General features: G+C 40.1%; 3 protein-coding genes and 1 non-coding gene across 7 annotated transcripts in view; 2 read left to right on the top strand and 2 right to left on the bottom strand.

Annotated features, from left to right (window-relative positions):
- lrp5 (low density lipoprotein receptor-related protein 5) overlaps window positions 1-43,588 on the top strand; it is a 66,261-nt gene extending 22,673 nt beyond the window's left edge. The window contains exons 6-29 of the mRNA XM_026310950.1: window positions 960-1,156; window positions 3,034-3,165; window positions 10,027-10,115; window positions 10,225-10,443; window positions 10,792-10,880; window positions 11,491-11,662; window positions 24,602-24,818; window positions 24,924-25,077; window positions 25,436-25,571; window positions 25,809-26,053; window positions 26,847-27,031; window positions 27,704-27,852; window positions 27,997-28,174; window positions 29,634-29,830; window positions 32,188-32,390; window positions 32,572-32,762; window positions 35,040-35,249; window positions 35,633-35,758; window positions 35,941-36,177; window positions 37,667-37,777; window positions 37,897-38,136; window positions 39,595-39,737; window positions 39,835-39,932; window positions 40,618-43,588. Of these exons, the coding sequence (XP_026166735.1) occupies window positions 960-1,156; window positions 3,034-3,165; window positions 10,027-10,115; window positions 10,225-10,443; window positions 10,792-10,880; window positions 11,491-11,662; window positions 24,602-24,818; window positions 24,924-25,077; window positions 25,436-25,571; window positions 25,809-26,053; window positions 26,847-27,031; window positions 27,704-27,852; window positions 27,997-28,174; window positions 29,634-29,830; window positions 32,188-32,390; window positions 32,572-32,762; window positions 35,040-35,249; window positions 35,633-35,758; window positions 35,941-36,177; window positions 37,667-37,777; window positions 37,897-38,136; window positions 39,595-39,737; window positions 39,835-39,932; window positions 40,618-40,942 (4,243 nt within the window). The 3' untranslated portion in view covers window positions 40,943-43,588. The remainder of the gene's footprint in view (window positions 1-959; window positions 1,157-3,033; window positions 3,166-10,026; window positions 10,116-10,224; window positions 10,444-10,791; window positions 10,881-11,490; window positions 11,663-24,601; window positions 24,819-24,923; window positions 25,078-25,435; window positions 25,572-25,808; window positions 26,054-26,846; window positions 27,032-27,703; window positions 27,853-27,996; window positions 28,175-29,633; window positions 29,831-32,187; window positions 32,391-32,571; window positions 32,763-35,039; window positions 35,250-35,632; window positions 35,759-35,940; window positions 36,178-37,666; window positions 37,778-37,896; window positions 38,137-39,594; window positions 39,738-39,834; window positions 39,933-40,617) is intronic.
- A 1,950-nt stretch (window positions 43,589-45,538) lies between these two features.
- On the bottom strand, window positions 45,539-45,610 carry trnap-ugg (transfer RNA proline (anticodon UGG)). Its single transcript has one exon. It is a non-coding gene; the product is annotated as a tRNA-Pro (tRNA).
- A 12,380-nt stretch (window positions 45,611-57,990) lies between these two features.
- LOC113133139 (G1/S-specific cyclin-D1-like) lies at window positions 57,991-61,923 on the top strand. The gene is made up of 5 exons (XM_026311733.1): window positions 57,991-58,194; window positions 59,552-59,767; window positions 60,216-60,375; window positions 61,361-61,509; window positions 61,589-61,923. Exons 1-5 carry the CDS (start codon window positions 57,991-57,993, stop codon window positions 61,742-61,744), a joined length of 885 nt encoding a protein of 294 aa, XP_026167518.1. The 3' UTR covers window positions 61,745-61,923.
- Window positions 61,924-70,145: 8,222 nt separating this feature from the next.
- bcar1 (BCAR1 scaffold protein, Cas family member) lies at window positions 70,146-138,181 on the bottom strand. Of its 4 annotated transcripts, XM_026311535.2 has the most exons (9): window positions 103,835-104,218; window positions 101,434-101,475; window positions 86,267-86,998; window positions 77,665-77,814; window positions 76,070-76,165; window positions 74,690-75,079; window positions 73,652-74,533; window positions 71,946-72,035; window positions 70,146-71,697 (listed from the first exon to the last, which is right to left on the bottom strand). In XM_026311535.2, the coding sequence occupies exons 1-9, from the start codon at window positions 103,844-103,846 to the stop codon at window positions 71,152-71,154; spliced, it is 2,940 nt and encodes a 979-aa protein (XP_026167320.1). In that variant the 5' UTR covers window positions 103,847-104,218; the 3' UTR covers window positions 70,146-71,151. The 4 variants fall into 4 exon arrangements, with proteins under 4 accessions (XP_026167320.1, XP_026167322.1, XP_026167323.1 ...); XM_026311537.2 differs by lacking the exons at window positions 101,434-101,475; window positions 103,835-104,218 and adding an exon at window positions 137,706-138,181; XM_026311538.2 differs by lacking the exons at window positions 101,434-101,475; window positions 103,835-104,218 and adding an exon at window positions 137,747-138,181.
- Window positions 138,182-144,179: the final 5,998 nt, after the last annotated feature.

The following is a 144,179-nucleotide window of genomic DNA, read 5'->3' as shown; positions in this document are numbered from 1 at the left end:
AATGGCGGGTTTAATTCTTGTTGGATGCAGCCGGGCATCGCGCTCATGACTCCTCTAGTGACATTACTCCCTGGCCAATTAGTAGCCCGCAGTCTGTTGACATCAGATTTTAGTATCAGCTCAGCTCACTTGGAACCTTGACTGAGGAGGTACTAAAAAAGTAGCTGCTACCAGGTACTATCCGCTAATGGAAAACCCAAAAAAACTGAGTCGAGTCAAGTAGTGCTAGGAGAAAAGCCCCATTATTTAGCTATCATGCTTTATGGCCTAAGGATAAAGAGGTAGAGAGAGCATACCTTCACTGAGGCTGCTTCTAAATGTGTTGTTCTGGGAGTCAAGTGTTTAAAATAACTTGTAATTACTTATCACATTGCTGTTGAATGTAGTCTCAATATTCATTGTTAGTAGAGGAACATTTTTAATGTTTTTTCTTTCCTTTAGTGCCTCCTAAGCCAAAATTTCAATCAATAAATAAATGAAAATCAAATACTTTAATGACCAGATTGTAATGAAACATAATGAGTACATTCAGAGAATCATTTACATTTTTACTTCCTTCATTTTCAGTGCTTTTCTTGTAGACTAGCCTCATGCCATAACATTATCCTAAGAAGACACATTATTATGACCTTCCTAAGACTTCTCCGTAACACATTTTACACTTTTGCTAGGTTTTCTGCTGGTGAGGCAAAATCTTTAAAATGTTGTTTGAATAGTCCAGCTGTTGTGTTTTGTGTGGTTTAATGAACAATAGTGGTGTTTCAGACTTACATGCCCTTTATTGCAAACAGTAATAATGTATTTTTATTGTATACAGTAACGTGTAACTACATGGAATAAGTTAAATTGCCCAACCTACTAAACAATGCAGAATGACAAGAGGTTAACATACCAGTAGGATTCTCCAAAATAAAACATGAACCTTCCTCTCATTCAGAAGCTTTTATTTGGTCCTGCAGTGAAACAGTGGTGGAGGGCACACTCACCCATCCATTTGCACTAACATTGTCTGAGGAGACCTTATACTGGACTGACTGGCAGACCCGCTCCATTCATGCCTGCAACAAAAACAGTGGTGACAAAGCCAGAGAGATCCTCAGTGGGATTTACTCTCCTATGGACATCCAGGTTCTGGAGCCCTATCGACAACCTTATAGTAAGTACAATGTTTTACATTGCATTAAACTGAGGTCAGTGTTTCAGGAAACTATTATATTGAACTAATCTAACTGGATTTAATAGTGTCAATCATTTCCTATTTTAGAAAACAGAAATAATAATTTAAGATCACTGAAAATGGTTCTACATACAGTGTTTTTTTTTATATATTATGCCATTAGTAGTGGTATCTTCATAATGTCAGCTTTTTGTGAACAAAAACAACTTGACTCCCTGTTTTGAGAAGCCAATCATACAGTGCCTATAAAAAGTATTCCCCCCTTTGGATGTTTTACCATTTTACTGATTTTATATATCGATCATAGTGAATATAATTTGTTTTTGGTTTTTTTGACAAAAAAAACAAACTCTTTAATGTCAAAGTGAAAACAAGGTTATACGAAGTAATGTCCATTAAATAAAAATATATAATGTGAAATAAGTGATTGCATAATATTCACCCTCTTTAAAATGACTGAACTAATCATTCATCATCAAGAAATGGAAGGAATATGGCACGTCTAAATGGGTAGATCAGACCGTCCTCACAGATTCAATGACTGTGCAAGAGGGAGACCAGTGAGAGAGGCCACCAAGACACCTATGACTACCCCAAAGAGCAGCTGAGATGGGAGAGACTTGGCTTTAACTGTTGCCTGGGTTGTTCGACAGTCGAAGCTTTATGGGAGAGTGGCAAAGAGAAAGCCGCTGTTGAAGTAAACTAAATCTCGACTAGAGTTCGCCAAAAGGCATGTGGGAGACTCCATGGTCAAGTGAAAGAAGGTTCCAAAATGGTGTTTTTTTGGCCATCAGACTTTTTTGCTGAAATCAAACACTGCACATCACCACAAACACACCATCGTCACTGTGAAACACGGTGGTGGCAGCATCGTTCTGTGGGGATGCTTCTTGGCAGCCGGCCCTGGAAGGCTTGTAAAGGCAGAGGGTAAAATGAATGTGGCAAAATATAGTAAAATCTGGAGGATAATCTTATTCAGTCTGCCAGAGAACTATGGCTTGGGAGAAGATTTATTTTCCAGCAAGACCAAGACCCCAAGCATACAGTGAAAGCTACACAGTAATGGTTTAAAGTGGGGCTGTCAATCGATTAAAATATTTAATCGTGAGTAATCGCATGAATGTCATGAGTTAACTTGTGATTAATCACAACTTAATCACAAATTATCTGTTCTAAATGTACCTTAAATGAATACTTCTCATGTTTTTAATACTCTAATCAACAAGTGCATGGACAAACATGGATGATAATAAATTTGTTTATTATTAATGAAACTACCATAAGCATACTGCATAAAGAACATAGACATGTTTCAAAGACGATAGAACTTGTTCATGTCTATTAAACACAGGGAAAAAAAGAACATAGAAAAAATTCAAGTTCCCATTATTTGTCTTTCATTGCACTGAGCCAGTTGCTCAAACAAGCCTGTTTACATTTTCAGATGACAGGGCAGCTCACTTTTTCTTTCTCCATTTCTATTTGCTGCTGCACTCTTTACTGTCTATGGCTGCATTTTAAATTTCTCCTACTACGGGCTACACACAGGTCAAACAGGAAATGCGTGCTGCGTTAATCGCACGTTAATAAATTTAGTGCCTTTAAAATGAGTTTGTGTTAACACGTTATTAACGTGGCCCAGTCTAAGCCCAGACCTTAATCCAACAGACAATTTGTGGCTGGATTTGAAAAGGGCTGTTCATGCCCGATCATTTTTTTTGTCAAAAAAACCAAATTATATTGACCATGATTGAAGGGTAAAACATCTAAGGGGGTGAATACTTTTTATATGCACTGTATTTACTTTTATTTGTCTCTTCTTTCTTTTTTCTTTCATCTTTTTGATGTCACTCCAGTCCAGACTCCTTGCAGTGACAGTAATGGAGGTTGTAGTCATCTCTGCCTGCTCTCTCCAGTCCAGCCTTTCTACAGCTGTGCCTGTCCCACTGGAGTCCAACTTAAACCTGATGGAAAGACATGTAAACCAGGTAGGTGGATTTGAAATCCATTGGTTGTCCTAAAGAGGAGAGGTCAGGAGACATTTGGGAGGCTGACTGATTGGTGATGCTCAGTGATGTAGAGCTAGTAGCAGATGTACCAGCCAAGATGTCAAGGCAATTTTATTTACAAATATCACAAATCACAAATCTTTCTCAGGGGTCTTTGTAGTCCGTGCAGAAACTCCCTTTGTCCTTCTGTTCACACATATGGATACCAGCCTTTGCCTGAGCCCGGGTAACCACAGGACAAACAATATCTCCTGATAACTTACCCCGACTGTCACCTTCTGTTTCTTGCTGCAAGTCGATAAGTAATGGAAAATCAGTCCCCAAAATCATGTCCATTGGTAGATTTTCCACTACTGCCACTGTCAGGAGCTAAGATTGTCTCTCAATCTCGACAGTGACTTCTGCCTTTGGATAAGCATGGCTGTCCCCATGTACACAAACAAGGTCCGTCTTGGTAGTATAATCCACACTGCCTACAGGAACTAGACTTTTCTTAATTAGTGATGTAACACTTCCACTGTCGAGCAGTGCTTTTACTGACTGCCCGTTTACAACCACCAGTTTTTCTGTTCTTGTCTGTAGTTCCATCCTTTCCTTACCCCCATGTCGGGGTGCATAACACGCGCGTCATTTCAGCTTTTTTTATGGGACACACTGAAGCCTTATGTCCTGACTGCTGGCAATAACAACAAATCAGGCTTTACCAAATGTTGACGAGGTTAAAGTGGGGCTGGTAATACCTCTAGCACCCTGGTTGATTAACCCCTTGGTGTGTTGTGGTGGTGCGAGTTGTTGACTGAACTGTTGTGCTGGACTGGTGCAACGTGTAGCTCCCCAGTGTGCGTTCTGGTATTGTAAAGCCAGTTGTGCCGTGGTTAGCCCATTATCCAGCTCGTGCTCCCTCACCCAGGTCCTGACGTCTGATGGTAGGATGCACAGCAGCTGTTCCAAAATGATGAGCTCCCCGATCTGTTCCTTGGATCTTGGATGGTTGCTCCGGTCAGACACATTGTCTGTAGAGGCTCTTGAGACGATGATATGTCTCTGTTGCCATTTCCCCGGTTGGTACTGTAGTGGCTCGGAATCGCTGTCGGTAAGTCTCTGGAGAGATGTCAAATTTGGTAAGCAACGCTGCTTTCAGGTTAGCATAGCAGTGTGCTTCTTCCTCGTCCATGGTGGTGTATGCCTCTAACGATTTTCCAGAGAGGAGCAGGACTAGCCGACATGCCAACTCAAACTCTGATGTGCTGTAGGCAGAACCTCAGGTTGCGCAGCTCAGTCAGTAGGCTCTCTTCTCTCCTCTGCTGACTAGTCATGAAGTCTCTCATCAAGGTGACTAGCTCTTCCCCTGCCCTGCTGGATGTGGTAGGAACATTGCTCACTGTGCCCTCCTCTGCTGAGGACACAGATGATGGCACCATGTCCCACGCTGTATCTACTCCCCTGCAGGTTTCCTGTACAGCCTTCCTCTGGGATCTTAGTCCCATTCGCTGTCGGATTGGATGAGTCACATGCCTACAGCTAGCCATCCCACCACTGCCACCATATGTCGTGGGTTTATCCTGGTGTCAGGAGTGGGATCTGGGTGTGGAACCAATCCCAGATATCACTGGGCACACCCTGGTCTGTCAAAGAGCGGGCACACAGACAGATATTCATACTCACATTCACACCCACAGGCAATTTAGAGTCACCAGTTAACCTAAATTTGACAGTCACTAGAACATTTTTGGCCCTCTGAGGGAATTGTTGTCTACTTCTACAGTCACTGAACTATAAGAGGCTCTCTGTTGTGTTTGTTCAGTGTCACTATCACTGCTGCTTATTTCAGTTGATGTTCCTTCCTCTTCTTAAAATCAGAATACAGCTAGCTTAATGGCAGACCTATGTGTTGTGTTTACTGCCACTGCAGGAGAATAAATCTTGTTCATATACATTGCAATTTTTTAGCTGAAGGTAAATATGTTGTGGATACAAGAATATTGTCATTTGCTAACATAAGTAGTAGTGCTTGAAAGCTAGATTACCACTCTATAGCGGTGAGCATAATTTATTCCAATTGAATGTTGTTAGACAGGTATATTAGATACTGTAGGGAAGTACTGTATTGTTAGGAACTTACTTAAAGGCCAAATTGAAATCTAATCTGTCATTGAGGAGACATCATTAATCAGGCACTGGAACACTGCATTGTTGAGTCCGAATGGCATGAGCAGATACTGTGATACAACTTTTCCACAAAGACTATTCTAGGGCAGGTTTGGAGTTAGTGCCTAATCTTGAACCAGTGTGTTGAAACACAAGGAACTGGCAGAGAGCCTCATCTTTCGTTTTTTCGCTGGAGAAGAGGATGGTCTAATGATACCAGCAGCTAGCTACTTAATAACTTACCAATCCATGGCCTCCCGCTCACGGCCTGATAGTGCTTACAGCCTTCAGCCCTTGTCAGGGCTGATGCCAGGAAGGAGCTCAATAGCACAGTTCAACTGGAAAAATGTGCTTAACCCCAAGTGTTTCCTGACAACCAGTCCACATGGGATCTATGTTTATATACTTAAGGAAACCTTTGGCACAATGGGCATTGAGGAAGACTTAGTGAGATGAAATGATAGAGATGTATGATGGATACCTGACACTGGTGGACTGGTAGAGTATTTTAAGTGTTGAGAAACACTGAAAAACATTAGCAAACTGGATAGGGGGAGAGGGGAGAGCGGCTCTGGCAGTGCAACACACCAATACTTTCTCCTTTATTGGTGAGCCCTGCCTTTTACTGAACAATTTCTCAAGGAATTTTCCTGACAAGTAAAGTTTAACTTCATGTCACCAGTGGTGTTCCTCTTCATCCAGCCTGTGTTGCCCAGCTGCATGAAGTCACTGGGATGACTTGGTTCTTGGCTTTTACCTGTGGTCAGGGGTGAAGCTGGCGTTGTAGAGGTTCTCAGCCCAATGCCATCTGTTTTGTATTCTATTTATATTTATTTTACTTTTTTACTCATACAATGCTGTTAAAAAGTATTTTCTCCCTTCCTGACTTTTTTATTATTAATGATTCAGATCATCAAACAAATTTAAATATTACACACAGATAAGATAACCCAAGTAAATACAAAATGCAGTTTTTAAAGGATGATTTTATTTATTAAGAGAAGAAAGTTGTCCAAACTGTCTGGCCCTATGTGAAAAACTATTTGCCCCCTAAAAACTAATAATTAATTGTGCCACCCTTGGCAGCACTAACTGCAATCAAGCGTTTGTGATAACTGGCAATGAGTCTTTCACATCGTGGTTGAATTTTCTTTGCAGATATGTTTTATTTCAGCCACATTGCAGGGTTTTCAAGCATGAATGACCTGTTTAAAATTATGCTACAGCCTTTCAATCAGATATAAGTCTGGACTTTGACTAGGCCACTACAAAACCTTAATTTAGATTTTTTGAGAGGTGGGCTTGCTGGTGTGTTTCAGATCATTGTCCTGATGCATAACCCAAGTGCGCTTGAGCTTGAGGTCACAAACTGATGGCCAGACGTTCTCCTTCAGGATTTTCTGACAGAGTGCAGAATTTATGGTTTAATCAATTATGACAAGTTGTCCAGGTCCTGAAGCTGCAAACCAGCCCCAGACTATTAGAATACATGTTAGACTGTTGGAATGATGTTCTTTCCATGAAATGCTGTATTATTTTTACACCAGTTGTGATGGTACGCAAACCTTCCTAAAAGTTAAACTTTTGTCTCACCAGTCCACAGAATATTTTCCCAAAAGTCTTGAGAATAATCAAGATCTTTTTTGGCAAATGTCAGACGAATCTTTGTGTTCTTTTTGGTCAGCAGTGGCTTTTGCCTTGGAACTCGCCCATGGATGCCATTTTTTCCATTTAAAATGGCTTTCTAACCCTTTCCACACTGATACATGATACTTTTAACATAGGGCCAGGTAAGTTTGGACAGCTTTTTTTCCTTACTAAACCTGAATTCTCGGGTTATCTTTGTGTAATGTTAAAGTTTCCATCCATCCATCCATTATCTGTACCCGCTTATTCCTATGTTAAGGTTTGTTTAATGATTTGAATCCTTGAAGTATGACAAATGCAAAAAAAATTAAAAATTGAGATGGAGGCAAATATTTCTTTACAGCACTGTAATTGGTAAGTGAAAATTGGTAAGTGGACTATGAATTAGAGTGTTTTTTGTCTAACTAGATTCAACTTGCAAATGTTAAAATACTAAACCTTGAATTGTGTCAGAATGTATTTGCTACAGTCTGATTTACCATTGTCTAGTAGTAGTGGTAATACTGGACGTAAATGGTCAACACCAGGTGAAAACACATAGAAGAGTTTTGCTTAGTCTCTTTACTTTTGCAGTAACAAATGATGCCAGGAGAACAAACAAAGTCTAGCAACAAGGAATTAATACTGGCAAAAACATAGCATAAGTAGGCTTAAAAAACTAAGCACAAACAGGGCAGTGATGTTAGGCAAAAATATAAATTTAATAATACATGAGCTTTAGTAATACATGCAAGGTCGCATGGCAAGGGGTCATGAAGCTGTGGCCTTTGAGACGATCTGGCAATAAGTTAATGGAAGCCTAAAGACTATATCTTGCTGAGCCTAACTGTTGTGGATGAGTAGCAGGTTTGAAAGATGCAGTTCTCAGTGCACACCCTAATAGATCAGTTTGTGCTGTTTTTTTGCAGGTCAAGTTTTCATGTTTTTGTATGCACAAGACGTTAGTACATAAGGCCCCTTGTCTTTGCTTTTGCGTACCACCTCTAACATTTTTTGTGTCACTTTAGTGGTGTGTTAGCCTGAAAAATAGTAAAAATGACCTGTCTGCTGGTATAATGGAACATGAACTGGCCAGCTGCCACGTTGATTCCCACAGTGCTAGAACAATAGGGGCTTATTTTCCAAAAAGACAACATTGTGTTAGATTGCTTCTCACTGTTAGGCGCTGTTATGTGAATATATTAGATTTGAATGAAGCATGCCAATGAATCACTTAGGTATTGTTGATGATAAAAACAGCTATGCTGTATTGTGTCAGCCTGCTATTTGTGTGTGTGTGTGTGTGTGTAGCTTTGTGTCCGCTCTTCTAATTTGTTTTGCTTGGGTGGTTAAATTGAACACATTTGTTATTGCAGTGGCAGCAGAGCGTGTGTGTGAGACTGTTTGTCAGGAGTCTTTAAGTGTCTCAGAATGAACTGAAACAAGGAGTAGAGTGAAATCCCAGATGCTTTCCCTCCTTCTTTTTCATTCTTTCCCTTAATTTATCCCCTCTTGCCTAAGTCATTAGGTGACGACTTAATAGCCGTCAGTGTCAAATTTGACTGGTGCTAAAGTTGAGAGATACCAGATTTTGATTGGCTGTGAAAATGCAGCTGAAACAATAAAGAAGGATTTACATGATTTGAAGAACTTTGGGTTTTTGATATTTATTTTAGATATTTGAGATTATATATGATTTATAATGCAGTATTTTATATACAGTTGTATACAGTTTAATTGCAGATAATTATTTTATTTGTAGATTTTAAATATATGGATCTCCTTGGAATGTCAGTAGTATTTCTATGGTCATTGCTTCAAGTGAAATAATTTGAACTGCAAGACAAGAAAGAGAAGGCAAATATGACAATAGAAAGAGAGAAGCACTTTGAACACCTTCAAATGTGAGCTCTTCAGGATTAGAACTGTGATACAAAGAAAAACAGTTAATTGTCTCCCAACGGGGTATGTTTGACTCCTGTTAAATCTGAACCAGCAGCCAAATACTGTAGAGGATTCATCAGGACAGCAGAACCTTTTGAATCCAGACTGGTTGGAGCAAATAGGAGGCAAGTAAGGTGATAACAGTAGAGTCTGGCTGTGGCTTGCATTTTTTTTTCACCACAGATAGATTGATATTGGACTGTGGGGTTTGGTTCTGATCCAGATACCAAGTACTCAGCTGCCTTGATATCTATCTTTATTTACATGCTTCCTCTAACAGTCAAAAAAGGTACTGACTAAGTGTGAACTCTAAATTGCCTACAGGTGTGAATATGAATGTGAAAGTTTGTCTGTCTCTGTATGTCACCCCTGAGATAAACTGGTGACCTGTCCAGTATAGAAAATGGATGGATAGCTAATTGTTAATAATTTCACTGCCACTTACATATAGATTTGTATTGTACCATCAAGCTCATATCGTATGTGGTATTTGCATTGGTTCTGGAAGATAAATCCTCCTCAAATTTTACAGACTAATCTAACTGACCAAACCAAATGCAGTGCACACAAGACGAATGATCTGATCTTATACCTATCAGTTCGCCCAGTGTGGAAATGGTGTCTAAGAGATGTTGTTTCAACTACACATACATACCATATCATATTTATATTGCAATATATGCACAGAATGCCCCTGATGGCAGGTTTTAGCATTTAGTGTCTTACCTCAAGAAAACGCAGCTGGACCACTTTTCTCATTGAGCATTAAAGGGAATGTCAGCATCACCTAAACTTCAGACTTCAGACTTTTATTTAGACTAAGAACAAAAACATATGTTGTAATCTGCTGGTGGACATACTATACCACATGACCTTATTGGCCCTTTATTTGAAAGAAAGCTTAACATGTCCAACACCTCACTCTGATAAATAGTACATGACGTAGGCTTGTCTGTTTAACGTCTCAGTTGTTTCAGACCTAAAGCAGCTCTGTCATAAGGCCTCCGTTGAGCACTTGTGGACTAAAAATGAGGAGATAAAATCAACGCATTTAATATAACAAGCTTTTAATAATTAAATAAATAAATTAATAATTAAATAAAACTTCTCTCGCTGGTGTAGGGGCTGAGCAGGTTTTGCTGCTGGCTCGACGAACTGATCTGCGGAGAATCTCACTGGACCTGCCTGACTTTACCGACATAGTGTTACAGGTGAATGCACACACACACACACACATACACACAGGAGCCCCAAGCAGCACACACACTTATCAATCCTGTCATGGCGCACTGTATTCATCATCACCCTCTGCTCATATAGGTTGATGACATTCGCCATGCTATAGCTATAGACTATGACCCGGTTGAGGGTTATGTCTATTGGACAGATGATGAGGTTCGGGCAATCCGACGATCCCAAATTGATGGCAGTAATGCCATGATGCTGGTTACCACAGAGATCAGCCACCCAGATGGTATTGCTGTGGACTGGGTGGCCAGAAACCTGTACTGGACCGACACTGGCACTGACCGCATCGAGGTATAATATTACATTAAAGTTCTGCTTATTGTATAAAGCTGTCCCTGGGAAATCACTGCTTGGGTGGGGTTTACTTTCTTACGAAATCTAATTTTAAAAACACTGGTTGACTCACTTTAAGTATAAATAATAATACTGACTGGTAACTGACCAGTCACAGCCTCCCCATTTATGTTTAATAAATGCCAATATTCAACCCTCCATGGTTTGTCACTGTAGCTTAACACAGTAAATCAACATGAGTTGCTTCTTAATAAAAAAAAAAAAAAGAAAAGCATGAAAAGCAAGGGAAAAAACACAGTAAGCATGCTGTATTTTGATATTGAACTGTGTTATGTGATATTCCAGGTTACCAGACTGAATGGAACGTTTCGGAAAATTTTGATTTCTGAGAGCCTGGATGAACCCAGAGCCATAGTCCTGGATCCCATGAATGGGTAGGTTCTAGTTTGCATGTACTAGAGTATGTACCCTCCTAGCAGGTTCTACCTCTGAGAATTTTGGGGATGTTAGCAGTGCTGGGGAACTTCAGACTTAGCAATTAAAACGAAACACTTTGTGGTCCCTTTCATTCTGATTCCTGTATTTTTAAACTTGGTATATGACAAAATATATTGATGAAAATATAAATAAATCCACTCTACTTTTTGATCAAACCATAAAAGCTACTGAGGGCCAGACTTTTTTATGGTATTTAGATGTTCATATTGGAAAATAAAATACAAATTATGAAAGTATGAACAATTACTGTATTTGATTTGCCTGAGAATGAAAATGCCTGGACTAATGAGCATAAAGAAGAATTTCAACAAATGAAAATCTCACCAATTAAAAAAGGTTACATGAGGTTTCGATAAAAAAATATGGATAGCTGGTAATAAAGCTTCTCTTTCTTATGAAATAACAGCTGTGGGTATATGGAAATTCCATATATCTAAGCTTGAAAAAAGCTAAAACAGATTGACTTTACATATTGGTTATAAATTGTGTGAAATGCATAAATTCTCTGATTGGAAGTTATTATGTTTCTGCCTCCCTCTCTCTCAGCTATATGTTCTGGACTGACTGGGGTGAGCATCCCCAGATTGAGCGGGCCAACCTAGATGGCACAGACCGGGTGGTTCTACTTAACACCTCGCTGGGATGGCCCAATGGACTGGCAATAGATTACTCAGCAGGAAAACTATACTGGGGTGACGCTAAAACTGACAAAATAGAGGTATGTCTAACAGCAGTCTGTACAATGTCTGTATATGGTTTCACCGCCTTCTGTTCAGCTGGAAGACATCTGCTAGACAGAACTGAATAGAACCCAGAAGATGATGAGGTGGAATGATAAAAAATTCTGTCTGTGTGGGTGTGTGCGGGCACTCGCACACAAGTGTGTTTTCAGAGTTACTGATGGGAATGTGGATTTTTCCATTAGCTGGACAAACATACATATCATTTTGTTAAATGGCTGTCATCTGTTCTCTTGGACCAATGCTTTCTTCTTATTGGTCTTGGTGTGCATTAATCTGGCCTTACCTGTTGTGTGTTTTGTTTACTGGAGATATTATATTCTTTAACCACTGTACATACAGTCAAGTGTCAAAATGGCTGAATTTGTATATTTAGATGAAATTATTGTCTTTTTAAAAATAACAGTACTTGCTTGATGAGCACACTACAGCTTAACCCTTTTTTAACTGAGGTAAACCCCAGCAATCTCAGTGGCATATCTATTTTTAAATACCTGTAGAATTGCAACCAAATAGATCGAGCAATAATTCTTTTTGCATATAAAAGCAGAGCAGAGTTTCATATCATGCATTCAGCATGTCCCAGAGTGCTGTTTCCTACTGCGAATGAGTTTGCACAAATCTCGTGAAAATGCACACGCAACAAAACCACTATAATGCAAACCGCGGCTTTGCTGTCGATCTGATCTGCTGGTTACAGTACTTCCTATGTTCCATATATGTCGTCATATCATGAAAAAAAAGTGTAAAAAAAAAAAAAGATTTTCTTTCTACCAGGAATCATAAATATCAAACATGTTTGATATTCCTGGTCAAAGCTCTGACCAGATCAGGAGCAGTAAAATAATTGTGTTGACACCACACACTTGAGGATTCTTTAGACAGATAATTGGTCGCCACAAATCTGGAATCGGACCACGCCCTCACAATCACTGGAGGGGGCAAATCAGGCATGAAATCAGACTTAAAATTGTCTAGTGTATGCCCAGCCTAACATTACATGTGATTTCAAATTGATGCTATGCCACTTATGCATTTTCAATATTTCCCTTTTGATCAAGGCTGCTGACACTGGGGGAACACCGGGTCAGTTGTCCCAGGCCCTGGACCATAGGAGGGCTCAAAAAGCCCACTAATTTTTACATAATCTGCTGGAATAATATGCCAAAAATAAGTAGTTGTGAGACACATAAAAGCTTGTTATTTTTATATTCAGAATTTTTCTTGGTCAGAAACAGTTGTTTCCCTCACTATAATACAAAAAAATGGTTTGGCCTGTCAACATTTGACATCTTTAACAAGGGACATCACAACATCAGTTATTAATTATTAATTATTAGTTATAGTTAAATATAGTTATAGTTCGCCACTAAACATGCTACACAAAGAGACGCCTAGGGCAGTGAAACTAATTAAATAATTTGGAAGTTTTCTGGTGCAGTAAGAAAAATTTTGTACAGTGAGATCCATTCATTCATTGCAGTCTTTCTCGATTGCTTAAACACATTTCTTGAAACTATGGCTCGTATTCTCAAAACAGTAAACACAAATCCATAACGTCTTACGCAATTTCTATTTTCCCAATCAAAATTAAGCTCTACAATCAAAAGCATTCACTCTTGCTGAAGAACCAAACTTTACCCTCAGACATCACACACAAGCCCTCAAAAACACACACTACAAACATAGTTTTACACACTGGTGCAATAAATACAAAACAATATTTCCAAAACTGGTAAGTTATTTTGCTCGTGGTTCTCCCCCTCAAAAACCATTTCACATGATGAACACACAACCAATGTATACATTGGCACATTTTATTCATTCATGTACTACACGGTACAGCACACACACACACACACACACACACACACACACAAAAAATATTTCACCTCAGCATCCTGTCTTTGCTCTGGGTCAGGCTAGAGAATCTTGTCCACAACTCATTTTATGCCTCATGCTTTATAAGCAATCAAAACAGAATGGGTAAATTTGACCCGGGAGGACAAAAGGTGTGTAGTAAATTTACAAAATGACAATACGACACCAGTTATGACCAATTTTTTAGTTTTACCTTTTTAGTGAACTTGTTTTCAAAATATTAACATATATTTTTTAGTTAATTATAGAGAAGAAAACCAATGTTATCACATAACTTTTGAAAATGGGTCAAATTGACGCGAAGACAACAGGAGGGTTAAAACATTTACATGTACAAGCAATATACCTTGATGCCTTTGCACAGTTGCAGACAAGTCTAAAATAACCTCAATGTGTTACTGTGTTGCTGAGACACCACTTGCCAGCAGGCAACTCAGTAAACTGTTTGGGGCCTCCAATGCCTGACAGTGTATAAACTACAGCAATGGCAACTTTTGAAATAAAAAATGTTACGTTTTCGCAATTTTTTTGTTTGTCTCAATTACAGATATCACATAATGGTGATGAATGCTGGTTGAAGGGGCCACATGTTAATTTTTCTTTAGGGTGCCAACAAACTCTAGGATTGTCACATTGTTGTTGTTTGTCATTGTTATTGTTCACATACAGATTCAAAAGCCAGGGCGAGCAATCACAGCCATTCATTATGAATGAGACCTGGCAGCCCTGCACCCCCTGCACAGTTCAATCAATAGATTCATCAATGTTCAGCTACACTACATGAGAAAGTTGAGGAACGTTATGCAGATATCCTCTGATGCAGTTCAAGTGCTAACCAGGTGAACTCCAGTCATGATCATAGGGTGATTTACTACTCCATTCCACTACGTGATGGAATTTGGTCAGCTTCTCAGTTCCCTACAGTGTGTTCATAATGGGTTACTCGGACATCAAAAAAGAAATTATGTGTTCAGCACAGTACACTCGCTAAACTTAAGATTCAATAAAGGCCAGCTATACTTTGTATCCATATGTGTGAAGACGCTGTTAAAGCCCAGAATGTGTCCACACCCCAACCTGAGAAGCAGTGAATAATGAAGTAAGGCAAGGGTGTTGGCTGGTTGTTGCTCTTGTTGCCCTTCCCCCTCCTCAGCAACACTTCTACAGCTTCTTTAAAGCCAGTTCTCCTTTACTCTAAACAATTCACACTATTTCAAAAACATAACTTTAGGTCTCTCCCTCTCGCTTTTCTGTTTTATGTGTATTGTTCCCTGTTTTATATGTATTGTTTCCTGTTTTATATATATTGTTGTCTTTGAGTTTGTTACTAATCAACTAACAGTTTTCTTTTCTCAGTGTTTCTCCCTGATTTTGTGTTCTTGTCACCCTCACTGTGATTTGGTGGTAGTTGTAGCATCTGAACTGGATGTGTTTACTGGTGCTAACATATTTTCATAGTAGCAGAAAATGGAAGAGAGAAAAACAAAATTGTGAATGCCTGAGCTTTCTGGCTGAATGCTTTCCAATTGAAGAGGGGTGGCAGCTCTCTCTCCTCTCCTTTTTACTCTCTCTCTTTCTCTCTGGCTTTGTCCAGCTGAAAGGACCCACCTCAAAGGCCTTTTTTTTTCATGTTTCAGCCTTGTTTTTATGCTGCTGAAAAAAAAACTGCTGGCTGTGAAGACATTTTCATTGTACGTCTGACTGTGTCTCTCTCTTTCTCTCTCTCTTTCATGTGTGTGTGTGTGTTTTGAGGGTTCGGGAGTGAGGACATATTTATATATGTGTGTGTATGTGTGTGTGTGTGTGTGTGTGTCTGGTATTTTTCTCTTTCAACAACGGGTCCTCTACCAGAATTAGCTTGAGGGTCCTGTGCACTTAAATGTTCCTAGACTAGGACTGTAGGACTGTTTCCTTTTGGACAGAGATCTCAGATGTCGTTCCTGGGATCTGATGGAACCATTCTCCCAGTTTTGGGAGTCACAGCCTGAGTGTTACCACAGACACCACCTTCTATCTGGGATTGCTACATCTATCTCTATGGAATACATCTCCTTTTTGCCACCTGTTTGTTTGTTCTCCTGTTTGTCTCCTATTTGCCCACAACTACTATGTCTGGTCACATAGCCATTACCAGTTTGTCAGTCTGTATCTGGAGGTCCCACAAAATCTTAGCCCAGTTGTTTTTAACCACCTTTGGGGATGTTTCCCACTTAGATCTTGGGACTTCCAGCCCATAATTGGCACAGATGTTTATGTACATTATGCTGGCCCTTGGTTGTGGTGTTCTATGTATGCCTTGCCTGCTAGCACCTTACCTCCCAATGTTATGTGGTGGATTGTCTCAGGGGCCTCTTTGCACTGCCTACATCTGTGGTCCTGTCTGGTGTTGTTGACCCAAGCCTCTAACACCACTAATTTAACTGACTTACTACAGATGTATCTTCTATGGTTATGACCATCACCTCACCCAATGCTGTTGATTTTAAATTCATCACAAGGCAACTCACCACCTTGGGTGAATGTCACTGATATCTTTAAATTAGTTAATATTGTATAAAATTGGTCAGAAAATAGGGTGATGATAGTAAACCTCTTTACATACACATCTGAAATTTAAATCAAACTTCAGCATCAGCAAAATATTTTCCTTGAAAATGTGGTCACAAAAATTTAATTTTCAGTATTTTCATTTTTTTCTTTTTCACTTTAATTATTAATATAGTTAATAATATGTTAGTCTGAAAATGCAATGTATATCTTATATTAATTACTACATTAGTGGTGTGTACATAGACTACACTGGAATATTTGTATTGTACCTCTACTTCAGACAATGGTGTATGTGAGTTTATATGGACCATATGCCTGCCTAAGAGCTGAAAACTGTTCAGGGCCAAACATTTTACCTTCTAAAAGCGAAGAGACAATGATAAATGACTAATGCAGACAGAAGGCTTTCTCCAAGAACACTGGAGGAATGCTTTCTCCCTCTCACACTGTGTTTTTCTTTTTTAAAGAAACCTGCCCCCCCCCCCCCCCAGCAACCTCACATCCAACCCCCTTGTCTGAGGGAAAAAAACCCTCTGAAGTTATCGCACAGGCCCCTCCTTTGGACAGAATGCATGTGTGTGCGTGTTGTGTGCTGTTTTGAGTGATGTGTTGCTTTCTCTGCATACACATGCAAAACATCTGCTTTGTTGTGATTATGCAGATTGACTATGTGTAGCACCATTCAGTCACTTTGCAGACCCATATGGTGAGTAAGGGAGCGAATTTGTGCGTGTGAGAGAAGGGAGGTCTGTAGGTTAAAATTTCCTCTGCTTAAGGCCTGGCATCTCTTTCAGTAGCTTGTCTTGGTTCTGTAACCGTCCAGCTAAACAGGTAAAATCTCTACATGAACTGAGACATATGTGTAAATATCTACTGTTACTACAGAAGTTACTACAGTCCCTCTTGAATTATCTGCACACCTCAGTTATGTTTAGACTGCTTCTTTCCCATAGATCTCTCTTGAACTAACGGTAACAGTTAATTCATCTAAATCATCAATACGTCTCTTAGACCTCATCAGACTACACTGCTTAAATACACCCTGGTATTAATTGACTCATCTTCATTAAACCTGGTCAATTTATCTCTAGTAACAATTCAGTTTAATTTTATTTGTATAGCATCACATGACAATACAATCATCTCAAGGTACTTTACAAAAAACAAGACCCAACAAATCCCTGAGCAAGTATTTGGTGACACTGGAGAGGAGAGGACCATTTGGGGTGTGTGAATAGAGGAGAGACTGTAGTAGAAGCTTCATCTGTGGCAGCTATGAGAATCATCTGATAAATTTTATTTCTAATAGTTATGATTTTATTTGTAAAGAAACTCAAAGTCATCACAGCTGAGAACTAAGGAAACACTGGGCTCCACAGATCTCAGACTTTTTTGTCAGCCTGTGTACAGAGCTCAAAAGAAACCTGGGATTATTCCTATTTTCCTGTTACTGATAAAAATTATTAGTAGTTCGGCTTTACAGAGAGCTTTTTATATGTTATTAGGCTGTTTTTCCAGGCTGGACCAAATTCTTCTAAATTTGTGGAACGTGACTTCCTTTCCAGCCTTCGTGATGCCTGCTTTAAGGTACGGATGTGTGAACTGTACCCATCCATTATCTATACCCACTTATTCCTTAGCCAGGGTCACGGGGATCTGTTGGAGCCTATCCCAGCTCTCTTTTGGGTGGAAGGCAGGTACACCCTGGACACACACAGACACTCACACTCACTCCTATGGGCAATTTAGAGTCACCATTCAACCTAACATGCATGTTTTTGGACTGTGGGAAGAAACCGGAGTACCCGGAGTAAACCCACGCAAGCACGGGGAGAACATGCAAACTCCACACAGAAAGGCCAGGTTACGAACCTGGGACCTTCTTGCTGTGTAATCTCCTCTGATTCACTAACTTCCTTTTTAGAGTAGCCACAGTATCAACTGTTTTCACGCAGAGAGGCTACAGCACAGTCAACAACATAATCAACTTGAATTAAATGCAGTCCTGAGACTATTATTTTTAACATTTACATGAATGTTAAAATCTCCTACTATAATTACTTTATCTGAACTCAGCACTAAATTAGATAGGAAATTCAGTTAAAAACTCTTAGTGAGGAACAGGTGGATCATCATCAGCAAGATAAATGTGTTGACATAGGTCTGCTGTGCTCTGATAGCTGCCTGGCGAATGGTACATAGCTGAATGGATCAAATAAATAAAAGACTGAAATGGAGTTTTGTATGGACAATGACCTTTGAGTGGCTCTCAGCTTCCCTGATGCTTTATCCCCTGTGAGGACCATGAAAGACGATTTGAGATGGCTTTGTGAAGTGGTGGAGCCTCTTTTTAACCACTGCCAGTGGTAATAATGGAGCAGGCAAGGACAGACAAACACATGCATGGAAGCTCTAGCTCCATGACAGGCAGCAAGCAAACTAAGTTGTCTGTTCCCTGGCCTGACCAACCAGCTAGAGATGCCTGATGAATACATGACACTGAAAACAATCTTCAATTAGCTAAGCTTAGAGTGAAATTGAAAGTCACTGCAAGCCTAGTCAACACTGTTTATAATGTCCATTATTACAGGTATTTTTACAGTGTTTTCCATAAGTTACTGCCCAATATCAAACATCACCTACATCTCAAAACATTAACCTGAAACTTTATAGAGGTTTGGGGGTTTTCTTGGTCACAGTATGGCTAATTGTGCTTTATGTTTCCATAAAAACCGTTTAATGTGTATATACCTCTCAGGTTAGACAAATAACTGAAACACCTGTTGTTGCTCAGAGTTTTCACAGTGTCCTGCTTCCTCTCCTCCCCCTCCTCTTTCATTCTGTCTCTCAACTATATATGTAGCTTCATTCCTTGTTCCGCAAAGTGACAGTAGCTGCATGTGCCATCTCCCCTGGGACTCAGCCTCTGGCTCGCGTGTGTGTGTGTGTGTGTGTGTGTGTGCTGTGTGTTGTGGCTGAGCTTATGTATCCCATTAGGGTGGTAATATTGTCGGCTGATGTCAGCAATGTTGTGGTGAGCAAGCAATTACAGCTACTTGCCTACAGCATTGTGTGTTTGTTTTTGCAATGTGGACGAGATGCAGAACAGATGATCAAGTTACCTTTTTTCCCTGTAAACTACATAAAATTTTTAAATGCCTTAAATGTAATTAATAATAAAACTTTTTGTGGAAAAAGTAAGAATGTGGAGGTGGAGTTGTCCTCAGCTGCATACAAGTCTGTGAAAAGACATTTTTACTTAAAGATCTATTTAGATAGCCATGGTTATATTTCAGTGGAAAGTTTGTTGGCAGCACGGTGTCTTAGTGGTTAGCACTGTTGCCTTACAGCAAGAAGATCCAGGGTTTGCAACCCGTCAGGGACCTTTCTGTGTGGAGTTTGCATGTTCTCCCTGTGCTTGCTTGGGTGTACTCCGGTTTCCTCCCGCAGTCCAAAAAACATGTATGTTAGGTTGATTGGTCGACTCCAAATTGCCCATAGGAGTGTGTGGTTGTTTGTCTTTATGTGTCTGTACGTGGCCCTGTGATGGACTGGTGACCTGTCCAGGGTGTACCCCTGCCTTCCACCCGAAAGAGAGCTGGGATAGGCTCCAGCAGATCCCCGTAATCCTGGTTAAAGGAGTAAGCGGGTATAGATGATGGATGGATGGATGGATGGACTTGAGGTGACTGCTGGCACTTTCTCTTTGTTTCTGTGGCCCAAAGAGGATTACTTCAGTCTTGTCTCTCTTTATTTGGAGAAAGTTGTTTTGTATCCATACAAAGATCTGTTCAATGTGACACTGTGAATCAAATGGTCCATATTCACCACAACATTTGCTTATAAATGTCATAATGCACTTGGAGCTTTGATTTATGTCGTTTTCGTTCAGCCTTCCGGCACTCTCTTTTCTGGGCCCTGACCGAGTCGTCATTTTTCCACGGCTACTTTTTCCTGTTTGTAATCACTTTATCTTTAACAGTAGCAATCATTTCACAACATTTAGAACACTTGAAGTATATGAATTCAACATATATTATAATGACTTTATCTGAACTAAGCACTAGTCTGGAAAAGTCTGGAAATTCAGTTAAAAACTGAATAAGGAACAGATGGATGGTACACAATAACAAGTAGAACTGATTTTTGTGTTTTCCAGTTTGGATGTAAGAGGCTAAGAGTAAGGCTCTCAAATGAGTTATAATTTTTCTGAGGATGAAAGTTTAATAATAAGTTTGAGTGGAAGATTGCAGCAGCTACTCCACCTTGACCTGTGCTTTGAGTAACATGGCAATTTATATGACTGAGGGGGGTTGATTCATTCAGACTGACATATTCATCCTGCTGTAGCTAGGTTTCTGTGAGACAGAGTAAGTCAATTTGGTGATCAGTTATAAAATCATTTACTAAGAGATTTAGACAAAAGAGACCTAATATTCAGTAATCCACATTCCACTGTTTTTCTGTTCAGTAAGAGGAGTGGTCTTAATTTTTATTAGGTTTTTATGAATAACTCCTCTTGTGTTAACTTCTGATTTATATGATTTAGATGTTCAAGGGGTAGACACAATCTCTATGTGGTTTGAGGTGAGATGATGGCCCTAAGGAAACTGCAGAGAGGCGTTTTAGATTGAGTCTCTGCATCCCGGTCCCCACTCTGGATTGTCAAACTTTAGGTTGGATAATAAACTCGGCCAGATTTCTGCCATCCATCGCTACGAGACCGGGTTTTCCCCAGAACGTAGCCCAATTGTCTATGAAGCCCACATTGTTTGCTGGACACCATCTAGACAGCCAGTGACGGAACAACGACATGTGGCTAAACATGTCATCGCTGGTCAGATTGCATTTGACTATGGTTGCTGGTGTCTCTAGCTTCATGTTTCTGACTATGGAATCGGCAATTATCAGAGTCGGTTTCTCAGCGGGTGTGTCACTGAGTGGGGAAAATTGGTTAGAAACGTGAACAGGCAGGTAATGAGCTGTGGGCTTCTGCTTAGTATGTTTCCATCTGAGCTAGTAGAATCTCACACTTACTACAAGTATCATTATCACTAAGGGAGGCAGAGGAATAACTAAACATGTGGGGAGAAGCCATGCTACTAGCTACCTAAGCTAACTGGTAGGCTAACAAGCGCTAAGTTTGGAAATAGCAATAAATACCAGTCTAAATAGAAAGGTACTTGACTAGTACAGGAATGTGTAGCGGTTATTGATTTGTTCAGACAGGTTAGTTAGTTTTTAGGTGTGTTAGACTGAAGCTAGTCTGTTGCTAATCCGTAGACGAGCTATACAGCACACACAGCACCACACGCTTCCAACAGGAAGTGAATTCACTTACCCGGAAACAGTATTCCCACCAGTATCTACCCAATATGCCCTATGCCTGTGTGAGTTTTTTCAGGATAATCCAGTTTCCTCCCACAATCCAAACACATTCAATTTGGGGTTGGGCTAATTACTGAATTTAAATTGCCCATAGGTGTGAATGTGTGTGTGAACATTTGTCTGTCGTTATGTATCACCCTGTGATAGACTAGCGATCCTTTCAGGGTGTACCCTGGCTCTCGCCCAATGTCAGCTGGGAGTGCTTCAGCCCACTGTGATCCTGAATTGGACTAAGTATTGTAAAGTTTGGATGGATGTATGAATGACATAAATTTATAGGAGTTTTTAAAATGGGAAGAGGGTAAGGAATTATTGCTATTAACAGAGAGCAGAGAGAAAAGTTAAAGATTGGAAGATTTACAGCTAAATGCAACTGGTACTCAGTTATTACATTTCTTGTGCAATACTTGACAATAGTGTCTGTCACACATTGGTTAGCCTCAGGTTGCACATTCGTGAAAAATGTACCTATTATGATACTTTCAAATTCATATGTAAACATTGAAAGATGTGAACTGAAGTTCATTTTCTATTTCTGTTGTGCTATGTCTTATTAGTTTCTCACATTTTGTAGATTCGATAACCACTGCATATCTGAAAGGCATTAAACGGAGGAGTGGATAATGAAACTAGCCTTTAGTTGAAACCATACATTAGTTCTTTGTAAACCTGTTAGGCTGAAATTATTTAGATCCAGTGTCTTAGAATGGAAATAGTGGTGAATGAGTTGGAGCAGATAGAATGTATTAATCTGGACGAATATTTAGCAGTCAAAGTTACAAAAGCTTGTGGGGTTCTGAATGAAAATTCTGTGCAACCACATTGTTTTCCACAGCATTGTATTCATCCTATGTGTTTTATTATGTTTATCATAGAATATCCATGTGTGAGCGTATGAGAACTGTCCTGTGATGGTCTGACTTCTCCCTGCGTGTCCGATGGGAGCTTTGTATCCTTACTATTTGTTCTCTTTCTGTCTTTTTTGTCCATTCCCCTATGTCCATCAAGAAATGAGACACTCTCACACCCAAAATGAAAAAATGGGGTAAACCATCACACTCCCAGTGCATAATTCTTCCTGAAAAAGGCCAGTGGAGAGAAAGAGTAAGCATGAGAAGAGGAGAGAGAAGAGAAAGGAGTCTCTCCCCACCTTTTCACTGGGATGGCCATGTCTAATTGTGTCACACTGATAAATGAATAGGTTTTTTGTTGAGGGGTCAGGAACCTCCCTTGGATCAGAGGCCCATCAAAGTGGTTTATTTTTTCTGTTTGCTCACTCCCTCAACCTCACTCTTGAATGGATATTTAAATGAGTGTTCACTAAACAGATAGATGGCTGCTTATCAGTGTATAATGAAACTAGCCTTTAGTTGCAACAATACATCAATTCTTTGTAACCCTGTCAGGGCGAAATGACAATACTGGCTCAAGACAACACAAGACTGTGAGTCACTCTCTCTCTCTCTACCTTCTGCAGGTATCCCTCTTGCAGCAGCTGTATATTGCTAATACTGGCCCCACCAACCTGCACAGTGTTTATTTGTTTATTGTTCTTTTTTTCTCTCTCTTCTATCCACTTATCCCAACTGGTCGAGGCAGATGGCCGCTCAAACTAAGCCCAGTTCTGTCGGAGCTTTTTCTCCTCTCCACAGTTGCCAAGTGCTGCTCATAAGGGAGTTTTTGGGTTCTATATAAAATGCCTTGAGATAATTTTATTGTGATTTGGTGCTATACAAATGAACTGAATTGAACTGAATTTAATTGAGTTGTAGAGTTGATGACAAATCAAAATCTTTAACTTAAGTGTTTGCAACTCTTAACAAACTCATCCTTCTTTAGAACCTTCAGACTCATACTGCATGACCCAGACTACAGTAAGAAAGGGTTACACAAGAGCACCATGTGGCATGGCACACTGAAGTACTTCAGCAGTGCGTGACAGCCACGCACACAAACACACACACCCTGACCCAGGCTGCAGATGACTGTGTGTGTCTAAAATAAAAGCTTGTGCTATTTTAGTCATCACTAGTCAATGAATAGCACAGACAGTGAGGAGGAGAGCTGGACATAAGTGCTAAGTGCAGTGTTGTCAGTTGCAGCTTTCTTTTCACCCATAGAAATATGCACACATTTGTTGGCAGGGGTGCTCGTATCTGGTTTCAGCACCCTAGTAATAGATGCCTTGTGACTGCTATATGCAGAACAGACAGGTTGTGAGAAATTGTGTGTTACTTATTTTGTATATACAGGTGCATCTCAATAAATTGGAATATCATTAAAAAGTTGATTTATTTCAGTAATTTAATTAAAAAAGTGAAACTCATATAGATTCGTTACACACAGACTGATATATTTCAAGTGTTTATTTCTGTTCATTTTGATTATAACTTAAAGCTAATGAAAACCCAAAATTCAGTATCTCAGAAAATTAGAATATTGTGAAAAAGTTGAATTTTGGAGACTCATAGTGTCACACTCTAATCAGCTAATTAACTTAAAACACCTACAAAGGTTTCCTGAGGCTTTAAATGGTCTGTAAATGTTGTTTAGTGGGCAACACAATCATGGGGAAGACTTGACAGTTGTCCAGAAGACACCTTACACAAGGAAGGTAAGACAAGAAGCTGGCTGTCCAGAGTACTGTATCCATGCACACTAATGGAAAGTTGAATGGAAGGAAAACGTGGTAGAAAAAGGTGCACAAGCAACACGGATAAGGGCGGCCTTGAGAGGATTGTGACACGAAGCCCATTCAACAATTTGGGGAATATTCACTAGGAGTAGACTGCAGCTGGAGTCAGTGCTTCAAGAGCCACCATGCACAGATGTATCCAGGACATGGGCAACAACTGTTGCGTTCCTTGTGTCAACCTAATCTTCAGATGTTGGTTATATATTATTCAAGTTGTCATCACATTTTTTGGTTGTAAGAGGAAGTGTTAACTTTCCAGATGTATTTCTGTCTTCATACAGTTATAAAATTTAACAGTCTTATATTATTTGAATATAATATGATTGAGAATTTAATGTACACTCAGGAAAAGCCATAACGGTGTCTCTGTCTCTCTCTTTCTCTCTTTCTGCTTTTGTCTAAGGTGATCAACGTGGATGGCAGTAACAGACAGACTCTGCTGGAGGACAAGCTGCCTCATATCTTTGGTTTTACTCTCCTGGGTGATTATATCTACTGGACTGACTGGCAGAGACGCAGCATCGAGAGAGTCCACAAAGCCACAGCTGTTCGAGAGATCATCATTGATCAGTTGCCAGATTTAATGGGGTTGAAGGCCACTAAAGTCACAGAGACGCATGGTAAGGAGCACAACTGTAGTGGAACACTGAGCAAAAATGAAAGGTGTTAAAAGCGAGATGAACTGAATGGTAATACTTGCAATTTCTCTCCTTCAATCTGTCCAGGTACAAATGGTTGTGCGGTGAATAATGGCGGATGCAGCCATCTGTGTTTCTGGCGACGACAGGCTGTCAGTTGCGCCTGTCCTATGGGAATGGAGCTCCTCTCAGACCTGCAGACCTGTGTGGTCCCAGAGGCCTTCCTGCTCTTCACCAACAGGTACCTTTCAACTTCCAAACAAAGCCCAGAACACTCTTCCACAGTTCTGTTCATGTTGTCTTTTTACAGCATTTTTAAAAAATAGCCAGAAGCATTGCATTCAAAGTATTTTCTATGTACTTTTTCATGTGTGTTGGGGCTTGGTTGTTGCCAAAACACAGTTGACCTACAGCTCAGTCTTGTAGCTGAATGCTCTATGTAAAAGAGCCCAAAGTCCTCTCCTGTGAAACCAGCTGGGTTCAGGAGGCAGACACCATCTCTACTTTTAAGTGAATGAATTTGAATGAATTTATGTTACTGAGGTCCTAACTTTGATTAACTTAACTAAATTGTTGTCTGGTGGTATTTTTGTTTTCAGGGACAACATCAGAAGCATCTCTCTAGGCACCAACAGCAATGATGTGGCCATTCCCCTGACAGGAGTTAAAGAGGCCTCTGCGCTCGACTTTGACGTCTCTGAAAGGAGAATATACTGGACAGACATACAGGCCAAGGTGAGCTGGGCCAAAAACTTAGTTTAATTAGAATTTTAATTATCTCAGATTAAGTTTAACACAAACATGTATTGTACAAAAAATGATTAGAGCTGCTGCTCATTGTGTATTTCATATAAAAATGCATTACTTTCATGACTCTGAGTTGAACTGTGGATTAAGAAACCTGAGAGATGATGTGACAGTTTTTTTCTGTTTCCTTTCACCCATTCATTTCATTTCTTTTCATTCTCATAGACGATCAGCAGAGCCTATATGAATGGCAGCTCTGTAGAACATGTTATCGAGTTTGGACTGGACTACCCAGAAGGAATGGCAGTTGACTGGATGGGTCGGAACATCTACTGGGCCGATACAGGCACTAACCGTATTGAGGTAGCCCGGCTCGATGGCCGGTACCGACAGGTTCTGGTCTGTAAGGATCTTGAAAACCCACGCTCATTAGACAACCCACGATCACTAGCACTGGACCCAGCCAGTGGGTAAGGAAACTATAGCAGTTATGTTGACATATTGTGCTAAATCAATAGCTTAATCATTTGACTTCCTTCATATATTTTTTGTGTAGAATACAGCATGTGGCATATTAAAGTTATGGCTGCTGTGACTGCAATCAGCTGTGCAGTTGTTAAGAACACTTTGTGGAGCAGCCCCACAGAAGCCATTACCTGTTAGGAATCTGTATTGTGCTAGAGTTCCTCAAGAATATGAGTTGGTGCCAGTGACTTCATGTACATTGTCTCTTCAGTGTAACTGAGGTAGTGAGACTGTCATGAAGTCATAGTGTTGTGCATGTACAACAGCCAGCTGAGAGCTGGTTGATGTCATTAAACCTGTTTTTTAACAAGGCCAACATTATCACTATTCATCCATAGCCAACCCACCCCAAGGCTCTCTGTTCTGGCTCTGTGTACGTATGTGTATGAGTGAATGTGTGGAAACGGCAGGTACCTGTCCCAGTGTGCCAAATTCCCTAACACGTGTCATTCACTTGATGATGTCATGGCCCAGAGCTGTCAACACACTAGCCTAAAGGCATCCAATGTAATTTTATGAATATATAAAATTATAAGCTCAGACATTAATAAAGTTACTACTTTGTAACTTTTGTTAAGTTACAAGAAGGTTCCTGTTCTGGCATAGATGATTCAGTTTAGTACCTATTGTATCAGAAAAAACTGATGGTGCTCCAAACCACTATGTCTTTTTTTCACATGCAGAGATGTATAGCTTTTTCATCTGTGTCCAGACCAAAACTGTGTTTTATCTTTGTAGCTTTATGTACTGGACAGAGTGGGGTGGTCGGCCTCGTATAGCCAGGGCCTACATGGATGGCAGCACCATAATGACCCTGGTGGACAAAGTGGGCCGGGCCAATGGACTGACAATTGACTATGTAGACCATCGACTCTACTGGACTGACCTTGACACATGCATGATCGAAAGCACCAACATGCAAGGTTTGGGCACACACAGTCTTAAAAATGGCCTGTTGTTAGTGAGGGTAGGACTACTTTTTGCATGTAGGCCAAGATGTGTTTGTGGCCAGAGAAGACCTGTTTACCAGACTCTCAGTTTATCTAAAGAGCCAGTGGGACATTTGACCAACAGCAGCTGTCTAGAGAACACATTCACTAAACCTAATAAATTTCCAAGACTCTCATACTATTTGTTTAACTCTTCCAAGGAGTGCACCCTATGTACTCTGACACTATGTTTGTTTGTCTTAGCCAGACTCATATCTACAATGAATGGCTGGTTTTGCACAAGAGTTGCAGTTTATAGTCCCATATCAAAAGGAAGCAGAGAAGTATAGATTATGGAGTTGTTGTGACCTTTCCTTTAGTGTCACTGTCAGGCTGCCTTTCAGTTTTGAGTAAATCACCTGCCTCAAAACTCTTAAATTTGCTCTGCTCTGCACAGGCTTTTGTATTCCATACTATTATTACTACCAAGTATACTTATGAATGTGTTTGACACTTGCAGGCTTAATTTCTGATTAGACACCTGATCTTCATTTACTTACAAATCTTTAATTATTGTGCATGCTTTCCTTGATGTTTGCATGATGTTGCAGTTGATAATATAATGAAAAGCTAGTCTATAGATGTTGTCTATGTTGTCTTCTGCAGGCCTCCAGAGGGAGATCATTGTGGATGACCTCCCTCACCCCTTTGGCCTTACTCAGTACAGGGATTTTATTTACTGGACAGATTTTAATCTGCGCAGTATTGAGCGGGCTGACAAACGAAGTGGACTAAACCGCACTGTGGTGTTGCAGGTATGCAACCAATGTTAACTAATCTAATCTATCTAATGTGGGATTATATTTTACAAAAATTTGATTTAAAATATCCATATATTCAGAAAATACAGTATTTGGTGCAGAGATATACTAAGATTTACTGCATCACTGTGTTCTCAGGGACAGCTGGAGCTGATGCTGGACATTCTGGTGTTCCACTCCTCCCGTCAGGATGGTACCAACGAGTGTTCCCATAACAATGGCAATTGTGCACACCTGTGCCTGGCCACACCCGCTGGTGCTCAGTGCCGCTGTGCCTCCCATTACACCTTGAACCCTGATGGACGAAACTGTAGCTGTAAGTACAGACCTGCTGGGATGCTGAGAAAATACAAGATATATATGTACACCTGGGAATAGCAAGCCTCCATTGTGAATGCCTGCCTGTAAAAACAAATATCTAAAGTGGAATGTAAATTTTCCGCAGTACCAGTACCACATCATCAGTACAACATAGTCATCTCGGACTCGTCAAACTTGTGGAATTGATGCTGGAAACAAATTAAATTATTTAGCTCGTTGTTGACAGATTTTTTATTTTTTTTTGTTGTTGCTTTAAAAGTTCAGGTACTTGACCATTTTACTGTTTAGTTGAACAGTATCAACAATGACACTAAGGGTGCTCCGATCAATCGATGACCTGATTGGCATCGGGCGATTTGCATACTATTGGAATCAGACTTATTTCACCCGATCAAAAGAACCGATCATATGACACAATCCACAGCTGAGATGTTTAGTTTGGAAGTTTTTCCGTGTCGTACAATGACAGTGAATTTGAGTTCATGAGCCTACCTCTGTGCACTGTACACAAGTGTAGATAGTGAGCGACTTTTTAGTACAGCAGCAACTATTGTGGATGACAAGGGGAACAAATGCAGAGATGCTCATATTTCTGATGGTAAATCTACCAGTGATTTCCGTTACCTCATACATACAGTTCTTGGTTTGTTTGATTATTGAACACATTTAGATTTTATTCTAAAGTAGGCCAAGGAAGCTATTTTGTTGAGGTTAACTAAAGATAGCCTTGAACATTGCAGATCATGTACATATTGCTATTTTATTTTACAAAATTTTTATTATTATTGTTAATTTTTCTACAGGAAGGTATATTAATTGTGCAACTAAGTTGAGTCTAGACAGTGTATTGTTGCATATTCTGGCAAATAAAAGTTGTCAATTTATGATAGTCTCTAATCTCATAATTTAATTATGCTTAATATACAGTGTTAAGCAAGCTTCAAGTCCAGATAGACACCACATGATTGGTATCGGCGATACTGATTTCAGTGATCGGTGATTGGCCCCAAAAACTGGACTCAACTACTGTTTAAGGGGCCTTACTGCTATGAAACAGCTATAGTTGAGAGTCAAGACAAATGAAACTGAAATTTTTTAAGTAAAAAGTAAAAGGATTAGCTTTGTGTAACAGCAGGCAGACACACTGTGGTTTAATATGCACACTTACATTGAAACAGAGGTTTTGAAACCCACCATACTTTTGTTGTTTCCAAAGATTGGCGGCCCTCCACAGTTCCCCACCAACAGCAGTTTCAACTGTTCTAATAGGATGGTGTATGTGTGTTAGGCTTGGTGTTCTGTGTCTTCACCCTGCGTGTTTGTATTTCACAATATGCACTGAGCATTCTTCAGCTTTCTATTGCCAGAGAGCTCACTGTGTTCACCCAGCGTGCTCACTACTCACCATTCCTTCACCCGTCCCCATTCCTTCCTCTCTGTCTCTCCCTCTGCAGCTCCTTCTAGCTTCCTGCTCTTTAGTCAGAAGGCCAGTATCAGCAGGATGGTTTTGGGAGAGCAGAGTCCTGACATTATCCTGCCAATTCATGTCATGAGGAACGTCCGAGCAGTTAGCTACGACCCTCTGGACCAGCTGATCTACTGGCTGGACGGGCGGCAAAACATACGCAGGGCAAGAGATGACGGAGCCATGGTAAGGCTCACCCGATTCACACACTGAGAGCATATGAGACCGGTGTGGATAATATAATGCAGCAGAGAATGCTAACATGTTCAACACGATTCTCCTTAACAATAAACATGTTATGTGATCAGCCTGCTTTGAAAGACATGGCCTATAAAACAATGTACCGCAGAGACTTAAAGACTAGCTGGTTGATCCTGCTGCTTCTCCCCAAACGATATGTTATATTAAAGATTCACTTCACAGAAGACCAATATAAACCTTAATAAAAAGATAAATATATAAGCTAGATACATATAGAAAGATCTGCTGTAGTAGTGAGACAGTGCAGAGTCACATGGTTTTGAGTGATCACAAAATGAGTTCAAATGCAAGACGCTGCAGATGACAGCCTCAGTCTTATGTTCTCTAGAATTTTGCTGGGTTTTATTTGTATTTTCAGTTTTCCTCAACCCACCTTGAACACAAAGGCCTGTGAAACTGTAGCACAGGCTTGGAGGGCCTCTTCTTCTTCATTTTAATTCATTCCGGGAGTGTCCCTTATTCATTCTGGTCTGTGTATGTTCCGCCTTAGTCCTGCATTAGTGCGGCGTTACAACATCTGGCTGACTCGATACCATGTACAGCACAGACCCAGACTCCTTGCTCATTGTCTTAGGGGATTTTAACAGAACAACCCTCACCCATAAACTGTCAAAAACAGACAGCATATAACTTGGCCCACCAGAGACAAAAACACACTTGACCACTGCTATAGTGTAATAAATGATGCCTATCGCTCTGTCCTCTGTGCAGCCTTGGGTTTCTCTGACCACTGCATGATTCACCTCATCCCAACAGGCCTAAAGCAGCAAAGCCTGTAGTTAAGTCTGAAGAGATGGACTGAAAAGGAAAAGTCAGAGCTGTAGACCTGTTTTGGCTGTACAGATTGCAATGTGTTAATGGCTACATCCTTAGACCTGGATGAACTCACTGTGACATCATGCATCAGCTTCTGTGAAAACCTTTGAACATGCAAACAAAAAACATGGTTCACAGTAAAACTCAAGCAGCTTTGTTGTGCTAAGGAGGAAATCTACAGGAGTTGGTAAAGGACCCTGTACAACACGCTGAACAAGGGAATCTGAGTAGCTAAGAGGAGCTGCACTGAAAAGCTGAAATAACTTTGTTGCTTCCCAAACAATAAACCGTGGACCACCAGTGACCTGAAGGTTCTCCTGAACAACAAAAAGAAAGCCTTCAGGTCTGGAGACAGACAAGAGCTGAGGAGGGTGCAACGTAAACTACGGGAGAAGTTGAGGGAGTGTAAGGACTCCTACAGGAGGAAGATGGAGGCAAAGCTTCAGCAGAATAATGTGAAGGATGTGTGGAGTGGAATGAAGGAGATCACCAGGTGTGAGGGGAGGGGTAGGCAATCGGGCAGCCTGGAGAGAATGAATGAACTGAACTGTTACTTTAACAGGTTTAGCTCACAGCCATCCTCCACCTCACCTACAACACACCCATGAAGATCTATGGATAGAATGTGCATGTTCTGTCAGAGACATAAGATCAGGAAAGCACCAGCTCCAGGCAGTGTGCACCCCTCCTGCATAAAAGTCTGTGCTGAACAGTTAGAGCCATATTTTCACACTTATATTCAACACATCACTGGATCTGTGTACAATACTGCTTCAAATGCTTCCCCATCATCCCGGTTTCCAAGAAAGCCTCCTTCAGTGGATTGAATGACTATAGACCTGTCACACTGACATCTGTGGTTATGAAGTCCTTTGAGAGGCTGATGATGACCCATTGGGATCTATGCATAGGTCCTGTTTGTGGACTTCAACACCATCATCTCAGACTTCCTCTGGTCCAAACTTACCCAGCTCACTGTGCCAGCCTCCACCTGTCAGTAATTAACCAGCTTTCTAACAGGCAGGAGGCAGCAGGTGAGGCTAAACTGGGAACCTTCTTGCTGTGAGGCGACAGTGCTAACCACTGCATTGTACACCAAAACAACCAGGTGCAAGGACAGTTTCTTTCCCCATGCCATCACACTTATGAAAAGCTAATCCGTGTTGGCCTGGACAACAGATCACAGTAAACACGCCAACAGTGCGATATTGGTGTTGGTGCAAAAACTGTAAAGCATTCCAGTACTGTAAAATTATAAATTGTAATGATCTGTAAATGTACATTTATCTCAGCATTTATTTTATTTTATTTTATTTTATTTATTTATTTATTACCTTTATATGTAACTTATGACAAAGCACATTGATAGCCACTGTACTGGAGCCAAGTTACTTGCATGTGAAAATGTATTTGGCAGCAAAGATTATTCTCATTCTGGTGGTTGGCTTTCCTTTGTTTGCCTTCAGTCCATAATAGTAAGCAGCACAGATCAGTCAGTCGACAACCAGCTTCATGACCTGAGCCTGGACCCTTACAGCCGCCACATTTACTGGACCTGTGAGACAGCGAACACCATCAATGTCCAGAGGATGGATGGAAACACTGTGGGTGTGGTCCTGAAGGATGACACTGACAAACCCAGAGCCATCGTGGTCAATGCTGAAAAGGGGTGAGCTTCTCTTTCTTTTGGTGGCTGTAATGGGCTACACAAGATAAAAGCTTGACTACCTTAAAATATGTTGTTTGATGTACATTCAAGCAAAGGAGTGAAATACAATAAGTGATTCAAACCAAAGATTCTGGAGTATGCCTCTGATACAGTGAGCATATAAAAATGTGTCCCTCTCTAGGTACATGTATTTCACCACGGTGCAGGAGCGCTCAGCTAAGATTGAAGGAGCCAGTCTGGATGGGACAGAGAGGGAGTCTCTGTTCACCACTGGTCTGATCAGACCAGTAGCTCTGGCGCTGGACAATAAACTGGGAAAACTCTTTTGGGTTGACGCCGACCTCAAACGCATCGAGTGCAGTGACCTAACAGGTATTAATAATAAAAACATCTAATTCCAAAATTAATACCCATTTTAATAAGATAAACAACACTACCAGACATACCTGAGATGTAAAATTGTAAGAAGTGATAGATGACTGATGTGTAATGTGATACACAAAGAAGTAATTATAATTACAAAAAAGTAATTATACAGTAGTAAGGATTGTGGTGCCCTGGCAGGGGCGTTGCATCAGGAATGCAGTGGTTTTAATTCTTAAAACAATCCAGCTTGGCCTGTCCAGACTAACTCTTTTTCTATTCTATACAAAGAATGAATCTGGAATCTCTTCAGTTGAGATCAAATTTCAGGGTGCGGGCCAATGGACGCAGAATAAACCAATCAGAGAAATGAACGATACAACGCAAGCAAAACAACAGTGAGACCAGTGAATGGCGTGTGGTAGAGTAGAGACTTGTCGTTTTTGTTGTAAAATCATGAGAATACACGGTGTTATCACCAGTTCTTTGCATATTTTTTAACGGAATAAACATCAAAAGCCAGTTGCAGAAAGATATGCAGACTTGGGACTGGCATTGAGAAATATTATGAACAAGTCAGGCATTAAGCCCACCCCTTTGCAGATAAATGGCTGGCTCAGCTTATTTGAAGCCAGTGGAAAAGACTCCCTAAGGTGGGGGGTGCAGACTGGCCAGGCTAAAAAAATTCCAATATGCAGTTCTCCAGGTGTCACAAAACTTATAAGCCTGTTTGTGGATGCGCAAGCATTCAGGTACAGCACCAGATAAATAATTATAATCTGTTACACCAGCTTTCAAGTATCTAGTCAAACATGAAGCACCATAAGCTACTACCATAAGTCACTAAAACAGTAAACACTATGTACAGTCTTTGTGAACACGTGTTTCAAATCTTGAAATGGTGAAGGTACAAAGCGTAGCGCTGTCACGCCAAAGGCTCAAGTTTGATTCCAGTCTGAGTTTCGCTCTGGGGTCAATTTTTATGTTTTATTCTCTCTTAAATTCTTTAATTATTATTGTACAACACAACTACTGAAACCTTTATGCTGTACAGAAAACTTGTTTTTTTGTTTTTTTTTTTACTTTTTTAAAGTCTGCAGGCAGAGGTCCTGTAATACATATAACTTATGTAGACCAGTTGGTCAATAAAAAAATTGGTGCTGCACGTGAAGGCACAGATCCAGCCCAAAACAACGTATACCGCATACAAAATACCGTAGTTTTAATGTGGTTCTGTTCCAGATCCAGCACATATGCTGTATTCAGATAGTAGTTTGAATGTAGTTCTGGCCCGGATCCGGCCCATAAACTGTATTCACATAGTAGTTTTAATGGGTTTCTGGCCCAGATCCGGCCCATAAACTGTATTCAGATAGTAGTTTTAATGTGGTTCTGGCCCCGATCTGGCCCATATATTGTATTCTGACACATCCAGCCCTACTCTTACCCTGTAGTACTGTAATACATGATCATACCAGTGCTTTGATTTGATTATAGTAGGCTACCTAACATGGGGAAATGTTTAACACAGCTATAACTCCTGACAGTTGCTGAGAATTGAACCTCTTTTGATGCCTAATGATGATAATGTTTTGAATGACAGTTTGCATGGAAAGATTATACAGGTAAACTGGTCTTTAATGTTTCTGTGCAATACAAATTGATGAAAATGTACATTTTAGTTAGCTAACTGCTAACCGTTAAAAATGTGAATATGCAACTCTGAAAAAAGAGGATACAACAACAATCTACCTGTAAAACAATATGCAATAGTAAATCATCAAGAATCTGATAATACACCAGTGTCTCTAGCTAGACCTGTTGCTTCTGGGCCACTGGCTGCAAATCTCATGTAGCCCAGGTATGTTTTATTTCAGTACATTTTGGTGTTGTGTTTAAACTCCAAATTATATTTATCAGTGTGAGCATTTTCTCCCTCTGGGGGAAGAAAACATATCTATCTATATAGGACAGGTATGACAACTCTATACCACTCATAAATTCTAAGTAAGAGAACACTGGTCTTTATACTGTATGTGCCTTCATATTCACAAGTGGTTGTTGGTTGAGGCTGTCCACTAGGGAGCACTGGCAAGTCAACTACCGGTAACTGTAAAATGCCCTTCTTTGTGCTTATATTTATTATTCTTTAACAAAGCAAACTAAAGGGATCATTAACCAAAATACTACTTTATTTTAAAAAATTAATAGTGGCCAGTATTACAATTATATTTTAAATGTCATTATGGGTATCATGGGTTTCCGGTATCACTCTATCACTTTCAGGAGCCAATCGCATTGTCCTCCAAGATTCCAACATTCTCCAGCCAATGGGGCTGACCATTCTGGGAGAGCATTTGTACTGGATCGATCGGCAGCAGCAGATGATAGAGAGAGTGGACAAACTAACTGGAGATGGACGCACACGCATACAGGGACGGATATCCTATCTAACCTCCATTCATGCTGTGGAAGAGATGGACCCACAGGAGTTTGGTATGGACCTCTACCTCTCATACACTAAGTAGCACATGGCACCAGGTTTTGGTAATAGGGATTTGTTTAGGCTGGGCGACTACTTAGAGATAGGGTGAGTAGCTCGGTCACCTGGGAGGAGCTCGGAGTTGAGCCGGTGCTCCTCCACATGGAGAAGAACCAGCTGAGGTTTCTCGGGCATCTGTTGAGAGCTGGAAGAAGTGTCTAGGGAGAGGGAAGTCTGGGCATCCCTGCTTAGACCACTGCACCCGCAACCTGGCCCCAGATAAACGGCAGAAGATGGATGGATGGTTGGATGGATGGATGGCTGGATGGATTTGTTTAGGTAATAGTTTGGCAGGAAAGCATGTGCCTTTTCAGTAATGACTGTTTCTTCTTTCCAGCATCTCATCCATGTTCACGTGACAATGGGGGCTGTTCTCACATCTGCATTGCTAAGGGTGATGGCACACCTCGCTGTTCATGTCCTATGCACCTGGTTTTACTGCAGGACCTGCTGCACTGTGGAGGTGAACTGCAAACCACACCAACAGGATTAGAGAACAAAAGTTTCTATTCATGCATTTAAATGAAAAACAGGGCAAGCCACAATTGTTTTTGTCAACCCACTTCTCTCCCTTGGGTTCAGAGACCGCAGTCTGTTTGGACGTTCACATTATACTGATTAAATCCTGCATCGTTTCTTTCTCAGAGCCTCCTACCTGTTCCACAGAGCAGTTCACCTGCTCCACAGGGGAGATCGACTGTATTCCTATGGCCTGGCGTTGTGACGGGTTCCCCGAATGTGATGACAGCAGTGATGAGGAGAACTGTCCTGTCTGTTCAGCCTTCCAGTTCCAATGTGATAAAGGAGGCTGCATTGATGCTCAGAGGCGCTGCAATGGTGAACCTGACTGTGTTGATAACTCTGATGAGCAGGACTGTGAAAGTACGTGTACACATGAGCATTTAAAATAATATTAGTGTTAGTTGATGTGGAGTTGTTAGCCACCACAGATTTACCATGCCCAAATCAGAATCAGACATCTAGCCATTAGCTTATTTTATACAGGGTCATGGGGTGCTGGATCCAATCCCAGCTGATGCTGGGGGAAAGACAGGTTACACCCTGGACAGAAGTCTGTCACAGAGCTAACAGGATGGTTGACTGGGCTGAGACAAATAAACACTCACATTCACACTTGTGGAGGTGGTAAAAGGCCCTAGTTGGACACAGACTCAAACCCAGACATTCTTGCTGTGAGGCGACAGTGGTAATCGATTTGACACCAACCACAGAATCATAAATCATACGAATGAGCAAATGTTAAGTCTATATGAAAACTTGAAAAAATAGTGATGGACCTGGTTTTGTTCACGCTGTGTCACACTCACTATGTTTACATGCCCTCAGCTATGTATACATGGAGCAGATCAGTAATCAGATTTCTTCGCTACCTCAAACCTATTTTAGAAGCTCACAGATTTAAACTGTATGGTGACAGAGAGCTGCAGACCTGCAGAACAGATCAAAGCATAAACTGTCTGGATTGAATGCAAATTCAAATGTTCACTGTTGGAGACCAACTTGTTTAGACTTTTACAGGCCAATTTATATTAGTTTCAGTTTTAGTTGGACTTCGTGCAGGCTGAGTTTAAATATGCTTGGCATCTCTGCATGACTTCTCCTTTCATCCAACCGCTCCACTCTCCCTGGCTGCAACCTTTTATAACAGACAGGCAGTTATAAAAGGGTAATTAGTTAACCACATGCATACATGGTAGAGAAATTGGTGTTCTCCAGCAGTACTCAAACCAGATTTCTTATCTGATGGTTAAGAAGTCAGGTCACCATAGAATCTTGGCTGTAATTAAGAGCATGTCAGTGCAGTCACTATCATGACTTACGCATGAATAGAAATGTCCTATTAATATTATTAGTAACATTTGTGTATTTCCTACTGTGACAAATCAAATGTGTTACAATGTCACTCGATTGGTTTAATTTTCTTTAGTGGAATAAACTTTGGCAATAATGGAAAGTAACTAAGTATATGTATGTTGTGTCTCAAATTTAATGTTATGTTGATTAAGATTGTTCAAAGTCTAAAACACCTTATTTTACAATAAATTAAAAATTAACATATTAGAATTACCTTCACCTTGACCAGCTACATTGATCACTAAAAATATTGTAATTCTAAAGAACAGCATCTGATAGGTAATTGTCATCTCTACTAAGGAATATCCTTACTTTTGACTTGTTTGCAGATAATAATGCATTTTCAGCAGTTTTACTTGTGATGTATCATTTTACTTGGACCTTTTTCCACCACAGGGTAATATGAATATCCTTGGTGATCTTCTAATATGCTGCCATACAAGACCTCAAGACACTGACAAACTCTTGAAACTCTGTGTTTCTTTTTCTCCTTCAGCCATCTGCCCTCCTAACCAGTTCCGCTGTGGAGACAACCAGTGTATCACCAAGAAACAACAATGTGACAATTACTCTGACTGTCCTGATGGATCAGATGAGCTTGCCTGTGGTAACTTGAAATACATTATATAATGTATAGAATATGTAGTGTAAGGACATGTATCGCTTCTTCTTTTTGCCTCTTCTAAACTTAGGCATCTTCCTTTCCTTTTGCTTTTCCATGTGTAGAGTATGTGTCTCCTCCCTCCAGTGGCATTCCTAACACTGGGCCCAACACCATTGGTCCAGTCATTGCCATCATCCTGCTCGTCTTTGTGATTGGAGGTGCTTATTTTGTCTGCCAGCGAGTGGTGTGCCGACGTTACAAGGGCCCCAGTGGGACTTTCCCTCATGAGTACATCAGTGGTACACCCCATGTCCCCCTCAACTTCATTGCCCCCAGCAGCACCCAGCATGGCACTTTTCAAGGTAAGATCAGATACACAGTAACAATGGTGTTACAGTACTGTGAAATTCACCCCCTTCCTGATTTTTTATTTTTTTGCATATTTGTCACGTAAATGATTCAGATCATCAAAGAAATTTTATATTACACAAAGATAGCCTGAGTAAATATGAATGTGGGGGGGGGGGTTAAGGGGGGTTGTAGAAAGAAGGACAAGCAGTTGAGAACTGACAAGTTGGTGTTAACTAGCTTATGGCAGATAGCCATACATTCCAGAGGCAAAGCGAGTAACTCTGGACAGTGTGGCAAAACAGTAATTGCCACCTAATGGACTCCAGGCCACAAATTGTACAACAAATCTGAATTAGTTACATGAATTGAATGACTGTGATGGTGTTTGTATAGCTTTTTCATAGTATTGAAATTGAGAAGGTTGTATTTCTTAGGTTCTTGGTTAGGTCTCTGACAAGCACAAGAGGCCTTACAACCACAGCTGTGCCGACAACCTCCGGCCTAGGGTGTTCTGGTGCCACATGCACTGATGGACACCCTTATGGTTGAACATGGTGTTCATTATGGACAAGCTGTGACTAGCACAGAAGTCCAACAACAGAACACCACTCAGGTTCAAATTGGGCAGGCCGTTCCTCCCAATCACACCCCTCCAGGTTTCACTGTCCCCCAGCAAAATGAGTGAGTCCCTTTCAGCACCCTTGCCAGGGCCTCCAAAAAGGCCAGGTGCTGTGTATTGCTGTTCGGCCCATAGGCCAAAACAACAGTGAGAGACCTGTCAATGACCCGAAGGCGCAGGAAAGCGACCTTCTAATTCAACAGGGAAAACTCCAACACCGTCAACTGTGATGGGGAGCTATTAGCGAGCCCACACCAGCTCGTCGCCTCGCACAGTGGGTAACTCCAGAGTAGAAGAGAGTCCATCCCCTCTCCAGGAGCTGGGTTACAGAGCCCAGGCTGTGTGCATGGAGGTGAGCCAGACTATCTCTAGTCGGTACCACTCAACCTCCTGCACAAGCTTCCTTCACCCACAGCGAGATGACATTCCATGTCCATAGAGCCAGTTTCAGCATCTAGGGATCGGGTCATCAAGACCTTGGTCTTCGACTACTGCCCAATCCACAATACACCGGCCCCTTATGGATCCTCTTGCAGGTGGTTGGCCCACAGAAGGACGGTCCCACGTTGCCGTTTTGAGCTTTGCCCAGCTGGGCCCCATGGGGGAAGACCCAGCCACCAGGCTCTAGGGTGGGGCCCCAGTTTTGTCGTACCGGCCGACGTCACAGTCCTTGTTTTCCTCTTCTTCATAGGGGACCATTGACATTTTTTAATGATCTGAATCATTTAAATTGAGACAAATGTGCAAAAACATAAACAATCAGGAAAGGTTGTAATACTTTTTCACAGCACTGTATGGTTACACAACTCATATGTAATGGTATTAGTAAAATGTGAATTGCTGTGTGCAGGTATTTCCTGTGGCAAATCCATGATGAGTTCGGTCAGCCTGATGGGGAGCAGCAGCAGTGGAGCTCCACTCTATGACAGGAACCATGTGACAGGAGCCTCATCCAGCAGCTCATCATCTACCAAGGGAACTTTCTACCCTCAGGTCCACACACACTCACACACACATGCAGATTGTTTGCATGCACATTTCTCATTGTCTCGCCAGAGACAAATAACACACGCATACTTTCTATGTCTAGATCCTGAACCCTCCACCGTCCCCAGCTACTGACCGCTCCCTCTACAACACAGAGATCTTCTGCTCCTCCAACAGTCCATCCACCACTAGATCATACAGGTAACAAACACAGTCTTGCTAAAGCCTGTCACACACGGACCATCTAGTTTACCAACAAGTACTTGACAAAGATACAGCTACATTAAGGTTCTCTTCAATATGTTTACTGTTTACCAGTTTTAACCTCTTGTTCTCCACTGCTGGGTCATTGTAAACCCATGATGTTCAGGCTAAATTCCATAGAACTTTTTATTATATATTATGGTTAAAACCCCACATTTTTGTGGAAGTATCTTTACTCTACACAAACGGAATATCGAATATTTCTATTTGAGTCAGAAAACATGTAGGTTCAGTGAAAAACTGGAACAGATTCTTACAGAATATATTATACCATGTGACACTGTCAAATAAGACAATTTTTGCATCCTTAATATATTAAGGAGAACCAAAAGGAGAAAACTGTAACTTGAGCAAGTTAACCACTGTCCCAGTCAAAAGTTGGAATGATCTGGAATATTTTCAGCAGTCCACCTTTAAAATCCACATTTGATGCTCGGAGTATTGGTGACAGCAGGATGTGTCTGTAGGATTGAGTGAAAATAAACAGTGTGTGTTCTCATGCCACCCAGCATAGCAGCTTAGCTCTTTGATGTGCTTTTAATGAGGTTGAGCTAAACATGAAATGTGACAGAAGCGATGTTGAACCCTAATCTGTGCTAACTCTGAGTCTCTTCACCCACAGACACTACCACCCAGTCCGTGGCACCGCCCCACCTACTACACCCTGCAGCACTGATGTGTGCGACAGTGACTACACACCCCACCACCCGCCGGCTGGGCTGGCTTTGTCAGCGGGCCGCTGGAAGGCCGCAAACCATGGCAGCCATAGCAAACAAAACAAGTACTACATGGACCTTAACTCAGACTCTGACCCCTACCCTCCACCTCCCACTCCCCGCTCCCAGTACCTGTCAGCTGAGGAGAGTTGCCCCCCATCCCCCTCTACTGAGCGGTCCTACTTCCATCTTTGCCCCCCACCTCCCTCGCCTTGCACCGACTCATCATGACCCTCCAATAGCCTGGGAGCCCTGTGAGGAAGGAAAAGACAAAGTACTCTTGCCTCAGAAAGAACTCATGTGCCAACTTCCAGCCCTGACTGGTTCACACGTGCTGCTTTGTATCAGCTGCATAGGCTTAAGTGCCTTGCTCAAGATCCCTGTGTACCACATTTATTATTTCTTCATTCCAGTCTGTCTGGGGCTCTCAGGGTGACCATCTTCTGTCTATATTCCATGTGTCCTGCTTCAACATGACAGCACAAAAAGGAGATGCTAGGTGAATACAGCCTGCAGCTCCTGGTTTCATTTTCATTCCTTCAGAAGAAGAAAACTTCCTTTGCTGGGCCATCCTTTGATGACAGAATTTCAAAGCTTCAATCTGTTCAAGTATGTGCCTAAATTCTGTCCTCGTGATGCTCCTGCCCTTCCGTACATTGACTGAGACAGTCACTAGTGCCAGTATCAGCAAGCCCAATGCCACACGTCCCTGACACTGCCAGCTGCACACCCTCTGTCTTCCCCTTATAAACGTCCTTGTTGGACCAGTGGCAGGACTGTATATAGTGTTAAAATAATATTAACAATATAAATCACAGAGAATTATTTTACTATTTTATTCACACATGGCTTCACAAAAAGCAAAGGACAGATAGATGAGTGGATGTGTGCATGGATGACTGGTGGATGGACGACAGCTGTACATGTTTCACATGATGTAGATTGATTGAATGAATGTGTTGAATTATGAAAAATTAGTTCATAGACGGAATAGGGCCCAGATGTGGGTGTGAAATCTTGTACACTGTTTTGAAATCGTATCCTTCATGTTTCAAATTGGAAATTCTTTGTAGTTGAACGTGGAGCCTTTTTATGTGGTGAAGCTTGACCCAGGTTACACAGAGACAAAGACAAATCAGCTGACAGTCCCTTTCTCACACCATGAAACCACGTGACAACATACCAAATGATTATCAATATGTGAAGCTATTGTACATACAGTATGTGTAATGAAGTAAATGATTGAGTTGTGAGAAGTGAATCCTTTTCATTGTGAATCTGAACCTCTTGCATCACCTTTTCTTTAGTTTCACCATCCTGTTTACCAAAAGTATGTTTGCTGCTATTGTGTACATACTATATCAGTTACCATGATTTATAATTACACAGGAAGCTCAGAATTACCACAGTAGATCATGAAGCTATTTTACAGTTAACAAAATTATTCTTATAGTGACTATTATTATTTGTATTTTTGTTTGTATGTAGATCATTATGTATGTGTCTATGTTGGTCACCATGTTTGGGTTGAAGGAGCATTTTGGGAATAGCAAAATCAAAGGTTGCAAAAGTCCAAGCTGAGACATTTTCTTCTAAGCTGTGTAACCATTAACCGATGGTTTCAGTATGCTTCCATGCTTTCTGAGTCCCGAGTGTTTTCATAGTGTTGACACAATGAATTGTACAAAGCCTACTTACATTTCTTTTTCACCTCCAAACACCTGGGAAATCCATATGCAAAGTCGGTGAGAAAATGCATTTTAGGTACCAGTATACAGCGTAACAGGCAGTTGTCTTAAACCATGCTGAGGCTTTGAGTTGTGCAGTTGCTCATCTCCTGAACCCCACTGTGAAGTTTGAATGCTTTCCTGCAGACCCTGTAGAAACTTTGCCACTACAAAACCAAATGTAAGGTTTGACTCATATCAGTCGTATTTTAGGTTTTGCTTGTGATTATTTGTTCTACATGTCACATGAGATCTGAACAACTACTGGACAACCTGAGCACCTGCAAAAAAGCATTCAGGTCTTCTTTTAAATTAGGAGTCAAAATGAGCCTTATGTTCTTATGTTCTGTAAATTGTAAATTACCAGCAGAAGGTCTAATAACTGGATTTCCAGCATATAGTGATAGTATAATAAAGTAATTAAATACATTTTTAGAGTCCCACTTTAAAGATATCAATATCTTGGTCCTGTCCAAAACCATTCATAGTAATACTCAGATAAAAGCTACTAGTTATTTTCATCACGTACTGTCCTGGTTTAGTTTTGGGCTTTAGCTTTGGGCATTTAGCATAATTTCTTCCCCCAGTATATAATTATGCTCACACTTTAGATTCAGCACAGATTACCACATCTTCTTTAAAAGCAATGTGTTGTTCAAAAAGAATACACCAAGCTTCCCTGTATCCATCTTAGTTGTATGGTAGTGTGTGCTCAAAAGAACGTCATTATTTTACCAGGAAAACTTAAAGACATAGGGCAGACTGCCATGTATTATTAAGTTTGATTCATGCAAACATCATGCTGAGGCAACTAGCCATGAACTAATGAGTGCAGTTTCTTGAAAAGTATCCTCCCCTTTGCAGTAAACTTGGTACAAACCCATCTGCTCCCAGGTGACATTGCAGCTGACAGCTGATGACAATTCCTGATACCAGAGCTGACCCAGCATGCTCATGTGTCATTGTGAACTCCCTGAGCAGCGCAACTCATTTATATTAAGGGCAATAGGCCCTGACTCAAACCACTCAGTCAGTTAAAACTTTAAATCCCTGTATTTGTTGTCTCAGCTCAAAATGCTTTATGTAATTTACACTTGACATTTTTTGTATCAAAAGCATTTTTATATAATAAAGGTTCTATTTTAAGGAATATTGTCTGTGTTAGCTTTGAGTTGAAGGGCAGTAAATGCTGCAGTTTCTTTTTCTGAATCATTGTATTGTCACCATTGAATGTTACTAACCTTGTGCTCTCTCTCTCCCCTAGTTTGTGCTCTCTCCCTCCCTCTCTCTCTCTCTCTCTCTCTCTCTGTACCTTCTGCAGGTGTCCCTGGTCCTGGAGCTGTTTATCGCTGATGTGCAGTTACTGGCCCCACCAACTTGCAGTGTCTATTTGTTGTTTATTGTTGCTGTTCTTTTCTCTCTGCTCTATCCACTCACCCCAACCGGTCGAGGCAGATGGCCGCCCAATCTGAGCCCGGTTCTGCTGGAGGTTTTTTTCTTCCGTTAAAGGGAGTTTTTTCCTCTCCACTGTCGCCAAGTGCTTGCTCATAAGGGAATTGTTGGGTTTTTAGTTTTAGTTTTTGTAAAGTGCCTTGAGATGATTTGTATTGTGATTTGGCGCTATACAAATAAAATTGAATTGAATTGAATTGTATTAACTAGTTCTAGCAGCAAGGCAAGGCGAGTTTATTTGTATAGCACAACTCATACACAGAGTAATTCAAAGTGCTTTACAGAAATAAAATCCAAGTTAAAAGTATATAGGCAAGAATTATATAGTAGTAACAATTAAATAGTAAAAAATTAAAATAGAAGAGAATGAGTGCATATGCCGAGCTAAAAATAAAAGTTTTTAGCTTGGACTTAAACATTGTCTAACATTAACAGGACACATGAGTTTTTACTGCTGTTGTTGATGATTTCAGAAAAATCTATTTCTTATTGCTACACAAAGCCTCATTGAACACCCACATTTGTTTATAAATGTCATAATGACCTAGGACATCTTGGTTCGGCCTTCCTGCACTCCCTTTTCTGTGCCCTGACCATGTTGTTACTTCATGGCGCCTTTTGCCTGTTCATGATCACTTTATCTTTGACAGGAGCAATCACATCCATAATATTTAGAACACTTGAAGTATATGAATTCAGCAAATCTTCAACATGAGAAAATTAGGCATTTTTTCCACAATTTTATGTGAAAGGCCACGGTTTGATGCATCAATGCATCATTTTTGCATCAAATGTTTCTATACATATTTTATCCATATGAAACACTTGCTACTTTTAAAAATCTTCAAGAATCAGTGATGAGAATAAATTATTTTTACTTTACTTTAGTTACTTTATTAAAGTGGCAATCTGCTTCACAATTACATGTGCAACTTTGCTTTTCAAAAAGTGCCAGTAACAGCATCCAAACTTTGACATTACTGCCTTTACAAAAATAACAGCTGCTCTTATTCAAAAATAAATAAGGACCTTTCCCTAAACAAAAACTTTTGTTATGGGCAAAAAACCCTGAGACAAAACAAAACAGCTCTATATAATTTAGTAGCAGCTCTAATATAAGCATCCATGTGTAACAATAAAACAAGAAAGAACACTTTACTTTGCACATAAGCCAATATTGCACTTAGTTTGCACTACAGTTGTACATAGCCTATATTTCAATGTCTTTACTGTTACATAGTTTTTATTATTTCCTTCTGTACAAAGTGCCTATACTTAGTATTTATCTAGTTTATACCTTATTAGGTTTATTTGGCATTCACTGTGGATAGCAAAGAAAGAATTTCATTGTACAGGGAAACATGTTTTCCTTACTCAAAAGACTGTGAGTGGCTGAAAAACCTGCGAAAGGTAATGTATGCAGTGTGAGGGCAATGTTCTGTCACGATGTTCTGTCACGGTGTTCTGTCACGATGTTCTGTCACGGTGTTCTGTTGCAGGTTCCGAGAAATAACGTCACAAAGAAGGAAACCCAGAACAATGATGTCAACATAGACTTGCAATTAAAGGTGTGCTGTGTGGTATAAATACATTATAATGAAAACGGAAATAGCCACAAAAAACGCATGCGTAGATATAATAATAACAAGGGCTCGTCCGGGATTTGAACCCGGGACCTCTCGCACCCAAAGCGAGAATCATACCCCTAGACCAACGAGCCAGTCTGTTTTACAGAGGCCGGAAGTAAGGTATTTCAACTACTTCACTTGCCTTTTTCTGAAATTTCTGATATAATGTTGACATCTGCTGGTGGCACTGAGTCGGTGCAGTAAACCTTACTGGTAGGAGTTTACTCCACTTGTTTAATCTCTATCTGTTTCATTTGATAGAAGGCAGGTTTTCTCATTAATGTTATTGCTTTTTATATCCATGAAGTAACGTTATCACTAAGCCCACTCTGCACTCTAGGTTTTTACCATTGGTGGTGCATACAGTCATTGGTTTTTACCAATGGTTGGTGTCACACACTGCTCGAGGGTAGACAAAGATTTGAAACATAAGGTTTGGCACCAGCACATGAGGAATGAACAGGCAATCAATTTAGTTAGTTATTTTAATAACTTAATTTATTTTTTCACCTATTCTTTTATTAAGTGTATTATTATTGGCATTATTACATGAAAGAAAAACTGTAACGTTAACACATACTAAATACTGTAGTGCTGGTATTATTATTGTTCTGTTGTTCTTACCATGAGTAATCCAGTTGCTATGCTATGTAACTAACCACAGTCACATAATGTAATCTTGTACTTGTTTTATTGCTCTCGGAATTACGACAGACAGAAGGTTCCAGGTCGGTCACCAAGTCCAACGCGCCCTGAGGACCACAACTGAAAAAGCAAGCCAGAAGCTTTTGGAGGACTTCTGCCTGCGGAGGACCAACCCCTCAACCCACGGGTAAGATGCCCAACCAAAAGAGGTCCCAGCTTGCAGATCGAAGTGACAGTAAATGGACGGCCCATTAAAGCAGTTGTCGATACTGGTGCCGAAGCCACAGTGATATCTGAAGAGGTGTATAACAAGCTCCCAAATGAAGCTCAAATGCCCTTAGCAAGACCTCCCGTCGAAATGCTGGAGTTGGAAGCAAAATGTCTGCCATGGGTGAATTAGGGGTGGCCCTGGAAATTGGCAGTCAGAAACTCAACTGGAAGGTCTTTGTTGGTCACATTCATGACATGCACTCTTTCCTCCTCAGCCTTGATGCTATGCAAGCTGCTGAAATGACCATCTTCGCCGGTCACAAGGTGTTTGTTGGCAATGAACCTGTGCCTTCTTGGGTCATTGAAGGAAATGGCGAGGACTACTCTGTGGCACATGTGCTTCTGGAAGATAACATTACCCTACCACCTGAAAGTGAGTGCCTCGTATGGGGTAGAGTTGAAAATCCAAAACCTGGTCTTCCAGCAGTCCTAGAGCCTCTCAACATAACAGAGGAAGCGTTGATGGTCGAATACCAAAGCATCCCTTCCCGGGGTTGTTTGTGTTGGTATTTTGATTAAAACCTTCCCTGCGGATCCCGTTATCAGATGTGACTCAGAAAATGACCAGCTTGGGAGTGCAGCAGAGGAAGAGAGCATCAAAAAAGCTGAGTCAATAATTGGAAGAGTGGCAAGGAATGCAGTAGAGCTACCAGAACACCTACAAGCATTGTACATGTCGTACAGTGAGACTCTCAGTGAAGAGCAGCAGGAGGCACTGATCAAACTCCTCCGAAAGCACAAGACTCTCTTTGCAACCAGTGATACAGATGTAGACCATCTCGCTGCTGTTACTCATAAGATTGCAACTAGGACTACTAGACCGATTCGCCAACCAGTTCGCCAGACTCTGCTGGGGTTCCAGGGTGAGGAGGAGCAGCATCTCAGAGAAATGCTGGAGATGGGAGTAGTCGTATCATCTTCCTCGGAGTGGGCAGCACCAATCATCCTCGTAAGAAAGGATGGTGGTGTCCATTTGTGTGTCGACCATTGGTGTCTGAACAGCCTAACACTGAGAGACGCACACTCACTGCCTAAAATAGACGAGTGTCTTGAGGTTCTGGGGGGAGCCACTGTTTTCTCTACTCGGACCTCCAGTGCAGATACTGTCAGATTGCTGTAGACCCCAGAGAACGCAGCAAAACAGCATTCATCACCTGCTATGGCCTCTATGAATACACAATACTCCAAGGGAGATTCCATACATAGCCGCCATTGTTGTTTAAATTCCACCGAAGGCGGTGCCTGCAATGGTGTGTGACATCATCCATGATGCCGTTACTAGGATAAAGACCCAGCATCCTGATGCATTCGATGCTATTACAGGGGATTTCAATCACATACTCCCAGGTGCTATCCTAACAATAAATCATGGGTCACCAGGGACATTAAAAAACTCCTGAACCACAAGAAAAGGGCTTTCCAGGATAGGGATAAGGAGTATACAACAGGAGCTCAAAAAGACACTGAGTCGAGCTAAGGTGGAGTACAAGACAAAGTTGGAAAAGCAGCTGGAGAACAATAATACCAGGGAGGTGTGTAGAGGGGAAAGGACCATCACTGGCTACAAACTGGCTCTCAGTCTTTGGATGTTGATGTGGATAGAGCCAATACCTTCAACCAGTATTACATCAGGTTTGACAATGTGGCTACTTCCGCCTGCATCTCTACAGCTACTCCCTCCACCACCACCCGAGCAGTTAATCCCTCCACCTCTGAAGCTCCTCACTACACCTCATTCTCTATGTCTGCTCCCTCTACCTCCACCTCCACCTCTGCTGCTGCTCCATGTCTAAGGCTGTTCCCTCCACCATTATTACCTCTAAGGCTGTTCCCTCCACCATTATTACCTTTAAGGCTGCTTCCTCAACCATTATTACCTCTACGGCTGTTCCCTCCACCATTATTACCTCTAAGGCTGTTCCCTCCACCATTATTACCTTTAAGGCTGTTCCCTCCACCATTATTACCTCTAAGGCTGTTCCCTCCACCATTATTACCTTTAAGGCTGTTCCCTCCACCATTATTACCTTTAAGGCTGCTCCCTCAACCATTATTACCTCTACGGCTGTTCCCTCCACCATTATTACCTCTAAGGCTGTTCCCTCCACCATTATTACCTCTAAGGCTGTTCCCTCCACCATTATTACCTTTAAGGCTGTTCCCTCCACCATTATTACCTTTAAGGCTGTTCCCTCCACCATTATTACCTTTAAGGCTGTTCCCTCCACCATTATTACCTCTAAGGCTGTTCCCTCCACTATTACCTCTGAGACTGCCCTCCACATATTCAGCTGTCTCCTCTACATCTGAGGCTGCTCACTCCCTTTCCAACATGGCAGATGCTCCCTCTCCACATATGAGGCTGCTCCTTCAATCTCCACCTCTATGGCTGCTCCCTCTACCTCCACCATCCCTCTGTTACAATCTGAACAGCTGCTTATATCTCTAACAACGGAAGAGGTTGGAGCTGAGCTCAGGAGACTTCAGCCAGGGAAGGAAGCAGGAGCAGATGAAGTATGTCCAGGCCTTCTGAAGGACTGTGCAGGACCACTGGCTGTCCTATACAACCTTATTTGTTCCTTTTGGTCCACTGCAAGCTGAAATTGTTTTTAAGGTGCACAAGAAATGATGAAGGTAAAATATATTACAGTGACTTTAGTTAGAAGATGCTGAGCTCTGTCTGTATGTTTTGACATTGTTACCTTTATGTTAAGTGGACAACTTTCAATTTAGACCTTTGTTTAAAGTAATTACTGTGATAGTAGGCCTACTGTGATGTAAAATTCAGTTACTTATTCAAGCATGAGACCAACATGCTAAGCTGCTGATGAATGTAAAGGGTCTAGAGCTGAAAGGATAGGAACTACTGAGTAGTTTTAACCTTTTCATTCATTTTTTAAAATAAAAAATCATAGAATAATGACATTCTTATTTTATAAGAGAAGATTCAAAAAGTGTATAATGATATGACTTAGGAAGACTTCAAGTCTCTGCAAGTTGGTCACAATAGAAAGCTGAAGTGACCCTAACAGCTGTCTGGACTGTAGTAAACCAGTGTAGAGTTTTTGGTAACTGCTAATTGTCAGTAATAGGCTAATATATGTGCAATAAACAATCAATATACGATGGGATGATGCAAATCTTTCCAGGTGAAGTGGGGAACTTTCCAGTGAAGGTTATCCAGCTGGTGGACAGGTGCTCAGGGCTGAACAGAGGCAGGAAAGAGGTGGAGACCAGCACTCCAACTCGCACAACTTTTGTTTTTTCTTTCCCTTTCTTCTCTCTGTGTGCTTGCCGCTCTGTAATTACACCAGCTGCCTGGAACCTATGGGTCTTTTTTCTCTTTCTCTCTATCTATCCCTCCCTTGTCACCTCTATTTTATCTCCCTCTCTTCTCCTAAAATTCTTTTAATGTTACCTCTCCTCCTTCACCACTGTTGAGTTCCCCCAGAAATGTTCTGCACCTGCCAAGTGACCACAATATGGGCCTACACAGTCAGAATGAAGCTAGATTTGAATGTGATATCTTCAATGTGGGCTATCATTTCACTCTCCTTATATCAGTATTGGTTCTCAAAAAACAAACAAACAAACAAACAAACAAAAAACTATATAAATGCAAAGGGCTTTTATATATATAGAAGTATTTTTCAAGTTAATGTGGCAACTGCAACAATCTTGCACACTTAAACCAGTGCAGGCACCTTGCATCCCATGCTTCCTTCCCTCTGCATTATCCTTTACATTTGTGGAGCATGCAATTTATATTCATCTATTATTGTGCAATGTTTTAATATCCAATAGAAATAAAGACCCAATTATGACAATAGAACCCAATTTTAATGAACCAAAACAGTCCTTTAAGAAAAGGCCTTTTCACATATCATTCTCTAACAGAAATGGAATAACTGTAAATAGGCCAAACTGTTATATTGTTAGTTCAGCTCAGCTCAGTTCAGTTTTAAAAAATCATTTCGAGACATAGGAAACCGAAGAAATCCCTCACACTTGTAAATCATCAGCGCATAATAAAAGTTGTCAATTTTTTAATGATACAGTTTTGCTACATATATTTTTACCACCCAAAGACGCTGGGTGACAGTGGGCTGCAAGTGAAGGAGGGAAGGACTTTTGTCCAGTCAGTAGAGAGGGAGGATGAAGGCAGGTTACACTTATGCCACAGAATAGGGACATATGGAGAGAACTATATGAAACTCATCATTAGGGCTGTGGAAGGTTGATGGGACAGAGGGGTGCTGCAGTTTCATCACTCTCATGTTTCCCTTATGAACAACAGCAGTTAAGCAGATCATTTACAGCAGCAGCAGATCATTTAAGCCTAAATGGTCAACAGAAAGCCATCCTTTTCATGTCAGGTATAAACACCACTCAAGCCTGCTGTGTGTGACAGTGTTCCGTCATTATGGCAGAAAACCTTGACAGCAGCAAACAGGAGAATTAAGAATGAAATGAGATTTAAAAGTCATCTTCAGGAACTCAAATGTGTTAGGCAACACAACCAAACACTACAAAAAGATCCACCTGTACCACTGTACTGCATAATAATAAAGTTTATTTTATGTGACCAATCAGCCCAAACATTAAAGCAACGGGCAGGTGAAGTGAATATCATTGATTATCTTGTTACAGTAGCACCTCACAGTGTGTGGAGAGATTTGGGATATTTAAAGTCCCACAAGAAGCAAGGTAGCATGCACTGCAAAACATAAATGTACAGTGTTTTCCAGACTATAATGAATGTTATGAATATTAGTCGCTTTGAGCAAAAACAGCCTTCTTGAACAATTTATATAAGTCACATTTCTAATTATACTAATTATAGTCCAAATTCTCTAGAGCACATAAAACACCAGACTTTACAGTCCCAGACCCAAGCTAATGAAGATTGATTCAAGATTTATGAATCAATTTTGTTTTATTTTTTTGGATTTGACCAAATTTAGTATGTTCTCATGTAACACTTAAGGCTTTTGACTGTTCGGAATACAGATTTATTGATTATATATAACTATTTTATTTATTTGAAATAAACTTGTATAATGTACTATGTTTTCCATGTTCAATTTTTGGAAGAAAATAAATAATACTTAAATCAAAACAAACCTTATATCTTTACATGTCACTTAAAAGTGATCTTGATAAGATTTTTTTTCATATTGCCCAGCCCTGTATATGCCACCACTGAGTGTCACTAACTTTTTGCTCTCTCTCTCTCTCTCTCTCTCTCTCTCTCTCTCTCTCTCCTAATTTGTGCTTTCTCTCCTCTTTCCAGTCACTCCAGGAGCTGGCCGCCTAAACTGAACCTGGTTCTGCTGGAGGTTTCTTCTGTTAAAGGAAGTATTTCCTCTCCACTGTCACCAAGTGCTTGCTCATAAGGGATTTGTTTGTTTGTTTGTTTTGTAGAGTGTCTTGAGATGATGTTATTGTGATTTGGCACTGTACAACCAGGAAGGAGTGGTGCGCTGTCACACATTTGGGATGGAACAGTGTGTCACTGACAGATCTGCCCAGTGCTCCCAGACTCTCAAGCATGGGGTGAGAGTCATTCTCCAGCAGTGATGTTAGCTAGGCCAACATTCTCCTCAAGGGAACTTCCTAGTACAGAGCTGGCCCTCCCGATCAGTTTGTCCAGTCTCTTCCTGTCCACAGCCAAGATGCTGCTGCCCCAGGAGACTACTTCATAGAAAAAGGCTTATGCCACCACTCCGTCAAAAAAGGCCTTCAAGAGTATCCCCTATACTCCAAAACACCCCAGTCCCCTCAGCAGGTAGAGCCGACTCTGCCCTTTCTTGTAAAGGACATCTGTATTACTTGACCAGTCCAGTTTATTGTTGAGGTGAACACCCAGGTACTTAAGATTCGACTCTCTCAATGTCCATTTCCTGGATGTTCACTGGTGTTGGTGGGGGTGTCTGCGCCTGCAGAAGTCCACCACCAGCTCCTTGAGCTTCCCTGCATCAATATGGAGATGGTTCCTCAAGCACCAGTCCACAAAGTCCTGGTTCAGCCTTCTGTACTAACTGTTGTCCTCGTCTGAAATGAGGCCGATGATCACGGTCAATCTCCTCCCATATTCAGGGTGAAGAGGAATGGTACCAAGACTGTTCCCTGCAGGCCCCCTGTGCTGCAGGCTACTATGTCAGACACAGTCCTGTGCTCTCATGAACTGTGGATGATTGGTCAGATAATCCAGAATCCAGTCTGACTGATGGAAGTACACCCCATGTGCTCCAGCTTGTCCCCCGGAAGCCTCAGTGATATGGTGTTAACAGTACTGGAGAAATCGAAGAACATGATCCTCACAGTGTTGGTGAGAAAGAGCTCTGTGTAGGGGGTAGATGACTGTCATCCACCCCGATGCCAGACTGGTAAGCAAACTGAAGTTTGTTCATAGATGAGCTCACCAGAGGGCGCAGATGGACAAGGACGAGCCTCTCCGGTGTCTTCATCAGGTGTGATGTCAGTGCCACTGGTCTGCACAGGACTTGACGAGCCTGGAGCTCTGAAGTTGAAGCTTTCTTCACTTTGGTCTTCCTAAGCTCAATCCTCACCGGTTCTGTTGTCATAGATAGACTGTGGCAGGGGGTCAGAATGTGGGATTGTGTGGGTGGGGGGGCTGGCCCATTAGCCGTAAGACTGCTCGGGGTGGCTGTGAACTGAGAGTCCTGAAGCATTGGTTAGGTGTGGGGGAGGGGCAGGAAAGCCCGCTGCTAGTGTGGCAGAGGGGGGTTGCAGCAGAAATGTCTGTGAGGGGTGAGGGGCAGGATGATCAAATCTATTGAAAAACAAATTGAGATCATTCACCCACTTCTGGTCCCCCACAACTTCAGAGTTTCTGTGGCCCGAGATGGTTTTTAAACCTAAACTCTATCATCCTCCTGTAGCTGGCTTTCCCTTCCCAGATCTTCCTCAGCTCCCTTTTCAACTCAGTGTTTATCAGTGTTGTTTTGTGAGTAGCGTTAGCCATTTGCCTCGCTGAAGAATATAAAAATGGAAAAACAAACAGTCGCTGTTGCCAGTTTTAAAAAATAGGGGGTTTGATTCTTGTGTCAGACGTTAACGGTGGTCACACTCATGACTCCTCTAGTGACATCAGTCCTTGGCTAATCAGTGGCCCACAGTCTGTTGATATCACATTTTATATCAGCTCAGCTCACTTGGAACCTCGGCTGAGGAGGTACTAAAAAAGTACTTACTAAAAGGTACTATCCTCTAATGGAAAACCCCAAAAACTGAGTCGAGTAGTGGTAGTGGAAAAGTCCCATCAATGTGTAGTTCCTGAATAATAATAGAACATGTCGACCATGAACCAGTTCGATCCTTGGCTTCCCTGGTCCATAAGTCAAAGTGTCCTTGGTCAAGACACTAAACCTCAAGCTGCCCCGGTGGCTGTTCCACCGTTGTATGAAGGTGTGAGCGATTGTGAATGCGAATGGGTGAATGGACAAATAGTGTAAAAGCGCTTTGAGTACACTTGAGTGTAGAAAAGCGCCATACAAGTATAAGACCATTTACCATTTACTTGTAGTTCCCAGAGTTTCCCAGACTCCTGTCTCAGGTGACTCTGAACCATCCCATAATTAAGCTGTGATAGGCCTAGACTGCCTGAGGAGTCCCCATTGGGGCACTGACCTCCTCTCCTCTCCTCTCCTCTCCTCTCCTCTCCTCTCCTCTCCTCTCCTCTCCTCTCCTCTCCTCTCCTCTCCTCTCCTCTCCTCTCCTCTCCTCTCCTCTCCTCCTCCCTCACATTATTATGCTACCATTGAACTTTGTCCCTTCTCTCTAACAACAGCACCTGCTCTGTTCTAACTCAGTAGGTGGTGCAGTTGAGTCACTAGACATCTGATGTGGAGTGCACATTTTAACACAAGATCCACTGAAAAGTTTCAGCCTTATATTCGTGATCTCAGTATATGGATGGATAGATGGATGGATGCTTTTGTCTATACAAGAAGGAAATAAACTTATACTAAATCCAAATCATACAACTTATTTTCACTCACATCATGAATGCATCCACCATCTCAGTCTTAGTGGATGCAGGTCAAATCACAATATCTGGTAGACTTGGCTAAATAAATATAAAAACAATATATAATGCAACAATAGACATTGGTAGTGACATGACACTTTAACTTACATCGGTTCTCTTTGCGTTCATTCACACACACACACGTATGGTTTGGAGGGAAACAAAAGGATCTGCAGGCCTGAGGGGTGTGGTTTTATACTCTCTTGGGTGTGGCTGATACAGTGAGCAAGGGAAGGTAGTTTAAGACAAATTCAATTATACAGACTTGAGATTTAACATAACCAAATCTTCCAAAATTATGCTGTATCATTTATGTATTGTACTACACAGCAAAGTAATTCAAAGGATCAGCCTGTCTGGGATTTATTTAAAATCCTAGACCATGTCTGTAGTAGTGTCTGGGTTGACATGCTTCAGTGAATGCAGTCTCTGTCCCTTATATCTCTGTTCCTGCGCTCGGTGACTGTGAGAATCTGACCCTATATATTTCAGCATATGGCTCGACTCAAATGAGCAGTACATCATTACATAGGGACAGGCAGAACATAATTGAACAGATGGCCACAGAGCTACATTCTTGGCTCAGGCCATGGACAAACACAAAGAGAGGTTAGTGAGGCCATAGGGTCTACAGTATGGGATTTTTGATAGAGAGACAGTTGCTATGCACCACTGATGAACACTTTCCCCATCTACCAGTCCAATTTGCAACAACTTTGCCCCTGTGTTCTCAAAAGTCTCTATATCTACATCAAGCCAACACACTCTGACCACTTTATTAGAGACACCTATTAAAAGCATTCTTTTGATTTTTGACTGATGGACTGCTTTGGTTTTTTAAACAGTCCTCAATGAAATCCAGACTCTGCTCCTGTGTGTGTTTTGGAGGTAAAGACGGAGTGAGGGACACCCACTGAGGAGAGTTTTCTTTTTGGGGGTTTCTTTTTGTTAGTACTCTTGGCCTTTTAGTGTGCAGTGTCACAGGCACACACAGACAAGCACACACACCAGCACATGCGCACACTGCTGTCCACAGACTCCTCCCTCCCTGTGTCCTGTTTTTCCAGATCACTTAACAGGACAATTACTCCATTCATCTTTTCATTATGGTCTATTGTGTTCGTACTGTAGCTTTAGAAAGCTTTTTTGTAGAAAGTATGTCTTTCTTTTCTTTCAAGGCTTACTTTTTTTGTTACAATCTGATTGTACCATTTAAAACACTGATGATCACAACATGTTGTCTCTTCCGTTCAGAGGAGTCTGAGGCATGTACAGTTGAATTTGACTCATTCTAGATTCAACAAAAAGTGTATAATTACAAAATTGCAAAAGTTACCCCCCCCCCCATAATTCAGGAAGGAGTGGGGTGCTAGTGGTGGGGGATGAAGGGCAGATTCTTTGAGTAGAGGCCAGGTCCTTTCTCTCTCCTGGTGTCCAGACTTGATAGCCATGATAGCAGGCCATTCAAGTACTTAAAATATACTGATGGACTTGGGTGCTACTGGGAGTGTCTTCCCTTCAGTCACCATTCACACACATATCAGTATAAATTTTAAGGTGTGCTGGATGATGTTGTGTAATACTTCATTAGTCTTACACAGTACTTTTTTTTTTCATTTCAACAGAATCTTTGTGTTAATACAGTATGTAGCAATTAGTACTCGCACAACATTTAGATAATTACATTTAAAAACATGTCAGCAAGTATGCACTTACAGTATGCAAGTGACGTAAACTTGGATGTTTCTAATTCTCCAGCTTTCCGACTGGAGAATAACACAATGAAGAAGAGATCATTATTGAAACTGTTATAATGTCTTCACTGAATCCTAGCCAGAAGCTCTGCATGCCGAAGTCCATCCAGCACCTGTAATAGACAGCATAGACCTGCGTCTTTTGTAGGAGGGCTCCATCACAAGTCAATAGAATTTACAGCCTGTCATTGTGTGTTGTCCAGACTATGACTCTAGACCCTGACCACCCTGTGAAACTGGGGTTAAAGGTCACACACACACACACACACACACACACACACACACACACACACACACACACACACACACACAGAAAGAGACATGGCTACATAGATGTCTGTCTCCGTTTATCTCCCAAGATCTTAACACCTTGAAAGAACTATCCATCCTGGAAAGGGTGCCAGCCTGTGACAGGACTTCCACTTGTAAACACATTTACACACAGTTTCAAGATGTGTTCAGACTAAATCTAAAAGAACTCTAGAAAAAATTGACCACTATTGTACCCAATATTTACAAGACAAACAGTGGTACAAATACACTCACTTTTCTGGTAGACAATTACCTCTAAAACTTGGCTCAAACTTCAGACTGTGAATATGAAACAGTAGGTTCATCTCCCACGGTTTCTTTTTGACAAATTTCATCCAGTCGTCAAATTTAAACATGCACCACAGATGGAAGCAGCAGATAGAAGATGAAGATATGCTGTTCAGCAGTGGAGGAAAATTACTAAGAACATTTACTAGTGTAGTATAATTTTGAAGTTGGGAACAGTCTTTTAACTTTTTCTAAAAATAACCTGGCACGGTATTGATCAAGCTTATTCCCCAATGTTTTCTAATAATATGTTTCTACTGTGTGATACTACCCCGACTAAATGCTATGCCTCCTCTGTATTATCTGTAAATGGAAAATTTGGAGCTTATGTTCTTATCAGATTTTTATCAGTTCTTTGGTAGCTTCTCTCATAACCTGTATATGTGTGTGTTACTCACGCCTCGTTCTAATACCGGAAGTAAATCACTTCATGCATAAAAGTAAAATACTTCTAATGTACTACTTGTTTAACAGGAGAAACAATAACGACAAATAATTAGCAAATAACTAATAATAAGCTACTCATTTGTTTTATTTAAGTAATAGTTGTAGCATCTAAAAAAAAAGGTTTGCAACACAGCGTAAAAATATTCTTTACAAGCCTTACAGTCAAAGTCCTTTTATTCTGAAAATGTAGTGGTATATTTGTAGCATAATATAAGTGAAGAGCTCATTAAATGTAATGTGTCGATGTGATATTCAGTGGTCGATGAAAGGTTGTGTTTTATTTTGAATATTGGACCGGATGGGTTATCGTTTTAGGAAACTTGATTTGACACTGCCCGGTAATAAAAAGGTGGCGGCAGCAGGCGGTGTAGGTCTGTGTCACTCTGCAATGAGCCGGTACTGCGGTTTATCCTGTGACTCCTCCTGCAATAACAAAACTAAGTCGCTTCTAATTCCACGCAGAGGGAATAAAGTAGAACAACCTGGTGACACAACGGAACCAGACAAGGAGTGATTTCTGTTGCTGCATTTTATTCCAACGGGCATGTAACTAAATGTCCTAATAATAAGCCACAAATACAAACTGATTTGGAGGTGCGCTTCTGTCTACAGGACGTGGAGCGGCTCTTAATGTGTTGTTAAATAACTGGAATCTTGTTCAGAGGTTTGTGACCGCAGTGACAGGAAGGAGCTCAAAGGGTCCATGGAACCTCAGCTGCTGTGCTGTGAGGGAAACAGGCCTGCCGTCCGGAGGGCCTACAGGGACCCCAACCTGTTGACTGAACGGGTCCTGCTTGCGCTCTTGCGTGCAGAAGACAAGTACCTCCCCGCTCCGAATTACTTCAAATGCGTCCAGAGAGAAATAGTTCCGAACATGAGGAGAATAGTAGCTACCTGGATCTTGGAGGTGAGAAAAAGCCAGTAGGCTACATGGCATTCATAGGCTGGTGTTTAAAAGAAATTCTGCTTATCTCCATTTGTTCCTTTTATTTAATTCTCTTATTTATTTATTTATTTATTTATTTATTGTGAATGATTAAGAGTCGCTGATGAATTCACTGTTGATTTTATGGAAGAGAAAGGAGGTAAAAGTGCACATGCAGTCTTTCAAAAGTGAACCATTTAGATGCAGAATTGCAGTTCTATAGTGTAGATGTCACACTCTAAGTGATTGCATAGCTTGATTTACAGTTAAAGAGTTTGAAAGTATTTGTAAATATTTATGGAAAATGTGGTGAGCTCCCAGTCTGGGCACACTGTGCTGCCTTTGTGCTGGTGGTGGTGTAAGGAACTAACAGGGTTCTCAAATTGTACCTGTGTTAATGCTCTATGACCTTTTAGTAAACATGCAGTGATGTTTCTACCATAGAGTTACTGTTTTATTTGCGTCTTGTGTTTATCCTCCATTAAACCTTATGGCAAGGTTGACAGAACCATTAGGCCTACGACTAATTTAGAAGAGCTACTACTGATTTATCTGGGATTATCTTGAATTTGGATAATTCTGTTAATAATATTTAACTGAGAAAAAAAACAAATCCTCATGTCAGCAATGTTTGATTCGAGCTGGTAATTGACTTAAACTGTTGATGATCCATCCATTCATCAATTTTCTATACCCGCTTATTCCTTAACCAGGGTCACAGGATCTGCTGGAGCCTATCCCAGCTCTCTTTGGGTGAAAGGCAGGGGTACACCCTGGACAGGTCACCAGTCCATCACAGGGCCACATAGAGACAAACAACCTCACACACTCACACTCACTCCTATGGGCAATTTAGAGTCACCAATCAACCTGACATACATGTTTTTGGACTGTGGGAGGAAACCAGAGTACCTGGAGAAAACCCACACAAGCACAGGGAGAACATGCAGACTCCACACAGAAAGGTCCATGGGGTTGCGAACCTGGGTCCTTCTTGCTGTGAGGCAACCGTGCTAACCACCAATCCACCGTGCTGTCTGTTGATAATCCAAATAAGCTTATTCACATGGCCTAAGTGACAACAGTTCACATCAACTATATTCATGGTCCTTGTAAACTATACTGAATAAAATGGATAATTTTTGTTTGGATACAGGTTGTTTGATATTATAACAAAAAGGACTGGTTGTTTCTCACCTCTTCCCCCAAAGACTTTATACCTCACTCACTGGCATATGGCTTCAGCTTAATAGATGGCTTTAGCAGTAGGAGTAAGACAGCAGCCTTATTTTTCAATGGTGATGAAGAAGCTTTGTTGATGTGTGGTTTCTTTGTGCAGGTGTGTGAGGAGCAGAAGTGCGAGGAGGAAGTTTTTTCTCTGGCTATGAACTACATGGACCGATTCTTGTCAGTGGAGCCTACCAAGAAGTACCACCTGCAGTTACTGGGAGCTGCCTGTATGTTCCTGGCATCTAAGCTGAAGGAGACAATCCCACTCACTGCTGAGAAACTCTGCATCTACACAGACAACTCTATCACGCCTACTCAGCTTCTGGTAGGTTGTTTAGAAGGAACCATTGCATAATAAATTGGGGATACAGTAATAGGGGTGCTATAATCCATCCTGCACATGTGTCTGTCTGAACACTTTTGCATATCGAGTATACTGCAGCAGCTACTTCCCAGATTGGTATGGATTTTAAGGTCCCTAGTGGCTGACTCTTAATAGTATTGATAATTTCCTGACCTTTTCCTTATGCCACATCATAAGATTAAAATTTCCCCTTCTTCTTGGAAAAAATGGGTACACTGTCATAATGTTCAGTCTGTAGAAGTGGATTCCTAATGGTTTTGATGACCTTCAGTGCCGTCTTAAAGCCAAAAATCCTCACAAGTAGACCAAAAATCACCCATCCCCATTTGTGTTAATCCTTGCATCTGTCTGAATGGATCACACTTGAACCTGTCCTTCTGTCCCTCTCCCTGTCCTCATCCACTTGCAGCAAATGGAGCTGCTGGTTTTGAACAAGTTGAAGTGGGATCTCGCTTCATTAACCCCCCTTGACTTCATCGACCACTTCATATCTCTGCTGCCTGTCAAGAGAGAGAACATGCCCATCCTCAGGAAGCACGCTCAGACTTTTGTAGCACTGTGTGCCACAGGTATGCATGAGATTGCATTACATATTTTTGTATAAGAGAAGGAGATTTCTTTTGTGCCGTCCTTACAGAAATAGCAATGGGACTGTATTTATCAATTTGGCGATATGACTAAAGGGTGAATAATTAAACAATTTCATGCTTTAAATTGGGCTAATAAAATTAGTTTTCATTTTCATACATAACCTCAAACTAAAGGACAGAGGTGCCGACAGAAAAACCGACATGTACTCAGTTGAAGTGATGACCAGACAGCTTCACTATGATACCACTCACCAGCTGCCATTTGAGTGGCTGCATCAGTAGGGAAAGGGTTGCTGAGGAGGCAATAAAAGCCATAAGCTGACACAGCTCCAAACCAATGAAAACAAACAATCAGCTAAAATATTATAAAAGGAACATAACACTGATACTGACTTCTGTCTGATCTCTTGGCATTGGTTACTTCTTGGCCTTGTTTCAACATCACAGGGTTGACTATATAAATAAAACCAAACTACACACAGTACATCAGTGGATTATAGAAGTACAAAGGTTTTTTTTTTTAAATTTTATGCTAACTGCCAAATGATAAACTCTAGCTTTATATGATTATTTCATGGCTCAGGCATTTTTGCCATTTGATAAAACGTTTGCTGTATTTGCCATTTTAACTCTATTTACTATTTAGTACTTAATTTATTTAAAGGTGTAACAGATTTCAGGTGGACACGTTGCATCCATTAGTTCAGTTATTTATAAAATTTATTTATAAAATATAAGGTTCAAAAATATGTTCATTCACAGAATGTCAGTGCCCTACTATTGCTTTTTGCTCACCACTTTCTAGTGTACTTGAAGGTACACATCTTTGGATTATGGAATTTTGAATTCTATATTCAGTTTTTTTAGTACCTTTCTTTATACCTTTTTAGTTCTTATGTATCTTTGTTGCAAGATTTTTAAAAAGTGCCACATTAATGTTAGGTACCATTATGCTGCTCTGCAGATGTGAAATTCATAGCCAGCCCTCCATCCATGATAGCAGCAGGCAGTGTGGTGGCAGCTGTGCGGGGCTTGCAGATGAGAATGGTGGGCAACATCATGATGTCACAGAAACTGACAGAGCAGCTGGCACAGACAATCAGGAGTGACCCGGTGGGTGAAAGTCATTCACACTGAACTAAAGCCTCTCTAATCTCTGATTTTCCTGCTAACCTGAACTCTCACTCTTCAGGACTGTCTCAGGGCATGCCAGGAACAAATTGAGTCACTGCTGGAAACCAGTCTCAGACAGGCACAGCAACACTCAGTTAGCATGGAAACTAAGAACACTGGGGAGGGGCAGGACCTCTCTGCCACGCCTACAGATGTTTGGGACATAAACATCTGAATTGAGATGAAAAGACAAGCATGTTGAATACACAAAAAATACAAAAACATACAAAGTGGTGTGTGTTTTGGAGCACTGGCAAGTAACTGGACTTAACAGTACAGAAACTCCTCTTATGAAGTACAGGGGGGGCGGCTGTGCTAGTGACCAGAAGGAGATGCTGACTGAGCACCATCACATCGATATACATGATGGAAACCTGAGGGGGGGCGGGGTTGACAGCAATGGGCATATATTGCAATGTTATACTCCAAAGAGCTAACTCAGGGCTACAAACGTTTTTTGCTACAAGTGAGCAATAAGACATATACTTTATATCAAGTGAATTTTTTTCCTAGTATCATTGCTGGGCAAACTATTACAGCACGGTTGTAGTTACACATTTGGAAATTAGTAGTAAAGTGAAGTAATTCTACACAGGGGAGATTCTAGGATCAGACTTTAAGGGGTGCTCAGCCCCTAAGCAGAATGTGATATTTTTAAAGGATCTTATGCCCAGTGGTCTTTCTGCCAACTCCATCCTGAGCTCTGCTCTTCTGTCCTTCTGTATCCTCCTCTCTCCTCTGTGCTGTCAATCAAATTGCAAGCTTAGCATCCTATCACAAAGTCTGTAAGAGGTCAAAATTGATCCATATTGATTTATAATGTTATTCTAATTGAGTACTGGATTGTTTTGGACAATGCAGTCAGTGTCATCTTGATCTTACTTTCCCTTCCTGAACCTGGTTGTTTTCTTTGAGAAACAAAACGTATAGCCATCTAAGGAAGTACAGATTCCCAATGTAAATATACTTTCTTGTGTAGTTGCATAGCGAATATGTGTAATTTGATCATAAATATGGTATTGGACTTTGTAATGCTTTGCTAATTAGCTATGTGGAGCAAAGTTACTGTTACGTTTTATGTAAACATACAACTGAAACTTTTTTCATTTGTTAACTGCACGTTATTGCTATTTCCTAAATAAAATAAAAATAATAAAGTGCAACAGTTACAGTAGCTCATTACCTGGCAAGTGTGCAACTAAATCAGCTAATGTTGTTTTACAGTGTTCAAAGCATGGAACTGTAACCTCATACTTTCTAAGTCACAGTAATGATGACCCAATGTTCACAGTCAGAACAGTCAACATCAAATTCTCATCTTAGGCTGTTTGTCATTATAATCTCCACCAGGAAATTCATTGCTACCTACTTATACAACTTTGCTTTTATGTGTGTGACTCATTAGAAAACAAGATACCATGTTCTCAAAATCTAACATTAGTTAATAATAGGCCATATGATTGATTATCATTATTATTATTTTCTAGGGGTACTCCTGTTTACTCCCACAGTCCAAAAACATGCATGTTAGGTTTATTTGGTGACTCTAAATTGCCCATAGGAGTGAGTGTGAGTGTGTGTGGTTGTTCGTCTCTGTGTGTCTTTGTGTGCCCCGATTTGTGTATGAGCAATGACATCAGCACAGAGGTGGACTAATCTGATAAACAGTACTAAGGCAAAAATGAGCTGATGGCCCCATTTGAGGCACCTATGTTTACACATGCGCCACAAACCCATCTTATTCATAGCCGTTGATGCCTACCCATATTCTGGTATACTGAGTGTCTCTCTTTCCCAGCTTATTTTGATTACTGGAATAAATGTATTTCAGTAAGGATAAGTTAAACGAAGGTGAGTAACATAATTAGTTTAAAATGCTTTTTTTAACACAACACATTTCACTATTCACTTTACATTACATTGCATTACTGTTGCATATTGCCCCACATTTTGTTTTTTTACCAGTCTGTGCCTGAATGATGACTATAGGCACAATGAGTGAATGAGACCTTATTAAAATCATATGTTTTCTGATCTGAGCAATCTGACAGTGATCAGTAATATATTGCACCAGATCCAGTCAGAAAATCAAAAAAAAAAGAATCAAGTCACTACAGCAGGTAATGTGAACATACATTAAACAGTCCAGACTGCACTAGGACATGATCTTAAACTAGCAGTGGACATGTAAGCATTTTTTTTGGCTTTATGTTTACAAAAGAACAAGTGAGCTAATGTTAAACTCACTGTAACATGACAAAAAAAAACAATTGAAAGTGTTAAGAATTATACAGCATTAATAATTTTTAAAGCATTACTTGCAGCATTATGGGCCCAATTATTTTTCTTTTAAAAATGTTTATGAATTAGAGTTACAGCCCCTTTTCACAGCAGACACCTTGACTTGATAGCAAGAAAAGCACAGACAATTAATCAACAGAGCCCACACACCCAACTTGGCAAAGGACCTCGTCAACAGATGTGCCGACTTGTATAAAAATGAAAAGTGATTTATTTATTTTTTCAGTGCCAGACATTGACGAGGAAAGTAAGAGCAACTGTCTAATTCAACTGTAGATTTTTAGCTGTTAACTTCCTAATGTGATTAACATAATTGACTTGTGTTTTATGGCCTCTTTTTATGTTCTCCACAGCACTGACATTGTCAAAATATTTCTTTCTTTCTTTGTGTTTATTAAGTTCCATGTTCTGTCGTCTGTAATCCCATTACTTTTCCTGGTGGCTTTTTTCTGTCCTATTGTTCAGTATTGGTATTGAGATATTTAGGCAGGTGTTGGTATTAAAGTCATAATTTCTGGTGTGAAGTCAGCACGACTTGGAAGTGATAATCTGATGTGGCCAAAATGCCAAACAGGCCACCCTATTTTAACCAAGCATCCTATGGGCCTTATGTCCTGGCCATGAAAATTACAAACAGGTCGGGCACCAACATATTGTTGCAATTTAAAATGCAACAGAAATTAAATATCAGAGGCTACATCTAGGCAATACTGGCTCTTTAGTATGTGTATTAAACAGTGGAGGACAAAAGTGCTATTTGTAAAGCTGGGTAGAAATTGAATGTATCTAACTGCCAACAGGTGGCAGTGTTACCTACTTTAATGGCAGAGAGCTGTTTACAGAAGAAAGACCCTGACAGGCACTGAGACAGAGCAAGGAATTATCAAGGTATATTAAACCTTGATTTATTTGGGGAATAACAGTTTTCAAAGAGCATGGTGTCTTGGTGATAAGCACTGTTGCCTCACAGCAAGAAGGTTGCTTGTTAGAAACCCAGCAGGGGTGTTTCTGGGTGGAGTTTGCATGTTCTCCCCGTGCTTATGTAGGTTTTCTCCAGGTACTCTGGTTTCCTCCCACAGTCCAAAAACCTGTATGTCAGGTTGATTGGTGACTCTAAAATGCCCATAGGAGTGAGTGTGAGTGTGTGTGGTTATTTGTCTTTCACCCAAAGAGAGCTGGGATAGGCTCCAGCAGATCCCCTTGACTCTAAATTAGTATAAGCGTATAGATAATGGACAGATGGAGTATTTATCAGATAAGGAAATAATAAAAACACACTGAGTACTGTAATGGAAAATCTATTTCATGATGTCCTTAGCACAAATTATTGTTGTGGCACTTGTTTTGCATTCTTGTCTAGAACACCTCAACTCTGGGCGCACTTAATTAATCTGTTCCCTCTCCAGGACAAAGTTTCGTGCCGCCAGCTTCTGTAACTATCCTGATAATACTGTATCAACCTCATAGTGCCCTTTGTTAATCTGTCACTCTGGCAGACTGCTTTAGCACTGTGTCATGATGATGACATTGCAAAGACAATAAAAAACAGAAAAGACATTTAATCCTTACAAGTCTACAGTCACGCCAGCATAACAGAAAACTAGGCCTAGATTTCTAAGGGTTAAATCTCATTTCTATTTCAGATTTTCCATAGAATACTGAAGTTTCTTAAAAATTTCACAACAATTTGTCTCAGGCCCTGATCCACACAGCCAAGGAAAATCTCGCATAACACCAGATAGAGACTGATCATCATTGAAGAAATTGTTTCTAGCCCTTACCTCATAACATTAGAGACAGAGGGGACTGATTGTTGCGAACAGGTGAGAATCTGAAATATACATTTTCATTCTATGACATTTCTTTGGTGATAGGAGTATAGCAATACATAGGAGCAGGAATAATTAAAAAAAAAGAAAAAAAAAAAGATAAAAGCCATAAAAAACAGGAAAAAAAAAATCCCCATGACAAGTCATTACAGGGCAGACAACAACACAGCAGTACGGGGCTGGTGATACAAGGTGTTCTGGGAACACAGAAATGGACAAGGTCCTTTCAAAAGAAAAGAGAAAAAGTCTTACTGCTCACAGATGTTTACTGTCGCACTGGTGGTGCAGGGCTGAGTGCCCGAGTGTTCAGGGAACACAAGGGTTCAAAGAGAAAAAGGACTGGCTCACACAGATAATTGTTGGGAAAAACAAAAAAATGAAAACAAAGCAAGTAAAGAGAATAACGATAAGTCTGTGGATATGACTGCTCCTGATGTAAAGTTCATGAAAACTAATAACGGAAATGAAGCTCTACTTCTTGAACTGAAGTGGTCAAAGAACAATCAAAGAACAGACAAATTTGCTCAAAACAGTTTTTCTCTTTGTCCTCCAGTGTCTCAGAATAAACCAGGACATTGACCATGCCCACCCAACAGCAGCAGCAGCAGCCCCTCCAGCATCACCTCCACCATACCAGGCTGACTCTACTATGTCATCACCTCCATCATCTCCAATATAAGAGCCACTGGACATCAACCAGACGGGCAGAATAACAAACAGTTGTTTCACGGGTCAGAAATTTCCCCCTGTTTTTAGCCATACCAGACACCACACTATTGACCACCTCCCCATTGTGGAAGTAGCAGGTACTCAGGGAACACAACTGCTTTCTATCTGCAGTGAGATGCTGAAATCAGAGAAGTCATGACTCATCTGCCTCACCTGAAACTCTGGTGAGAAGCTCACTAATGAACTAAGCATCTTCTGCCAAGAGCTCAGCTAATCTGAAGCATCATCCTGGAATTGCAGGTACCACACATACACCACTCACCCATGTGCAATGGTCTGAATTAGAGATTATGCAACTTGGCAATGAAGAACAGCATACATGAGAGGCACTGTTGACACACATTTGCATACACTGATTGTATTTTATTATATACGTTGAGGGAAAAAGGCATTCTTGTTGGCACAGAGGGGCGGCTGTGGGTCAGTAGGGAGAGCAGGTTGAGCATGAACTAGAGGGTTGGTGGTGTGATCCTCGGCTACACTGGTCTACAGGTCGAAGTGTCCTTGGGCAAGCCATTGAACCCCTAGTTGCCCCTGGTGGCTGTTCCACTGGTGTATGAGTGCGTGAGCAGATGGGTGAATGGGCAATAGTGTAAAAGCACTTTGAATGCACTTGAGTGTAGAAAAGTGCTATACAAGTATAAGACCATTTACATATGTTAAATATAGTGTAGATGCTTTTTAACTGATGGTTAAAATTCACACAAAATTGTTAAAAGTGGAGAATTTCTAACCTTTCCAAAAGTTAGTGGCAATTATGTCAAACTTGGGAAAAACTGAAGAACACTTTACTACTATTTGATTTAAAGTTATTGAGGAACCAGGATAATGCTTTAAATATGCATTCCTGTTGTCTAATCGTTGCCCCATAAATTTACTGGGGCACAGTTGAATGTGTTGTATTGGCCTAAATACATTTCAACCTTAAATTATTCATATTTTTTGTCAAAAACAGAGGCTGCAGCCATCCCAGCTCTACAGGAAGTTCCCAATTTGGCCAGCGATGACATGTTTAGCCACACCCTTTTTTAAAACGTTTAACACAGATCTCATTGAAAGACCCCAAACTCCATTGGATTAACTGTGTTGAGCAAAAGGAAAAGATTTATTCCCAGCTAATAGAAAGAACTTGCATAATTATGAATATCTAATGCAGCTTTGTGACACTGGTTTACACAATTCTTCAATCAGCAATCAGTCCTCTTCCATCTATAAAAGACGCCACCTCTGTGTTGCTATTTGCAAGCATTGATCAAAGAGGTGAAAGGCATGGAAGGAGAGTAAGTTTCCTTTGGGGTGGCTTTGTATATATATACAAAAGTTAGTTATGGAGTTCCACAAGGTTCTGTGCTAGGACCGATTCTGTTCACCCTGTACATGCTTCCTTTAGGATATATCATTAGGAAGCACTCTATTAATTACCACTGCTATGCGGATGACACTCAGTTATATCTATCTGTTAAACCTGTTAACACAAACCAGTTAACCAGACTTCAAGCCTGTCTAACTGACATAAAGGCTTGGATGACCAGTAACTTTTTACTTTTAAACTCGGAGAAAACAGAAGTCATTATATTTGGGCCTAAAAATCTCAGAAATAACTTTTCTAAAATTATAGCTACTCTAGATGGCATAGCCCTGGCCTCCAGCACTACTGTAAAAAACCTTGGAGTTATTTTTGACCAGGACATGTCCTTTAACTCACACATAAAACAAATTTCTAGAACTGCATTCTTTCACCTGCGCAACATTTCCAAAATTAGGAACATCCTGTCTCAAAATGATGCAGAAAAACTAGTCCATGCATTTGTTTCCTCAAGGCTAGATTACTGTAACTCATTACTATCTGGATGTCCTAATACCTTAATAAAAAGCCTCCAATTAATCCAGAATGCCGCAGCCAGAGTCCTGACAGGAACTAGCAAGAGAGATCATATTTCTCCTATATTGGCTTCTCTTCATTGGCTCCCTGTAAAATATAGAATAGAATTTAAAATCCTTCTTCTCACATACAAATCCCTTCATAATCAAGCTCCTTCATACCTTAAAGACCTCATAGTACCATATTATCCCAATAGACCACTTCGCTCTCAGAGTGCAGGCCTACTTGTGGTTCCCAGAGTTCTCAAAAGCAGAATGGGAGGCAGAGCCTTTAGCTATCAAGCTCCTCTCCTGTGGAACCAGCTCTCAGACTGGGTTCAGGAGGCAGACACTCTCTGTACTTTTAAGGCTAGACTTAAAACCTTCCTCTTTGACAAAGCATATAGTTAGGGCTGGCTTCAGGCAACCCTGAACCATCCCTTAGTTAGTTATGCTGCTATAGGCCTAGACTGCCCGAGGACCATCGGTGCACTGAGCTCCCCTACCCTAACCCCCCCCCCCCCCCCCCCCCCCCTTCTCTCCCACCTCATGTATATTCCACCATTGAATGTTACTAACCTTGTGCTCTCTCTCTACCCTAGTTTGTGCTCTCTCCCTCCCTCTCTCTCTCTCTCTCTCTCTCTGTACCTTCTGCAGGTGTCCCTGGTCCTGGAGCTGTTTATCGCTGATGTGCAGTTACTGGCCCCACCAACTTGCTGTGTCTATTTGTTGTTTATTGTTGCTGTTCTTTTCTCTCTGCTCTATCCACTCACCCCAACCGGTCGAGGCAGATGGCCGCCCAAACTGAGCCCGGTTCTGCTGGAGGTTTTTTTTTCTTCCGTTAAAGGGAGTTTTTTCCTCTCCACTGTCGCCAAGTGCTTGCTCATAAGGGAATTGTTGGGTTTTTAGTTTTAGTTTTTGTAAAGTGCCTTGAGATGATTTGTATTGTGATTTGGCGCTATACAAATAAAATTGAATTGAATTGAATTGAATATAATATATAGTATTAAAAAATGTATAGTATTTGACTATATTCAACACTTCTCAGTTTGAACAGTGTAATTTCATATTGACAGCTGTGTTTTGTATTTTGTTGTCCAATATGTAGTGACAGATTGAATAAATATATTAATTTGACCACAAGTTGTAGTGTCTGGTGGAAATAGTTTTTTTGCATATGTTTATGTACTAATGTAGTTATGTAAAACAGTTTGTTTGTAAGTGTTAGAGCGTTTTGCAAACAAAATTAGTAATTTTAGCCAGTAATCTTCAGTTTCAGCCTGTGTGTTAACTTTTGAAAATGTAATGTCAGTAATGTAATGCATTAAAAATGAAGACTACTCCTCTCCACGAAATTGACTTACTCTGTCTTACTGAATCCTGGCAACAGCTGGAAGAATATGTCAATCTAAATGAATCGACCCCCCTCAGTCATAAAAATTGTCATGTTCCTCGGGCCGAGGTGGAGGAGTATCTGCAATCTTGCACTCAAACTTATTAAACTCTCATCCTAGGAACAGTTATAAATTATTTGAGAGGTCACTCTTAGCTTCTCTCACCCAAACTGGAAAACTAATTTCTATCTGAATTAACAGACTTCCTATCTGATTTAGTGCTTAGTTTAGATAAAGTCATTATGGTGTCAAATTGCTTTCGAAAATCTTAAAGCACTCCTGAGCAACTCACCTGTGCTTTCAGCTATTGATTTCAGCAAACCCTTTAAGCTAGCTGTGGATGGCAGTGTTGGGGGGGCTGGCAGGTGCCACAGTAACAAGATAAAGTTATTTGCTTTATCTGTCAGTGGTCATAATGTTATGGCTGATTTCACTTTTTCTAAAAAAAAAAAAACACCAAGTGTGAGAGAAAATAAGACAAGCAGGTTTAATTTCAGCTGTTTTCTTAAAACCCTATACACTCCTTTTCTCTTATACATGCCTCTTACAAAATATCTTTCATAACTGTAGTACTGGAAAAGTACATTTATGTCAACATCTTTTGGCAAGAGTGTCGCCTGCACTGGTGGACTGAAAACAGCTGTGGCCACAGGCAGTAATTCACTTTTAAATCACAGAGGAGACATGGCAAAATGTACAGCTATTAGTTTCTTACCAGGTGAAGTTTAAAGTTGAGTGTGCAGTACTCCAGTGTTTTATTGGAAAGTGTGCCTTTGTTAGGGATGGAGAAGCGCATAGATGTTCTACAGCATACAGTATCATTCTGGAGTTTACACATCCATAACAAAATTGATACAAGGATCAAGAATCAGCCATCATTATATAGTATAGCAATAATAACAATTACTGATACTCTCTAAGAACTACACTTATTTTTTCATCTTTTTTGTCTTCAAAAAAGAGCCTTATATTTATATACTGGAAGTTCTTTAGTCTTTTTTCTTTCTGGTTTTCTGACTAAATAGGTAACTTAAATATTTACAACGATTATTTTACAACCATTGGCCCAGCCCACAAAAGATAAAATCATTTTAGTTTGTCGAGATTAAAAAGCACACAGTGAAAGGAGGGATGAGAGATCAACAGTCCCAGTGAAAAGGCGAGGTAGGGAGGGAGCAGAGGATGGATGTGAGGTTGGCCTCCTTGGTGCCAGACAGGGTCCCAGACCTACAGGCTCCAAGGCCACATATGCTACATGGCAGAAGCTTAAGGAATAAAAAGCCTCAACCTGTTGGGGCATGCGGGGTCCCTGACCTCACAGTGGAAGGGCTGCCCAGAGCACTGACTGCTGCAGGTGCTACCTGTCATCCACCCCGTGTTACAGGGAAGATTTACTGCCCGTGTTCCTGGGATAACTGAGTTTGTGTCACTGTTTTGGGGTCACTTTTTTCCCTCCTCCCCCCTCAACCCTACATCACCAGCAGCTGTCCCAGTACCATCCTGAACTGCTGCGTACACCCCGCCAGCTCCATCACCTTCTCAGTCATCTCCCTGGCTGCTCCAGAGGAAGGATACTGAAGTGCTGCTGTCTTTGTACTGATCACAATGTCTTTGAGTTTTTCGCAGAGGGTGTTGCTACTCTGTGCCACCCGTGCCCTCACCTCAGGTGACTTGGCCTGGCGTGACAGTGTATCGCCAATGAACACCAGCTTGTGTGCACTGAGGATGACAAACTTGCTGTGTGCCACAAAGATCTTGGGTGGCTGGTTGGAGTTAATGGCAGTGAAGAAGGCATCAATGGCATTTGTCACTGTTGTGACGTTCTGCTCACACTGCTCCTGGTAGAAGAGGAGGAGCTGCCGGTCACCATTACAGAGCATGGAGGAGGGGGAGCCGCCAGAGCCACTCTGGGCCAGCTGGTTGGCCAGAGGGTGGTGTGGTGATGGGACCCAGCCCGTCATGTCATTGTTGATTGGCCTGCTGACTTCTTGCTCTAGCCTCTCAAACTGTTTAATCTGGAGGGAGAGGAGAATAAAGAAGACACCCAATGAAATAGTTAAATGATAATACATGTAGTGCTGCAAGAATTATAATTTAAATGATGTGAATGAGTGTGTAGCCTGAGAGGGGTTACACATAGCAACAAATAAACAGAATCATTCTCAAATGCAGACTTTTACTCTTATTAAACTCACATGTCATTTAGTTTTCCATCATATTCTAAAGTTCAGTTGAAACACACACACACACACAAGAAGAGTACCTGTTGGTGTTCCAGTTGTGTCTTGTTGTGTCGGATGATATTGCCTTTTTCTAGCAACTGTCTCTGATTCTTCTCAAACTCTTCTTTTCCCTAATATTTCAACACAGAGACATACATCAGTTACAGCACTTGCACATACTTTATTTAAAACACATCTCTTTATTTTTGGACTGATTGTCTGTCTTTGTGTCAGTGACCCTGAATGTGCCAGGATAAGCAGTATATAATAGATGGATGGATAGGTGTACCCTAAGCCATATCCACTCTCTGTCCTGCTCCATCTAGTAATGACAAACAGGAACTGCAGTAACAATGCTGGGACTTCTTACATCAACTTTCTTGCTCAACCTTGCTAATACATACATTGAGTTGTAAAAATGTTAGTAACTCCTCACATGTACTCATACACCAGAGCTATGAGCTGAGATAATGTGAGCATGTCCCCCACAGAGATGCTGTGTACAGATGCACACTTCATTAACATTAATAGACAGTAAAGAGTCAGTAAATAAAATTCTGAGACCCATCTACCTATAGCTTTGTAGCATTCAACATTCCAAAACAGTACAAACAATTATCAAGAAGCAAATGGCCGAACGACTAATGACTTATACAGCATATATACAACCCCAATTCCAAAAAAGTTGGGACGTTGTGTAAAATCTACATAAAAACAGAATGCAATGATTTGCAAATCTTATAAATTCATATTTTATTTACAATAGAACAGAAAACATCACAGTGTCCCACCATTTTTTGGAACTGGGGTTGTAGTAAAAAAGTAGGAGCAAGCACAAAAAAAGACACAATTTTCATTTATGAAATGTCTTCAGTTTGTGTTTGACTAAAGTTAACAGTGACCCAAATGAGTCCATAAATAATACTGCTTTAAATAGAAAGACCTAATAAAAATGATTGTCATTTTGCATACTCCAATGTTAACAGCTGTATTTGTTTTAGGAATTGATAGGTCATTGTCAATGTCACTGTCTGTTTTAGTTACATAGCACTTTTAAAATAACATGTCAACCTAAGCTCTATACAAACTCATAGATAACACAGATTTAAAGTTAAGTTAATAAAATAAAAGAGTAATAAAGCATAACAAATAATTAATTAAAAGCAGTCAAATATAAATAAGTTTTTATAGAAACTTGTTTGATAAATAAAGGAAGGTTGTTCATGAGAGTGGGTGCTGCAATAGCAAATGCCTGGCATTAGAGTGAAAATGAGAGATGGAACAGACTATAGTAAAAAGAACTGCAGTAATGTAATTGATCCGTAACAAAAGCATGGATAGCATTTCCAAGATTGGGTTTAGAAAGAATGAAAAAGATTCTGGACAGTAATCTTACCTGATAGCAAGCATCACTGAGTTTATTTGTTTGTCCAATAAAAACCCAGAATTTTTTAGGAAGGGTTTGGTGGATGGTTTTAATGGACATAAATTTACAAAAAATTGACGAACTGGAAGTAGATAGTGAGGGGATTTCAGGTCAGATTTAGATGTATTCATGTGGAGAAACTTTGACTTCAACTAGTAACTGATGTCATTTAAACAATCTCGGAACACTGAGGCACTGCACAAATGATTGGAAATTAAGGGATAGGTGAATTTCTATTATAATTGAAAACATAGCAACAAAGTTTCTGTTGTTTGTGTGTCCTGCAACAGTGTAGGTATCTGTTAGTGAGTTTGTGTGTACCTGTAGATGGACATAATCGTAATCTTCCATCCAGCCTTCCTCTGTGGTCTCATATGGCCTGTCCACACCTTCCTCTTCCTCTGCAGCTGTGAACTTAGGTGGAGAGGGGAGGGGCCTTGACTGAATGTTAACCTTCTCCCCTCCCTGATAGCTCCCACTTCCTGATCCTGTCATGTGACCACTAATCTCCACTGGGATTGGAGGAAGTGGCAGCTGTTGCTGCTGCCGGTTGGTCCGTTTGAAGAGGAGCGAGGCATTACCGTGGAGAAAAGAAGCAAGCTGTTTGGCATCATCTGGAATGCCTCGTGCAGTCATGATCAAACAGTCTAAGTCATCGCCTCCTGATGACGAAGCTGTGAGTGCTGTGTGTGACCAGGAAATGGCATCTAAGCTCTGACTGTGTCGAATCAAACTTTGGAAAACCTCCTCCATCTTCCCCACCTGTCGACCCAGTTTAGTCTGCAGAGAGCGGTCTGTGGCCTGGGCGGCATTTGCAACAGCACCCCTGGCAAATTCTAGAAAGTCTCGGACAGTGGTGCGCACCCGGTCGGCAGCCTGATGAATAGATGGGAGGTTCCCTTCCAGGTAAACAGGGCTTTTCCAGTTACCTGTGATGAATGACATCATAAAAGAAACGCTAGACTCAACAGCTTGCTGGAGGCGAGAGAGACGCTCCATGGCCTGCTCCAGGTCCAAGATGAGGGGTTTCCCAGAAGTGGAGCCAGAGGCAGGAAGTGAGGAGGAAGAGGAGGTGTCTCGAACAGGGACCATATCTAGAGATGAAGCAGAGTGGTTGCTCCGTGTGCTTCCTGTGCTTGAGGCAGACAGCCGCTTGAAGGACATGTTCAGCTCCTCACTGGTGGACTGGGCATCACGCACAACCTGTAAAACACATATTATCACTGAAATAATGTAGAGTCTGTATTAAGGCAGGGAATTGTATGTGCTGTTTCACTCTGTTTCCTGTCTATGCCTTTGTGCTCAGCCAGCAGTGCACAAGGTAAACAATTATCAACAGCAAAGCTTTAACTCTCCTACCTGTGGTGGGACATCGTAGACATAGTGGTCTCCCCTCTCTCCTCCTCTCTCCTCTCGTTCTCGGGGGAAGTCATAAACATCCTGGGTAGGGTGACTTCCAGTCCGCAGGCTGCCTGGGATGTCGTAGATCTCTCGGGAGGCCTGGCTGACCCCACCCCTGTCTCCGTGATAATGCTTGTCAGTCAGGACAGGAGGTGGTATGTCGTACACATCCTCTGGAATGGGTGGCTCATCATCATCTTCATTGAGGTTATTGGGCAGGTACTGGCTGGGTGTGATGGGGACTTGGGGTTTGAGTTTGGCAAAGTGTGGTGGTATGTCATAAGTCTCCTCTCTGATTGGCTGAGCATCAGGGACATCTTTACTGACAGAAGGAGGGAAGTCATAGACCTAAAGAGAGAGAAAGGTATTACTTGATGAATTCAAAAACACAGATTATTTTAGCATCAGGACGAATAATCACTGTAGCTGTAATAATATATCTACATTAAAGTACAAGACATAAAGACAACAAGTAAATTTCAGTAATATAAATGCACCAGAAGCAAGAAAACTGCAATTACATTGAATTAAAAACTTTCATAAGCATTGTATGAGACAAGATCACTTTAGTGTGCACTGCTAGTTGCCAACTGTCTTTTCATCATTAGCTAATATAAAGAAATAATATCTTACAGAGTTATTTATGTTGTATTTTATCTGAAAATGTTTGAAAATTGTACACTAAGCTGTTCAAAAACTCAGAAGCTTATAACCATGAGAAATATATTTAGTCAGTGATATTTGAAAAATATCTGAAACATTTTGGCAGAAGTCATCACTTGGCTAGGTCCCCATTTTGTTCCAGATTGGATGGATTGTCATGAAACTGACATTCATGCACCTCCTGGCATCAATTATAATACAGAAACTTTGGGGCTAATTAACTTTTAGTTCCATCATCTAGCCCAAATTTAGTCTAGTACTTTGGTTTATGACTAAACACTAAACTAATGACATTCCCATCCATCTCAGCTGTAATTTGTGATCAGTGCTGATTAGCCAACATGGGAGGACCCTTACAACATGGTGGCCATTCATGTGTTACATTCTCACTGGACAATTTTCAAAAATTAGGCCATATTGTAGTGAATGTATGTTATGATATCCATCCTGACAAAGGTAAGGACAACAGACCAACAAGTCAGTTAAATGTCTTTGAGCAGCATTTATCGCATTTGATCCATTAGTTTTCATGATGTTATTATGTATTTATTTATTATTTAAATAAAATGAAAATGACACATTTTGCCTGTATGATATTATTCCCCGTTCCATCTTCTTATGATAGAAAAAAAGTGCAAGAGGTTATTAATCTCTCCCAGTTCTCCAAAGTCATACCGTTTGCGGTGTATTCTTCTCTGTGCTTGCTGGAGTGTCATATATCTCTTGACCACTAGAAGGTCCCTTCACCACCATGGGAGGAGTATCATACACCTGGACACAGAAGACATGTTGCTACATATATCTGGGCACACACACACACACACACACACACACACACACACACATTCACATAGACACAAGAACACACATCTATCGGAGCTGTGATGGGATATATCAGAAAATACAGCACACTCATTTGGAGTCAGCAGGTGTCTGTGAAGGCAATAGCCAGGTCCTCCATAACCCTGACGTAACTGTTCAACTGTTCAACTACACTATTGTATAATGAAGAAGGAGACAAGATGTGCATGATTCAGTGGAGTGGGTGATACCAGGTGTGGTGATGGATTTGGACACCTGGAGTTTTTTAAAAAATTCTTACATGAAGGCAAAATCTTGATTTTATGTGAGTACAGTGCAAAATCTCCTTTTGTAATTATATACGGGACAACTCTGGCTGTTGATCTTGAAAATGTGAAAGGGTGCCACTTAAAAACAGGATATAACTGTATAACCGCATACCACTATTGTGGATTTGGCAAATAAAGCTGGGAGTCACTGTACACAGTCATTGTTTGGAAGGAGCATAGTTTAAAAGGAGTAGTGTGGTTATTGTAGCTTTTCACTGCTCTCAGTTGGACTTTGTATGTAAGGATTACAGAAACACAAAACTGAAAGCAGGAAAATTGAAAGATGTGTTAATGGGCCTCTAGATCATATAAAATTCAGCATATTTTAAAAGCAACAGAATGTAATCATGTGTCCACCAAGACCAGGAGGACATTTATTTATTATATTACATTACAACACATCTCTATTGCTCTGTACTATTACATCCATTATATTTCATTCTAACACACTGTAGAAATGCACATATCAAGCAATGTAGCAACAGTGTTGGTTGCAATAAATAATTCATGTCCTCTAATGTTAAAACCTATAAATCTTACATTTCTCTTTGTTTTTACTACTACAACTGTTGTACACAGATGTTTTGATGAGGTGCCCTGGGCTGGGGTGCATTCAATCTTCATCTTTCAGGTTGCTCACTTGAAAAAAGCCCAACAGTTACATCTGTTATTAAAGCTACCCAGGACCACATCTTCCTTGTGCTCTCCTTTACCTTCCCACCCTTCATTTTCTGAATCATTCATTGTCAGCTTGCTTTCCTTCAAACTCTTTACTTTTCTTCCTCATCTCCCCCTTCCTTCTCCTACAGCTTATTTTCTCCTCTTGCTCCTATGACCCCAGGTCTCATTTTGCTGCAATTATAGTGACCTTTCTCTTTCAGCTTGCAAACATCAACCTTGCAAACATCAAGCTTGTCTTCTAGTTAGAGTTTGCCCATGTATGTGTTTGTGTATATGTGGCACACACCTTGCAAACACTGTGCTTATTAGGCAGAAGACACTGTGAACATTACGAGAGGAGTGACACAGAAATAAACCGCCCTGCAATAGTGTATGCACATGAAATAAAATGTAAACACCTGAAAGTCCCTCCCCCGCCCCCCCCACACACTCGCACACACACAAACAAAGCAGTCTGACCTGTGTGTTGTACTGCTGGCGGGTGGGTGGCACGTCATATATGTCCTGCTGGGTTGGAGGCTGATGTCTGGGCGGGATGTCGTATTCATCCTGGTCTGATTTCACTGTGTCATACACGTACACCTGTCCAACCCGAGTAGGAACTACCACCTGGAGAGCAAAGTGGTTGAGACAAGTATAACACAAAGATTTATATTCACACTACAAACATCAGTATAAGCATAACTAAAGTAATATAAGCCCTGTCAAATATGTTTGATAATCATATCAACAGGCAGAGAAAGGTTCACAGCAAAACAAAGATAATTCTCCTTTCCTTAATCCATATAGAAGACCTTCTTTATATGCCAACCAACAAGGGTCAAAATGCACCACTAAGTCATGACAATCTCTTTTTTTGAGGCTCAAATGAAAAAACTAAAAGGGCTCCTAACCTTTGAATGAGAATGTATTGCTTCTTCACAGTGAATGAACAGAGACTAAAGGTTGTTCAGTCTCATTAAAGCTTGCTACTGACAAACAGAGGCTATAAAAACAGAGCAGGGGTCCTGTCATTATTATTGTGGGAACCAGGCTGCCCTGTTGTGTGTCTGTTTAAACGCCAGCCTGGGAAACCACAGCAGTTGTAGTTTTCAACAACCCCACCCCACACACACAATAAAAATAGCTGTCCTAGCTACTTACTCAACTTTCAGAAAAAAAAAAAAAAAATTAAACTTAAACTTAAAAAACAAAAACACCTACTATAAATCACAAGAAAACTTCAACACAGGAGCTATAACAACATAAATACATTATATAGAACAAAACAGAATAATGCAGTATTTTACAAAATATTCTAAATGTTCAATTACAAATGTTCAAATCAGTCACACCTACCATCCTGTATTGTCTGTTTTTATAAGTCATATCATTCTTTAATCACACTCAGCTCCAGCCCTAATTAATGGGAGCTCTCTGATAATATTTTGCTCAGCTCCCCAGCTGTCTGAGGAGAGCCATGTATGAGACAGACAAATGATAAAATCATCCATCTGGCAACCTGTCTGTACCAATCTTCCTCTGCTGCCTTTATCTCGCTCTGTCTTTTTCTCTACTGTCTTCCACCCCAGGGCATATTCAAACAAATATTTTCAAAGAAAAAAAAAATTCTACCAGTTGGCTTATGAGATACTTCCTAAAAAGCTGGAAAAAAAAGGCTTTTTAAAATTTCTGATACTCCATCTGTGTGTCACACATACACATTCATCTAAACACCCCCTTACTCATTATCAGAAGGCTTTCAGCAGTGTTAACATTTGGCTAAGTGCCAGATGAGACTCTGGTGACAGATGCATGCAATCCACTTAGTGTTAGGGTGTAAGTCTGTGTCTGTTCACAGGGTGTGTGTGTGTCACCACTTTTAACTCATCCATCCATCCATCCATCCATCCATCCATCCATCCATCCATCCATCCATCCATCCATCCTTTTTAGGGTCACAAGGATCTGCTGGAGCCTATTCCACCTCTCTTTTGGTAAAAGACGGGGGTACACCCTGGACAGGTCACCAGTCCATCGATTTAGAGCCACTAAATAAAGCTGATATACATGTTTTTGGACTGTGGGAGGAAACTGGAGAACTCGCAAAAAACCCATGCAAGTATTGGGAGAATATGCAAACTCCACACAGACAGGCCACTGCCAGGTTTTAAACCAGGAACATTCTTGCTCTGAGGCAACACTACTAACCACTTATCCACTGTCACACTCACTCCTATGGGCAATTTAGCAACACCAATCCACCTGACATACATGTTCTTGAACTACGCGAGGAAACCCGAGTGCCCAGAGAAAACCCACGCAAGCACGGGGAGAATATGCAAACTCCAGTTAGAAAGGCCCCTGCCAGGTTTTGAACCAGGAACTTTCCTGGTGTGAGGCAAAAGTGCTAACCACCAACCCATCATGCTGCTGCTGTTAACTAATAAAATTATTTAATATGAGCATTATCTGTATCTGTGTGCTTCTGTACGACTGAAAGCAAAGCTGCTAAACTTTAATGACCTTATTTATTTAATTATAGATGTCCACCAACCTGCACAATGTTTAATTGTTGTTTATTGTTGCTATTCTTTTCTCTCTCCTCTATCCAGCCACCTCAACCAGCTGCATTCAGCTGCCCTGAGGAACACCACAATACACTCTACTCCATTCTGAAAAGTAACCATTATATTATACCTTTTGCTTCCTATCCGATAAATAACTTATCCAAGCAAGAGTACTGGGTGAAAATCTGTACTGGGTCCTATTGAGTCTGGCCGGCCTTTGGGACTCCTGAGGCAGCTGACGGGTACCGGCAGACCAAGCAAAGTCAAAAACTTGGGTCTGGGAGGAGTTCGGTGAATCCATGGAGAAGGACTATCAGTCAGCCTCAAGGAAATTCTGGAAAATCCTTCGGCACCTTGAGAGGGGGAAGCAGTGCTCTGCCAACACGGTTTACAATGGTGGTGTAGAGCTGTTGACGTCGACTCTGGGACATTGTTGGACGGTGGAAGGAATACTTTGAGGATCTCCTCAATTCCACTGATACCCCTTCCATAGAGGAAGCAGAGGCTGATCAGAAGCTCCTGGGTAGCAAGGCACCAGGGATGGATGAGATCTGCCCTGAGTATCTTAACTCTCTGGATGTCCGGTTAACTATCACACTCAGTGTTTACATTAGGAGAACACTGATTACTCACCATTAATGCATTAAATATTTTCCATACCCGTCTAGCATTGTTGTTAACCTCAACAGATAACTGATAAATCTTTTTTTTTCTTTTATTTCTTTTTTAAACTACATTTCTCAATTTATATTACCTACATTTATCCTGTGCAGAGCCTGACTTGACAACAGAGCTATGCTGGATTGGCTCTGATTTTTAAGGTCTAACATGCTCAGACCTCCCAGCACTCAACATAAATGAATCACCGGCAGCATACAGCTGTGTGAAGTCATACTTGTCTCATCACTCTGGCTTAAGGGCAGCTGTATACTGTATACAGATTTACTGACCTAAATAATCCACAAATAATTGTCATATTCTCATAAGAAATCAGAGGCCTCATGAAAGCTACGAAAAAATGCTTTCACTCACATTTATTTATGTGGATACAGTGAAGAATAATCCCCCAAATACAAACACATACAATGATAGCAGGCCATGCTTGTGACAAAGTATGATGTTCACTCTGTTCTAGATGTTCCATGTGTATTGTTTAAAGCAGAAATCACTGATCAACAGATGACCTTCAAGGTCTTTTCTTTCTTTCTCTGTTTTGCTGATAGGAAAAGGACAGACAACAAGACACTTGTTGGACTTTGGTCTAGACACACAAAAAAACAGGACAGTAACTGGCAGTAAATACAGTCTATTCTCAAATGAAGCCCAGACTTTAGGCTTCAAATTACCATTCTAACCACAGATAGAGAAAATAGAATGTCTATACATGCAGCTGCAGCATAGATTACTTAACTGATGGAGAGAAAAGAAATATTTACAGCACAGATGGGGAGATCAAAAAGAAAATGTGGTAAAAAAAAAGAGAGACTTAATTACAGTAGGGAGTTGTGTGGTTTGTCTGAACTGATGGACAAGGCTGTTTCAATTACATGCACCCAAACTCTTTAAACTGTATGTATATCTCACTGTAAAAATACATACATACAGTATAGATATACATGGCGTTGATATATCTATACAGACAGCTGCCTGTAGGTATAAATATTTAGAGTATGTACAGTAGAACATACTATATGAATAGATTATATTAAAAGTGGTTACATTCATATTTACAGTCACTTTGGTTAGTACTGAGAACTGTGGAAAACTGAATTGATTGGTGATTTAACACAAACACAAGAGTACATTAAATGTTTAAAGATTTCTTTCTGAAATAATACAAAGACAACATGGTTTACATCTAGTGGTCTTTACCAAGTAGACCATTTAGTTTTATTTGTCCAGGTTTTTAGACATGTTTGGCTTTTGCATTTGGCAGCACACCACACACAGCCACCAAGAGGCAGTGCACAGGTTTTAATAGATTAATGGGTAGAGGTGGGAGGCATGTCTTTTGCAAGCTCAGCATGTAGTCAAATTCACTCATGATGAGATTTGTTGTGATGGTGGGGAAATAACACTGTTTGCACAAAACGTGCACATCAGATTTCCTCAGTGTTCAATGCGAGAACTCAGTAGAGTAAAAAATAGAGGGACAATGTTGAAATGTTGCATTCAACATCCTTTTTTCTCTTTTTGGCGGCTTCATCAACCTTTTTGTCTGTCTAATTATAAGAGAATCATGACATTGTGTTTGAATAGCCATGGTGGTCTAGTTCTACAGAACAGAAAATATCTCTATGTATTATTGAATAGCACTGAGCAGAAGTATTGATTATGAAAGTTTTTTGCCTTCTTTATTCAATTTGCAAATCATTTTACGATTTACAATTTCATATACAATTTGAACATACAATTTTGCATTGGATAATGAATTTTGCAATTGGCAATTCAATACACAATTAACTTTGAATTATCCATCCATTCATTATCTATACTTACTTATTCCTATTTAGGGTCAAAGGGACCTGCTGGAGCCTATCCCAGCTCTCTTTGGGTGAAAGGCAGGGGTACACCCTGGACAGGTCACCAGTCCATCACAGGGCCACTTATAGACACACAAAGATAAACAACCACACACACTCATACTATGGGCAATTTAGAATCACCAATCAACCTGATGTACATGTTTTTGGACTGTGGGAGGAAACAGCCCAGCTCAGAGACCCCTGACTCAATCGTCAGGATCCCCCCCAGTCCAGGGAGGGTTGGCCACCAAACCAGAGGCGACAGCCCCACAGAGAGAGACCGCTGCTTTTCCCAGGCCATCGACCCCCCACCGCCAGAGCAAGGACAGAAGATAGGAGAGCTGAATCAGAGGCCAGCCACAGCTTACCAGCACACTCTGTCTCACTGTCTCTCTCAGACACACATACACACCCCCACCCACACTCACATACATTCAACAGCCACCCCCGATTTGGACTAATTGCCCCCCCCCTTTATATGCAAAGTACCCTTAGGTGATTTTTCATTATATTAATAAAACTGAATTTAATTGTACTGTAATGATTGTTAAAATTAAATGATTTACCACAGTCTGGTTACTACAGAGAAGACTGAGATCCCACGGTGTGAGTGCGTAAAAAGGATTTGGATCCCCAGTGTCAGTAATACTAGGTGCATGTACACACATAGACAAACACTTTGCTTTTTACAAACTACCTACACAGAAAATGAGTCAGCTGTAGGTAATCAAACTGACCCCACAGGGCACTCTCTCTCTCTCTCTCTCTCTCTCACACACACACACACACACACACACACACACACACACACACACACACACACACACACACACACACACACACACATCACTCACTCACTCACTCTGACCAATATACAAAGCCACTGCACACAGACACACAGACACACAGAGTCTTCAGCTGTTCCTGTGTGTATGTGTGAGTATTAAGAACTGGGAGCCGCTGGGCCACGTGGCTGCTGACACTCCCCTCAGAACACATTACTGCCACTGAAGACAGCTGTGACATTTCTGCTTCACTTTCTCACACATGCACACACTAATAATGCCCATGATAACTGTGTACATGCTGATGACGATGCAGTTGCAATTTGAAAAAAACTAACAAGGAGACAATGACGTGATACATCTATCAAACTGCTTCTTTTGAGTTTAAGATTGAACCTTAAGGACAGATTCATAGCATGTATTGTTAATTTGCGCACACATGAAAGGGGAAGGGTATGAAATGGTGATCCATGTGCATGAAAACAAATGTACTCCTGACACCTGCTATGCTTTGGACAGACCTGTTTGACAAAAGCAAAAAAAAAAAAAAAAAAACAAAAAACAACCAAAAACACAAATCTACTCAAGAAAAGGTCCAAGGCTCTCAGTGTATCCTTACTCATTACCACCTCTATTGGCCTGTACAGGGTGCAGTCGAAAGACAAACTGATTGCTGTGTCCTGTTGTCTGTCTAAACAGTCTTACAAAGAGGCATCTGGTCTTTAAAGCCAGGCTGGAGCCTTCCCCAGCAGCTGAGACTCTGCAGCTGTAATTCCCTCTGCCAGTCTGCTCACTTCCTCAGTTCCATCACTCTGTTCCTCCATGTTGAAACAATCACTGCAGTTTTTATCACTTTTCAATTACTACTTGTGTGTGTGTGAGGATGAGTAGCTGAAACAGAGAGAAAGAGAGAGTGTGTCAAGTCTTTTCTCAGCTTGAATGCCTCATTTTGGACAACTAACTAGCAGGAGTAAAGTGTGCGTCTTTTAGTTGTGTGTCTGTATGGACAGGCAGGCGGGGGAGATATATGAGCACCATATTAATATTGGCAAAGTATCTACAAAAAACGTGACACATTTTCATCTTGCACCGACAATTAAAGTGTTACTGTGAAGATTACTCAAAATTATCCACAAATTTTTTGGCTAATACCATAATTGATAAAAGGGATAAAACACCTATTAATGACACATGAGCTACAGTTAATTACCACTAATACTTTATGACTTCTTGATAGCTCCAAGCCCAGCACACAAACCTTTGATGCTACAACATCAAACTCACAACTTCCAACTCTCAATTTCATGTTTCAACATGACAATTCTCCACACTTCTATTGGTGAATGGGAGAATCTCCAAAATCTGGGCAAAAGTGTGGAGCTAGAAGAAGACGTGAAACCCAAGCATATTAATATTCGCATTTTGACACATTTAACTACAACAGATGGGATAGCGGACACTAATGGCTGCCTGAAAACCAGAAAAACATCTAAAACTATACAGAATACTTTGTAAATTGTCAGCATCACTAATGTAATGTCCATTTGATTTGTAATGTAAATGGACAAAAAGCAAAGAGTGTAAAGACAATATTATAAATATATAAATGTGTAGGGTGTAAAAAAGTGTTCATGTAAGCTCAGTGTCAGTTTCTAATGGATCACCTCTAACACTATCTAACATATATCTTCTACATGGAGAACTTCTTCTATTATCTCACTGCAACTACTACAGTGTACCACCAAACATATACTATCCTCTGGGACCACTCTTTCCTCTTTCCTCTCCCCTGCTGCGTTATTGGCTACATGTAGAACAGGAGTATAGCATCATTGTTTAATGTTTTAATTTAATGTCCCTTCAGAGTTAATTATGACAACATTATAGTTAGGCTAATGTGGAATAATATTGAGCTTCTACAATCAAGACCAAGAGTCAAATAATGCTAATGGCTGCTAAAGTTTGTAGTAATCATTATACCACACAATGTGGACATAGATATTTACTTTCTAAAATGCAGAGAATTAAACTAACTATAATCTAAAACCCCCAACATAAGTGTGGCAGAAACCAAGATGATTAGGGGTGGCAATGAATCTCCACATTTTTTCCTCAATGGAGCTTTGGTGAAAGTTTGGTGGTAGAACATAGGCCAAAAGATCACCACTATTAATATGGTTCATAACTAATATGACTAGTGTATCAGCTTTAATTATTGTAAAAGGATAATAACAAACAAGGACAATAAGAAAACAACAGGATCTTATCAGGACACCTTCAACACATCTAAAAAGTAGCAACTTTTGCCATACTGTGCTGTCCTTTAAAAAATAAATGGTTGAACTGGTGAAGAGTTATTGTTTTCACAAGAATAGTTTAGAAATAAAAAATATAAAGCAGTTAGACACACAGAACGTCATGTGTTAAGAAGCAGGGGAGCAGCTGGTCCCAGCATCACCAATAAACACATACTCACACATACTCTGACTCATCACGGCACATATGGTTTACTGCAACACAGCAAGCCTTATGGGGTGCTTCCAGAGACTACACACATGCATCTGCACACATAAAGGTTTTCACCTGCTAATGCCAGGAAGTAGTTTCTCACCTAACCACAAGATCAGAGCTTATGTGTACAGCTGGCTCAGCTAACAAATGTTGAATCTAATGAGAACATTTACTACAAAGGGTCAAATAAAGACTAATTTGGGACAGTTGTCTCACCCACTCATTGATTAATTGGACATCAACAGCAAAACAAGTATTTAGCCTGTGGTAAAACAGAAAATCTTATTTTTGTAAACCATCAAGCTGCTTTCAGTCCCTCAAGCAAAAGGTCTCATATTACCTGACAACAGTTCACTGAAGAAGTGTGCGACTGGTGATGTATAGCGACAGTGACAACAGCAGAAGTTTGTATGTTGTGTACATGACACAACGACATCCATAGCTTAGCTCGGGAATGATAAAACCATTCCCATCTATTACTTAAGCATCACACATTTTCTAACTGATCAGTAATACATATGTTATTTCCTTCATTCCTGTTCTTTCCACATTTTCTTTCTTTCTATCAGTTGCATGTTTAATGTTTTCTTTCTTTTAGTTTATGTACAGTAAGGGCATAAATTAATCTAAAAATACTTTACCCAGTCAGTTATTTACTTCCTTGCATCCTTCCTCCTCACTACTTCCTTACCTTGCCCAGTGGTTTGTTGCTGTTCTCCCAGTTCCTTTTATCCAGGGAGGGAGGCACTTGATACACATCCTGCCCAGTCCCTGATACGATTGTTGGGGGCACTCCTTGGCCTGGCCCTGGGCCTACAGAAGGGGGAACCTGGTAGATGTCTTGCCCTGGTAGTTGGAACTGTCTCTGTGCTACAGTTGGGGCCTTGCTGGGGGTTGCAGGCTGGGCCTGTGGAGGGGCTCCACTCGTGCCAGAAGGGACCTGATACAGAGATTGGGGACTAGATTTGGGGCCGTGGGAGGGGGGCATCATGTAGACAGAATCAGGGTTGGGCTGTGGGAGGCTCGGGGTAGAGTAGGCTGGGTGCATGGATGTGTACTGAGCTGAGGGAAAGGCCTTGTTGGCAAAACCAGGGGAAGAAGTGGTAATGGCAGCTGAAGACGGAGCAGGTGTTGGTTTGGTGTAGGTGCTTTGAGGAGGGAGATGTCGCTGCACCTGGGAGGTGGAGCACGAATCCGGCATTGAAGGTGTGGCCTGATGCTGCTGCTTGCTGTCGTACATACCAACCAGGATTTTGAGACGGTTCCCGGGGACAATACCTTGGCGACCGTGGAGGGAGCAAAGCCACCAGCCATCCAGTCCCTGTGTGTCACGCTCCAGCACTGTCATGATGTCACCCTTGCGGAAGGACAGCTCATCTGGAGACTCTGCCACATTGTCATATAATGCCTTGGCCAACACATTCTGTAGCAGAAAAAAAGAGTAGAAATAGAGATAAATAAATATACTACATTTTATGTTCCTATCTATTGTGTATAGACAGTGTACACTATCCTCCAAGTTTGAACACGCCTCAAAATTTGCAAGTTTTACAATTTAGCTTTGGTGTCAGCGAAATTTATGGATGTATTATACTATTTGAAATATTTGTTTCTTAGGATAATAAGACAAAACAACCTTACTTTTAATGCTACAGTCAGATCTTTGATTCCTAAATTTTGATCCTTTTGCATTGATTACAGCTTTACAAACTTTATACTCTTGCTGTGAGTTTTTCAAGGTTTATTGCTGGGATCCGTTCCTAGGCAGTCTGCAGAAATTTCCAGAAGTGTTATGCATTTGTTGGCTGGATGCTTTGGACCGTACAATCCAATTTGTCCCAGAGAAATTCTATAGGATTTAGGTTGGGTAACTAAGAAGGCCAGTTACCAAAGATACACAATGGATTGTGCTGAGAACTGGTTGAGCCTTCCTATTGAACCTACCTATTTAGATTACCCTGTCATATGGTCCAAAACAGATGCTTCTTAACATCCATCCATCCATCTATTATCTGTACGCCTTTATTCCTAACCAGGCTCATGGGGATCTGCTGGAGCCTATCCCAGCTCTCTTTTGGGTCCTTTGCAGGGCTGCTTCTTAACAGTTTATCTAAAACATCAATATGTTTCCCGCCTTGACTGCTCAAAGACATCCTGCCATTAATCAACCCATCTGTAGTAGACCTGGTCAATTTATCTCTAGTCACACGCTACGTGGAACAGCCTTTTAAGATTGCTGTAATCATTATTCAAAAAGCCTTGATCCAGGAGGTCATTATAGACCTACCCACTATTTCTAAAATCCTTGAAAAAGCTGTTGCCAAGCAGCTATCTGACCACCATACAGGAATGAACTATTCAAAGATTTTCAATCAGGATTTAGAGCTTATCATAGTACAGAAACAGCATTATTTAAAAGTCACCAATGAGCTTCTCTTAGCCTCACACAATGGACTTGTCTCAGCAGTTGTCCTGCTAGACCTTAGTGCTGCATTTGACACTATCGACCACAGCCTCTTATTACAGAGACAAAAACATGTGATTAGGATTACAGAAACAGCATCAAAGTGGTTTCAATCTTATTTATCAGACAGATTCCAATTTGTCTATGTTCATGATGAACCTTCCACGCACACAAAAGTTAGTTATGGAGTTCCTCAAGGTTCTGTGCTAGGTACACCTTGTGTCACCTTGTACATGCTTCTCTTAGGAAATAATATTAGGTAGCACTCTATTAATTACCATTGCTATGCAGATGACACTCAGTTATATCCATCTATGAAAACAGATAAAACAGACACAAGCATGTCTAAAGGACATAAAGGCCTAGATGACCAGCAACCTTCTGCTACTAAGTTCAGAGAAAAGAGATGTTATTGTATTTGGGCCTTAAAACCTCAGAAACAGCTTATCTGATAATACAGCTACTTTCAATGGCATAGCTTTGGCCTGTAAAAAACCTTGGAGTTATTTTTGACCAAGATATGTTCACACATAAAACAAAGCCTTTGTTTGCCTTCATCCACTTGCACAATATTGCCAAAATTAGGAACATCCTATCTCAAAATTATGCTGAAAAACTAGTCCATGCATTTGTTACCTCAAGGTTAGATTACTCTCTAACTCATTATTATCAGGATGTCCAAGTAGCTCCATAAAAAGCCTCCAGTTAATCCAGAATGTTGCAGCTCGAGTTTTGACAGGAACTGGCAAGAGAGATCATATTTCTCCTATATTAGCTTCTATTCATTGGCTTCTTGCAAAATCCAGAATAGAATTTAAAATCCTTCTCCTCACATACAAATCCCTTCATGATCAAGCTCTTTCATACCTTAAAGACTTCATAGTACCATATCATCCCAATAGAGCGCTTTTGCTCTCAGAGTGCAGGTAACCCTGTACATATAAACCCTGTTTGCTGTTGTTTTTTGTAAAGTGCCTTGAGATGATTATATTGTGATTTGGTGCTATACAAATAAAATAATTTGCATTTGAAATTAAATTGAAACGGGGTTTACCAGGCCTTGCTGTCATAAATCTTCAGGGCCCCACAACATGGGTACTTATCAGTACTTACTTATCGTAAACTTGGTTGCTTATTTATCTGATGTTGCTGTCTGTCCCTGCCTTCTCTACCCTACTACTATTAGATACATTAGTTGAGGACTCACAGCAATTCCTTTGGACTAAATGCACAAACACAAATATTAGCACTGTCACACTAAAGTATGGAGATGTCTAATTTGTCACATATTTGTTGTTCCCTTCAGTATTACACTATATTGCAGAAAGAATACACTATGCATCCAATATTGTATGCTATATATTTTCATTTTGAAATGTTTTTTTACAGTTGGAGAGTGGTTAGAGAACAACTGTGGCCATAGTTAAAGTAGATTCCTGGAGTTGCCTCACCACTATAGGCAAAAATGAAGCACATCTAGTATGCATACTCACTGTTGAAAGATATATTTTGTTCCTTTCTAGTGTGAACTTACTATACTCTCTCTATTTAGGATGAATATCTCATATGGAGTTGCAGCACCACAACTATAATAATTGTTTTTGTGGTGAGTTATAGAGAGAGTATGCTCTTACATGTGAGAAAAACAAAAACGTCTTAGCCATAGCTGTGCTTATAATTAGTATGACAGCTACAACATTTAACCACTTCATGATTCATTTTCATATATAACATGCTGTTTGATTTGTGATTTGCCATGCTGCCAATGAGAGGACAAAGGTCAGTGAACTGCTCTTATTGTTTAACTACGGATAAAGTCTGGAATGGAATCTTGACAAAAAAAAAACATAAAACCATGAATAAAGCTAGTAGTTCTGTGTTTAAAAAAGTATGTATAATATATACTTTTCTAATACTGAATTTGACTTCGATACAGGAGATCGGGCGTTGGGGGTTCGAATCCTGACCAGGGGTGTCACCAGTGTGGGCCTTTAGGAAAACTAGAACCGCTGAGAAGGTCTGACAGTCGGTTTGGGGTTTTATTATGTAAACAACTTTGTTTGAACAAAATCTACAGGTCTGACACTGTGACTTTTCCTAAATATGTGTGTTTTATAATTTCTGAAGTCTTGAACATATTAAAATAAAATATACACGAGTTCTGAGCACTTATTCCTCAGACTGCCACAGCCGTCCTGTAGACTGCTCTCATTTAGACCACAGCTGGTCCCAGGTCCAGAATTCTGCCATATTAGAAATTGTTTTGTGGGATGTTTTTGCGTGCCTGTGCATTTTTCTAATATTACACTGTATATCCTGATCAGGAGGGAGAAAGAGAGAGAAGAAGAAGAGGGAGACGACTCGCCATTTTACATGCCAGATTTGTAAGCTAGCAAAACAAAACAAATATGCACAGCTGTTTGTGCATTTCATATATATTTTGTTATTCTTCATGTTAATCATGTCGCATGCACACAAACACACACACACACACACACACACACACACACACACAACACACACACACACAGACAAAATATGAACGAGAACAAATTTTTCCACTTCAAGAACCGCTTTATGGGTTCAAACAATGAAATTATATCTGACAGTCTGGGAGACAGTTGCGGCACTTGTAGGGGGTGCTAGAATGCTGGCTGTTCTAGTCTTAATACTACTGGCCTACCTATGAGTGTTAGAAACAGAAGAGTAATACTGGCTCGGACGTCGCCTGGGTCAACAAGGTCCACATCAAGTGCTGGGGAATCAGGGCAACCTGATGAGAAGTGGGCTATCAATCAATCAAAACTTTATTTATATAGCACCTTACAACCCAGGTTGACCAAAGCGCTTCACAACATTAAAAACAGCTAAAAAATAAAGGATATACAATAAAAAATAATGTAAAATACATCATAAACAAGAAAATGGCAGGATGATGCTACAAATCAAAAGCCAGCCTGAAAAAGTGAGTTTTAAGCTTAGCTTTAAACAAGGGGAGGTCAGCGATGGTACGTAGTTCAATGGGTAAACTGTTCCAGAGTTTGGGACCTGCTACTGCAAACAAATGATTACTGTTTGTACCTTGAGCGTGGGATCTCTAGCAGAAGTTTGCCAGTCATTTTGTCTGTTTTTTCCCCCAAATCTGTGACATCACTTAAGAAATTGGCATTTGACGATTTAAAATCCTGGATTTTTTTGTAACATTTAGTAGTTTCGATCAGAACTGATGTTGATTAACAAATATATGCAAAAAAAGTTGAAAAAAATATTTATCTGATATAGTTTCACGGCAGTTTATTTTAGTGGATGTTTTCATCCCGAACATAATGAAAGGGTAATGTTTTTGAACAGTGCACAGGGGTTAAATCACACACATTTGTACAGCTACCTTTGGGATGACACTCACTGGCATAATGTACACTCACCCTAACCTTAATCATCACACTTAAATGTCCTAACCCCAACCTAAACCTGATTCTGACCTGAACCCTCAAACAGCTCTTTGAAGGTGCAAGGATGGAACAAAATGTCCCCAACATGCTGGCACTGAACAAAAACAATGACACAAATGACATGCACACTGAAATCCCCTCTTCATTTTAGTATCCAGACAAACAGGAAGTGCAATAAGGATGATTCACACACTCTCCGAATTGGGTGATGAGTCAGTGACTTGACCCTCAGGACTCAGAACCATCCTGAGTAAGTTCTTGTGCTCTTTCTTTTTCCAAGAATTCGAGTTGCTTTTGTCAAATCAAACACATTTGTATCGGTGAATACTGGCTGTCTGTATGAAAGCAGGCTCATATCTCTAGAAGACAGGTAGTGAAAAAGAATGTTTCAGGAGTGATCGTGAAATGCAAGTATTATTGGCATTCATGTTTAAACAACAATCCTCAACCAAGGAATTTCTGCTTCTTCCAAGGAGTTTCTCTACAGCATCATATGTGTCAACATTAAACCAGCAGTGCACTAGACCTGAAAATGTTGTTGCAACAGAGGTGACTTTTGTAGCAAGGTTTTGTAAAGCAGAGAAATGGTGGGGGGGTTGAACAGTATTCTGAAACTGTGACATTCCCATTTGCATTTGCAAGGTTCCACATGGTATTTTTTAAACAGATGGTGCAGATCAACATTTATTCCAATGAAACAGTTTTATGGCCAGTGTCAACTCAAATATGCTGACAAGTTACAGTTTTGAGGCTGTTTCTTTTGTGACAATAGGCTTCTCTTTATTTCTAGCTAAGAGTGTTAGGGAAAATTTGTTGTAAAAATATGAACATTTACCACAAAACTCAAGTCAAACCCTGCCACAAAATTAAGTGTTTGAAACTTCGATTGCTTGACAGAAAGTTTGGCTGTGACTGGTCTGAAACAAAAAGTAAGGACCACTTGGCTTTGATATGAGCACGTTTAGTAAACTTAAAAACATTCTAGCTCACAGGTACAGAGACATCTTTGCTCTAGACCAATACAGAACAAGTCAATAAAAAATATGAAAAAAGTACCCACTATCAAGGATTTCAGTGTACTAGATAAATGTTGGTATGCCTCCGTAAACATTTAAAGGCACTGTATTCTTACAGTAAATATTAGTTAAGCACTTTGAGTGCTAAAATCAGTTTCAACCTTTAAAAGGTCCAGTCAGCGGTGTATAGACATGGCTGGAAGCCCTCAAACATCCTTGCCTGCTAATCAGCATGAGAAAGCCATCAAGTAGAAACGTGTATGTGCAATTTACAAAGGCAGTCTGGGAGTGTGGTGAAACACACGGGAACTAATCACATTACCCAGACCTCTCTGGATAAATCCTAGTAGCAATAGGCTCTCACAATGTGATGTTACTACCACGACCATTACTGGGATAACCAGCTGCCACCAAGGAATGCCAAAACTCTTTCACGTTTTTCAATCACCAGGGAGATAATGGAGCAGAGGATTATTGCATGATTATTGATGACTGAAAATTTTGTATTTCACAAAACTGGTTTTTATGGTTCACACCATAAAAACACTGCCAGTGAAGTTTGATAACATCTTTAGACAGATATTTAATTGAATGTATAGCAGTTGCAGCATATATAATGTGGTGAAGACAGACAATACATTAATGGATTAAATCATCAAGACTAAGATAAACAAGGTCTCACATTTTGTTTGTCATTTTGCAGAAAATTTAGCAAGTCCAACTGCTGAAAGAGAAGGAAAAAGAAAAGGAGAAAGAGGTTTCCACTGACTGTCTGTCTCACTATAGACAGGTATCTCATCTGTGTATGTCTGTGTAGTTTAATACCCTTTGTCTCGTGCCTTCCATTTAACCCCTGGGGACAAATACTTGCCTGTCACATGTGTTTTTGTATGTTTGAGTTTGTGTGTGTGTGTGTGTGTTTGTGTGTGTGTGTGTTAGCTGGAGTTGGGAAGAGCAAAGCAGGACTTGCTGAGTTAAAGAAGTGTGAGTCAGGATGAAGTGAGTTGTACACCTTTGGATAATTCTGGGTTAATTGTGGAAAATCATAGCTAACTGGAGAGAAACTGTCGGTAACTGGGAGAGATGAGAGCTGTACAGTGACGCATTATTACTTCAGCTTATTTATGGACTTAAGGAGGACACTATAGGCGGTCTATTGAATGAGCACTGACCTGAAAATTATTTAAACACATTCTAAAAAAGTGACACAGAGCTAGACGATACTACAGGAATAAGAAAGACTACATGTCGTTGATATTAAACTATTATTTGTCAGCACTATTTTCAGATGCAGTCAACACACGCAAATGCTAGTCCATCAAGCTGTTTTAAGTACACTGGCACATTAATGTGTTTTGCATCAAAATACAACCCAAAAAAATTGTGTTAGTGTGGTAAGAAGCATCATTCTGGCTCAAATTATTATCATCGTCACTGAAATCCAGTCACTGTGTTATCTTTGTGCCCGTAAAACCCTTCACCAGAATGATACATACTTGACTTGTTACAAATGATTCATTTAAGTCTACTTCACCAGACTGTAATTATATTTAAACACTGCCATGTACAGTCAAGAAAAGCAGCTGTGACAGTTAACTTATTAATCACACAGTGAAAATGCAAATATATACAGTGGGTACGGAAAGTATTCAGACCCCTTTAAATTTTTCACTCTTTGTGTCATTGCAGCCATTTGCCAAAATCAAAAAAGTTCATTTTATTTCTCATTAATGTACACTCAGCACCCCATCTTGACAGAAAAAAACAGAAATGTAGAAATTTTTGCAAATTTATTAAAAAAGAAAAACTGAAATATCACATGGTCATAAGTATTCAGACCCTTTGCAGTGACACTCATATTTAACTCACATGCTGTCCATTTCTTCTGATCCTCCTTGAGATGGTTCTGCTCCTTCATTGGAGTCCAGCTGTGTTTAATTAAACTGATTGGACTTGATTAGGAAAGGCACACACCTGTCTATATAAGACCTTACAGCTCACAGTGCATGTCAGAGCAAATGAGAATCGTGAGGTCGAAGGAACTGCCTAAGGAGCTCAGAGACAGAATTGTGGCAAGGCACAGATCTGGCCAAGGTTACAAAAGAATTTCTGCAGCACTTAAGGTTCCTAATAGCACAGTGGTCTACATAATCCTCAAATGGAAAAAGTTTGGGACGACCAGAACTCTTCCTAGACCTGGCTGTCCAGCCAAACTGAGCAATCGTGGGCGAAGAGCCTTGGTGAGAGAGGTAAAGAAGAACCCAAAGATCACTGTGGCTGAGCTCCAGAGATGCAGTAGGGGGATGGGAGAAAGCTCCACAAAGTCAACTATCACTGCAACCCTCCACCAGTCGGGGCTTTATGGCAGAGTGGCCCGACGGAAGCCTCTCCTCAGTGCAAGACACATGAAAGCCTGCATAGAGTTTGCCAAAAAACACATGAAGGACTCCCAGACTATGAGAAATAAGATTCTCTGGTCTGATGAGACCAAGATTGAACTTTTTGGCGTTAATTCTAAGCGGTATGTGTGGAGAAAACCAGGCACTGCTCATCACCTGCCCAATACAATCCCTACAGTGAAACATGGTGGTGGGAGCATCATGTTGTGGGGGTGTTTTTCAGCTGCAGGGACAGGACGACTGGTTGCAATTGAAGGAAAGATGAATGCGGCCAAGTACAGAGATATCCTGGAAGAAAACCTCTTCCAGAGTGCTCAGGACCTCAGACTGGGCTGAAGGTTCACCTTTCAACAGGACAATGACCCTAAGCACACAGCTAAAATAACAAAGGTGTGGCTTCGGAACAACTCTGTGACCGTTCTTGACTGGCCCAGCCAGAGCCCTGACCTAAACCCAATTGAGCATCTCTGGAGAGACCTGAAAATGGCTGTCCACCAACGTTCACCATCCAACCTGACAGAACCGTAGAGGATCTGCAAGGAAGAATGGCAGAGGATCCCCAAATCCAGGTGTGAAAAACTTGTTGCATCATTCCCAAGAAGACTCATGGCTGTACTAGCTCAAAAGGGTGCTTCTACTCAATACTGAGCACAGGGTCTGAATACTTATGACCATGTGATATTTCAGTTTTTCTTTTTTAATAAATTTGCAAAAATTTCTACATTTCTGTTTTTTTCTGTCAAGATGGGGTGCTGAGTGTACATTAATGAGAAATAAAATGAACTTTTTTGATTTTGGCAAATGGCTGCAATGACACAAAGAGTGAAAAATTTAAAGGGGTCTGAATACTTTCTGTACCCACTGTATATATATATATATATATATACATACACACACACACAGCAGACTTCTAACTGTAGCTTATAAAATATGCAGCGAAAAATAGTAATTGAGCAGCAGAAAGAAAGTTTGGAATGAGTAAAAAACTTAAAACACAAGCAACTCAATGCTATGAAAAAATCCTGACCGTATTGCAGAAAAGGGCCAGAAGAATATTGTGAGCATTGTAACAATTGGTCATGATAAATCACATTCGACAGTGGTTCTAACTTTCTGTGGAGGTGGCACAAAACTGCTACCGACAGTCATTTCTAAAAATCAGACAATGCCAAAAGCTGAATTCCCATCCTCCATGTTCATGACCACAAGTGACAAAGGGTGGATGGACAAAGAAATGAGGAGCATCTGGGTAGCAAAGTACTATTGTAAACGTCATCATGGCTTCTTTAAAACCAACAAAGCCCTGCTTGTGATGTACAGCATGGGAGCACGTATTAGTCCACAAATCAAACAAAAAATCGAAGCCTACAACTCCATACCTGCCATCATCCCAGGAGGCACGACTAAGTTACCCCAGCCACTTGACTTCGCAGTCAACTGGAGTTTTAAAGCGGTCTTGCATCGCCTGTAGGAGATGTGGATGGTGGATGGAGAGCACAGCTTCACAGCAACCAGGAGGATGTGTCAGGCAACTTTTCAGGATGGTGTGGGATGGATCAACACAGCATGGACTTCATAACCAACACCATCCTGCCAGTATTCAGGCAGTCTGCTCTAATTGGAACTGATGATGCAGATAATGAAGTTGACGACAACCCAACAGAGGAAGATATGCTGCTTCATCTAGCCTCCGGAGTTGGCAGAGTTGTTCAACAGCAACATAAAGGATGAGGAGTTTAACAGAGTTGGTGATGCAGATGAAGTGTGTGTGTGTTAGTAAAGAAAATGGTAAAACAGCCACATCCGCCTGATAACTGCTCTGGACCTTTATTGCAAACCCACAGAATTATTAGTGTTTTATAGCATTTCACGATATGTAGGTTGTCCTTTGTGTATTGTTGCACAGGTAAAGTGTTTGTTTCTACTATTGCTTAGGCGAGCCGTGGCCTGTCTCTCACCCTTCACCTTTCTCTCTCTCGCTATCTTACACACACACACACACACACATACACACACACGTATACCTCCAACAGCATTCCACATCCTTCACATGAAAACACCAAACTCTCTTATTACTTCACATTCCAGGAGTGTCACAACACTCAGAAAAATAAATCAACAACTAAAACAGTGCAATCCGAGTTCTCTTCCCCTCCTTTATTGCTTCTTCCATCCCCCTCCTCCCTCTCTATTTCTTTCACCCTGCACTTCTTTCCTATTGCTCTTTCTTCTTCATTCTGTACTTCCCTTCCCCCTGCCTCCTTTCCTGTCTTGGCATGTAAGACTGCTCTTGAGAAACAGTTGAGATATATGTGTACGACAGAAAGAACCCTCCGCCCAGTGCAGCATCTAGAAGACTGGGATTGCTGCAGGTCACCAGTATCTCGAACATGTTTACAGGCCCAGCGTACATTGCTTTGTATGTGTATTATCTGTCATTTCTAAGCTAATACTACTTATTGCTCTTATTGTGGGTGGAGCAATCTGTGAAACTAGGGATTATATTTTGTTTTAGTGGAGAGTTGAAACATTCGATGCTCAAAATATAGTTCGAAGGCAAACCTCGGGTGCTGAGAATGTTTAATTTTTGTTGTGAAAAGAGTAATTGAAATGCCTTAATTTTAAGATCTCTAAAAATTTTAAGGACATGCCATGGATGGAAGTTTAAACATATCCTTTGTCTCCAATGATTTCAAAACTTGTCCCATACTCGGCACTAAATGTGTACATGTTTTGGCTTGTGCAATACTGCTTTGATCATTTTCTTTCATAACTCCTGCAAATTTATAAAAACACAACGCTAAGTACCTCTAAATATTTATCAGATCTGTGGGGGTAAGTGGTAGCTTCCTTTGATAAGTGTTCCTTAGTCTCTCAGTGCCTTTGTTCAGTTCAGGTTTCTTTATAAGTTGTATTAGAAATTCTTACTTTACTTACTTCACTTGGATAGAGAGGTTCCCCTGTTGAACAACTACACTCTAAAGCCGTTTTCACATATAACCTCTGGGTTATGCCCACAGAATTGGTTCTAGGTCTTTTCCAGAGTTGCCCTTTCATAAATGTAGCTAGCTCACAATGGGAGATACCCCAGTGTCAGATATGTTCTCACATACTCAAAATACTCAGTTGGGCTTATGCCATTGGTGGCACCGTAAGTAGAGGTGCCCACCAGCTTGATGCGAATACTCCGGACAATATGCTGCTGTTTCTTCACATGTGCTCACTTGGACTTCGTACTAGGTAGGGTAATGTCTGCTTAAAGATCAGGTCAATAAACTGACATTTGGTGTTTTCACATACAGGTCACCCATGTGAAGCGTAGATAATTTCAGGGTGTAAGTGCAGGTCTGACAGGGCTTATGAGAGATATTTATAAAACTAGTGTTTGAAAAGGTTCCAACATACGGTCCAATGCTATAAAAAGTGAAAGAGTTCCTCAAAACTAAAAGTATAAAGGAAAAGATTCTACAAGATATGTGCCTAAGTAGCGCCAGATTCTTCATATATTCTGAATAGCACTATACATTATAAAGGTGAACCCTTATATGTCAGTAATGTAAATATGCATGTTGTTATGGATCACTGTTTGCACCATTTGGTAGTAAAAAAAATACAACAAAATCTGTTTTGTCCAAACAGCCCCAGTCTTGCTAAATGCTAGTTAAAGCTGCTGCTTTAGCGAGGGATGATCCCAGCTGAAGAATTCCTGCCCTCAAGCTATGACTCACAGCAGGAACAACAGCAGAGATTGTGTAGCCTGAAGCACAGCACAAACCTGTGTAGGTGTGGCCTGAGTATTGCTCAAGCTGTTGACAGGCAACCCTGATAGGAACTTTGAATACCAGCCAGACACACACACACACACACACACACACACACACAATCAGTTGGCTGGTTCAAAGTGGCTCCACCTTGTACACAACAGTGAGAAATAGAGAGTTAAAGAATCAAAACACTCTACACAAGCAGAAGTCTCTGCAACTGCTGAAATTTGACAGAAATACACTGAGCATCAATAGACTTCTTTATTTATATGTAGAAGTACTAATTCAACAAGCTATGTAAATAAGAACTTTTTATTCTGTAAGTCAACTTGCAACAAACTGCACAACTGCATCTCATTTAAGCATTTGACATTTTTGTGGCCATATTTCTTGTGCTGTTTCAAGGTTGTAGCTCAGTATCTAGTTAGAAATATAGAAAGGTGAAACACTTGGGTCTTTATTTCCTTCAGAAAGCTCTGATTGGTCAATAGTTTTCTCCAGCTTGCCATCATCTGGTGTAACCGTCTGATCTATATCAGAGGTTTGTGGCAATTCAGACTTCTAAAACCAACCTAGTTGGCAAAAACAGCAAGTGTAATTTTAGTTTGTGATATATTAAGCACCCTGTGATGGACTGGTGACCTGTCCAGGGTGTACCCCTGCCTTTCACCCAAAGAGAGCTGGGATAGGCTCCGGAAGATCTCTGTGACCCTAAACAGGAATAAACTGGTATGGATGGATGGATATATTCAGCTTTTAATGTCATATAAAAGGAGTCGGTCTTGAATTTTTTAAACATGTCGAGCATGTTGTTTTCTTAGCTGTTAGCCTTTTAGCAAACTAGGAAGGGACAGGGTCAGAAATTTGGAGTATCAAGGAGTATTCAGAAATTATGTGCAATACACAACAGAAGATCTGAATGTATATCCACAGAGCAGCCCATGCCTGTGGTTAAGGGCTTTACTAACCTGTACTTACACAGGTAGCAAAGACTTGAGCTAAAACCTGCTGGCACACCCTCCGATCACTGTGTGTGAGAGATTACAGTCTTTATTTCTTTGTTCAAAACATACTTGGTACGAAAAGCTGAAGCCTTCATTTTTACACTGAAACACAACATTCATAACAAGCTCAAAGCCGCTGTGGCATGAAGTAGCATGAAAAGCTTTAACACATCAATATTTTAAAATGCTACATATCAGCAGAAATAATATGAAAACAACGAACTAAAGGTGTTAGTTTAAAGTGGTTTCACAGCCAGTGGGTTATGCCTGTGCACAATGGTGAACTGTGACACCTTGATCACCCACATAAATCTGTTGAGAAAGCTGCAGCTGAGACTGCAGTGGTGACTCTATGATCCAGCACTGAGCAACAGGGAGACATCCAGTGATTCGTAGCCTGTTTGTCTGCCAACTGTACTGTACTGTACTGTGAAACTAAGATAAAACAAAATACAGGAATATATATATTGAATACAATAGCAAAACCCTAACCCTACTTCTGAGACATCAGCAAGAAAAGCCTTAGGTCCTCTAGGACAGTGGCTTATTGTGACAGTTACAATTGTATTGTAGTGGTGTTCACCTGCAGTATAAAACTGCTTTTTTTTTACTATAGCTTTTGCTACTCCACTCTAAAAAATAAGGGACCAATACACAGCACACTCCAAAGTTTGACTTCACACAAATAGTTTCATCTGTCACACTAAGATAATTTGTGTTCTTATCATTCAAAGTTACAGTCTATTTGAGACAAACTTCCACCCTTGATTTACAGAAAAGCCAAGCTGTGGTGGAGAGATACATATTAGTGTCACCAAAAAAAAATACATTTTAAGTAAGATTTAATAATGACTCAGTGTTTTGTCTTTGGACATTAAAAAGACACTCAGATGGGCAAGACAGCGATATACATTCAAGCATAGAAGCAGTCTTGCTGTGACCTGACAGTATCAACTACTCAACCTCCATGCTAACAGTCGATTGAAAATGTGAATTTTTATCATCCATGCTAATTTTACTTTTTTGGGAAAATAATGTGACCTGTTAATGAATGAGTGCAGAAATTTAATTTGATACACTCTATTCATGCTCTGGTAGACAATGACTGAAGAATGTTGATTCACATGAGAACATTCTTTGTAATGGCCAGACCATGACCAGTGTGGCATGACACCAGAACAGGACAAGATCTTGTCTTTCAGCACTGTGCCAGATGTATCAGAGACACTGCTGCATTTATGTTCTAAGTGACTGTGATCACTGATCCAATAGATTACACAGATTCAGGAAACTTGATATGACAATACAATCTAGTTTTCACACTGTAACCCGAACATGGAAGAGTTACTGAAAATAACAAATATCTTGGAGGCCTACATATTTTAAGTTACTGACCATGTTATCACAACATCCCTGCTTCAAGTCACCCCTCTTTAACTATGTAATGGAGGCAAAAATGTCTAAAATGTTATTCAATTAAATAATAAATAATAAATATGTAAGTATACTTCATCTAATTTTTAACAGTTCAGTGTTCAGTGTCTCTTACCATGATGCCCATTCTCTGCAGGTCTGCTACAAGTTATAACTATATTGTCACATGTCCTTAAATTGCTTATTAGACTAGAATTAACTTTTAAAACATTAACATTAGGTTAATGGGTTATTTTAAATTCCCTGTATGTGTGAATGTGTGAAGTGTCTGTCTTTATGTGTCAGCCCTGTGATAGACTGGCATTCTGTGCTGGGTGTTCCCCACCTCTGGCCCAATGTCAGCTGGGATTGGCTCCGGCCTGAGACCCTGGATAGCAGGAATATGTGTTAGATAATGGATGGATGGACAAATCTTGTTCATACATGATGTCATCATGTTCACACATCTTGAAATTCTAATCTGAGCTCAGAGAAACCTTTCGTTTTGTGTCAAACTGCACAGACATCATTCTCACCAGTTAACAGAGAGCAGCACAGTGAAATAAAAATGTAAGTTGAGTGGAGTGGAACTTTAATTTAGAAAACAGCATACTGGAAAACACCCATTTCATATCTGGGTCAAAGGTGACTCTGTATCCTGTCTGTTAGTACTATACAGGCCAGTATACATAGTTTTCGTGAATGTAATTTTGTGCAATTCTGGTGCAGAACTATTTACTGACTAAGTTGTAATGGGGCGACTCCGCTCCACTGACTTACTGACATTATGGGTGCCACCTGTGTGCTTTAACTGAAGGGTCAATGAAAACAACTGTTGGATGTGTATGTGTGTGGTTTGATAGATGGCTGGTGGGTAAATCACTGGTGCCAGAAAACCCAGGGGGAATTGGGGATGTTGAGCTGCTTCGTGTGTGTATATATGTCTGTGTGTGTGTGTGTGTGTGTCATACAACGGCAAAGGGAAATTCCTGCTGTAAGCCATGACTCAGTCAGTGAGTCAGGAGAAACACATGGCCAAAGAAATGTGTACTGACACAATGAGGAGGACCATCATCTTTACACTTCTAAACCAGGGCCAGGAGGGGGGGAGTTCCAATTGTGTTGCATTGTGGGGCAATAGTCCTCATAAATCAAGTGACTTTTTGGAGTGTACTTCATTTATCTCACAATAAATCTTAAAACACTGAGATTTGGTATCTGATAATTCCTCTCAGGAAAACCTGATTCTTTGGATGTGATTTTGTCTCTGACAGACACACTAATCTGCGGTATGGAGGGAATCCTCTTCATCTATTTAAAACCATTACTGGCCCTGTTAATTTTTCAGGTCAAATACGTGTCGCTGATAGTGTAAGATTGTGAATGTGCAGCCTTGGAAAGCTGACTGTACTGTAAGCTGAAGTAATTTAATGTAATAAAGAAAACCAGCTGGAAAGTAGAGGCCAAAATTAGAAATTTTAGTTCCTACTAACTCCAGTCTACACTGACAAGGACATTCAATGTTGATAGTCAACATATGTATGTTCACAGATACAGTCATAGTCCATTAACATAATGGGTGTAGTTAAAAAAATATATTTTTGAATTGTTTGCTAGACTGTTTGATGCTAAAATTAACATTAAAAATGTCTGATTTGGTTCAACATTTAAGTAATTTATTTATTTAATACTTGGAATAAGATAACACAACATGACAACTGTGCAGAGTCAATGGGAAATCTTTGACATGGCTGCCTCCACAACAGTAGAATTTTATTTTCTATTAATTACACACTAATTACTGGTGAGATAATTACTCATCATACACAATGATCTTACATTCCTGATTATGTAGTTACTGCAAATACAAACACACATGCATGCAGATATGACACACGGACACAAGAAGCCTTTCAAACAACAGCAGGGAAGGACTGTGCCTGCCAGTTTCTTTTTGTACTTGTACATAACATATTGTCTGGCCTCTCTTTCTGCTTTTGTTTTACTGATGCATTTTTCTCTTTCAGCCCACTGATCACCACCCTTCATCCTCTGGCCATAAAACCTTAATTTCTTTCCACTTTCCACTGAGTCAGCAGAAAGACAGGCCTTTGCCCGAACTGTATTTCTTTTCTTACTTATTTACTTACTAGAGCCATAAACCTTCATATATCTCCCTCTAAAGTTATGCATGCTTGATCACAGTAGAGTAACAAGCAAAAAAGGACAGAAAAACCATTCAACTAAATATGGCCGGGACGGTGGCCTTCTGCTCTATGTTCTGATTCTGTGCACAAATGCTTTTCACAAAGAAAGTTTAAAGGAAAAAGCAGTGAAGCCACTTTGACCTGTGTGTGCTGACTTTAAACTCTTTACCCCAAACATTCATACACTCCCTGCTGAGAGCCAACAAAAGGTAGGAATCCACATAGAAAATGTTGACTCCAGTTTCCATCTACTCCCCCTTCACATTCATTTTCCTTTTCTTCATACTCTCCCTCACTCCTTCTTTCCACTCCCAACTCAGTCCATGCACAGCTGGAGTATAACCAAACCATTTACACACACACAGATACAGACACACGCACACACACACACACACACACACACTCAAACTGAACCATAGTTTGTGAAGGAATTGGGCAAACAGCAAAGTAGAGATAGTATTTTTAAAAAGACAGAGTGGCATTAGAGCGGTGATTTTTCATGCACACACTGACTCTGCTCTGTCTTACATACACACTCACCAAATAGTTCATTTTGTCCCTGCTGCAGTGAGGCGGCTGTGGTAAGTCCAGGGCAGGGCTATAGCTCAGCCCCTGTGTAGCTCTGCCAACTAGATCCCGTACAAAGTGTAGATCCCAAAAAATTCCAAAACTCCTTTAAGTCTCCTCCTCCACCCTCCTTCATTCACATGTCCTTCTGTCCCCCCTGCTTTTCCTTCTGTGGCTCTCCTTCTGTCTTGTTCAGTCTTGTTTTCAGTAGTCAAGCAGATCCTGGCACATTCTGCTGCACTGTGATCTCACACGGCAAGAATGAGACTGCTGCTTGGCCCATTTACTGCTATCCAGCTCGACCGTTCTTTCTCTGTTGATCTCTCTCTCTCTCTTTCTGCCTCAGGAAAAGCGGGAGGAGCGTGTAACCTGACACGTCACTTCCTGTTAAATCCTGATACCCAGTCTGGCCATTGGCCCAAGGAACTCATCTCTTCTTATGCAAAAGAGCCCCTCACCCCCCCTTTCCCCTTGCCTGTGAGATACTGTCAACAAAATTAGGTAATGTTGCCTCCTGCTCAAATCACTGTCATTACTCTTCAGACCACTGTTACAGTAACTACCTGGAAGCTACTTCAGCAGAGGTGCAGATAACAAATATATAATTTTCTCTGGATAACAAACTGTGTAAACCAACTAATCCCTACGTCAGAAAAGCTAGGAAACAAACTATACTCATCCCATAGTCTCCAAAATGTTCCTTGAAAGGTTTTAGCAGTTTAAATTCATAAAATCTTTTCTGGACAAAATGGCATTTAACTTTAAGTAACCTATACAGCATAAAACAGTATAATTTAACTGAAATGCTAGAACAAGTTTACATAGAGTATATGTCCATGGATGCTCAGTTTTTAAAAATTTAAATAATAAATAAACTTTAAATAATATTTTTATATTATTATAAGTTAAAATCTTCAATTTTATGTGCTTGTCAAAAATCGGCGCTGAATTATGCCATCCCACACTTCCATAAAAATATCATGTGCCCTTTTAGACCACTCTTAACCTGAACAGAATATAGTTCAGATAGTGAAGTCTAATATGAACAGACACAAATGAATGATGATGATGTTAGGCGAGATCTAGTTTAATGTGAAGAAGTTATGGCAGTGCGATATCATAAGACAGGAGTTCATGACTTAATTACACCAGGCAAGAGAGCAAACAGATAGTGTAAATATCAAACACACACATGCACACACAAAGCAGGTCATGACCCTACTCTGAAAGTTCATCGAAGAGTTTTGCAACAGGACCAGGGGTTTGCCTGTTGATATGGCTTTATCTTTGTGTTTGTCTTGATTTAACTAGAGTCTGAAGCCACACTAATATAGATTCATTTAAAAACATCTTTGTATCTCTACTTTCACTAACCAATTGCACTGACAATAAAAGGTGAAGAACAGAGTTGGCCAATGTTCTGTTACTGTGATGTTTCAGCGTGAATTATGTATATGCATAACACAAAATATCAAGGTAAATAACTGACCAATCAGGTGCCTCCTTTAATCCAGGTCGCCTTGTTCCACCCCTACGTAGGAATGATTCACACGTTTGATTGACAGGTTGCTTTCAAGATTGCTAAACCCATATAAATTGTGGGTTTACGCTACCTGCCCCCGGTAGGAATGGATTTGCCGCTCTCTCCAGGGGGTGTGTATACTCAAGAAGCTTGCTGCTGATTGGCTCAGTGGTTGCCAGGAAAATGTTTTCTAGGAAAACTGCCTTATTGTCCAAATAGGGTACTTCTAGCTCCACAAAAGCAACATGCAACGTCTATAACGGCCAAAAATGGCGACTGAATTGGCTTCATTCTCGTGGTGCGTAATGCTATAGGGGACGTCACACTGTATAGATCCACCACCTAGACACGGTTAATGATTTGCACACATTAAGACTAATTTCCACTAACATACAAAGACTGTTTTGCTCATAGACAGATAGTCAAAATAAGACTTGTCACTAGCCAACCACCAAACCCCATTAGAATTTAAAGGGGGCCATCCACAATCAAATCAGTGTGGACAGTCTGCTTGGACTCAAAGTCAAACATGGAGTCCACATGACAATATCACACAGACTGCACACATACACACACACACAGTAGGGCTGTGTCATTAATTGAATTTTGATTTCGATTTCGGGTCTCAACAATCACAAAAACTAGGTAATCGAGAAAAAACACATTTTGTGAGAATTCATGTTTTTTCTATTGTTAGTTTTAAGGAAAATTCATTGTTTTGTTCAATAAATGCAACATATTTCCAAAGTCAATGAGTAATCGTGTAAAATAATCATGATTTCAATAATGAAAATAATTGTGATTATGATTTTTTCCAAATTGAGCAGCCCTAACACACATCACTTTGGCTCTATAGCAAATCCTAAATGAACTGGATTTGAAATGGCATTCACTGAAACCTTGTCCTGACTCCAGTAGTGAAAAAAAGGTGTTGGAAAAATAGTCATTTTTTTATGCATCATTGTTCTCTTTAAAACTATTATGAACTGATGCAGTCAGTCAAACACATTTAACCACTACCGGACTACAAATGGCTTAGATGCATGCGTTTAGGCTTATATGTTTTAGGTGTGCAACGGATCACCGTGGTTTATCATGGCCTCTTTGATGTATTTCTTCTTTATTAACTTGTGTTATACCACTAATCACCATTTGAAATCGTATCTTCAACATGGTGAATGAAAGATAAACGATAAATGTTTTATTTATTCTGAGTTCTGCCTGAATCAAATGTCTAAATATGGCCATGAACCCTTTAGTTCTCCTTGTCACTCTTCTGATATTTGAAGAACAGCAGCTACATTGTGGCTAATGCTGACCTACACTAGTGCCAACTATCCAACAGAGCATTCCACATACATACACGCTTCACCCTTCATGACATGGGAATTGCCCTTTCTGACCACCACACTTGACAACAACAGCCTCTGTCACGCTGACCTACAAATGGCAAGTGCTGCCCAACAGACATTCACAAAAGAACAGAAAGCAGTCATTGAGAATTCAAAGATCAATGTAAATCTGAGGGCAGCATGGTGGATGAGTGGTTCGCACTGTTACCTCACAGCAAGAAGGTCCTGGGTTCGCAACCTGGCCTTTCTGTGTGGAGTTTGCATGTTCTCCCTGTGCTTGCATGGGTTTACTGGGTACTCCAGTTTCCTCCCACAGTCTAAAAACATGTATGTCAAGTGACTAAAATTGCCCCTAGGAGTGAGTGTAAGTGTGTGTGGTTGTCTGTCTTTGCGTGTCTCTATGTGGTCCTGGACAGGTCACCCGAAAAGAGAGTTAGGATAGGTTCCAGCAGATCCCTGTGACCCTGGTTAAGGAATAAGCAGGTATAGAACATGGATGGATGGATGTAAATCTGAATATGAAAATGGTCTCTGCTGGGGGAAGTAAGTTTATGAACATTCATTTTCTGAACTCTAGGTTCAAGCTATGGATGTGCATACAGTAGTCTGGCTCTATATTGCTGCTCATTTAATAAACTGTATTTTCAAAGACAAGTCCATGACATACAAAAGCTCACATGCCAGGTGTCTCCTGAAGTGTAATTTGAATGCTGTCATAAGGTGCTTCTTCACACCCGGACCTAAGAAAGGTAAAAAAAAAAAACCCAAACGTTTTTTACCAGATTTGACATGACCACCTCCAAAACAGTGGATTCTACTGCGCCCTTACCTTCAAATACACCATCTGTGCCCTTCCCCCTGTACCTCACCCCTGCTCAGAAGGAAGTTCCCACACCTGCCACTACCTGCTCTACTCCTCTGACATCCTCACACCCCTACTTTGCTGTGGACCAGGTGATACAACAGCTGGGGAGACTTCACATAACAAAAGCTGTGTGCCCATATGGAGTGAGGCCCAGGGTACTGAAAGCTGCGTGGCATCTTCCAGATGCTGTGGAAGACCTCCTGCCTTGTGTTGGTGCCAAAAACAACACAGCTTAGTTCATCCCAGGAATAGAAAAAAAGGGTCGTGTTTTTCGACTTTCGACCATCAAGCCGGCACTTCTGGGTTAAAAACTCACTGTGGTGCATGTGGATGCCTCCTTAGTGTCCTGGATTGTGGACTATTTGACACAGAGACCACAGTATGTCCGCCTGCAGAACTGTGTGTCTGATAGATTGGTCAGCAGCACAGGGGCCCCCCACTGGAGATAGTCCTGTCCTTTTCTATTCACAATTTTCACCACAGACTTTAGCTACAAGTCATGTCACCTTCTGTAATTTTGTGATGATTCTGCTGTAGTGGGATGTATTAGCAATGGAGACGAGGCTGAATACAGGTCTGTGGTGAGGAGCTTTGTAACATGGTGTCAGAAAGACCATCTATTAACATCCTAGGGGTGTGTCTGCTGAAGTTGTGGAGGACTATAAATATCTTGGTGTATACACTAACAACAAGCTGGACTGGTCAAAAAACACCGAAAAACTCTACAAAAAAGGGCCAAAGCCGTCTCTAATTCTTTTAGAGGTTACGGTCCTTTAACATCTGCTGGACTATGCTGAAGATGTTTTATGAGTCTGTTGCTGCTAGTGCCCTCCTGTATGCAGTAACATGCTGGGGGAGCAGGCTCAAGGTGGCTGACAGCAACAGGCCAATAAACTGATCTTAAAGGACAGTGATGTAGTGGAAGAGGAGATGGACTCATTGTCAACCGTGATGGAGAGGAGGATCTTGGGAAAGATTAAGTCCATCCTGGGAAACTCCCTACATTCCCTCCATGGCACACTGGTAAAGAGCACTTTCAGTGAGAGACTGCTCCTGCCCAAATGCTCGATAGAGCGGTACAGGAGTTCAGTCCTCCCTTTGGCAATCAGATTGTACAACTCCTCACAAGATTTTTTTCACTGATTTTATCCTTTATAGTTATGTTTTTACAGTTTTATTGTTTTACTGTATTTTGATGTGTTATTCAACTTGGAACTACAGCAACAGAATCGATAAGGATCAATTAGTATTCTGAATCTGATTTGCAGCGGGAGGCAGAAAGAGCCCAGGCTGCAGTGTATGGTAAGTGGCGAAGTTCTTAGCAATGAATGCATGAAACCATTGCATCTCAAAAAGCATCTTGCAACCAAACGTGCGCCACTTAAGGACAAACTGGTGGATTTTTCTATGAAAAAGTGCTGAACTGAAGCAGTCAATGTCCAGCATTCAGTCCTGTTGTATACATCTATAACAAAAGCACAGGAAGCTTCATATCATACCAGCCGCCGGATCGCCAAAGCCAATAAGCTGCACTGCATTTGGGGAACAACTGTCTACCTTTAGCCAAAGAGATGACATGCATCATGTGTGGAGAGAAAGCTGCTAAACAGTTAAACATGGTGCTGCTTTCAAACCACGCCGTGTCACGAAGAATAAAAAACATGGCTGATGACGTTCATCAGCCATGTTTTTTAAAAAGACACTGATGGAGCACATTAAAAGCAGTCAATATTTTGTGTGCACATTTTACAGAAATTTGTTGTTTGTTGCTAATATGGAGTTTTAGTAATTAAAAATCTCACACTTTTTTTTTTACCAGTATGTTTGTGGTGTCCCGGCAGTGGCTTTGTCCCGGCAGTGGTTTAACAGTGTACCACTGTATTGTCACTTTTCAGTTTCCTGTGTCATTCCTAATAAATAGCAAATTTTCAGGAAGGTAACAATGCAGTGCTGTCACACCAACAGCAAAAGCAAAAGTCAATTTTTCAGTTTTATTAACTTCATTAATTTTTTTTAGCAGACAGCGAAAAAGAAAAAGTCCCATAGACTGACAAATGGCATACAGAATAGAACTATTGTTGTCAAAAAATTATCTTCTCCCTCATTTGCATCATTAGACTTGAAAGCAGAACTTTGCTTGTATCGTTGGAGGGAGGGGGAAAAACAATCAAGTCTTTGTGACATTTTTCAAAGTAAATCCTTAGCCATGCATACTAAACAATAACAACAATACTGCATGTGTTTCTCCTTATACTGACATTTTTTTGTAGTAAAGTGAGCCCTGCACAGCATACCCTCATTTACCAGTTCAACAGCCTCTGTCCTAACACCTCCCATGCCATCTTTACACATAATGACCAGTTCTGTGCTAAGAAGGTGCATTCCATACAGTCCGTGACAATCACTGATCTGACACTTTAATCCACACACAATAATTAGTCCCCATGAATGCAGCTCATGAACCCTGCGAATGTTCCAATTATGTTTTAGACACTACTGACAACAGGTCAAGTCAGTGTGAATGCTGTTATTCAGACCAAGCTGTGCAGAGCTCACGTTAGAGACTAGAGAGGATATGATCCATTCTGAGGGTGTGTGGTATTATATTAGATAAATACAAAGCCATACATTTGAAACTATATTTCTATATATATATATATATATATATATATAGAAATATACTACATGTTGATCATGCAATGACTGCCACAGGCAGTGAGCTAAAACCTGAGAAAATCATTTCAAAAATTACACTGGGTGCCTACAGGATTAAGGCTGCAGGGGACACTGCTCATATAGCGCTATAACTTTTCACTATTAACTAGTGTTTATAGTTCAGCTCTGTGAATCACAGGCCGACCCGTCTTTGCCCCATCTGGTCTGAGTTACAGATTTGCATTAGCAGTCAATCACAGAAATCTCTTTTCTCTTGCTCCCTACGTTTTCAAATCAGAGTCAAGTTTAAAGATCTCATTATATTGGAGTGTTTTAGTCTCCTTTAATCCTATCTTTAATCTTATGAAACATTTTGTAACTTCAATTGTAATAAAAACACATTTTTGGTTTATAAAGCAGATATCAGTATGGGGCAATATCTTTATTTTATTTTGCACAATTAAAATTACAAAAACAATTTACAAAACTATGGAACTGAAAATAGTTTAAGTGCAGGGGAAAGCAGAAAACCCAAATGGCTTATTTTAAAGCCTCCACCTTAAAATACATACACAAAAAGCAACAAAAGGGCCATTTGAATAACATAAACATACGTATACAAAATTAATGCGATTTAATCAAAAAATCTCTTAAACATTTTTTAAAAGACATTAATGATGTGTTTTTATTGGGCAGATGGGAAAATTTTATCCACATTTTACAGCCTCTATATCTTAGACAAAACTAGACTGAATGTGACACATTTTGGCAGGGGAGAATCTTGATTTTGATAAGTATTAAATTAATGAACCTCTGTATTAGTTTTAAAGTATGATATGAAATGCTCAGGTATAATGCTTTGGTTAAACTGTATTTTTGCATAAAAAGACAAATTTACTAAATACTGATATAAATGTTGAGAATATTGAGTTTGTAAAATAAGCAGCCAGATGATGGAAATGGGTTGCAATTCTAACATGTTTTCGAAGAATTCATTTAATTGACACCATTTGTCATATGCAGATAAACCAGCATTGGCTTGGTCACTACACAAATCCATCCATCCATCCATGCTCGCTTATTCCTAACCAGGGTCATGGGAATTGGCTGGAGCCTATCCCAGCACTATTTGGGAGAAAGGCAGGGGTACACCCTGGACAGGTCACCAGTTCATCACAGGGCCACACACAAAGACAAACAACCCAGACACTCACACTCATTCCTATGGGCAACTTAGAGTCACCAGTCAACCTAACATGCATGCTGTTGGACCGTGGGAGGAAGCCGGAGTACCCAGAGTAAACCCAGACAAGCATGGGGAGAACATGCAAACTCCACACAGAAAGGTCCCTAACAAGTTGTGAACCCGGGCCCTTCTTGCTGTGAGGCAGCAGTGCTAATTAGTAATCCACCATGCTGCCCCATTACACAAATAATTTATAGAAATTAGAAATAATAATGGACATAATATAGATCCCTTTGGGACTCCACAAAGTATATAAGCCTTGTCAGAATTGCAATCTTTAATACAAACAAACAGATCTACTGGAAATTTAGTTACGTAACCATTTGAAAGCAGTTTTGTGGAAACCATATTTTTGTAATTTTGCAAATAAAATATAGTGATTCGCTTTATCAAAAGCTTTTGATAAAGTGATCAGAAAATACTACAATCTATTACTATCTAATGCAGAGGTAACATTATCTAATAAATGAACTAAAGCCATACAGGTACTGTGATTTTCCTTTAAACCATATTGATGTTTATAATGAACTGAATTGATATTTAAATAAAAGAAAATCCTTTTGTACATATTTTTCCCCCAATGCCGTTGAGAAGCATGGCAAAACAGACATAGCTCTATTGAAACAATGAGGGTCATCTGCTTTAAATAGGGGAAGGACCTTGACTACTTTTAAGTCCTCTGCTACATCTGAGCCAGTGGCTTCAGTATTGACGTGTTTCACAAGAGAGGCAGAAATACCATCATGCTCATTTGATTGATTCTTTTCACTTATTTCTCTAATATCATGGGGCTGAAAAGAGGAAATTTGAGGAAAGCTAGAATTGAGATATTCCAATGCATCTTCGAGACTGACATATTTTTTTAACAATTCCAAACCTAAATTAACAAAAAAAATGATTGAATTTCTGAGCTGTATCAGTTTCTTTGCAAACTGCACAGCATACAACACCCTTTGTCCTTAGACCCTTAAATCAAGTAAGGATTAGACAAAATGTATGTCTACAAGCTTCAAAAAGCATGTTCCCAAGTGACAGTGGAGCATCAGTCATGCCAGCTGCAACAGCAGCTCTTTGACAGTGAAGTAAAATGACAGCCACTGTAGAAAACAGCATGGACTCATTCACCTCACACTATCACCAATCTCAATCAGCTACTACTGGTACTGTTACACTAAAAGTAACAAACACATCCTATAAATAATAACATAAACAACTGTTTATTTAAAAACAAAACATCAATTGTTGAACTTCAAATTAGTCTAATCTTGGTTTTAGATTAGATTAGCAGTAAACAAGAAAAAAAGATAAAAATAAATATAGTATGGAAAAACACAACATGACATAGGACACATAATAATCAGCAGTTTCACAAGTGCAGGTCAGATACAGATGAAACTGACATCTATCTTCTGGCTCCAGCTGAAAGACTGAGCAAGTACACTTTTGAAAGTAATGCACTTTTCCTTTATGTTATCTAAAATTCATCTTGAATTTATCATCACAAAGCAGATCAGACCTTCCTGAAATCTCTTTCATAGCTTCACAATAGTCTAAATCAGTGAAAGTACTTGGCTATCTTAATATGAAGTTGTACTGTGTTAAAATGTGGAACACTACATACTTGCATACTTGCAGTACCTGCAGTTTGAAGTCAACAGTATAGCTCTTTCTTTTGGGTGGTATTTTCACTTTTATTGTGTTACACTAGAAGTTAGCTTGAGTAGGCTATAAGCGTTTTTACTTTTTTGGCAGTAATGTTACAGCATTATCTTCAACTTAGTAAAAAGCGCTAATAGCCATATAAAGTTAGTGACTATTTGACAAAATGACAAATTAACACGCCACTTTGCTAAGTTTTTACCCCCTCCTTTGCCTTTTTTCCTATTTTGTTACTTTACAACCTCAAATTGAAATAGATTGATTTACAAATGATTTATATTTGATTTACACAACATGCCTACAACTTTGGAGATGCAAAATATTTTTTGTTGTGAAGTAAGCAAAAATAAGACAAAAAAAAGAAAATTTGGAGATACATAACTATTCACCCCCTCAGAGTTTGTATACTATTTTGTGTAGATCCACTACATAAAAGCCAAATAAAAATCCATTTAAATTCCAGGTGTAATGGAACAACATTGGAAAAAGGCAACGGGGGTGAATACTTTTGAAAGGCACTGTAAGTTGCATGACAGACCAGAGAACTAAAAAAAAGTGCGACTTATAGTCTAGAAAATACGGTATATTCTTTCCTGTAGTACTGTGTGTGTCCCAGTACTTCCGATAAAGACATGCTTGCATGGGGGGTTACTATGGCAACAAAGCCTGAAGGACCTGTGAATCAGTATGGACTAATCTAGATCTGCTGATAATACATAATACACACACACACACTCTTTCCAACACAACAAAACTCAGCTTTGGCTTAAATGTATTCACCTGACATAAGGGGGAAAACACAGTTGGAGAATAGATTTACTGTGTCATAACTGAGACAAGTGGCAAGACAAAATATGGAGGACTGGCTTTATGTGCAAACAAGAGATGTTGTAACCTTGGTCATATTATTGTCAAGGAAAAGATATGTTGTCAGGACAGGAGCTTTTGGCAGTTGGCCTCAGACCTTATTATGTTCTCAGGGAGTTCAGTCATATCATCGCCATACTTGTTTACAGTCAACCAAGAGCTAATGCTAATGTTCCATATAAAGTCATCCATGAGACTGTTTCCAGGATACAAACTTAACATTCTGAGGCACTCTTTATAATAGCTGTGACCCAATTTAGGCATTGCATCAGGGGCCGTGTCCTTTGAAGCATGCGTTTGAAAGGCCGTCAGTGTTGTGCCAAGGCTGTCCCATTTTGAAGGCTCCTTCAAATGTGGCCGACAAATGTGGCCCTCTTTCCCTGAAAACCGAGATGTCATCTGTTGTATCCTTTGTGGTTCAACATATCCCAACATTCTTTGCAATTAAATTTCACAACATCTTATTTTTAAATATTTTCCTTTCAAAATGAAATTAGAATTACCTAAATTATAAGGATTACGTTATTAGGTTTGTAACTAAAATTAAGTAAAGTTACGCTGTAGGCCAAAAACAATGTTACACAGCCTAACTAAGCTATTTCCGCTGGGTATGGTCCTCTGTTAGCCCGAGACACGTCTGATGCCGCTGATGCTGGTGGTAAAGCATCTCATTCATGACTCAACAGTAAGCGCAGGAACAGTTGGTGATGCAAACAGGAAATCACCCATAGACAAGAACATCTCATTTTGGCTCAGCCCATCGTTCAGCCTGTGCATCCCAGGTAGGCTACTAAAGCTGTGCCTTTGTACACCGCTTCCTTCGAAAGATGCAGCCCCTGAACTGGGACACAGCTAACATCAGGAAATTTTAACTATCTGACTCTCACATCACACCTGACTGAATTTTCTAAGTTTGTCAACTGTCCTACCAGAAAAGATAAACCACTTGATTGTAATGGCAGAGACCTATACCTCTACTGCCTTACCACCACTTGGCATGTCAGATCACAACATGGTCTTACTGCAGACCTGTTAAAAACCGTGTGTACTGAAGCATCTACAACCACCATCACAGACAGATAATGGATACCTGAGGCAACTGAGTCTCTAAGGGACTGCTTTGAATGCACATAAAGGAACTTATTGCTGGGACCAGAAGGGAACGGCACTGACAGACAGGTTGACTCTTTCACAGATTACATCAACTTCTGTAGAGACACAGTTATACCTACAAAGTCTGTGTGCTGTTTCCCATACAACAAACCCTGGATCACTAGTGGCATCAAGGCAATCCTTAACCAGAAAGAGAGCTGAAGAGGAAATTAAAGCAGGCTAAGAAGGACCACAAAAACAAAATAGAGAACAATCTACTGCAAAACAACATCAGAAAGGTATGGAGGGGAATTAACAACTTCACTGATGTGGTGATGTGGACAAAGCCAATGAACTCCACAAGTTTTTCAACAGGTTTGACACTGCTGCAAATGCACTTTGTGCCCCAGCCTATTCAGCCATACCCCATCATTCTTCATCAGTGTCTCCTCCTTGTCCCCACCTATGTGCATCTCCACCACTGCAGCTATGACCCCTCCATCATCTGGGCACGGTCTAACATCTATCACAGTAAGAGGAAGAAAGCTTCAGTTGCAAATACTGTGCCCTGAGAAGAGAGCTGGCCCAAATAGTGTAAGTCCAAGGTTACTTAAGGACGGTGCTGCCTAACTTTTTGAACCTCTATAGAGGATCTTAAACCTGACTCTACAGTTGGGGAAGGCCCCAGCTTTGTGGAAAACATTTTGTTTTGTTTCAGTACCTAAAGTAAAGTGTCCATCTGGACTAAATGACTACAGGCCGGTGGCTCTCACATATTATGAAGGTCCTGGAGAGGATGATTCTCTGCCTACTAAGACTCAAGGTTAAACAGACAATATGCTTACAAAGAACACACTGGTGTGGATGTTTCTGTCCTCTATATGCTTCAGTGCGTCTTCTCTCATCTGGAAGAACCTGGCAGTTATGTGACGATTATGTTCTTTGATTTCTTCAAAAGGATGCACCATACCTAGCAATCAGGGGTCTGCCCTGTTTTCTCCTTGCTTTAAGACTGGTCTCCTGTGTGTGCAGACAAAGTGGCCTCTTCATTTTTTTTTTTTTTTTTTTTGCTGGCTCATGTGATATCACATAAAATTTGAAAATCATAGCCCTTATACCCCACTTCAGTGGTGAGCAATGCCAAGGAATTCCAAAGCAGAGCTGTTGTTCATGCTAAACACTTATGTTCATGCTAAACACTAACTCCTGGTGTAAGACAAATGAAAACGCTGCCCGAAAGAAAGCGCTATATTGCAGACTTCATGTTACAGGTAACAAAGTATGCAGCTCAAAAAAAAAAAATTTTGGAGTGAGTGAGCATTCAGGCAACCTGAGAGAGGAGGTGGACACACTACTTTAACCTTGTCCCCAATGTTGGCAGAGTTTAATGTTACTTGTTGTTATTCCTAATCTACTTTCTCTGGGTACTCCAGTTTCCTCCCACAGTCCAAAAACATGTATGTCAGGTTGACTAGTATTTCTAAATTGCGTTTGTGAGCCTGTATGGTTGTTTGTATATGTGCCCCTACAATGGATTGGTGACCTGTCCAGGGTGTACCCCTGCCTTTCGCTCGAGGAGAGCTGAGATAGGCTCCAGCAGATTCCTGTGACCCTTAATAGGAATAAGCAGGTATAGGTAATGGATGTATGGATGAATAATATGGGGCCTTTAAGTTAAGACTCCTAGCGAAAGGTTTCTAAGCTAAGTTAGGAGCTCTCTTAGAGAATTTGAATTTTTCTGAATATTGCTCCTGGACAACAAATTAAACTGGTCACTGAACACAGACATTCTATATATAAAAAAAAAGGCAGACCTGAGAGAGCTTAGGTCCTTAGACATCTGCAGGAAGATGCTGCACATGATTTAGCAGACTGGGGTGGCAAGTGTTTTATGTTTCAGTCTGCAACATAACAGCATGTAAGGCAGTTGGACAAATTGGTGCAAAAGCTGGTTCATCAATAAATTTGATGACTATCTGGTATGTTTTTTTAGCCATGGTGAGGAAAAACTTTAATTCTTACTGCCATTACTTGTACCTTAACACTGGTCATTATGTCATCTTCATATCCTGGGTTGCAATGACTACTGCAGCCTCTAGGGGCTGTCAATTAGGCTTTACAATTACTTTTTGTATAAGTCACACACGGACATGGGGAGGGTTCCCAGGGATGTACAGAAAGCCTACTTTGGATAACGCTAGCTATTGATTACTGTCAGTCAGATAAGGAATAGACAGTTACATGCACGTACATTCTGCACCATAATGACATTTTAGTAATGGCACTGGTAATAACTATCTTTTTCAGGAATCATTCCATCCGTAGGCTTTTCCTACACTTTGAGAAACAGACTGCCTACCCTGTTTTCTGAAGCTGTGCAGAGATTGGGGAAAGCAGGAGGGCAGATGGGTCCCTCAAAGTCCTCCAGAGACTGTGCTGCCTTTTTATAGGCCATCAGAAGTAAAGTAGGCTAATTAACATTCAGCCTTAATATAGAATATCACAACACTATCTGCTAGCTACTGTCAGACCACCAGAAAGATAAATGCACTTTTATACAGTTAATGTTGATGACATTTAATACTTGCTTGTTTCTGCTTAATTATATATATTTTTTTAACTACTAATATCTTTATGCCTATTATATCACTCTCATCACAATTCAGGAACCAAAACATGTATGTATCACGTAAGATAAGATAAAATAAATCTTCAACAGGGATATTCATGATGTTACAGTAGTAAGGGGTAAGACACAAGATAAAATTAAGCAGCAATAAAAATAGAGAAGTACAAACGAGGTGTTAATAACAACAAGAATACGAATAGAAAATAAATCTAGCATTGCACTTATATACTGAATATTTTCAGTTTTTACAATTTTTACTGAAAGTTACATTTTAAAAAGTGCTACATTACATGATCTCAGGACACCATGAACATCCACTGTAATTACAATAGCAATTCAACCTGTGTTGCTATTTGGATTGTTGATATTTTGACCTAAGCATTGTCAGAGGAAAGGTCGGGGTCATGAAAATCATTAAGATTCACATGCAGGGGAAAATAAATATCTGTACTAAATGTCATGACATTTGGGCAGGAGTTGGTGAGATACAGAGCCTTTCTGTGGAACAGACACACTGACAGACATCACTAGTGCCAGGAGTTTAACTTCAATCTATGCTTTAGCTCTCCACACCACCAATGTCCATGAAGTAAAATAAAAATTATATACAGTACCATAAACTTAATCTGTTCAATTCAGTTTTTATTTGTATAGCACCAAATCATAATAAAGATCATCTCAAGGCATTTTACACAGAAACCCAACAAATACCTTATGAGCAAGCACTTGGCGACTGTGCAGAGGAAAAACTAAATGGGGACAAAGGACCTAGTTTAAAGTTACAACAGTGTAAGGAAGCCAGTCTCTTCTTACATAAGGCCTGATGGGATAGTACTGACCTAATTTAACTGCTACACTCCACCAGTAGGGTCAAGAATTTGTTTGAGTGATGGACAAATACCACAAAGCCAAACACACATACAGGAAGTGGTTCCTAGCCTGGCCTGTCTCTCCTTCTCTCCACTTATTGCTTTGCACACACATGCGCACTCACACAAACACACAGTGTAGTTGGGCTTGTGTACCACTTCCCCCTCTGTCTGGCCAAAGGAATGCTCTGTTTCCTGGGTTGTGATCAGTGTACATTAACTGCTTCCCACTGGCCCTCCAAACAGATCCCACCAGTTTGATAAGGAAAGTCTTCTGTGGTAGTAGATACAAAAGCTACTGAAACCACTACCCAGGATCTCAAATGTCATTTTTCAACAATTTTTACTGCTGCTTACATTTTTCCGGATGAGTGCGCTTTCCCTAGAATTCTAAAAAACAGGATTAACTCTACTTTGCCCACACCCATTAGACCTACCTCATAATATATTACTCTGTCAGCTAACATGAAGCCCATTGAAGCAAAAATACTGGTTAAAGTTAAATTTTAGCTCATTTTAAAGAAGTCATTCAAACTAGACTGTTACAGTTTCACTTTATCCCAGTACCAACCAAAGACCCTGTTACATTTCCAACAACTATGTCTCAAGGGAGCTGCGGTTTCAATTACAAATAAAACAGTTTCTCTGTTATTTCTGTAAAAATAGGGGTCAGATTTTATTAGCAACTGTCAAGCATAGCAGAAGAAAGATGCAGAGAATTGCAAGAGAACATCAGAGAACTCTGCAGTGCAAGAGAAAGAGTGGAGCAGGATTTTAACTTTCCATCACTAGCTAACAACCTAATAAAGGCTGACTTTGTGATTCACTAGTTGTAGTGGAACACTTTTAGTGACATAGCCACCAGCAGGCTGCTGAATATCAGACAGAACAGCCAATTTTTTATCCAGCATGTTGAGCAATTTAACACTATATTTTAGCCTGACCGCTCTGCTGTCACACATTCAAAAATGCACTCAAATCAAATCAAATTCTTTTGACACTTGGTTATGTCTCTAGGTGTATCACCCTTGAGACAGGCTACACAGGTTGCCTTCAATATAGTCCAACCAGGAACCCATTTACTAAAGAATGATGCTATCTAAGGGCTAGACTGACACACTGCTAATTTTGACACAACTCAATTTTCAGTCCTTTTTGTAAATTCTTCCAATTCTTTAAATCTTACCTTCTCTTAGTATTATAAATATTTTTTGCACTATTTTGTTTTGCACCTTGCTACATCACTGTAGTGGTCGATGCTGCACTTTCCTTAATTGTGCCCTTTGTCTGGAAATTGTCTAATGTACTGTCTGCACTGCTTGTTCATGTACATTTGTAGTAGTGTAGTGTCTGAATACAACAATGTTTGTTGTAAAATTTATATTGTTTTATGTTGCACTGTGATTCCTGGAGGAACCAAAAAAATTTAAGTATATAAAAAAACACAATAAACCACCAAAAACACCATAAACACACACATATACCGACTTTATGCCTCACGCTGTCAATTGTTGTGCTCATTAGTAGAGTGCCAGCATAAAGGACATACATCCTAATAAATGTACTAAAGCACATGTGCAATGCTCCTACTGGGTCAGACAGCAGAAAATCTCTTTGTTAAAAGCTTTACTCAACAGAAACTCTATGCCATCTCCGTCATCGTTCAACTCTTCAAACCCCACTTTGGTTTAAAAGGCATCAAAATGTTGCCTTGGACTACACAGGTATGGCACATAATCCGTCATAGTGTATATAATGATATACTACATTTATTATTTATTGTAAATTCTAACAGTTATCAATATGGATAAAGATATAAAGTTATCTATATATAGATAGCTTTGGCTAATCCAAAAATAAAATAACTGACAAAACAGAGTTTTAGTTTATTCTAAAATTGTGTACATACATTCACATCTGCATATATGTTTGCGCCTGACACCAAGACAAATTCCCAGTACTGTAAAGTGTTCTTTACTGTACCTGGTAATAAAACTTGTTCTGATTCTGAAAGTACTTTATCACAATAAGACAAAATTCATCTACAAGTCCTACACTGGCAATCGAGCAGTTGTGTTCATTAACATAACACTGCCCAAAAAATAACCCACTCCAACCAGAGATATCAAAAGGAGAATTACATTGATATAAGTATTCAAATCACATAAACTGATTTTATAAATAATGCGAGATACAATATAGGAAACATGCCTGTATCTTATTAGGAGTTATGATCAATCTGTAGTGCAAAATCTCTCATATTCAATGTATTATACAGGCAGTCGATGTAAAGCAGCCCAAAGGCAAACATTTTACTAAGACTGATACAAGTGTCCAAACCCTTGTATGGCATTTTGGGACACACAATAAATACACCTAGTAATGCACAAAATGTTAATATTTCCCATCTGATTAGATAAAGCCAGTAAAAAAAAAACTGTCCTTTTCATTCTCCTCCTGTTGTGTTAGCTAGACCTGTTGAAGTAACAGAACCTACAGCTTCAAGATTATTTTAAGTGGACCACACACTTACTGTACAATATCGTGTGTTTACTAACTTTTTGGTAGATCTGAAAAATGTAATGTAGGATGCCATTTGTACTGCATGAATGTGAAATGTGTATTATTTAAAATGAACTCAGCTTTAACATTTTTTAAAATCATTACTATTATTTTTATTATGTATAAGATTTGTAAAGATTTCTAAAAACTCAATTATCAGCTTTGCTTTTCAAATTTAGGTTGTACTTTATAACCCATTTCAAGTCATATTGCACATGGCCTAAAGCAATTAAGCAAATAAACATATTTGCAAAATGTCCATTAAAGGCTTGACAACATGAGCTGCACAGATAAGTTCTATTTATGCAAAAAACAAACAAACAAACAAACAAACAAAAAAACACTTCAAAAGTCAGTGTCCCTTATCCAGACACTAATATGTTAAATCCCATCTACAAATACGAGTCTGAATAACATTGTGGATAAGTGAACAAGCATTTCTAAAATGATATTTTTACTTTGTTGTTAAAATTGAAATTTTATCTATTTAAAATTAAACATACAACACAGTAACGTGTGCATGAATTGAAGTGGCCTGAATGTTTTTTGAAACCACTGTATGTTGTTATGATGAGGTTCAGGAGTATCATATTTTCCAGGGATATTGTGTTGTCTATGTAAGATACCTGAATAAATAATACACAGTTGCCAATATAACACAATACAGTTCGACAACAACACCAACTAAGTCTTCCAAAATTAGTATAGTCCTGGACCAGGACCATTGAAATATATTAGTTTTAACTAGGCATAATAAACTAGCAACTAAGAGTACATAGTACATACATCCTTTAATACAAAAGTTGCCTTTGCAGTGACACAGGAATAAATACTGTACATGTGAGCCATCAAGATTAAGAAAACCTCTAGTGTTAGTGCTGGGAAAACCTACTCGAGCACTTGATTGTGTATTAAATTCCCCAACAGGTTTTGTGTGAAAGAACCAATGAGGAAATATTCCAGTTCTAGTTTTTAATAACCAATGACTGACTGACATCCACAGGCTACAAGCTAAATATAAGTTATTTTTTGCTTACATTCTATGCTGATATTTTTTGGGGGGGTTTCTGCTAAAATGTATGAGCAGAGACTTGTGAATAGCTTGAAATCACTGTAATCTTTTTTTTAATTTATTTGTTTATGAACACTTCAAGAGACTTTGTAGAGCCATGGACTTAACACAATGAACAAGTGAATGCTAACTCACAGCTAATTACAACAAACAACATAATTAAAAACCAGAGGGTCGTCTGTCTGGCAATAAATCTGCATGAAGTAGTTCTATCCTGACATTCCTGGTTCAGAGCTGAAGAATGAATCACTTCCGTGGGAAATGGAAGCCAAAGTGACCTCCAGAGCACTGTGACCAGAGATCTGTGATGCTAATGGCTGCCCTGCATCCAAGCAAAGGGTCTCATCAACCCCTGTGCTTAGCAGAACACAGCATTTCAATACTATACATATTAGTTAAAACTTCTTTGCCATGTTCAGTCTGCTCAATGCCCCCTTACTACAGTTGCACTATAAATGTAGTATTGTCTTGATACTAAAATTATGTCATCTCTACCAACATCTACCTAAATATCTTAATACGCATACTAAAATAATACCACAGAAAAAAATAAGCCATCAGGAAATATAATGAAATTATAGATGCCTTTCAAGTATCTGTATATGTGCAACACTATTCCTTAGGCATAATTTGAGAAATATTGGCCATTTTTTGGAAAATATAACTGAACTTGCAATACTTGTATCTGCCTTTTCAAAATCATGACAACTGCAATTGTGTATGCAATTACTAAAGACAACCACTGTTTTTACAAAGAAATGTTTCTTGTGTGATCATTTAAATCTTTTTAAGAAGGCCAGTATTTCTCAAAATGGGCAAAATAGGTATGTAAAGTTATATGTACAACTGGAATTGTATAAAGGTAGCTCTGCTGAATACACCAATTATCATGGATATTTCAATCCTTTGAATATATAATATATTTGTTCTTTATTTGTATTTTATAGATATTTTCTATGTGTTTCTACACTTTCATATAATAATTCTAATTTTTAGGCAGTTGTGGTTTTTCCTTTATTGTCTCTGGGATCACTAAAACTGCACTGTAAATGAATGGCAAGGTGGGGCAGTCATTAGCACTGTCAAATCAAACCAGTACTAAAAACCAGTATTAAAACACAGTACTGTAGTTAAAAATCTAAATTCATCGCCCTGCTGTTTGGACACCCTACCAACTAGCTTCAATAAAAATGTTTTAGTTGCTTAGCGATGGATGTGTTGAAAATTGTCAGTGGCTCAATAAATTTTAAAGGACTGTTAGCATCATTATCAGAATGCTGTGAAAGAGGTTAAAAAAGAACACTTCTCAAACATATCTCTTCTAATTGTCATAACCCACGTGTACTGTTTTTTAAAAATTGACTCTCTTCTTAATATCTGACAGTCTGTCTGCTTGGAAGCCTCTGCTGAGTTGTGCAATAGCTTTCTACACTTTTTTGGGGATAAGGTTCCAGCTCCTGTTTCTGTCCATTGCCCTGCTATTTTCAATCCCTTTCAACTGGTAACTATGTCATATCTTGAGGATGTGGTCTCCCATACTAAGCCTTCTGGTTCCCCCTGTGATGCTGTTCTTCCTCGATTTTTTAAACAGGTTTTCCCCTGTATAGGGCATTTAGTTCTCGCCATCATTAACAGGAGTCTGTCCTTTGGTGTGGTTCCTGTCAATTTCAAATATGCAGATGTGCAACCATAAATTAAGAAACCTGGTCTTAGAACCACTTTGTGCTTGCTCACTTTCGGCCTATCTCCAGGTTGCCTTTCTTTTTAGAGAAAATTGTGTATGCATAACTGAAATCTTTTTTGGACAAATATCCTGGAGGTTTTCCAGTCTGGTTTCAAAACATTTCAAAGTACAGAGTCGGCTTTGATAAGGGTTTTTAATGACATCCTTACTGTGTTTGATGCTGGTGACTTTGTGATCCTGCTGCCTTCGACACAGTGGACCACCACATTTTAATATCTCGCCTGCGTCAATTTGTGGGTATTGGTGGCAGACAGACGTTTTCTGTGGGCCTAGATTCAACTCCTCCTCTGCCCTGTTGTGTGGGGTTCCACACGGCTCAGTTCTGGGACCTCTGCTTTTCTCCCTTATTTGCTACCCTTGGGATCCATCCTCAGACACCATGGGGTCTCCTTTCATTGCTATGCAGATGACAGCCAGATCTATGTAACTTTAAAGCATAAGGGGGGCTTCTCAATTACACATCCGCTTGCATGTCTTGATGACATTAACGCTTGGATGGTGCTGAACTTCTTACATTTTAATGATAGGAAGGGGGGAGGGGACAAAGCTTCTCTATTGCTGTTCAAAAGTTGTGGAATAAACTACCTCTACATATTAGACAGGCGCCTACACGCTCTATTCTGAATCTCTACTTAAAACTCATTTTAAGCTTGGCCTTCCTTCAAACATGAAATACTGATCTTATTTGTTTTCACTGTATGACAGTTACTGGTGACCTGTCTAGGATGTACCCCTGCCTTTCACCCAAAAGAAAGCTGGGATAGGCTCCGGCAGATCCCTGTGACCCTAGTTAGGAATAAGCGGGTACAGATAATGGATAGATGGATGGATGACAGTTGATCTTACTTGTGCTGCTACTGTACTTTTTTTTAATGCCTTGTCTTATTCTTTTATTACCTGTTATATGTCCTAAGACCTTCTAATATTTTATTGATTTTATTTATGTATGGTGTACAGCAATTTGTATCAGCTGTGGCTGTTTTTAAAGGGCTTTATAAATAAAGTTGTATTGTATTAGTTATTTTTTTCAAAATTACTAAAGAGGCAGCCTCCAATACTAAACAGGCCAATCTATAATGGAAAAATGTCTGAGAATTTCATTTTGATTCGGCTAAACTACATAAAAAGATTATCCTAAATGACAGAATTGACAAAAGGTGATAGTACAGTAGCCAAGATGTTTAGACTTGGAGAATAAAAAAATAGGACAATAGTGTATCCTGATGTGATGTGCATCAGTTTATCACCAGTGTGAGAGCTTGCATAGAAAATAATGGGTGCAGGTGTTTTGACAAGTATCGCACACTACTGCTGGTTTGCTCTTTACACACGCTCACACTGACACACACACACACGCATGCACATGGTGTGCGATGGTGTGAGTTCAATCTGCTCAGCTGCCATCCTGTGAATTGGTGAAGAGGCCAAGCAATTTACTTCTCACAAAGGCCATTCCACACCACTGAGCAATGGGTGTGTGTGCATGATGGAATTGAGATTGGGTGGGACAGGAGGACTTAGTCAGATATTTTGGCAGAAAAAATATGTTGGCTGGAAATATTTTACTGACATGTATCAACATACTGGCAGTTGTAGTTTGTACATGTATACCCAGCAAAATCACCAGTGTTAAATCAACACTAAACTGTGTTGATATGTGGAGAGTGGAAAGATATAAACACTTTAGTGTTTAATTAACACTGAGTTTATTTAATGCTGGTGACTTTGATATATAGGGATGTAATTTGTGTGGAGACTGTGTCAGTAGTTTGGTTAGCCCCGGGTGGAAACACCACAAGGCTGGAGGCTTTCATTCACATTAAAATTGTCAAAAGGTATTCATTCACACCTTTTAGGTGGAAAACCATCTCCATGGTAACGCACCCTCCCACCATTGAATTGTTGAGGAAGGACGGGAATATACAGTATAGACTGATAGCCAGCTGCAGTGGTAACTTGATTAAATATTAGCATTAGCTACTTTTATTTTACATACTCAAAGGATGAAATGTAAGACAGAAAATAAATGATACACTGACACACAGTGCAATATATGCACATATTGTACAGTTCAAGTCTGATTATAAAGCACCTCAACCAGTAGAAATGAACAAAAGAGCCGTGAGTGTGGCTCTAGAATGAGTTGTAAGTACACTTCATTACAGAGATGAGGCTCTTTACTGTACTGTATGTATCTAATGTTTTGTGGCTATTATCCCCCATCCCCTTCTGACACACACACCTGTGTATGTTGGTGATAATGCTACGTATCTAACGCTGTTTTCTTTTTAATTGATGAAGTCTAGCTGATTTGCTTGTTCAGCTGCATACCACCATATAATTAGGGTTAAGGCGGTCACCTAGAGCCTATGTCTGCTCTTTTGGGTGAAAGGCAGGGGTAGACCCTGGACAGACTCATAAAGACATACTTTAGTTTATTAAAAACAATGAATGTGTTCATTTTTCCCTCTGCTTTGTCTCTTTAATAATAATCTGTTGATTATTTTTCTATTATTTATTTAATCGGGGGGTCGGGGGGGCAGGAGAACAACATGTTAGGAGGGAATAAGAGAAGGTAATGAAATGGTAAATGGATGGAGAAAGAAAGATGGATGATGTGACTAGGTAGACATTGCTGTATGTGTCAGACTGAAAGATAGAGGATTGATGTACCAGTAATTTCCCCTGCAGATACCTTTTCACTCACTTTCCACTACTTCCCTTTTAGTTCCCTCTATTGTTCAATTATCTCTCACTTTATGGCTCCATTAAGCCTTCCTCTTTAGGTCTCACATATACCAGTCATGTAACATTTCAAAATCAAATGATTTATGAGTTCTGACCGATTAGCTCAACTAGAGGTAGGGATTTTCTGTATTTTGCAATGTTGTCCACCTTTTCCCCATGTTGTTGTTCACTATGCACAACATTTCCCACTGTTGTTTTTGAAACCAACAGTATTACTGGTATGGTTTGTATTTCTAAGTATTACTAGTATTACTGTGTACAATGTGTCATGCTGGATGTCATATTGAACATCACACCTTTACTACCAGGATGTTCGTGTAAAATGAACACAGTGTAAATAGGTAGAGCCAGCATTAAGAAGAGCCATCTGAACGTCAATAGAACAGCTGCTGTCTAAAAACAGTAACTGTTTCTGCAGACTGAAAAAAAACTGACCCCTCAAGAGTCAGGATTTAGAATTATGCTACTTTCCTACATGTTAATCTCCAAGAACATAGTGGCAGAAAATAGCACATATGAAAGACATTGATTCTGCAGCTGCACAGGTTACAAAAATAATTCCTGAACTCATCATTTCTTATATACCACAGTTTGAACTGCTTTTCCATTACCATCCAAATTAGCCCTTTTTCCTTTTCAGCTTTTGTCCGTGAAACTGTCTTGTTTCTTTGTCTATTTAGAATGCCAAAAGACAAAGAGCAAAAGTTCAATGAGTATTCTACTGTTTCCATCTTGAGTTCTTATTTTCAGCAACTGCTGTTGGCAGAGGTTTCACTGCACAATGAGAATTGACTCTCTAGAAGTGCAAAGTATATTGATAGCATATTTGCTGGACTATAAGCTGCACTTTTTTTTAGTGCTCTGGCTTGTCCAGCAACTTATATGTGTTAATTTACTGTCATTACATCCAATCAGGAACCTTTATCCTATTTCAGGAACTAGCGACACTGCATGAAATTAGTAGCAATAAATTCCTTCAGTACTAAGAATTGAAATCCATTATTCGAGTTATTTTCAAATGTAGACAACTTGACCTGTCCTTGCCTTCAATAGTAAGCAAATTCATCAACCTGTTAACCCCTAAACTACTATCCAAAATGTATAATTTAACATCTAAAATTTATGCTGTGATTTCTTTCCCAACCTCAAAATAGGAAGCAGATCTACCCATTAGTCTAGATCAAAACTTCTGGAATCGAATATGCTTACAGACTTTCAAAATTATTAAAAACCCAAATTTACAGCTCAGTATAGTACAACACAGGACTACATAGGACAAACGATGTTCAGAATGGGTCTTAATAATTCAAATGTATGCACTAGCCTTGCCAGCTAGACTAACTCTTTTTCTATTCTATACAAAGAATTAGTCTGAAATCTCATGCGCTGAGATTGAATTCCTGGGAGTGGACCAATGGACACAGAATAAACCAATCAGAAACGAAGGATATGATGGAAGCAAAGTGACAGTGAGACCAGTATCAACAAACAAATCGAGCATGGCAGGTGGTAGAGACGCTAGTGAATGACTGTTGTCATTTTTGTTGTAAAAACATGAGAATCCATGTGTTGGATTTCTCTTCTCTGTCACTGAAGGCCTGTCGGTCCTTCTCTATGCAGCCTTCTCTGGCAGGGGGGGCTTCCTCTTCTGCTTCCTGCCTGGCCTCCTGTGCTGCAGGTACACAGTGGTTCCTGGGACAACCTGGCCAGTGCCGTTGGGGTGGGTGCTGGCCATTTGTTGGGGTGTGGGGCCTGGGGCCTGGAGCCTGGGCTCCACTTGTGTCTGGGTGGTGGGTCTCTGGCTGGGCATGGATCTGCCTGTCTGGTCTTCTGGGAGTCTCGGTCCACAACTGTGGAGGATCTCTATGTTGCGTCCTGGCCCTTGGCCTAGTGGTGTGCTTTGACGGCCTGCAGCCCCATGCAGGACCAAGGCCCCAGCTGTCAGGTATGCACCTATCTGCAGCTGGGGCTGGGATATCTATATATATATATATAGATATAGCAATCTTTCTATATATATTTTTTTTTTTTTTTCATGCACACATTCACATACAGGTATTTTGTGTGTCATTGCTGACACTGTAAACTGTATTCTTAACATTATTACTATTATTAATATTGAATTGCACTTTAATGCAGTGAATTGTATTGATGACACAGTATAAGCATTGTTATTGTTTATATTTTATATGCACCACTACAGTTGTTTGTTTTCTTTGTTGTCTTTTTCTCACTTCTTGTCCTGTAACTGGCATCATCAAAATAATGAAGATCTATTCAACAAGAGGAGTTGGTTCAACACTTCTTGGAAAAGCATCTTTGTTGACTCAACAAGGCATCCTGATCCTCAATACTGCCAAGCAGCTAAGAAGGTTTTAGAAAAAAAAAAAAAAATTTTTAAATGAAAGTCAGAAAGGCAAGAGTACACACAAACACACACATACCGAAGCTACATTTAACAGAACAATCAATATTATAAATCTGCCTCATTCCACAAAACGTCTATTATTTGCCAGCAGGGGTTTTCAAGAGCTGTTGATCAGTGCTAGTTCACTACGGCACAGGCAGGCTAGCAGTGTCACACTGTTTTCAGGTTTTGTTAGTCTCATGGACACAGAGATAAAGCCACTATTACTCTTCTCATCTGGGTGAGGCCACAAACAACCCAAATTGTTGTACTTCTAACAAAACAAGTTCCCTAAGTACTAGGCATGCTAGAATACTCATCTTCTGATCAGAGAATGCAGACCGCTGATTCCTGACCTGTAAATACAGCCCACATGTGTATCAATCAATAAAGCTCTATAATAGTGTACTAGCTAATCAATCCTAAACCATTTATGGCTAATGGGGGTATGGATAGCAACACAATATCACAACAACTCGGTACACTATATTAAATAGGTTACAAACAACATTGCTACTGTGGGATACAGAATGTTAACATTATTTGTGACAATGATATTTAAATTATTTTTTTTAAATCTAAGTATATATCAGTTGATCTGTTGTCCAGGGAATTGTCAGTGATGATGTACAGATCCTGTTACAGACCTCTCAAAAAGCTGGGTATTGTCAGCATAGCAATACTAGAAGAGGCCATGAGAGTATGTGACAGCAACCAGCCTCCTGCTGCAGAGGGAGAAGGGGGGGACCATGTCTTAGCCTTGTGGAAGCCCCTCCCACTAAGATGCTATGTATAGCAATACAAGATACTGTTTTTTATCTATCTGACATAAATGCACAGGAAGCATCCGTCAGTCTTCTAAACATTATTTTGGTAAAGTGACATTGCTGTAGTGTGAGCTGTGTGTGTTCTGCTGTGCTGACTCTAGCTGAACACTGAAGCATGCTCAGCTAACAGCAAGAGTCAACTCACACTGCAGCTGTACCTGACAGTGTTTCAACAGACAGTTTACACGAATGGAACAATGTGTGACGTGCTGATAGCACTGACAGCTCTGAACCTGCACTTCCATATCTGTTTTTACACAGTGCTCTTGCTCTTCATGTATTTAACACAACTGCCGGGCAAATTAGGGCTGTGTCCAGTGACCAGTAGAACAGAGGCTAATTAATCTTTTACAGTTTAAAACACTAAAGTAGTGAGGTCTGGGGGCTGTTTATTAGATTTTAGATTAAAAAGCTATATTTTGTATATTTTTGAAGATGATGTTTCCATACAATTAGTCGAATTTTCTTCTGTGTCAAGGCAAAGACTGAGCAAAAGCATTGTGGGGGAAATATACTGCTAAAGACAAATAAATGTTATAGGTGACTGACTATGTAGCTACTTTCACATGAAAATATGTTCCACTAAATAAAGGGTTTGATAGCCTCAGACAGACAGATCAAAGACTAAGTCTGGATTCCTTACAGATGAGTCGGCTATATTACAACTTGAAATTTGATATTAATTTCTCTGTTTATCTTTGTTTCCTCTTACAAACTAGACAAATCTGACAAATCTCTAAAATTTTTCTTCTGGTCCTGTTATTTGTAATAAAGTTTCTACTGAGCTGGTTGTATAGAGGTCATTTTTCACAGAGCTATTGCAACCATATGTGCACCAACTGAGCACCTCTTTATATGCAGCTGAGTGATGGATTCCTAACATTTTGCTGCAGCCTCTAGTAATTCTCATGCTGCTCTCACACAAGCTAAATGACCTTTGTGACTCATGTCCACCTGTGCTTACATCACATACCACTGTATGTGACTGACACTCCGCAGATTCTCCTGTTGCCCCTAGCAACTTCCTGCCGAGAACATGGAGGCCTGTGGGAAATTGAGATGCAACGTGTGTGTGTGTGTATGCACAAGCATTAGGGGGAAGGACTTCTATTTCAATCCGAATGATTAATATGGAAGGGAAAAGCTTTACTATTGTACCCACTCAATGTAATGGAGGTTATTTAGTCCAGCTGAGTTGAAGAGTTGAACTCTGTGGATGCAGAGTTGGCACTAAACTAAAGGCTAGGAGATGGCGATACAAACCTTTCCTACCATCCATCGTCATGGGAAAGGTCAACTCTCCTGCAGAAAAGATGCTAAGACAAGTGGCAAGACAAAAGGTGGTGGACTTGCTTTATTTGTGAACAAGAGATGGTGTAACCCTGGCTTATGGCAGTTGGTCTCAGACCTTATGTTCCCAGGGAATTCAGTCATATCTCCACCATACTTGTTTACATTCATCCAAGAGCAAATGCTAATGTTCCACATCAGGTCATCCATGAGACTGTTGCCAGGATACAAACTCAACACTCTGAGGCCCTCATTATAATATGAGGAGATTTTAACCATGTGACTCTCACCTCACACCTGACTGAATTTTCCCAGTTTGTCAATTCCCCTCCCAGAGAAGGTAGAACACTTGATCTGCTGTATGCAAACGTTAAGGATGCCAATGACTTTACTGCCTTACCGCCACTTGGCAGGCCAGATCACAACATGGTCTTACTGCAGACCTGTTATAAATCCTGTGTACTGAAGCAACCTGCAACCCCCATCACAGTCAGGAGGTGGCCACAGTCTCTAAGGGACTGCTTTGATTGCACAGAAAGGAACAAGAAGGGCACTGACAGACAGGGTGACTGTTTTACAGATCACATAAACTTCTGTAGAGACAGTTATACCTACAAAGTCTGTGTTTCCATAATAACAAACTCTGGATTACCAGTGACATCAAGTTAATCCTTAACAAATCAAGATGGAAGCACATCTCTCTGCTTGTCTGTGTGTACTCTTGGCATCGTTTTGGACACTACAGACTGAGTCTGTGTAATTATGATACTATTTCTGTGTGTCTACAAGTGTTCCTATCAGGTATAAACCCTCCCGGGACTGCTATTTGATACTGTCAGGCTGAGAGTGACATGCTTAGAGTTTCAGGGTCAGAGCCTGAAGTAGCATCTTCCCTGTGCTCACTAAATATTACCTTATATCCTTGATCTTTTAAAAAAATAGTGGTCCTCTACACTGCGCAAGGACTGATGTATGAACAGTCACATTTCTTTGTTGATTGGGCTATCTTGGAGAACCTGGAATAACGTGACCACGGATGGCATGTGGATGCTACTCTTCTTACTATTGCTGGAGTTTAATATTCGTTTTTATGTTGTTTTTGGCCCAGGCTGGTCCTGATTTTGACTAATTTGTCCACAGCACTGCTTGGCAATCTTCCTGCTTATGTGCGACATCACAACACAGTATCATTCAACTCAGGGGAGGGAATCCCTGGACTGAATTTTTGTCTGAAATGGCCCGGACTATTCCTCATTTTTGCTCCATTTTACCTCTCAGAGTGCTACTCCCTCAACCCATGGGAAAAGCAGGATAAAGATGGACTGTGCAATGTCGCTGCTGTCCTTTACCACACTCTGTCTGTTGACTTCTTTTAAAACTGCCGCCGGATCCTACGGGAAAAACCTCCATCCGATGTTTCCTTATTTGGATGCAGCTTGCAAGGGAACAAGTGCATATGACTTGGATTAGAGAGTTGGATCAAATCTCTTGCCTCTGTTTTTCTCTGACACTGTGGATTTGAGTAGTCTGTACAGTGTCATGGGTCTTTATAATAACTACACCTTTATCTCAAATGTTATACATAGCCGTGAAATAGAAATGGAAATAAAATACTCAAAGGTTACTCTTATGAGTAAATACAAAACATGGAGGTGGCTTATTGCATTGTTGATTTCTGGGAATGTGCAGCCAAATCCAGGTCCAGATACAGTTACAAATTTTAACACACCAGCTGATTTTAAAACAAGGACAGGTCTAGGCTTTATACATCTTATACAAAGCCGTGTGCAAAAGCCGTGGTACATGCAGATTGTGGCAGGCAGGCAGAACTAATAATAATAATAAGCCTGGGATTTCAACAACACAATAAGGGTGCACATCTTGGGAGATAAAAAAATAAATGCACCACCAAATCTGTAATCTTCTGTGCATGAGCTGAGGTAGATGTTAGCTTATATGTGTCATTTGCCTCGGCTCCACAGGTTGTGTGGAGACTGCTAACTTTTCAGCATGGTGTCTTTGTAGCTGAACCTGCAAGTTGGTCGTGCTGCCTGAATGCCATACTGGAACATGACAATGCCTGCAAACAACTTGTGTTTTGTTCATGTCATTATTCCCATCTTTAACTTTAAAGCCAAAATACAGCCAAAGATCTACTTTGGTACAAAGGTGCTGCTAAAATCTTCAATATTCGCTTCTGGTCTAAAAAGACAAAGACATATGTTGTACAAGGACTGACCCCATCTACCATTGACCTGTTAAGAAGCTACAGCAGCCCCTTATGGCCGGAAGGAATATCAATATATGGGCTGGAATGTCGATATTGTATTGTTTTTAAAAATATCAATATATATATATATATATGTAAACATCAAATTTTTTGCACAGCCTTACAAACACTGCCTCCTACTAAACACCTCTAAAACCAAGGATCTGGTAGTCAATTTTCAAAGGTCTAAAGCCCATCCTTATCCAGTGAACATCTGTGGTGCGGACATTGAAGACTACAAATGTCTAGGCATGTACATGGACAATAAGTTGAAATGGTCACTGAACACAGATGCCCAATATAAAAACGGGCAGATATAACTTTTCCTCGTAAGATGGTTTAGGTCCTTATATGTTTGCAGGAAGATGCTGCGCATGTTTTACCAAACTATGGTAGCAGGTGTGCTGTTTTATGCTGCAATCTCACCTCACTGTGCTGCAGGACTGAACGATACAGGAGATCCTTCATCTCCACTGTCATGAGGCTCTACAACACCTTAGCCAATAGCAGATGACAACTGACTACTCTCACTCTTGACTTACTAATTAACTACAAGATTACCTGAATTTCCCTTCGGGGATGAATAAAGTTTATCTTGTCTTATCTTATGAAATAACAGCACAACACTGTGACACACTACAAATAACTACTGTCATCTACTATGGATTAATACACAGGTTCATGTGTATAAATGCCCTGCATGCAGTTATACAGTAAGATGCATAAAAGGCTGTTCTTGAAAGCAGAGACACACAGAGACATGCTTGTCATTAAATAGTTGTGAGGAAAAAATTGTTTGCTTGGATGTATGTATGTTTGCATTAATGTAAGAGTACTTTTTAATTTATGTCTTAATGTGGCTGTTTGGAGATCGTACACTTGAAGCTGGAAAACACCACAAAATAAACGCTCATCCTGCATAGCACTTAAGCCCACCTTTCTGTCATCTAACACACTCTACAGGGGACATGCTGCTTGAAAGAGACCACACATGCATTTATTATCATGGCACAGGAGAAACCGTATCAGCTCAGAACAACTTTCATGTTTAACACACATCACATAAAAAATGCTGTAAATGTTTTGTTACTCATTATGGGCTGACTGCAATATAAAATTTGTATTTTCCTTCTTTTTATGTCTTTGAACTGCACACTTATTACAGCTATCAGTCCTCAGACCTCAATGAACTTCCATTGCTACTGTTACATTGTCACTGATCATTTAGCATTATCCTGTCATTTTCACTTCTAGCCACCAGGGTGAGATCCAATCAGTATTAATTTTGTCAGCAAAAGATGAGAATTATTCATTGAATAATAATTCATTGAATAATTATAAAATGCCAACATTTCTTTATTTTATTTCTGTATATTTATATCTACAATGTGCCCTTCCTGAACTTTATCAGTACAGAGGAATATAGAAATCATTCAGATAGTGTGACCAGGCTTCTCATTTCAGCCAGCACTTACTGTAACTTGCTTGAACAAAAAACATCATTAAAATCCAGAGATAATTTAAGTAACCAAAAGACAGACAACTCTCACTCTACGATTAGAGCTCTGAATGATGAAATCAGTTACTTTCAAATGCTGAAAGTTAAACCTAATTAGGATAAATAGCGAATATTTAATAAGATGTAGGACTTTTCATGTACAGTAGAATAAAAAGAATAGTATTTTAAAAGGAACAACCTCAGTTAAACATAACTGAGCAGAAATAGTTTGTCAAGCAATTAGTCAATGCACAGAATAATTAATTGGTAACTACTTTGATCAATAGTCAATCATTTAAGTCATTTCTGAAACAAAACTGCCAAAGGTTGCAGAGCTTAACCTCCTCAGTTACAAATATTGCTACTGCTTCTCCTTATCTGAAATTGATATCTGAACTATTTGTAAACTGGGTTCAATTAATTGAGAAAATATTTAACACATTAATCAATAGTGGCATTATTAGGCCTAGAATAGAAAACAAAACTAAGCTAAATTAAAATATTGAAAACTGTCATTGTAATATAGCAATAGGTCTGCATTTCTTACTGTGTCTGTTTGTTATATATGACCCATCCATGCCCTTTGCCGCTTCCAGTAGATGTGTGTGTGAAGAACTGTACACAGAAAAAGAGCATCCAGCCAGAGTGTGGTACATTTACCTCCACACACAGGCAGAGCAATCAAACAGAGAAACATTACTGTCACTGTTTTCTCTTGAATCAGCAAATCAAGCCACACTTAGTTTAACATGCATCAACACTCAGATACACACATTTTTACAGCTATGGTATCTTTGTGATGACACTCACTGACATAACGCTTTCCTGAGCCCTTTACTCTAACCTTAACCATCATATCCCCAGTGATGCCACTAATAATGTCAATAAAAAAAAATAACTGTGCAGTACATTGCAACATTTGGAGCTCACATGCAGCAAAGAGACTGCCCAACACAATTCATTTCTCCAACTCACAGGGCCCGTTTGCATGTGTCTGTGACCATAGCAACATACTGCTGTCAAATTTTAAAATCCTGTTGGACCAACATTTACAGACATCAATCTTTACAACCCCAAATGTACTCATACAATCACTATTTTCTATAAATACGTCCCATAACATTAAAATGGCAAACTGCCAATGGTACTTCATTGCAACAGACCAATCAGCTGACAGTCCAGTCCATAAGTGCAGCTTTTCTGACTCTGTACAGAAACTATCAACTCTTTGAAGAAACCAAACAAATGCATTCAATTCACTTTTGAATTTTTGGGTCAGTGTTGTATTATGGCAATGTGATGGAAACTTTTACAGATTTCACATAAACCAGTGGTCTTAACAAACCACTCCAGTATGGTTCTATTATCAGGGGACTGCTGTATGGATCAAGACGATTCGAGATGCACCCAGTGAAACGTTTAGTAACTTATGTATTTTGGAATATGCAGACATACTGGTGCCTTCCCTACTGAGGAGATGGTACAGCTTGCCGTCTGTCTGGCAGACTCTGACAGAGGCTGAAGAACTGAAGAACAACCCACTGCCCCAGACACACTGCACACATCCAATATACTTTGAGGCTGACTCTTTCATCATCACAATTTCTATTTTGTGTTAAAATAAAAAGAAGATACCAAGAATGGTCTTTTTCTTTTAACTTTATAAATTACTTACAGAATATTACAATAAAGCTTTACATGCATGAAAACCAATCAAGAGCAAATGTGCAGTGAATTCATAATAAAGCAGTGCTTAACCGTATGTTGTGCAATACTCTGGACACACACTCTGGAAATGAGGCACTCTGCTGATAAAATATTATCATCAACATAAACCGAGGACTGGTGAAACCATTAGCTATGTGGCTAATGATCTCAACATAGTGCATTCCTAATTATAGAAGTAATGCAATAAATGTAAGCCCTCTTCCATTTGTGGTGAAGCTGAGTACAGAGCCTGGCAGGAATGACAAACAGGCATCACACATACACCACGCACTTACACACACCCTCCAGGCATAGTTTGTGAAACAGACCCTCAGGAATGTGATAAAAAAAAACAACACAGCAAGCTCCATCAAGACCAGCAGCAGCAGCCTGCACTAAAACATCTGAGGCTGTGTGCAAAGGCGACATACATATAAATCTATCCTGAGATCAGACAAGCAGGAACATCAGCTGTCTAAATATGCTGACAGGCCAGACCTGCTGAGAATAGCTATGGCCCTATAGACCCAGTGCATGGCTTTAAACCAGAGAGAACTCACAAAGCTGTCAGATTAATACAATTTCATTAATGTTTTTTTTAAAAACTGTATATAGTTAACTAGCATTAACTTACAATTAACCATATCTGTCAATTTGTTCTTCCGGCAAATTCGGCATAGCCTACAAACCAAGGGTAGCACTTTAAAGTCATTCCAATGTAAAATAAATTTTATAGCTGTTTCACACTAACGCTGGATAAATTAGTGCCAAACAAGCAAACGGAGGTCCTGATTTTTTATTTTTAATAACTGGAGTGCTGCTCGATGTAAAACTGGGTGTGTGCTAGATTGAAAATGAGCTGTCAGTTGATCCTACGTGTTAAATCTTGCTCAATAATGTAGAAAAAGGCAAACACGCTGTAACTTTCTAAGTTTTTTCTGAGGCTCCAGGCTGGCATACTTACAGGGACAGACATTTTGCTGGGCTCCTGGCTTAATCACGCACCGTGGTCTTTTTTCCCCAGATGCAACGTTTCCAACAGAAAAAAAGGATTTCTTCGCGGCTAGATTAAGTGTCAGTCCTCCTTGGTCCAGACCATCGTAAAGGCTTCAGGAAAGGCGTAGAAAATGCTCAGGGGTTCGTTGAGTTTGGAGTGTAGGCTGTAGAAAATGAGTCTGTAAAGCCAAAGTAGGATTGTGCGGCAGCAGGAACAGCAGTGCGGCCGCCTGAATGTCCGGCAGATCACCGGCCGTCTCTCCTCCGTCCCTTTTCTTTCTTTCGCACCTGGCAACGAATTCCTTCCCCGAGTACCGAGTCCTTTAGAAACGTGTCATTTAAAAGCTATTGCACAGGGCACCAAGGATTCATAAGGCCGAGGGCTTCCAACGTTATGTTGACAGGTCTGCACGGTACGTGAACGGGAGAAGAGCGCCGCCTGTGCCGCCGTCTGCTGCGTCCTTCCACACCGAGCATCCTTAAAGGGACCGTCACACTAAGTACGCACGGGTTGTCCTTACTATGTAACATCAGCCGGCAGTTGTTTGTAAATCACTGGTGTTTGTTGGAAATCTTTATTATGGCCTACCACATCAATATTATTCTCTCATGTTATCGTTTATATACAAATAAAGGGCAACAGCAAATACATTTTATAGGAAATTAAAACTGTAATCAGGCTACACTACAATGTTATGAGGACATATTACGTAGGTAGGTAGATTTCCACACTGTCATATAGGAATTTAGTGAAAGTTATCAACCGTTCATTTTTTGATAACATAATATATGTTTTAATTTGAAGTTTAAAGTTTTGCTTTTAAGAATATTTAGTGTATATTACACTCAAATATTTACAATATGTACAATATTATTTTGAATGGTTGAAACATCATGTCTTAACATAGGAAAGTCAATGGACATTAAGTTTAATGTGAATTTAGACCAAAGATCTTTTGACTTTCAATAGCTGTTTTTAAGTTTGAGGATTTTTATTCTAACCCAGAAATTTACTTAACAACCTCTAAACTATCAAATAGCAAATAAATATTATTGTTTGCATCTTTTACTGCCACACTGACCAGCTGGAGGTCTTACACATTCTCTCATAAAGTGTTGAAACATTGATTGAAATTTATTTTTCCAAAATAATAAAAAATGGGAACAAAATTTCATTAGAAACAAGACAGTCAATGATAGTTTTGAAATATAGGGTTATACTTACAGAGCAATTGCCAAAAAACTGAAAATATCAGTAGGTGCAGTTCAGAGAGCACTCACTAATCAGAAAAAACTGGGACAAACTGATCTGCAATGAAGTGGGAGGTAAAACCTTGATTCCTCAATGTGTTACCCCTACAGTGAAACATAAGAGAGGATCTGTGATGAAATTGAAGAGCTCCACAAAATCCAGGGAGTACTCAAACAGCATGACTATCATTCTATCTTGCAGTGTTGTTCTGCACCTTCAGGAAGTGAGTTGAATGGCACAAATCTTTGCCCTGCACTAAGACAACTCCCCCCAGACACAAATCCAAGTTGTGCACAAATCACTGGAAAAGAAAGAGAAGGATGGTGTGTTATCAGTCAGGGTATGACCTTCTCACTTACCAAACCTCAATTCCATAGAACTTCTCTGGGAGAAATTGGACTGAAGCATTCAACCAACAAACAGCTCTGGCAGAAAGCCTGGGAAGATATCCGAGCAAAATAGCTGAAATAAATCACAGGGAGAATGGTCAGAGTTTGCAAAGCTGAAATCAAAGCAACAGGTGCACTCTTTAAGGAATTAAAGATCTTTTGACTGTAACATTAAAATTCATGTTGTTTTGTCTTGTTATCCTAAGAAATTATGTTGTTGCATTATACAGCATTTCAAATACTAAGAAAACATGCAAGAGAGAAATGCTGCATCTTCATGGAACGGAAGTGCGCCAGGCCTCTAGCGGGACCCCGATCTGAGGGATGCTATGAACAAAGTTTGGCTAACTTTTAGAGAGGCGACATAAAAAAGGTACATTTTGCATTTATTCCTTTTTTAAACACTTGGCTGTCATCTTTTATAGTATTATAAAAGTACAGTATTGTAAAAGATACCTCACAAATAGGGGTTCATGATGTGGGGATGTCCTGGGCAAAGTGGCCTTCTCCATGATTTTGATGTTTGCCAAGCCACAGAAAAACCTAGCAAAGAGAAATCCTTTGTTGGTGTTTTTGGAGATGTCCTGAGAATGACATCAACCCTCCCAGCAGAAAAAAAGCACAAGATTTTTGCAGACAGCTACTTTACATCAGTTCCACTAGTGGAACATCTCAAAGAAAGAGGAATCCACTACATAGGCACAGTCGGAATGAACAGGGTAAAAGACTGCAACATGATGAATGAGAAAGATCTGAATTCAATTCAGTTTAATTCAATTTATTTGTATAGCGCCAAATCACAATATAATCAACTCAAGTCACTTTAGAAAATCAAAAAACCCAACAAATCCCTTATGAGCAGCACTTGGCGACAGTGGAGAGGAAAAACTCAATTTAACGGAAGAAAAAACTTCCAGCAGAACCAGGCTCAGTTTGGGCGGCCATCTGCCTCGACCAGTTGGGTTGAGTTAATCGAGGAGAGAGAAAAGACAAAGGGAAGAGGGTCAATGGATACAGAAGAGACCTGAAGAAAATGGAGCCTCAGATGAAACCCATGGTTCTGTGAAGGTTTCAGGTTCTACTGGCACTTCTCTCACAAGCACAGGAAGAGGCAAAATCAAGTGTGGCAGACCCCTGTCCTCTCCAGAAGGAGACATAACATCCCCCCGTAAAAGGTCAAACTCCAGTGTGCCTCCAGATGTGAGATAGGATGACGTTGATTATTCGCCAACATGGGAAACCCAACAAAGATGCAAGAACTGTAGGCAACCACAAAGACAGAAATTGTTTGTTTTTGCCTATTAGAAGGCAAAATAATACTGCTAAAATAAACATTTTTGTGATTAATGTATTGCCATAAATGCCTGATGTATCAAATATGAAACAAAAATATCTTATACACAGAAAGGTTTACAAAAAAAGTTTTTGTATTTTGTCAAAGGGTCCAATAAACACTCAAATTTCAAAATATTAGATTTTTCTGTATGTCATGTGCTGTATTAGGCTTCACAGGGTGTCCAGTTATGAAGCTAGCAGCAGATAGCCAATGATAGTGACAGTGTTTGGCAGAATGGCAGAACCAAGGCAGAAAGGTAGGCATATCTCACAGGTTTTGACTTAGTCCAGAGATGAACATGCGGTTTTGTGTTTTGTACAGTAAAAATGGAGTTACCAGCTTTGGAAAATGTACTTTCAAAAGAATTGCTGTACACACACATGAACTTAAATATAGTTTATGAATGTCTGACATCAATGTTCTATTAGACTCAATAGAAGTAGAATTTCACTGATACAATTTAGCAGACTGTTTCTGTATTCTGCAGTGTGTCTTTAAAAATACCATTCAGTGAGCACAGTAACATTAGGTTTCTATAACTGAGAACACTGAATGTCAGGTGTCAAATTAACTCAGAGTCAATCAAATAAAATATGTAAGAAGTGCAGACAGGAACTAGCAAGAGAGATCATATTTCTCCTATATCAGCTTCTCTTCATTGGCTCCCTGTAAAATCCAGAATAGAATTTAAAATCCTTCTCACATACAAATCCCTTCAAACAGAGTGTTTATGGTAACAGTAACTAAACCCCCACAACCTGGGCAGACAAGACCACGCTGTGTGGCACAAGTCAGGATCAACCAACAAAGAAAGACCAGACAGTGAACCACAGGTGGGATACAAGAAGAAACTGGACGCCTATAGGAATTAATAATCTGTGGAGCAATATGTGATCCTCCTACCCTGAAGTGCAGTGGACAACACAAACTTGTAAGATAACAGCTGTGAGACACTAAAAGGTAAATATTTCACTGGATCAAAGGACGGAGCAGATAGGACAATGTCTCCTTTTTATCTTTGATCAATATAACAAGTCGGGGACCTCAAGAAAAACTCTGGAAATGGACCCCTATAAACAGGAAATTACCTCTGCAACTGTTGAGTTTTGGAGGCTTACCCTCAAAATTGCTCACTAATTATAACATCTTCATGGTCACAAAGAAGACCAACAAGGAAGTCACTAATGATATAGACAGATGTTAAAGATATGTTACATAAAGTTTAGTTTTTTCATTGTTCTTTTTAAGGGGAAAAACACAAGAAATACTAATTTCATATTGTCAAATAAATGGGAAAAAATTTGAATTTCTGTGGGAAATGATGTTAGTTTAATAGTACATGATTTAAGAAGTCTTTTTTCTCTCTGAAGATTTGTCTCCCAAATTCTGATGTGCAGGTGCCAAAAACAAAGTTTCTGTGTTTGAACAGGTCATGAATGACCCTATTTACTCAATAACTGTGTGTGTTAGTTTTTGGGAGGGTGGTGCTCAGAACATCCAATCTGACTGGAAGAAGCCCTCAGGGAAAGGACAGAAAATATCAGCTGGACCCCGTTCAAGTGGATGCTGTCAGACTTGACTACTCACTATGTTACGCAGACTTGTGTTTTACGTCTTACTCATTTATTCTTCTAGTTTGTACACAAACTGTGAGGGCTATGTTTGCTACACCAAGTGTGTCGGAAATCATTTCAGCTGCTTGTATCTGAGATCTGGAGATGGCAAGCCACCTTTTTCCGGTTGAGAACTATAGCCTCGGACCACATCCCAGTCGCTTCACACTTGGTTGTAAACTGCCCCAGTGCACGTTCAAGGTCATGGCTTGATGGAGCCAACAGCAGAAATCCTGTGGTCCCTGACCTGGACTCCCTGCAGCCCCTGGCTGCGCCTAGAAATTCTGTCCATAAAAATAATTAACAGAACCGGTGACAAAGGGCACCCCTGCCGGAGTCCGACATGCACTGGGAACAGGTCTTACTTATGAGAACCAAGCTCCTGCTCATGTACAGAGACCAGATAGCCCTTAGCAAAGGACCCTGGAGCCTACTCCTGGAGCACCTCCCACAGGATGTCACGAGGGATATGGTCAAATGCCTTATGCAAGTCCACAAAGCACATGTGAACTGGTTAGGCAAAGTCCTATGAGCCTTCGAGCACCCTAAAGAGGATATAGAGCTGGTCCAGTGTTCCATGACTGGGATGAAAAAACGCAGGAGTATTTTACTGTAACAAAAGACAAATGTGTTTCAGTCTACAGCAAAAATAAAGGAATTGGCCTCATTGTTCCAATACTTTTGGAGAGGAGTGTATATCTGTTGTTGTTATAACTAGATAATCGTCACTACCAATTCTGGATTCCTACCTCCCTTTCACACCTTCTAACTAAATTGTTAGACACTAGTGTCAAATCTAATATTAATTTCTTTCCTGTGTGTAAATCTATTCTGGTTGGCCTACCGTTATTCAGACAAGCCAGTCCTTTTTCCTTCAACAAATCTTCCAACTCTTGCCCATTAACATCTGTGTGTTCCACTCCCCAAAGTACATTATGTGCATTAAAATCCCCACACCATATTACCCTGTTCCTCTTCTGGTCCTGCACCTCCATTAGCCTATCTATTTCCAACCTTCTACACAGATTATAATAAAACTTTTAATTTACAACTATCTCTTTTTCCCTACACCACACCCCTACAATTAAATATTCCAAATTAGTTCCTTTACTCAATAATCTATAAGGTAGTTCTTGTTTGATAAATGTGGCACAGCCCCCACCATTTCCCTCCTTTTTATCCAATCGGTTAATTACTTACCCTTACAACCACAAAATCCAGATGTGGTTTTAACCATGTCTCTTGTACACATATTATCTCTGGCTTTACTGCTGAAGCATCATTGTAACATTTAAATTCTTGTCCATTAGCTATAAGTGATCTTGCATTTCACTGAACTATCAATATGATAATCAATGAACCACATGGTTCTTGATTTAATATTGTATGCAGATTATCTCTGACTTCAATCCAACCAGCTCAAGATGACGTATTGCTGCTTTAACCACTATTTAGATTTTCTTTAGATTCCACTCCTGCTGTGCCATTTATCACTCCCGCTAGGTCACAGGCTCCTTGTACCTATTACTATGTCATCCTTTGTCACTTCCTCAGCTTTTACCACTGGTTGCCATGACAGTGTTCTCTCTGCCACCCCTTGTCTCCTGACTTGCTTTGCTGCTTCTGCATGAGTTAATTTCATTTTCACTCACATTCTTTTGTCTCTCATTTCTTTATTTCTGCCTCTTGCTCCATCAACTGACAATTTCCTACTGTCTTATTTAAGATTTTCATCAACTTCATAGGGTTAACCCTGATCACTCCAATCTGGTCTCTAAATCTTATCACACACTTTCTATGTTCTCTTTTCTGTCCTTCCAATCCTTCTGATCCACTTCTTCCTCTTTTCTCC

This window comes from Mastacembelus armatus, chromosome 6, assembly GCF_900324485.2.
Source record: "Mastacembelus armatus chromosome 6, fMasArm1.2, whole genome shotgun sequence".
In the NCBI taxonomy this organism is placed as follows: Eukaryota; Metazoa; Chordata; class Actinopteri; order Synbranchiformes; family Mastacembelidae; genus Mastacembelus; species Mastacembelus armatus.
Note: the sequence above shows the minus strand (reverse complement) of the source record. Positions and strands in the feature narration are given on the sequence as shown.

Excerpts from the sequence above, each read along its gene's own strand:
- LOC113133139 (XM_026311733.1), top strand. The coding sequence starts at position 57,991 with ATGGAACCTCAGCTGCTGTGCTGTGAGGGAAACAGGCCTGCCGTCCGG. Across the intron at positions 59,768-60,215 it reads TCACGCCTACTCAGCTTCTG|CAAATGGAGCTGCTGGTTTT; the intron begins GTAGGTTGTTTA and ends ATCCACTTGCAG. Across the intron at positions 60,376-61,360 it reads TGTAGCACTGTGTGCCACAG|ATGTGAAATTCATAGCCAGC; the intron begins GTATGCATGAGA and ends GCTGCTCTGCAG.
- bcar1 (XM_026311535.2), bottom strand. Across the intron at positions 72,036-73,651 it reads ACGATTATGTCCATCTACAG|GGAAAAGAAGAGTTTGAGAA; the intron begins GTACACACAAAC and ends TTGAAATATTAG. Across the intron at positions 71,698-71,945 it reads CACAACTGGAACACCAACAG|ATTAAACAGTTTGAGAGGCT; the intron begins GTACTCTTCTTG and ends CTCTCCCTCCAG.